At 36.2% G+C, this 144,179-nt stretch overlaps 1 non-coding gene and 1 pseudogene across 1 annotated transcript; one reads left to right on the forward strand and one right to left on the reverse strand.

Moving 5' to 3' along the window:
* Positions 1–357: 357 nt before the first annotated feature.
* On the reverse strand, positions 358–121,405 carry LOC132507511 (DNA topoisomerase 2-binding protein 1-like; annotated as a pseudogene).
* A 20,217-nt stretch (positions 121,406–141,622) lies between these two features.
* On the forward strand, positions 141,623–141,729 carry LOC132507671 (U6 spliceosomal RNA). The gene has a single exon (XR_009536250.1). It is a non-coding gene; the product is annotated as a U6 spliceosomal RNA (small nuclear RNA).
* The last annotated feature ends 2,450 nt before the right edge of the window (positions 141,730–144,179 follow it).

The raw sequence follows: 144,179 nt of genomic DNA on the forward strand, positions 1-144,179 counted from the left end.
ATTTTAAGGCAAAATCAATCACCTTGCTAAAGCTTCCACTAAGCTACGGACTCAGATATTTACAAGAAAATAAATAACAAAAAGCCCCGTACACACGTCAATATGGTTTAATGACAAGCTAGCTAAGGAGTTGTGTTCTGTTATTTCAGGTAACTTTCCATTCAGGAATAGTTAATATTTCAATGATTAAAATTTCAGGTGTTTAACTTCAAGCAGGCTCATCGTTACACTGAAGCTGAATTCTTCAGGTTCTTGTCTTTAAATTACTATACAAATCCATCACAGTCACATTCAAGCTATTAATTTAAAAACCATTTAACATTTGTTACCTAAGTAAATACAATTACTATACTCTACGTCATTCGATTTTATTTTTCTGTGTAGGAGCTGGCCTCTTTTGTGAGAATCCAGTCCCAGGTTCCTTATTATTCTGAAGAAATGAAACAGCTTCTGGTAGACAGTAATTTTCTATTAGAGGAGGGGATTCCTGCATAAGAAAATCAGTAATGTATTACGTTTTCAAGCAGTACACATTCTGGGCAGCAGCTTCTTCTATATTAACTCCCGAGTCATCTGGTATCAGTTTATAAAAGTCACAAAAGAGATGTGCAGCTTTTTTTTTCTTTTTTTTTTAAAGAAGATGTTGGGGGTAGGAGTTTATTTATTTATTTTTGCTGTGTTGGGTCTTCGTTTCTGTGCGAGGGCTTTCTCTAGTTGTGGCAAGCGGGGGCCACTCTTCATCGCTGTGCGTGGGCCTCTCACTATCGCGGCCTCTCCTGTTGTGGAGCACAGGCTCCAGACGCGCAGGCTCAGTAGTTGTGGCTCATGGGCCTAGTTGCTCCGCGGCATGTGGGATCCTCCCAGAGCAGGGCTCGACCCCATGTCCCCTGCATCAGCAGGCAGACTCTCAACCACTGCGCCACCAGGGAAGCCCCTGTGCAGCTTCTTTAAATAAAGATACAGAATGACCAGGTAGCACTTTTGCTCCTCCTGACTGAAGAAGGCATTTGAATCCTGCTTCTCGGGACCTATCAACATGTGAAGTAATCTTCCACCTGCTAAATGCTCCCTCAACAATGCGCGATTCTTGTCTTTGCTGGATTTTTTTCCCTCCATCTCATTGCTGCAAGTGCTACTTTTCGTTGCTGTACATTGATTCCAGTCAAAACATCAAGTATGGAACTGCTTCCCCGTTCTTAGCCTTCTGGCATGAAGCGCCCAGCAGTCCTGCAAGCTTCAAGGTAGGAGCGATAAAGCACCCTCTTCCCAGCTGCCCCTGAGGCTAAATACTTCTCGTTTTGATGTGGATGCCCTAAAACAGTGTGTGTACAGTTAGGATCAAAGCGCTGCTTCTCAATCACTAATCCACCTAGTTTTTCAATCAGATGACAATAATCCATATGTTCTTGAGGATTCAGAGATGACAGCTGAAATACGTACTGTTTTTTTTAAGTCTTCGTGAGTCTCCTTTACCGTTATCATCTTTTCTCTAGGGTGTGGAGCCACAGGTGGGTTGGCTAGGGGGAAGGCAATACCTGGAGCTTGAGGCGTAGGGATCAGGGGGCTGTCTTTTATTGGCGTTTCCAGTTCTTCAGAGATCGGGTGTTTGGGGGCTTCAGTCACACATGTGTTCCCAGGATCACAGCCTGTTCAGCAATTTCTGAATCATGTAAAGGCTCCTGGAAAGGAGAATCCTCCAATTCTTTAATGTCAACCTGAAGCTCAGAGTATTGTGTGGGACAACTAGGCCACCGCAAATTGCTGGCAAGTCTCGCTCTCTCTTCCCTGGCTGTGGCGTCATCCCAGATGACCTGTTCATTCTGGGAGGGCTCTGTGTTGACATCAGTTTGGCGAGACTGCCTCAGTGTCTTCAGGACTCTACTTTGTCGGCTGTGGGCAGAGTGAGTGAGGTCAGGGTTTGAAGAGGCACTATTACAACCATTTCTTGAGAGGGAAGTCCTCTGCCCTTGGGGTTTCACTACTGAAGTTGCAGACATTATCTCCAGCAGCTGCTTTGGAAAGTTCTCTCTCATCTCCAAGGTCTGTGTCAGAGCTCTTTTAGTCATTCCTTCCATTTCCACTTGAATTTACTGATTCTTTATTACTGGTGGTCATATTGTCTATATCATTTTCTTCTATGGGCAAATGGTCTGGCTCGTCATCCTTCGTTGTTGAATCTGCTGAGGTTATTACAAAGTCTGCCATCTTGCACTGCACTGATATCCAAGCTCATTTTGGGACTAAGAGTATGTGGATAAAGAGAAAAAGTTTTTAAAGCAATCTATTTTTCTTTCTTTTTTTTTTTAATTGAAGTGTAGTGGAGTTACAATGTTGTTGTGTTTCAGTTGTTCAGCAAAGTGATTTCAGGTGTACAGCAAAGTGTATATATATATATAATACATATGTATATAAATATATATATATATATATATATATTCTTACTCAGATTCCTTTCCCTTACAGGTTATTACAAAATATTGAGTATAGTTCCCTGTGCTATACAGTAGGTCCTTGTTGGTTATCTATTTTATATATAGTAGTGTGTGCATGTTAACCCCATACTCCTAATTTATCCCTCCCTCCGCTTCTCCTTTGGTAACCATAAGTTTGTTTTCTATGTCTGAGGGTCTATTTCTGTTTTGTAAATAAGTTAATTTGTATCATTTTTTTAGATTCCACATATAAGCTATGTCATATGATATTTTTCTTTGGCTTACTTCACTTAGTATAATAATCTCTAGGTCCATCCATGTTGCTGCAAATGGCATTATTTCATTCTTTTTTATGGCTGAGTAATATTCCATTGTATATATGTACCACATCTTCTTTATCCATTCATCTGTCGATGGACATTTAGGTTGCTTCCATGTTGTGACTATTGTAAATAGTGCTGCAATGAACACTGGGATGCATGTATCTTTTCAAACTATGGTTTTCTCCACATATATGCCCAGGAGTGAGACTGCTAGATCCTATAGTAACATGTAAAAGAATGAAATTAGCACATTCTCCAACACACAAAAATAATCTCAAAATGGATTAAAAACCTAAGTGTAAGGCTGGATACTATAAAACTCCTAGAGGAAAACATAGGCAGAACACTAACATAAATTGCAGCAATATCTTTTTGGACCCATCTCCTAAAGTAATGGAAATAAAAAACAAAAATAAACAAATGGGACCTAATTAAACTTAAAGCAAAGGAAACCATAAACAAAATGAAAAGACAACCTACAGAAAATATTTGCAAACAATGTGACTGACAGGGATTAATTTCCAAAATATACAAACAGCTAATACAGCTCAATATCAAAAAAACAAACAACCCAATCAAAAAATGGGCAGAATATCTACATAGATACTTCTCCAAAGAAGACGTACAGATGGCCAACAGGCACATGAAAAAATGCTCAACATTGCTACTTATTAGAGAAATGCAAATCAAATCTACAATGAGGTATCACCTCACAAAAAGCCTACAGACAAAAAATGCTGGAGAGATTGTGGAGAAAAGGGAATCCTCCTACAATGTTGGTGGGAATGTAAATTGGTACAGCCATTATGGAGAACAGTATGGAGTTTCCTTAAAAAACACTTTTAAAAAAAGAGGCTAGTTTTCAAGATGAATCATGGAAAACATAATAAAGTTACCTGGTGAATCTTCAAAATGTTGGAAACTGGAACTCTAACTAGAGTTAATGAGAGAATTTTTTGACCCAATATGAGACAAACTGAAGTGTAAGGATGTTAGTATATTGGAAATACAGCATATTGGAAATGTGATTATCAAGCAGAATAGAATTAGAAGTGATTACTGTATATGACAAAGCCAAGAATATTAACATATAGATATCAAGTCTACAAGTCTACAATGAATATAAGTAAAAAACAAATGAAATAATTTGATGCAGAAGTGAACAATTTAAATATGGTTATTTTAGTTTACAATGAAATATTTGGGTACTTGAAATAGTCTCACATATTTTGCTATTTTAAATATTTTTGAATCAAATAAGGGTTTACCATTTAATTAAAAGTATATGAGAAATGGTTTCTGCAAGAGAAACAAAACAAGAAGTAAAGCTATTAAGAGCCTACTGTGTGCCAGATACTCCTTTAGAAATTTTTACATTAATTTTTCTAGTTAATCGTCACACATAGCCTGACAGGTAAAAATACTGTCATTTCGCAGATAAAGCAATTGCAAATTTGAAAAGTTTGATTAACATAACTGAATGCACACAAGCACTGAGCAGAGGATTCAAACTCATCTCTTTCTTATTCTACCGTTTCAAATTCTTTCCAGAGGAATTCCACTGACATCCAGTTGTATAGAAATATATGTGCTTGCTTGTAGGAAGGATCTGAACCTGCATTAAGAAACAGTCTAAAACTATTTCAGTTGGAGCAGCCATGAGGCAGAGATATTAGATTTTTCATAGTTATTAATTACAGTGGGAGGAAGAGCTGCTATGTTAGAGGAGATTGAGTTCAATAAAAGCTGTTCATGGCAGAGAAAGCAGAAATGGTTCGGGAAGAAGCCTGCAGAGACACCATAAGTACTTTTTTCCTCACACATTTGACTCCTAAATAAGAGCTCTCACTGAAATGATAAAGTCTGAAGACCAGGTAAAGCTTAGTGTCTGAGGAACAGGGAGCAGATGCAAAATCCAGTTTTCACATGCTTTCACAATTAAACAATGAAAAAGGTACATTTTGGAAAGATATGTTTGCTCCCTTGTTTTAATTAAAGACAGCAAGTGCAGAAATACCTTGAATTCTGAGATCCTAAGAGAGCCAAAATAGCCTGAAGGCCTTTTCTACCACAAAAGTTAACGATGCTTATAAAAAAATAGGCCAGAACCTCAAACTTATTACAGCATGAGAGTTATGAGGTTAATAGAGAAAAAAGTGTTCAATGATAAGCAGTGAATATCAGAAAATTGATTATAAAACAAAGCTTTCCAAAGGTCCTACCTCAGGGAGTGGGAGGAAGGTATTGACTTAAATAGGGCTAATGTCACGAATTCATCTTCCACCCACTATGCAACTGGCACCTAGTTTAATGGGAGATGATTTTTCCATCCACTTACCTATCTCATGGATAAGCAAGAGATTATTTAGAGAACATGTTTTAGAATTAGAACATTTGTGAAATTTCATTTATGATAAATTTGGAATTCTCTAGTAATGTTAAAGATTTTCATCTGCTTGAACAAGAATTTCCATTCCTAGTTATATGTACTACAGGGAAACTCATGCACATATGCATGAGGAAAAATATACCTGATAGTGAACAACAGAAAACAACTAAAATGACCATCAGCAGGACAGTGGGTATTTATATGGTGGAATACCTTATAGCAGGTAAAATGAATGAGCTAAGCCATTTCTAACAAAATAGTTGAATCTGAAAAAAAGTTAGTGAAAAAATTAAGTGGTGATATATATTAGAAAATGTTAAATGTGCAAAATGATATTCTACATTATTTATAGATATGTTTTGTAAAAATTATATATTTATAATTTACATTATTTGTAATGTATAATTTACCTCACTTGTAGATATATATTATATATATATATATATAATATTATATATGAACACAGGTTTCCTTGAGGAGTGAATTTACCTCTGGATGAGGCATATATAGAATTAAGGAAGCTATAAAGGGATCACAACTTTGTAAATACTGTGTGTGTGTGTGTGTGTGTGTGTGTGTGTGTGTGTGGCATAAGTTGCACTCTTTGAGAAGTAAATTCTGATTCAGAATTTAGTGTTCAGGGTGTGTATTAAGGAGTGTCCTTGGGAGGCTTTTTTACCCCAGAATGAATCAATCATTGGTTATTGGCCACTCCAGAAGGACCTATCTTGCAGAGAGCAAATAAACTGAAGCTGAGGCAATTTGTAGGAAATTGACAGCTAAAGACTCTCAACTAACAGCTCCCCAGGCAGCAGTTGGGTCAATGAATTCTTTTGAAGGGGATCTGGGCACAATTAGATAAAGCAAGTCAAAAGACAAATGAGTAATTAAACTGCAAATAAATATGTGCAAAGAATATGGCTAACAAAGGATTGATATCCTTAGTACTTAAAGATTTCTTGCAGCTCATGAGAAAAAAGTAAATCAAACAATCTATTGGAAAAATGAACAGACTATTCACTTTCTCCATACGGACATATTCCATACATCTCCATACAGACATAAACAGACTATTCACTTTCTCCATACAGACATATTCACATGCACAAAAACAGGCAAATGACTACTCAGTGAATGAAAAGATGATATATCTCTTAAGGTCAAAGAAATACAAATTAAAACCAGAATTAAAAATCTCTGTTTAATAATAGCAAAGATACTTTTTGTTACCAAAGAGATGTGAAATACCTTATATGATCTATTGATAAAAATGACTTAAAATGTATGAGGAAGAATTTAACACTATATATCAGAACTTTTTTAAAAAGCTTATTGTTTTTGATCCAGAAATTTCCCTTCCAAAAATACAGCCCAAGTATACTGACGTATCTGCACAGAGACTATTTGATCAAATTTTAAAGTATAAACAAACACTGGAAATGAATAACCAAAATCTCTAATACTCTGAAACTTTAAATTATCCTAGAGCCACACAATAGAACAATATGCAATCCTTTAAAAATAATATATCTCTTTTGTTATGTAAAATGAAAACCTGAATATATAGTAAATAATGAGAAGAAAACACTATATAATGCCACTATTTATGTTTTCTCTCTTTATATAAATATTCATTCAACTAACACACACTCATACTCACAGACACACACACACACACTATGCCTGTTTATATGTAGAATCTCATTGCAAGCACACATTACAAGTAACACTATTTGTTATGGGAAGAAGGGTTAAGAAGCTTCAGGGAGAGAAGACTTACTTTTCAAATGTGTAATGTTCAATTATTTTCCCTATGAATTCATCGTGCATTCAGAATCTCTTGGGTTTTCCAATGATCAACAAATAAATGAAAACAAAACAAAAAGTATGTGAAAGAAATAGACCAGAATCCAAATAATTTTTTTCTTATAGTGGCAAGATTTTTATGTTGTTATTTTTTGCAATGGATATATTATATGAACATATAAGAATGTACTTATGAAAGATGAATCTATTTTTCAAATATAAGGAATTTTACAGTTTGGGGCATTAGAGAGGGAACATCAAGGCTTTGCCTAAGTTTTATGATTTTGTAAATTTTATTTCAAAACATTTTTTATATCACTGTAGGTATTTAGAATTTTTTAAATGCAAATTAATAAATGTTTATAAAATACAGATGCCCCCCAAAAAAGAGAAATGCAAACTTTTCTAAACGTCCACCAAAAGAAAATGACTAAAGAATTAATAGTTTGGTTGATATCATCTTTTGATGTGCATATGTGTTAGTTATACTCATTTTTACATTTTTGGTATATAATCCACCATGAACATTTCCATGTTCTTTATATTTTTTGCTCATAAAGTAATTAATATTTGAGTTTCTATTTTAATATAATTATATTTTTGTTTTCTATTTTATAAAAAAATTATTTTGCCTTTTGCACTAAGCTGCTCATATTTAAGAATATTAAGAATATTCTTAAGAATATATTTTATGTGCCCTTACATATTAAAAATATATTGCATGTGTTCCAAAAGAAGTTACCCCTGCCATTTATTTTTTAATATTTTTATTAAAGTATAGTTGACTTCAATATTATATTAGTTTCAGGTGTACAACATAGTGATTTGATATTTTTATACATTGAAAGATGATCTCCACAATGAGTTTATTTACCATCATTCACAGCACAAATTTATTACAAATTATTGACTGTATTATCTGTGCTTTGCCTTACATCCATGTGACTTATTCATTTTATAGCTGGATGTTTGTACTTCTTAATCCCCTTCATCTATTTCACCCATCCCCCTAACCCCACCCCTCTAGCACCACAAGTTTTTTCTCTGTAGCTGTGAGGCTGGATCCATTTTATTATGTTTGTTTGTTTTGTTTTTTAGATTCCACATATAAGTGAAATCATATAGTACTTGTCTTTCTCTGTCTGACTTATTTTACTTACCATAATACCCTGTTGGCCCATCCATGTTGTCACAATAGCAAGATTTCATTCTTTTTTATGGCTGAGTAATATTCCATAGTACAGGTATATCACACCTTCTTTATCCATTCATCTCTCAATGTGCACTTAGGTTACTTCCATATCTTGACTGTTGTAAATAATGCCGCAATAAACACTGGAGTGAATATATCTTTTTGAATTAGTGTTTTCATTTTCTTGGGAAAAATACTCAGGAGTGGAATTGCTGGATTGTATGGTAGTTCTATTTTTAATTTTCTGAGGAACCTCCATACTGTTTTCAGTAGTGACTGCACCAATTTACATTCCCGCCAACAGTGCATGAAGCTTCCCTTTTCTCTGCATTCTTACCAACACTTGTTATTTGTTATCTTTTGGATAATAGTCATTCAGACAAGTGTGAGGTGATATCTCATTGTGGTTCTGATTTGCATTTCTCTGATGGTTAGTGACATTGAGCATCCTTTAATGTGCCTGCTGACCATCTGCCTGTCTTCTCTGGAAAATATCTATTCAGATCATCTGCCCATTTTTAATTTTTCATGTTGAGTTTTATGAGTTCCTTGTTCATTAGATATTAACCACTTATCAAATATATTGTTTGCAAATATCTTCTCCCATTTAGTAGGTGGCCTTTTTCTTTTTCTTGATAGTTTTCATCACTGTGCAAAGTCTTTTTAGTTTGATGTATGTAGTCCCATTGGTTTATTTTTGCCTTTCTGGCCTCTGCATGAGAAAACAAAGTCAAAAAAATATTGCTAAGACAGATGTCAAAGAGGGTACTGCTTATGTTTTATTCTAGGAATTTTATGGTTTCAGGTCTCACATTTAAGTCTTTAATCCATTTTGAGTTTATTTTCATATATGGTGTAAGAAAGTGGCACAGTTTCATTCTTTTGATTGGAGTGGTCCAGTTTTCCCAGTACCATTTATTGAAGGAACTGTCTTTTCCCCACTGTCTTTTCTTGGCTCCTTCCTGTCGATTAATTGTGTATATCAGTGTGGGTTTATTTTTTGTTCTCTATTCTGTTCCATTGATCTGTGTGTCTGGTTTGTTTGTTTGTTTTGCCAGTACAATACTGCTTTGCTTACTATAGCTTTGTAAATACAGTCTGAAAACGCAGAGCATGCTGCCTCCAAGTTTGCTCTTATTTCTCAAGATTGTTTTGGCTATTCAGGGTCTTTGTGTTTCTATACACATTTTAGAATCATTTATTCTAGTTCTGTGAAAAATGCCATTGGTAGTTTGTTAGGGATTGCATTAACTATGTAGATTGCTTTGGGTAGCATGGATATTTTACATGTATTAATTTTTCTGATTCAAGAACATAGTATATCCACTTATTTGTGACATCTTTGATTTCTTTTATCAATGTCTTATAGGTTTTCAAGTACAAGTCTTTTACCTCCTTAATTAGATTTATTCCTAGGTATTTTTTGGATACAATTGTAAATGTGATTGTATTCTTAATTTCTCCATCTGACAGTTTGTTGTTAGTGTATGTAGACACAACAGATTTCTGCATTTTAATTTTGTATCCTGCAACTTTACTGAATTCATGTATTCTGTGGTTTGTTTGGTGGAGTCTTTAGAGCTTTCTATACAGTGTCATGCCGTCTACAAATAGTGACAATTCTACTCTTCAGTTTTTGATTTTATTTATTTTGGCCCTCTCTATTTTTTCTTGACAAGTCTGGCTAAAGGTTAATTTATTTTGTTTATCTTTTCAAAGAACCAGCTGATAGTTTTATTGATCTTTTTTTTTCTTTTCTTTTTTTTTTTTTTGCGGTACGCGGGCCTCTCACTGTCATGGCCTCTCCCGTTGTGGAGCACAGGCTCCGGACATGCAGGCTCAGCGGCCATGGCTCACGGGCCTAGCCGCTCCACGGCATGTGGGATCCTCCCGGACCGGGGCACAAACCCACGTCCCCTGCATCGGCAGGCAGGCTCTCAACCACTGGGCCACCAGGGAAGCCCTGATCTTTTCTATTGCTTTCATAATCTCTATTTTTTCTGCTCTGATCTGGTTTGTTTCTTTCCTTCACTAACTTTGGGTTGTGTTTGTTCTTTTGCTAGATTAGATTGTCTATTTGTGATTTTTCTTGTTTTTTGAGATAGGCTTGTATTGCTGTAAATTTCCCTCTGAGAACTGCTTTTGCTGTGTCTGATTTTGGATCATTTTGTTTCCATTTTCATTTGTCTCCAGTTACTTTTTGATTTCCTCTTTGATTTGTTCAGTAACCCATTGTTTGTTTAGTAGCACATTGTTTGCCATTCACATGCTTGTTTTTTGCAGTTTTATTTTTTCTTGTAGTTGATTTCTAGTCTCATAGTGTTGTTGCCAGAAAAGGGTGCTTAATATGATTTCAGACTTCTTAAATTTATTGAGACTGTTTTGTGGTCTAAGAAGTGAACTATCCTGGAAAATGTTTTGTGTGTGCTTGAAAATAATGCATATTCTGCTGCTTTTGGATGGGATGTTCTATATATATTAAGTTCATCTGGTTTAATATGTCATTTAAGCCATGGTTTTCTTATTGATTTTATGTCTGGATGATCTGTTCATTGATGTAAGTGGGGTTTTAAAGTCCCCTACTAATATTGTGTTACTGTCAATTTATCCCTTTATGTTTGTTAATATTTGCTTTATGTATTTAAGTCCTCTTATGTTGGATGCATATATATTTACAATTGTTATATCTTCTTGGATTGATCCCTTTATCATTATGTAGTGTCCTTCTTTGTCTCTTATTACAGTCTTTGTTTTAAAGTCCATTTTGTCTGATATAACTATTGCCACCATTGCTTTCTTTTCATTTTCATTTCCATGGAATACATTTTTCCATCCCCTCATTTTCAGCCTTTATGTTTAGATCTGAAGTGAGTCTCTTGTAGGCAGCATACATATGATCTGTTTTTTTTCTTTTTAATCCATTCAACCACTTTACGTCTTTTAATCGGAGCATTTAGTCCATTATATTTAAAGTGATTATTGATAGGTATATACTTCTTGCCATTTTCTTAATTGCTCTTTGGTTATTTTTGTATTGATTTTTGTGCCTTTCTTCTTATATTTTTCTCTCTTCCTTTGTGATTTGTTGACTATCTTTAGTGTTATGTTTGGATTCTTTCTCTGTTTTATGTGTGTATCTATTATAGGTTTATGGTTTGTGGTTACCATTTGTTTCTTATGTAAATATATACATATACCTATGATTATTTTAAGTTGATGATCTCTTAAATCTGAACACATGCTAACAACTCTGCATTTTTATTCCCCCTGACATTTAATCTTGTAACATTGTTTTTTACATCTTTTATTTTGTGTATCTTTTAAAGTGTCTTGATGTGGACCTCTTTGATCTAGTTCTTCTTGTTTGGGACTCTCTACGCTTCCTGGATGTGGATTTCTGCGTTATTTCCCTGGTTAGGCATGTTTACAGCTATTATTTTTTCAATTAATTTATCTGCCCTTTTCTCTCTTCTCCTCTGGGACTCCTATAATGCAAATGTTAATATGCTTGATGTTATTTCAGAGGTCTCTTAAACCATCCTCATTTTTTAAATTCTTTATTCTTCTTTTCTGTTCAGCTTGAGTGATTTCCATTACTCTTACAGTTTGCTGATCCATTCCTTTGTATCATCTAATCTAGTGTTCATTTCTTTTAGTGTATTTTTTAGTTCATTTACTGTATTCTTCAACTCTAATTATTTCTTTCTTATAGTTTCTAACTCTTCAAGTTCTCATTGTGGTTCTCCATTTTTTCCCAGTGACAATCTTTATAACCATTGCTCTTTATCAGGTAAAATACTTACCTTTGTATTACTAACTTTTTTGTTTCTTGGATTTTGTCTTGTTCATTTATTTGGAACAAATTCTTCTATCTTCTCATTTTGTTTGACTTTCTGTGTTTATTTCTATGAAACAGGCAAAACTTTTACCTCTCCTAGTCTTTAGGTATGGCCTTGTGTAGGAATATCCCTATGTAAACTGCTGTGTCCAGTGGCTTTGGCTGGAGGGCTGATGTTGGAATGGGTGTGGGCCAGGGCTTTTCTCAGAGCACGCCAGGGGCCACTGTCTTGTTGGGTGGTCTAGACATGGTCCCAGGTACATCCCAAGACTTTTCCCTGGGTGCACCTGGGGCTGACAACTGGTTGGAGTGCTAAAGCTGGAGCCAGGCATGGGCCGGGGGCATGCTAGTGTGGTCTTGCCAGGCCACCTAGAGCACCAGGTGCATTTCAATCAGCTGCCTCTGCACTGGAACTCAAAATAAGTACGTTTGTGTGCAAGCCCTTTAAAAGCAGAGTCTTGGTTTCCTACTACCCTCTGGCTCTCCGTTTCATAAAACCTAGTGGTTTTCAAAGCCAGTTATGGGGGCTTGTCTTCCCAGTGCTAGTTCCCATGGCTGAGGGGCACAATATGGGGCTTGAACCCTTCCCTTCTTCGGGATGACCTCTGAGTTTGTAATATACCCTCTCACTTATGGGTTGCCATGCTGGGCATATGGCTTCTGACTAAATTGCATCTCTGTCCCTCCAACCCTCCCCAATGTGCTTTTTCTTTATGTCCTTAATTGTAGGAGAGCTGTTCTGCTAGTTTTATGGTCATTCTCAGAGAAAGTTGTTCTACATGTAGTTGTAGCCTTGGTGCTCATGGGAGGAGGTGAGCTCAGGATCTTCCTACCCTGCCATCTTGATCCCACCTCTCCATCTCTGCCATTGAATGACAACCTCCTGGAAATAGTAACATAAGCTAACTATACATGATTGTAATTGCTTGAGAAATGGCCTAGAAAATTCAGCTTTCTGTACCTAGATTTTTCCATTCATATATATTGACATAAGTGTGATAAACATGAAGGAAGTATACCATTTCAAAGGGCATGCACTATTCCATTTAGGGCATAAAGTAATTATGGAACTAATCTATAAATTTTTTTTCTAATGTGAACAATATTGCAATTTTACAAATGCCTTTTTATCCATGTACAAATGGTATTTGTATGATAAATTTTTTTAAACATCTTTATTGGAGTATAATTGCTTTCCAATGGTGTGTTAGTTTCTGCTTTGTAACAAAGTGAATCAGCTATACATATACATATATCCCCATATCTCCTCCCTCTTGCGTCTCCCTCCTACCCTCTCTATCCCACCCCTGTAGGTGGTCGCAAAGCACGGAGCTGATCTCCCTGTGCTATGTGGCTGCTTCCCACTAGCTGTCTATTTAATATTTGGTAGTGTATATATGACCATGCCACATTCTCACTTCGTCCCAGCTTACCCTTCCAACTCCCTATGTCCTCAAGTCCATTCTCTATGTCTGCCTCTTTATTCCTGTTCTGGCCCTATGGCCCTAGGTTCATGACCTTTTTTTTTTTTTTTTTTTTTTTAGATAGCATATTTATGTGTCAGCATACAGTATTTGTTTTTCTCTTTCTGACTTACTTCACTCTGTATGACAGAGTCTAGGTCCATACAACTCACTACAGATAACTCAATTTCATTTCTTCTTATGGCTGAGTAATATTCCATTGTATATATGTGCCACATCTTCTTTATCCATTCATCTGTCAATGGACACTTGGGTTGCTTCCATGTCCTGGCTATTATAGAGATGCAGTGAACATTGTGGTACATGACTCTTTTTGAATTATGGTTTTCTCAGGGTATATGCCCAGTAGTGGGATTGCAGGGTCGTACGGTAGTTCTATTTTTAGTTTTTAAGGAACCTCCATACTGTTCTCCATAGTGGCTGTATCAATTTACCTTCCCACCAACAGTGCAAGAGGGTTCCTTTTTCTCCACACCCTCTACAAAATTTAGTGTTTGTAGATTTTTTGATGATGGCCATTCTGACCAGTGTGAGGTGATACCTCATTGGAGTTTGGATTTGCATTTCTCTAATGATTAGTGATGTTGAGCATCCTTTCATGTATTTGTTGTAATGTCAGAATATCTTCTTTGGAGAAATGTCTATTTAGGTCTTCTGCCCATTTTAGGATTGGGTTGTTTGTTTTTTTTGATAGTGAGCCTCATGAGCTGCTTGTATATTTTAGAGATTAATCCTTTGTCAGTTGCTTCATTTGCAAATATTTTCTCCCATTCCAGGGTTGTCTTTTTACCTTGTTTTTGGTTCCCTTTGCTGTGCAAAAGCTTCTAAGTTTAATTAGGTGCCATTTATTTATTTTTGTTTTATTTTTCATTACTCTAGGAGGTGGCTCAAAAAGGATCATGCTGTGATTTATGTCATAGAGTGTTCTGCCTATGTTTTTCTCTAAGAGTTTTATAGGATCTGGCCTTACATTTAGGTCTTTAATCCACTTTGAGTTTATTTTTGTGTATGGTGTTAGGGAGTGCTCTAATTTCATTCTTTTATATGTACCTGTCCAATTTTCCCAGCACCACTTATTGAAGAGGCTGTCTTTTCTCCATTGTATATTCCTGCCTCTTTTATCAAAAATAAGGTGGCCATATGTGCGTGGGTTTATCTCTGGGCTTTCTATCCTCTTCCATTGATCTATATTTCTGTTTCTGTGCCAGTACTATACTCTCTTGATTACTGTAGCTTTCTAGTATAGTCTGGAATCCAGGCGCCTGATTTCTTCAACTCCGTTTTTCTTTCTCAAGATTGCTTTGGCTATTCGGGGTCTTTTGTGTTTCCATACAAATTGTGAAATTTTTTGTTCTAGCTCTGTGAAAAATGCCATTGGTAGTTTGATAGGGATTGCACTGAATCTGTAGATTGCTTTGGGTAGTATAGTCATTTTCACAATGTTGATCGTTCCAATCCAAGAACATGGTATATCTCTCCATCTGTATGTATCATCTTTAATTTCTTTCATCAGTGTCTTATAGTTTTCTGCATACAGGTCTTTTGTCTCCTTAGGTAGTTTTATTCCTAGGTAGTTTATTCTTTTTGTTACCATGGTAAATGGGAGTGTTTCTTTAATTTCTCTTTCAGATTTTTCATCATTAGTGTGTAGGAATGCAAGAGATTTCTGTGCATTAATTTTGTATCCTGCTACTTTACCAAATTCATTGATTAGCTCTAGTGGTTTTCTGGTAGCATCTTCAGGATTCTCTTTGTATAGGATCATGTCATCTGCAAACAGTGACAGCTTTACTTCTTCTTTTCCGATTTGGATTCCTTTTATTTCTTTTTCTTCTCTGACTGCTGTGGCTAAAACTTCCAAGGGGGGCTTCCCTGGTGGTGCAGTAGGTGAGAGTCCGCCTGCCAATGCAGGGTACACAGGTTCGTGCCCCGGTCCGGGAGGATCCCACATGCCGTGGAGTGGCTGGGCCCATGAGCCATGACTGCTGAGCCTGTGCATCCGGAGCCTGCATGTCCAGAGCCTGTGCTCTGCAACGGGAGAGGCCACAACAGTGAGAGGCCCGTGTACCGCAAAAAAAAAAAAAAAAAAAACCCACAAAACTTCCAAGATTATGCTGAATAATAGTGGTGAGAGTGGACAACCTTGTCTTGTTCCTGATCTTAGTAGAAATGATTTCAGTTTTTTACCATTGAGAACAGTGTTGGTTGTGGGTTTGTCATATATAGCCTTTATTATGTTGAGATAAGTTCCCTCCATGCCTACTTTCTGGAGGGTGTTTTTTATCATAAATGCGTGTTGAATTTTGTCAAAAGCTTTTTCTGCATCTGTTGCAATGATCATATTGTTTTTCTCCTTCAATTTGTTAATATGGTTTATCACATTAACTTATTTGCATATATTGACGAATCTTTGCATTCCTGGGATAATCCCCACTTGATCATGGTGTATGAACCTTTTAATGTGCTGTTGGATTCTGTTTGCTAGTATTTTGTTGAGGATTTTTGCATGTATGTTCATCAGTGATACTGGCCTGTAGTTTTCTTTCTTTGTGACATCTTTGCCTGGTTTTGCTATTAGGATGATGGTGGCCTTGTAGAATGAGTTTGGGAGTGTTCCTTCCTCTGCTGTATTTTGGAAGAGTTTGAGAAGGGTAGCTGTTAGCTCTTCTCTAAATGTTTGATAGAATTCGCCTGTGAAGCCATCTGGTCCTGGGCTTTTGTTTGTTGGAAGATTTTTCATCACAGACTCAATTTCAGTGCTTGTGATTGGTCTGTTTATATTTTCTATTTCTTCCTGGTTCAGTCTCAGAAGGCTGTGCTTTTATAAGAATTTGCCCATTTCTTCCAGGTTGTCCATTTTATTGGCATATAGTTGCTTGTAGTAATCTCTTACGATCCTTTGTATTTCTGAAGTGTCAGTTGCTACTTCTCCTTTTTCATCTTTTTTTTTTTTTTTTTTTTTTTTGTGGTATGTGGGCCTCTCACTGTTGTGGTCTCTCCCGTTGCACTGCACAGGCTCCAGACGCAGAGGCTCAGCGGCCATGACTCATGGGCCTCGCCACGCCACGGCACGTGGGATCTTCCCGGACCGGGGCATGAACCCATGTCCCCTGCATCGGCAGGCATACTCTGAACCACCGCGCCACCAGGGAAGCCCCTCATTTCTAATTCTATTGCTTTGAGTCTTCTCCCTTTTTTTCTTGATGAGTTGGCTAATGTTTTATCAATTTTGTTTATGTTCTCAAAGAAGCAGCTTTTAGTTTTATAGATCTTTGCTATCATTTCTTTCATTTCTTTTTCATTTCTTTCTCATCTTATCTTTATGATTTCTTTCCTTCTGCTAACTTTGGGCTTTTTTCTTCTTTCTCTAATTGCTTTAGGTGTAAGTTTAGGTTGTTTATTTGAGATCTTTCTTGTTTCTTAAGGTAGGATTGTATTGCTACAAACTTCCCTTTTGGAACTGGTTTTGCTGCATCCCATAGGTTTTTGGGTCATTGTGTTTTCATTGTCATTTGTTTCTAGGTAGTTTTTGATTTCCTCAGTAATCTCCTGGTTATTTATAGTGTATTGTTTAACCTTCATGTGTTTGTATTTTTTTAGAGATTCTTTCCTGTAATTGATATCTAGTCTCATAGCACTGCGGTTAGAAAAGATACTTGATATGATTTCAATTTTCTTATATTTACCGAGGCTTGATTTGTGACCCAAGATATGATCTATCCTGGAGAATGTTCCATGAGCACTTGAGAAGAATGTGTATTCTGTTGTTTTTGGACGGAATGTCCTATAAACATTAATTAAGTCCATCTTCTTTAATGTTTCATTTAAAGCTTTTGTTTCCTCATTTATTTTCATTTTGGATGATCTGTCCACTGGTGAAAGTGGGGTGTTAAAGTCCCCTACTATGATTATGTTACTGTCAATTTTCCCTTTTATGGTGGTTAGCATTTGCCTTAGGTATTGAGGTCCCCTATGTTGGGTGCATAAATAATTACAGTAGTTATTCTTTATCTTGGATTGATCCCTTGTTCACTATGTAGTGTCCTTCTTTGTCTCTTGTAATAGTCTTTATTTTAAAATCTATTTTCTCTGATATGAGAATTGCTACTCCAGCTTTCTTTTGATTTCCATTTGCATGGAATATCTTTTTCCATCCCCTCACTTTCAGTCTGTATGTGTCCCTAGGTCTGAAGTGGGTCTCTTGTAGACAGCAGATATATGGGTCTTGTTCTTGTATCCATTCAGCCAGCCTATGTCTTTTGGTTGGAGCATTTAATCCATTTACATTTAAGGTAATTATCGATATGTTTGTTCCTATTACCATTTTTTTCATTGTTTTGGGTTTGTTATTGTAGGTCTTTTCCTTCTCTTGTGTTCCCTGCCCAGCGGAGTTCCTTTAGTATTTGTTGTGAAGCTGGTTTGGTGGTGCTGAATTCTCTTAGCTTTTGCTTGTCTGTAAAGGTTTTAATTTCTCCATTGAATCTGAATGAAATCCTTGCTGTGTAAAGTAATCTTGGTTGTAGTTTCTTCCCTTTCATCACTTTGAATATGTCCTGCCACTCCCTTCTGGCTTGCAGAGTTTCTGCTGAAAGATCAGCTGTTAACCTTATGGCGATTCCCTTCTATGTTATTTGTTTGTTTTCCCTTGCTGCTTTTAATACTTTTTCTTTGTATTTAATTTTTGTTAGTTTGATTAATATGTGTCTTGGCATGTTTCTCCTTGGATTTATCTTATATGGGACTCTCTGTGCTTCCTGCACTTGATTGAATATTTCCTTTCCCATATTAGGGAAGTTTTCCACTGTAATCTCTTGAAATATTTTCTCAGTCCCTTTCTTTTTCTCTTTTTCTTCTTGGACCCCTATAATTCTAATGTTGGTGCATTTAATGTTGTCCCAGAGGTCTCTGAGACTGTCCTCAATTCTTTTCATTCTTTTTTCTTTATTCTGCTCTGCAGTAGTTAATTCCACTACTTTATCTTCCAGGTCACTTATCCATCCTTCTGCCTCCATTTTTCTGCTATTGATTCCTTCTAGAGAATTTTTAATTTCATTTATTGTGTTGTTCATCATTGTTTTTTTGCTCTTTAGTTCTTCTAGGTCCTTGTTAAATGTTTCTTGTATTTTCTCCATTCGATTTCCAAGATTTTTGATCATCTTTACTATCATTCCTCTGAATTCTTTTTCAGGTAAACTGCCAGTTTCCTCTTCGTTTGTTTGATATGATGGATTTTTACCTTGCTCCTTCATCTGCTGTGTGTTTTTCTGTTTTCTCATGTTACTTAACTTACTGTTTTTGGGGTCTCCTTTTCACAGGCTGCAGGTTCGTACTTCCCATAGTATTTGATATCTGCCCCTAGTGGCTAAGATTGGTTCAGTGGGTTGTGTAGCCTTCCTGGTGGAGGGGACTCGTGCCTGTGTTCTGGTGGATGAGGCTGGATTTTGTCTTTCTGGTTGGCAGGACTGCATCCAGTGGTGTGTTTTGGGGTTGCCTATGACTTAATTATGATTTTAGGCAGGATCTCCAGTAATGGGTGGGGTTGTGTTCCTGTCTTGCTATTTGTTTGGCATAGGGTGTCCACCACTGCAGCTTGCTGGTCGTTGAGTGGAGCTGGGTCTTTGCGTTGAGTTAGAGATCTCTGGGAGAGCTTTTGCCATTTGATATTACATGGAGCTGGGAGGTCTCTGGTGGACCAATGTCCTGAACTCGGCTCCTGCACCTCAGTGGTACAGGCCTGACACTTGGTTAGAGCACCAAGACCTTGTCAGCCACATAGCTTGGTTTAACAATATATGTATACTTAATTTCTATTGATATAGCAAATTTTATTGCAAAAATTGTCATTAATTAACACTTTTAGTTATAGGTGTGAGGGCATCTTCTTTTAAATACATTCAACAAAATTTTATACAATTGTACATTTTGTTAGATTTGATAGTGGAAGAAAAATGAAATTTCGTGTTTTGAATTTATATTTATTTGGATAAATTAGGGCATCTCATTACATAGCTATTAGCCATTTGAATTTTTATTGGCTTCACTTTTTATATTCTATGTTTATATATCTAATTAATATTAATTAGAGACAGGAAAACTTTGAACATCATACTGTTGGATTTTGTTTCTCAGTTTCTAAGTAGGTTATTTGTTTAAATTTCTTTAATGGTATGTGATATTATAGATGTCTTATAGTACGTAGTTTCATTTGTTTATCGTTTTTGTGAAATTTCAATGAGTTCTCAAACTTAAAATCATTTCCATGATGTGTGTGTGTATATATATTTCCCCCTGTGGCTAGTTTATTCATTCATAAAATGTGAATAATAATAGTACTCTATTATTATAGAGTAATACTCTATAATTAGAGTATTAATTAGAGTAACTCTAAGTTACTAAGTAACTCTAAGTAACTCTAACTAAGTAACTCTATAATTAGAGTAACTCTACTCTATTACTCTATTATTATAGTACACTATAAATTCTAGAAAGTGTTGATAATATAATTTTATTTATTTTCCTGACTGGGATGCTAGTTGTTGATATCCAATTTATAATAATGCAGGTTTCCTCTGCATATTTTAATTTTCTCATCTATTAGATAGCAATTTGTACATCATCTTCTGTTTATTTCTGTGTTTTATTCTGTTTCATTGACTTATCTTTTTTTCCATATTACTTTGCTGTAGAACCTTAATAATTCATTTCCTTATCTGGCAAGGCAACTGTCTTCCATTGTAAATTGTTTTACTTTTAAAGTAGAGCAATAAGCTATTCTTACCTCTAAATTCAAGGCATAAAAATCTATATCAATATATGTAAAACCCCTCTCATATTGTGTTATTTTATTATTTTCTCCTTTAGTCATCATTTTCATTCTCATGAGTATTCACTGTATGTTCTTACAGTTCTTTTCCAACCATTTATTTAGAATTGTTTCCTTTCTTTAAAATATATTTAGTGTGGTTGTATATACAAGTTCTTAATTTTACATAAATGTTATCATATTACAAATCTCATCCAATTTCTGACATAGGGTAGGCAAAAAGAAATAAAGGAATAAGAAAGAGAAACTTTCTTTTGGTTCAAATAGCTGAATGAATCTTCAGTTAAACTCTTACAATTCATAAATGAATTGCGCATGCTCACTGGGAAATGATCATTACATAAAAATCAATTTTATTTTTATATACCAGCAACAAAACAAAAAAGATAAAATTAAATTTGAAGAACCATTTCCAGTTTTGTCAAAAATACCAACAACTCAGGAATAAATCTAGTGGATGGTGTGAAAACTATAAAGCACTATTGAAAGAAATTCAGAGTCCATATGAATGTAGGGATATACCATGAATACAATGTATGTGTATTTGTATATATATATCCTATATATATGTGTGTATATATATATTCTCTCATACACGTTGTCTCTATACATTGTATGTATATACATATACATACACAATGAATGAGATTAAATATTTTAAATATGTTAATTCTCCCTAAATTTATCTTTAGATTCAATGCAACCCAACCAAACCATTTGGGTTCAATGCAACCCAACCAAATAATCATAATATTATGATTATTAATTGATGAGCTGATTCTAAAACATGAAAACACAAAGGACAAAACTTAGCAATGGGTATGTTTTTCCCCATTCCTCTTCAAGGCTATAGGACACTATCTGGCCTCTGACCCTACGCTTGGTGCAAAGGCCTCCCTCACTGCCCTGGTCTAAGGGAATGAGAAGAGGAATGTGTAGGCAGATTCATCCCAGTCTCTTTATGCTCTGAACATCTAACACTTCCATCCTTCACTTGCACCTAGAGGGGTACCTGCCTTTTCTCACTGCTGTCTCTGAAAATATGTCGTGTTGTGGTCCCTTCTTTAATCAGATCTCATGGCCCAATATCCTTCAAAGAGTACTTGTAGTTCCACTTTTATTTATTCATCTGATTATAAATTCATTAATTTAAACATGACTGTTCTACCTTTCTAGAGATTTAGGATGGAGAGAGCCAATTGCAATATGTAGTTACAATTTTGATCCAAGTTTCCTAAGTCAGTTTTTCCTTAAAAACTTCGGCAATACTAGTTGGAAGCAGCCGCATGGCACAGGGAGATTGGCTTGGTGCTTTGTGACAGCCTGGAGGGGTGGGATAGGGAGGGTGGGAGGGAGGGAGACGCAAGAGGGAAGAGATATGGGAACATATGTATATGTATAACTGATTCACTTTGTTATAAAGCAGAAACTAACACACCCTTGTAAAGCAATTATACCCCAATAAAGATGTTAAAAAAAAAAAAACTTTGGCAATAAAAATTAGTTGTTGAGTACTCTATATATAATATCTTAACACAACAACATCCCAAAACAACAGGGTTGTTGAGTATTCAAATCAGTAAAATCTTATGCCCTCTTTTTTTGCCAAAGCAAATTTAAGGGTAAACAATAAGCTATTATAAATGTTTGCAATGATACATATCTATAATTTTCATGAGCTGTCTTCAGCTTCAGTCCTACATTTATAACACTGATGACTTTCTTGAGGAGTCCTTCTAGACTCACGAAGTAACTGGCAGAATCTCCAGTGGATTTGCCATAGAAACGGTATTCCCATGATGAGTTAGCATAGACATTCAATCTCTAACATGAGGACTCTGGGATCAGTTAAAAATGATTTTCCTGAGTCCTATAAATCAACAATCTACTTGGAAGGAAATAGCTTACAGTTTCTTTTATTAGTTTCCTGAGGACACCAAACTCTAGATTTTGCTTTATCAGTTTATCGACTACTTTCTTTTGCATACATCATTTTTATACACATATTGCTTATGAATCTAGTAGGGTTTTTTCCTTTAAAATACCCTGACTCAAATGGCAGTTCTATTTTTAGTTTTTTAAGGAACCTCTATACTGTTCTCCATAGTGACTGTACCAATTTACATTCCCACCAACAGTGTAGGAGGGTTCCCTTTTCTCCACACCTTCTCCAGCATTTATTGTTTGTGGATTTTTTGATGATAGCCATTCTGACCAGTATGAGGATACCTCATTGTAGTTTTGATTTGCATTTCTCTGATTATCAGTGATGTTGAGTATCTTTTCATGTGTTTGTTGGCCATCTGTATGTCTTCTTTGGAGAAATGTCTATTTAGGCCTTCTGCCCATTTTGGGGTTGGTTTTTTTGTTTTTTGATATTGAGCTGCATGAGCTGCTTGTATATTTTGGAGATTAATCCCTTGCCAGTTGCTTCATATGCAAATATTTTCTCCCATTCTGAGGGTTGTCTTTTCATCTCGTTTATGGTTTTCTTTGCTGTGCAAAAGCTTTTAAGTTTTATTAGGTCCCATTTATTTTTTAATATCCATTACTCTAGAGGGTGGGTCAAAAAGGATCTTGCTGCAATTTATGTCATAGAGTGTTCTGCCTATGTTTTCCTCTGAGAGTTTTAGAGTGTCTGGCCTTACATTTTGGTCTTTAATCCACTGTGAGTTTATTTTTGTATATGGTGTTAGGGAGTGTTATAATTTCATTCTTTTAGATGTAGCTGTCTAGTTTTCCCAGTACCACTTATTGAAAAAACTGTCTTCTCTCCATTGTATATTCTTGCCTCCTTTGTCATAGATCAGGAGACTATAAGGGCATGGGTTTATGATCCAGCAATCCCACTCCTGGGCATATAACCAGAGAAAAACAGAATTCAAAAAGATACATGCACCCCAATTTTCATTGCAGCACTATGTGCAATAGCCAGGACATGGAAGCAACCTAAATGTCCATCAACAGATCGATAAAGATGTGGTACATATATATAATAGAATATTGCTCAGCCATAAAAAGGAATGAAATTGTGCCAGTTGCAGAGATGTGGATGGACCTAGAGACTGTCATACAGAGTGAAGTAAGTCAGAAAGAGAAACAAATACTGTAGAATATCACTTATATATGGAATCTAGAAAAATGGCACAGATGAACTTATTTGCAAAGAAGAAATAGGGACACAGATGTAGAGAACAAACGTATGGATACCGAGGTGGGGGTGAGGTGGGTTGAACTGGGCGGTTGGGATTGACATATATACACTACTATAAAGAAAATAGGCAACGAATGAGAACCTACTGTATAGAACAGGGAACTCTACTCAGTGCTCTGTGGTGTCCTAAATGGGAAGGAAATCCAAAAAAGAAAGGATATATGTATACATATGACTGATTGACTTCGCTGTACAGTAGAATCTAACACCACATTGTAAAGCAACTATACTGCAATAAAAATTAATAAAATAAAAAAATAAAATACCCTGATTCATAAGTGACATTATGAAGTACATATTAGCAGTGGGATATTCAGAGAGAGAGACAGATAGAGACAGAGAGAGAGAGAGAGAGAGAGATTCTTGAAGCCTAGATATAGTTTACTTTAAAGAGTTGCCAATATGTCATCTCTATCAAAGGTAGCTCAGAATCACATGCCAACGGAAAAATGGCAAAGAAAAGAACACCAGAAATAAGAGTAGTGCTCTGAGTGGAAACTAAAAAATTTGACACGAAAAGGCAAAAGTAGACAGAAAATGAATGTTTTCAATTTATGAAGGCATGAAAGAAGTGATGAAAATATCTCATTGTTCTACATGACTAAGTATAATTCACTTTACTCCCATTACAATTTATGGTCACTTCTCTAAACAGTTGTTTCATTTAATATGTGATTGACAAGCATTTTCCTTTTTGCTAAATTAAAATAAGCATGCACTTTAGCTTCAGTTATACATTTGAGGAAAAGAGAGACTTTTTTAATTTCATTTTTTGTTTTACTTTTTTATAATCACAGAAGTGTTGGACTTAAAGTCAAAACTAAGTAATATTTCATTTGATGCAGTCTTATCTCAAAGATGCATGAAAGGATTCACAGTGATTTTCTGGATAATGACATTTTGCAGGTATGTTATGACCCCAAATTTTAAGTTCTGTCTTTTATTTTCAAATGTACTGTTTATTTAAGTACACCAACATGATTATCAATAGGTTTTATGTATTATTAACAGGATGAAAATGGAGAATATGTTGGTCTTATAATGCATACATTATTCATCCTATGTCATTTCATTTACTCTTGAGCAAAACAAGACGTGACCTTAATTTTTAAGGTAATAGCTGACTTGCTTCTTTAACAAGAAGTGTGCCTGCATATCGAAGTTAACTTTAATCCCTTAGATATATCTTTAAAAGTTACTTTTTTATTTTAGAAAATTTCCAAAAGTTTTTTGTATACTCTGAACACTTAATTAACAGATATTGCTAGAAGAATAAGTGCAATTTACACCAGAGAGGTAACACGGCAAATCCTAGAACCATAGATATTATCAAATCTAAATATATGTAACATTATATACTGCAAATCTGTTTGACAAGTTCAAGTACAATAGCTTTACAATTCAACTTGCATTATCCTAGTGATAATTTAGAATCTAACTCAACTCACGTAGAATCTTTACTAAGCACACACACATACCCATATATTAAAATATATCACTTAATATTGTAAGCTTTCATATTGTAAATATTATATAAAATTTTGATTTCTTAATAAAACTTCAAGAGACTTAATTTGTCTAGACACAAGTACAATTGATAGTATTGTGTCTAGACAATATTAAAAAGCTTGTATAAGAAAAAAACTAATAATAAAACATTCACTTTTTAGGTGTCAGTAAACCTGTATAGAATTGAACATTTCAGAAATATTGTGATGACTAATTATGACAAGCTCTGCTTTTACCTTTTATTCCCTCTTTCTAAGAGAAAATGTGTCCCTTCTTAGGTTGGCACTTATCTCTCCACCTATGTGTTTGTACTCATATATAATATTCTCCTGGCCTCTAAGGATTGTTGTTTCTTCATATTACTCCCTTCTTGTCTAAATTTTAACTTGTCTACACTCACTGGCTCTTTACAGAAGGCCCTAAATATATGCTATATTGCAAATCTTCCATATTATTGTTATCATTATTTTACTACATTTATTGTGGTTCCTCCAAAGCTATGTTCCTCTCTCTGCCCTTTGCTTTCCAAATTCCTGGAAAGAACTTTCTTCCTGTTGATAATTCCCATTTATATTTTTAGTCTCTGGTTTCAGAATCTACCCCTGAAATTTCATTGTACTGGATTGCAGCTACCAAATTTAATGAATTCTTCATTTTTAATATTGTTCCACCCCATGAGACATATCTAATCAGACATGAACTCCTATTCTGCTTTTATCAAACCATTTCATATCAGTCTTTGCTTGTGTCTTTGTATTGTGTCAACAGGGCTAGGGTGAACGACATTTCATTTCCCAGAATACCCTTCATTGTATATTTTATTAAAATGGGTCACAAAAGTGATATTTTAGAGATTAGAAGGTAAAAGTGAAGCACAATTTTTTTTTTTTTTTTTTTTTTTTTTTACTGTTTACAGTGTTGGTGGAAGGGCAGCAAGAAGTCTTATATCTCAGGCATGTTGTCACCTACCTGCTAGTTTGTCTCATTGGCTTGAGGCATCAATTGCTCCACTTTCTCTGAGCTCTGTCTTCAACTTCTCCAAGTCCTGGGCCAAGCGTTTTTTTAAGTTCATGGGTAAGAGCATGATTTTCTCCTGAGGATAGCTATGTCATAAAGTTGGAGGCAGTAAGACACTTAGGTTCCAGTCTGTCCTGTGGGTTCCAGCCCATATTCATGGGTTCCAGTTTATCTTTATTCTATCTTTATTCTTATCTTTATTCTTCATATCCATCTTCTATTTCTCACTGGCTGCCCTACGGATTTCAACCTCTAGGATCAGATGTGAATACAGAAATCTTTTTTTTGTTTGTTTTTAATTTTATTTTTGCTTTTTTGGCTGCTTTGGGTCTTTGTTGCTGCGTGCGGGCTTTCTCTAGTTGTGGTGAACGGGGACTACTCTTCATTGCACAGGCTTCTCACTGCAGTGGCTTCTCTTTGTTGTGGAGCACGGGCTCTAGGCACGTGGGCTTCAGTAGTTACAGCAAGTGGGCTCAATAGTTGTGGCTAGCAGGCTCTAGAGTTCATGGGCTTAATTGCTCCGTGGTATGTGGGATCTTCCTGGACCAGGGATTGAACATGTGTCCCCTGCATTGGCAGGCAGATTCTTAAGCACTGCACCATCAGGGAAGTCCAGTAGAGCAATCTTAACACAGACTCTTTAACCAACTCCCGCAGCTGTGCAAGGGCAGACTTTTCTAATAAATTATGTAAGTATATTTATCTCTATCTTATCTATCTATATCTCTGTATATCTATCTATCTATCTAATCTGTCTCTCTATCCATCCATCTCTCCTAGTGATTCTGCTGCAATTATAAAAACCAAAATGAGAGTCCTGTGATCTCTTAAGAATTCTTGTCTTTGATAGGGATTGCGTTGAATCTGTAGATTGCTTTGGGTAGTATAGTCATTTTCACAATGTTGATCATTCTAATCCAAGAACATGGTATATCTCTCCATCTGTTTGTATCATCTTTAATTTCATCAATGTCTTATAGTTTTCTGCATACAGGTCCTTTGTCTCCTTAGGTAATTTATTCCTAGGCATTTTATTCTTTTTGTTGCAATGGTAAATGGGAGTGTTTCCTTAATTTCTCTTTCAGATTTTTCATCATTAGTGTATAGGAATGCAAGAGATTTCTGTGCATTAATTTTGTATCCTACTACTTTACCAAATGCATTGATTAGCTCTAGTAGTTTTCTGGTGGAGTCTTTAGGATTCTGTATGTATAGTATCATGTCATCTGCAAACAGTGACAGCTTTACTTCTTCTTTTCTGATTTGGATTCCTTTTATTTCTTTTTCTTCTCTGATTGCTGTGGCTAAAACGTCCAAAACTATGCTGAATAATAGTGGTGAGAGTGGACAACCTTGTCTTGTTCCTGATCTTAGTGGAAATGGTTTCAGTTTTTCACCATTGAGAACAATGTTGGCTGTCGGTTTGTCATATCTAGCCTTTCTTATGTTGAGGTAAGTTCCCTCTATGCCTACTTTCTGGAGGGTGTTATCATAAATGGGTGTGGAATTTTGTTGAAAACTTGTTCTGCATCTATTAAGATGATCATATTGTTTTTCTCCTTCAATTTGTTAATATGCTGTATCACATTGATTGATTTGTGTATATTGAAGAAGCCTTGCATTGCTGGGATAAACCCCACTTGATCATGGTGTATGATCCTTTTAATGTGCTGTTGGATTCTGTTTGCTAGTATTTTGTTGAGGGTTTTTGCATCTATGTTCATCAGTGATATTGACCTGTAGTTTCTTTCTTTGTGATACCTTTGCCTGGTTTTGGTATCAGGATGATGGTGACCTCGTAGAATGTGTGTGGGAGTGTTCCTCCCTCTGCTGTATTTTGGAAGAGTTTGAGAAGGATAGGTGTTAGCTCTTCTCTAAATGTTTGATAGAATTCACCTGTGAAGCTATTGGGTCCTGGGCTTTTGTTTGTTGGAAGATTTTTCATCACAGTCTCAATTTCAGTGCTTGTGATTGGTCTGTTTAGATTTTCTATTTCTTCGTGATTCAGTCTCAGAAGGTTGTGCTTTTCTAAGAATTTGTCCATTTCTTCCAGGTTGTCCATTTTATTGGCATATAATTGCTTGTAGTAATCTCTCATGAACTTTTGTAATTCTGCAGTCTACAGATTCAGTGCAATCCCTATCAAACTACCAATGGCATTTTTCACAGAGCTAGAACAAAAAATTTCAGAATTTGTATGGAAACACAAAAGACCCCGAATAGCCAAAACAATCTTGAGAAAGAAAAACAGAGCTGGAGAAATCAGGCTCCCATACTTCAGACTATACTACAAAGCTGCAGTAATCAAGACAGTATGGTACTGGCACAAAAACAGAAATATAGATCAATGGAACAGGATAGAAAGCCCAGAGATAAACCAATGCACATATGGCCACCTTAGTTTTGATAAAGGAAGCAGGAATATACAATCGGGAAAACACAGCCTCTTCAATAAGTTGTGCTGGGAAAACTGGGCAGCTACATGGAAAAGAATGAAATTAGAACACTCCCTAATACCATACACAAAAATAAACTCTGAATGGATTAAAGACCCAAATGTAAGGCCAGACACTATAAAACTCTTAGAGGAAAGCATAAGCAGAACACTGTATGACATAAATCACAGCAAGATCCTTTTTGGCCCACCTCCTAGAGAAATGGAAATAAAAGCAAAAATAAACGAATGGGACCTAATGAAAGTTAAAATCTTTTGCATAGCAAAGGAAACTGTAAACATGATGAAAAGACAACACTCAGAACGGGAGAAAATATTTGCAAATGAATCAACTGGCAGAGGATTAATCTCCAGAATTTACAAGCAGCTCATGCAGCTCAATATCAAAAAAACAAAAACCCAATCCACAAATGGGTGGAAGACCTAAATAGACATTTCTCCAAAGAAGATATACAGATTGCCAACAAACACATGAAAGAATGCTCAACATCACTAGTCATTAGAGAAATGCAAGTCAAAGCTACAATGAGGTATCACCTCACAGCAGTCAGAATGGCCATCATCAAAAATCTACAAACAATAAATGCTGGAGAAGGTGTGGAGAAAAGGGAACCTCTTGCACTGTTGGTGGGAATGTAAATTGGTGCAGTCACTATGGAGAACAGTATGGAGGGTCCTTTAAAAACTAAAAATAGAACTACCATACGACCCAGCAATCTCACTACTGGGCATATACCCTGAGAAAACCATAATTCAAAAAGAAACATGTACCACAATGTTCATTGCAGCTCTGTTTACAATAGCCAGGACATGGAAGCAAACTAAGTGTCCATCGATAGACGAATGGATAAAGAAGATGTGACACATATATCCAGTGGAATGGTACTCAGCCATAAAAAGAAATGAAATTGAGTCCTTTGTAGTGAGTTGTATGGACCTAGACTCTGTCATACAGAGTGAAGTAAGTCAGAAAGAGAAAAACAAATACCATCTGCTAACACATATATATGAAATCTAAGAAAAAAAAAAAGGTTCTGATGAACCTAGTGTCAGGGCAGGAGTAAAGACGCAGACGTAGAGAATGGGCTTGAGGACACCAGAAGGGGGAAGGGTAAACTGGGACGAAGTGAGAGAGTGGCATGGATTTATATACTACCAAATGTAAAATAGATAGCTAGCGGGAAGCAGCAGCATAGCACAGGGAGATCAGCTCTGTGCTTTGTGACCACCTGGAGTAGTTTGATATGGAGGGTGGGAGGGAGATGCAAGAGGGAGGAGATATGGGGATATATGTATATGTACAGCTGATTAACTTTGTTATAAAGCAGAAACTAACACCATTGTAAAGCAATAATACTCCAATAAAGATGTTATAAATTAATTAATTAATTAAAAAAAATTCTTTTCTTTTCTGACTTTGATTATTATAATCTTCAAATTGGTCTTTCTGTCTCCAGTCTTCACCTCTTCCAAGCATTCCCTACTGCTCTAAAACTTAATTTCTTTTTATGAAAATCTCTAAATGTACTTCCCAAAGTAAAAATTCTGTAGTAATTTGAAGTCACTTTTATGGCACAGTACCGACACCTAGGTATGATCTCCAAAGCTTTATGATTTCTGGCATTTCTTTATCTCTCTACCCTTATTTTTCACTTTAAACTCATCTAGAAGTATCATATACATATTTTATATCCTGCCATTCCTAACTACATTAATTCTCTAGAACATTATTTTTACTCATGTTTCCCTCCCCCCTGTATTCTTTTTTTTTTTTTTTTTTCTTTGCTGTACGCGGGCCTCTCACTGTTTTGGCCTCTCCCATTGCGGAGCACAGGCTCCGGACGCGCAAGCTCCGCGGCATGTGGGATCTTCCCGGACCGGGGCACAAACCCGCGTCCCCTGCATTGGCAGGCGGACTCTCAACCACTGCACCACCAGGGAAGCCACCCCCCCGTATTCTTTATGACTATTTATTCATCTTCATGGCTTAGCTCATGGAATATCCTTACAAAAATTTTCCTGATCATCCTTTCAGGTAGATAACTTATTCTTCCCTCATTTATTTAGCTGTGGATGGAGACTGTCCATATAGCCCATCCCAATGATAAAAGGAAAATTTACTAGCTTCACTGATTCTTCACATTTCTAGTGTGGCCCCTTAACACATTAATAGGATCAGAGAGAGTGTGTTGGAAAGTTAATTTGGGATAACCTTGTATAGTACTCCTTAGTCAGCCAGTGCAGGTATGTAAAATATGTTGAACTCCATGCTGGGTGTCTTTATGTCTGATAAACCTGTGATAATAAGGGTGCTTTGCTTCCGTGTGGTCAGCATTTCCATTCCTACGGACAGTGTTTCTGACTCTTAATAATTTCAGTCAGTATAGAGTACCCTATCCATTTTTTAGCTTTTTAATTCTTATATGGCAGATATATGGCAAACACTCTTTACAACACCTTTCAGTATATGTTTTGTTCATTTACTTCCTTGACCCTTTCTCTAGACTTGTGGCTACCACATTTCACTCTGTACTAAATTCTACTCTTCTAAATTTGATTATGTGCAAACATGCAAAAACAACCAAGGTTAATTTATTCCTCTGTTCTACAGCTATTCAAAGCTTGGGATCTAATTATCTCAGATGATGTATGCCATGACTGATGTTCAAGATAAGTGGCATTCCTGTCCAAGGTGTCAACTCTGAGAGAAGTGGTGAAGGTGAAAGAGGGCCTTACTAACTGAAATGTTAGGATTAGCTACTTTCCTCTTATGATACCCTGTACCATTTCAATATAGAAAAGGAGCACCTAGTGAGACAGAGGGGTCACATGTTAAAGCACAGGGTTCTGAGCCAGCTTGTCTGAGCTTGATTGTTGGTTTCACTATTTACCTTTTATGTGACTCGAGCAAGTGTCTTTCTCACCTACAGTTTAAAATTCTGCTCCTAGAAAATGGGTATATTGCTACCTACCTCATAAGGTTGTAGTGAGTAATTTAATAAGTTTAATGCCAAGCTTAGAATGCTGAGTGGAGTGAAATTCCCTATAAGAAAAGATGAAAAGACCATGATCTCAAAATCCCTTTATCTGTTATTTGGAAAAAAATAGAGTGCTATAAATAGTTTCCTATCCTTTCTTTCTTCCTTCTTACCTCTCCCCGTTTTTCATTCTTTTTAATTAAACAGTGTTCTGCCTTTAACGTCCAAAAATATAAGAGAGTATGGCCCATCACTGGAGATTTTTGTATGGAACCCAGAGAATGGGGCAAATTGGTTATTTTCTCCAGTAGGTTCAGTTCAATAAATCCACAGTGAAGAGATACAAGAGAACTGCTTCTTCTGTGTCCCTTTATTTTATCTCATTTGTCTTGGTCCCTTATCTCTTAATATCGCCACATTCCCCCACAGGGTCCTTTTATCTCTAAGCCTCTGCCTCTTCTGCAGATGTTCCGTTCTTTATGGTATCTCCTTTAAAACATATGCAGATGTGGGAGGATTGAGAGCCTCACAGCCACTAAATGTGTGTAAAGCATGAGGGAAAGATGCCCTCCCTTAACTGAGAGAATACTCTATAGCAGAAACATGCATTTCTAACATTGAGATTTAGTACAATAGTGTAACACCAGTTATTATGCCAAAAAAGGATTCTGTTTCTTCTATTTGTCTTTCCAAAGTCCTTTAGTATTACTTTATCTTTATATAGCCCAGAGCACCATAGTAGGAGTATAAAACTTGCCTAAGGGGAAGAAGTACCCTCTCACTTTTTAGTTTTTTGTTTCTGTTTTTGTTTTCCTATGTTTTGGTTTGTTTTACCTTTATGGCGAAGGCAGACAGGAGCTTTGCTCATAGTGGACATGATAGTGAATGTTTAAGAGCAGGGACAACCCATGCTGTATGAGTATGAAGGCCACCTTCAACTCTGAGTGCTTAGTATAGAATGCTCAACCAGGTAAGTATCAAAAAATAGTCATTTGACAACTGAGTAGAGTTGACATTGATGGGACACTGGTAAGAGTGGCAGCAAAGTCAGAGCAATGTTCCTGAAAGCAGTAATCCAGGCTGCACTAATGGCTACTTTCTGGTTTCCTTAGAGCTACTGAAGAGTCTAAGTGTCCACAGTGATAACTGTGACTGTGGCCTGACCAAGATGACCTTAATACTCCCCCCAGCCTGACGAAGCTTCAGACAGATTTCTTCCTGATTCCAGGCCTTTGACCTCCCTTTTCTTAGAGCATTTACTTTTTTTTAGTAAATTTATTTATTTTTGGCTGCATCGAGTCTTCATTGCTGTGCTCAGGCTTCCTCTAGTTGTGGCGAGCAGGGGCTACTCTTCCTTGTGGTGTGTGAGCTTCTCATTGCGGTGACTTCTCTTGTTGCGGAGCACAGGCTCTAGGCGCGCGGGCTTCAGTAGTTGTGGCTCGTGGGCTCAGTAGTTGAGGCTGGAGGGCTCTAGAGCGCAGGATCAGTAGTTTTGGCACACGGGCTTAGTTGTTCCACGGCATGTGGGATCTTCCCCGACCAGAGGTCAAACCCGTGTCCCCTGCATTAGCAGGTGGATTCTTAACCACTGCACCACCAGGGAAGTCCTGAGCATTTACTTTAAACTTGTAATTGTAAACCCTTTTCTACCCCTTTGAAATGTGTGTAAATTTTCTTCCGGGCTTTTGTCAGTTTTACAACCCAGGACTGAGTTTCTCAAGAACCTGGGAGCCATCTCTTTGAAATGCAATCATCAAGGAAGATTGCACCCCTGGCTTCCTCTTTCTGTGGGAGGTAGGGGCCTGAAAAGGGACTTGCCTTGTTCCAAGTTGTAAAACTACCTCCTGTCATGAAGATAAGAGAATGTTTACTTTTCCTCTGGGTAAAGCTAGTTACCAAATACAGATGACCAAAAGGCCTGCCCACCTCTCTTTGTACCCCTGCCTAGCTCTTAAAAATTCTCCAGCTTTTTGTCTCTGGGGAATTGGGTATTCATAGTTGCTCTATGCTCTCTCCTCTGTCAGTGGCAATGATATCATAAAATTAACTTCTGTCTTCTCATCATGTCTGGTACAATTTTTCCTTAACAGACCCAACCAGGAGAGCACAACATGTACAACTGGTCACTTGAAGATTTGTCTTCAAGGAACAAAAGCAGGCCAGCAAAGCATCTGAAGCAACTTCAGACATGGGAACCATAGAGCAGAGAGTTAGCCGGACATTACTACAACTGGAAGCGAAAGACATCCAGGTAAATAAGACTTAGTAAAAATATGTGTGGGACAAAAAGAAGCAGCCCCCTGACAGTGCACATGCACATACGTTTAGGAAAGCGTGAGGTAATTGTAGCTGAAGCTGTTACCTAGGAGAGATTCTCCTCCTGACTGTGAGTGCTCCGGACTGCAGAATAATCTGGACCTCCTTATGGACAAATATACTGAACAGCCTGTTAGTCTCACCTTTGGCTCCTTAACCAAAGAGGAAATCTCTACCTTTCACCCTATTTTTTTTTTTTTTTTTTTTTTTTTTTTTGCGGTATGCGGGCCTCTCACTGCTGTGGCCTCTCCCGTTGTGGAGCACAGGCTCCGGACGCACAGGCTCAGCGGCCATGGCTCACGGGCCCAGCCGCTCCGTGGCATGTGGTATCTTCCCGGACCAGGGCACGAACCCGTGTCCCCTGCATCGGCAGGCAGACTGTCAACCACTGCGCCACCAGGGAAGCTCTCACCCTATTTATTAAACTTTCTTGTTGGAGCACAGCGAAGTCTAGAGGGACTGTCTTACCCTCCTGCCTTGTCCTCTCTGATACCTCAGGCCCTGGCAGTTGTCTCGTGTTCTCCTGATGCTGTGTTGCAGAAACTTGATTTTTCTTCTTCTGTCATTCACCTCACAACCCCACTCACTTCTCAGTCTTCACTTATTCCTTTTTTCCAATAAAAACAGTCTCTTCAGGATTTTTTTTTGTAACTGTACTTTCTATGACAACCATAGAATTAACTAATTTAGAAAGAATCAAGGAGAGAAGAGAGGAGAGAAAAGAAGGAGAGGAAGAGTAGGTGTGAGGCTAAAGTTATAAATTGACCAAAGCTTCAGATTATAACAGAAGGGGGTAAGGTAAGTAGGGAAGGGACATACACACTAATGCAGGTGAGCAAGGGCAAAGGCATAGACAAAGAGACATAGACAAGACATCGCTTGTTCCGGATGATGTCAGAGGCATAGTTCAATGCCAGCCATCATCAACTGGCCCCATGAGGTTTATAAGTATTTAAACGCATTTATTGAAACTACAACTTCTGTGTTCAGTGGAAATGTAAGGCCTTTGTTTAATTTTGGACTAATCAAGTCTTTGCCTCAAGTTTTCACAAGATGCCTAGAGGGATTGGAGATTCGATTTTCAGTACTCATGTTCAAAACTGGTAACTTCAATAGTTTATTTTATGCAATAGTCAGTCACAAATAGGAAAACTTCCTAGTCTTGCAGAGATTCAATTTCCTAATGCCTTCCTGGCTTCTCTCCAGGATGGCCTCTGGGTATGTGGAGGATGAGAAGAGTGCTTTTACACTTAAAGTGGAGGCTAATATTCTGAGTGTTTGTGGTTGGTGAAGCTGGTTTCCAAGGCTACCCTGAGGCGAAGGTCCTTGTCCAGCCTGTTGTCGCTTCCCTGATAGCATTTTGTGGTTGTGGCGTGCGGCTTTATAACTCATCTGGAACCTTTTGTGGAGCTCAGAGCTCAGAATTGCTTCCTGACAAACTAGTGCCCACCTCTGGTCTTGCTCAGTGAAGAATTCATAGTTTTCATTTGGATACACGGTATCACGTAATGAGGCATCCAAATGGGTATAAAAATACATTGCCTAATTTGGTGTTCTTTGTTCATGACTTTACTGGGTACCATGGGAACTGTGAGATTAATGAAAAAGTGTTTCTAGAGGTGTAATATAAACTTCAGAAGGAATAGTTGTTTCTAAGTGGGGAAACTAACTCGATTTACATGTGCACCTGAGGTTGCAAAAGAGAAAGTGTTACAAAGCCATAACTAGAGAATTTAGGCATAGGTACTTTTTTGTAGCCAGACTGCATAGATCCTCCATTTTTTAGCTGCCTGTTTCTAGGTAGGTGACTTAACCTCTACTCTTTATTTTTCTTAGCTCCAGGATGTGTATAATTCTAGTGCCAATTTCATAAAATTGTAATGAGGATTAAGATACGTACAGCACTACTGTTGATGGGAATATAAATTGGTATAGCCACTATGAAAAACAGTATGGAAGTTCCTCAAAAAATAGAAGTACCATATGATCCAGCAGTTTCTGGGTATGCATCAAAAGAATACAAGAACACTAATTTGAAAAGACATATGCACCCCTATGTTTATTGTAGCATTTTTTTACAACAGCTAAGATATGGAAGCAACATAAGTGTTCATCAATAGATGAGTGGATAAAGAAGATGTGATACACACACACACACACACACAATGGAATATTATTCAGCCATAAGAAAGAATGAAATCTTTCCATTTGCAATGACCTGGATGAACCTAGAGTATATAATGCTAAATGAAATAAGCCAGACAGAGAAAGACAAATATCATATGATTTCACTTGTATGTGAAATCTGAAAAACAAAATAAGTGAACAAACATAACAAAACAGAAACAGACTCATAGATTCAGAGAAGTGGTGATCACCAGAGAGGAGGAAGGTAGGAGGGTGAGTGAAATAGGTGAAGAGGTACACACTTCACAGGGATGTAATGTACAGGATAGTAAATATAGTCAATAATATTGCAGTGATTTTGTATGGTGACAGATAGTTACTAAACTTGTATTGTGGTGATCAATTCATAATGTATATAAATGTCAAATCACTGTGTTGTACTAGAACTTATATAATATTGTATGTCAACAATACTTCAATTAAAAAAATGAAAAAAATGATACTTATAGCACTTAGCGCCTGTCATATCGTAAGTGATCATTGTTAGCTACCAAAATCATTATCTTTGTCACTGTCATTGTTTTTAATCTTTATTATTATGCCTCAGCTATCAGTTGAAGGATAAAGGACTCGGGGATTTTCCTAGTTCGATTATCTATGCGTACAGAGAGGTCACATATGAGTAGGTCAGTGCAATTACTTCATGTGACCCAAATAATTAAACTAAGTTTTGAAGACAGGTAGACATTTGTTCAGAATTGTCAATTTAAACATCAGACCCCCTCCCTGCTATTCAGGTAAAATATCGGTAGTCTTTTAATATGTGTCCTCGTGAAGTGATAGAGAATTCAGGGCAATAATACTGGACTCAGAATGAGAAGTTATAAATCTGAGACTGATCCTGCATCCTGTTCATTGAGCAATTTCTGGAACTTTCCTGAATCTAAATTTATTTCTCAGTAAAATGATGGCCCTGCCTGCCATACAATCAAGTGAGATAATATATGATTATATACTTTAAAGTCCTATAAGGATTGTCAATATTCATTTAAAAATTATTCATAAAGTTCTTACTCAGTTAAACATTGAGTGTTACTTTTATGGTTTTTTTCTTCTTCACCATAATTCTAAATTGTTAATCTTGGCTATTTGCTTCTGATGAGAGTGGGCAATAAAACCTTGAAAGAGAAAGACCCTGTATTCTTAAAGGCTATGGAAACATGTTTATTCACGAAAGGAAGAAATTTATTGTAGGAATTTAATAGCGAACTTCACGAAGCACAGAAAACCACCTTTAAATCAGTTTTTTCATCCTCAGTCCTAAATCTAGAGTGCACAGAAATACAAACAGACAAAATACGCTCTTCAGAGTTTGCTCTGTCCTAAGGGGGCAAACAGATTTGCTCTGATTTGTTTGTACTTTCCTGGAAATCTACACACAATAAATGATTTCATAGTGTACCAAAGACTCCAAGAGCCTGTTACAATAGCAATGCAGGTAAACAAGTTTTGCTTGTTTCTCTTTTGATGTGTGATTTATTTGGAATCCTAGTTTTATTGAAGAACAGATTTTCTTTTATGCTGCATCTACAAGTCTTTAATATAAAATAAAGAATAACATATATTCATTGTGTACAGTACAGTCATGTTTCTATTACAGACAGCAGACTCTTAAGACTTTGTATCTTAAGATTGCACGCACACCATTATTATGTGGCATTTGAAATACATAGCTCAGTGGTTTTAAAGCTCCGTGATGCTCATGACTACATGCTTCCCATATACAATTTTGCCATCTGCAGTATCCTGATAGGAATCTATATATCCAAGTACTGCAGTAAGATTAGGAGCTACAATAACAGAAACAGATGCTATGCATTTTGTTTTTCAGTTATTAGAAAATTAATACATATTATGAAGATTTAAAATTTTCTGGATAGCAATTAAATATTTTTATAAGTAACATTATCTTTTATCAAATAATACGTGGAAGTAGTTTTAAAAATTAAATAGTTTTATATAGTTTATTTAAAAAAAGAAAAACAGTTTCCTTCTCCCTGTCACCCCCCTTCCAGTCCTTGATTCCCACTCCACGGAAGTAACCACCCACCGCTAATTTAGCTCCACTTTAGTGCTCATTTAGTTCTTCTGTTTGTCCATATTCTTATGTAATACGCTTGCACTATTTAGTAGACTTTTATTCAAATATAGTTACTTTCTACTAACCTTACATTGTATTCGTATATCAACGTCATCTCCTAACTTCACATTTTATGTTTTAGATATAATAACTATTTTCTGTTATTTAGACTTTCATTTTCAATATACCTAAATTTTCTTTCAAGGATATATCATATATCACTGGATATTTCTTACAATTATTTTTTATTAGTGATGGTTTTCCTTTTCTTGTTCTGAATTGGCTCTGATTATTTCTAATTCCCCTTTTTTTGTTTGTTTGGGTCTCTGTATTTCATGCCACAGCTTTTCTCAAGTATCTGGCAATCCTTGATTATCTAATATATTAAGAATGAAGCACTGAAAAGCTGATTGGAACCTCTTAGTATATGGAAAGCATTTCTCAGTAGCAAGTGGCACTACAATTTAAAAAATCTCTCATGAAATTTTTGGACGATGTCTGATTTTCAAAATCTACAGATTCTTTTGCATTTGGGATGGATGGTAAATTCTTCTGAGAGAATTCTCCAGTCTCTTGCTTAAGGGGGAGAATCTTGCCAACATCCTGAGAGCAATAGCAAGAAAGGGCCTTTAGTGTCATGGATTGGAATATAGTCCTTCAGTTAATCCCCTTGTTCCAGTATTGCTTCCAGTCACTAGTAGTACCTGTCGTCCCTGGATTCAGTTTCTTGGGCTCAGTATCTCGAGAATAAGCTGCCAGTTTTCTGCTGGAATGAGGATAGGTTATTTTTCTGCTGTGTGAATTGATGGGAAGGGATCTGTTAGGCTAGTTGCTTTCAATTCCATTGGCACTTTCAGAGCTATTTAGGGTGCACTGTTCTTGAACCCTTCTACGGTTGTGCAGGTAAAGCATCTTGTGTCGGAGGTTTTCTCCACTCTCAGCTCTGGTTTCAGATTTATTTTTCTAAGTCAGCTAACTAACTCCTTTCCATTTGCCTCTCAGCTTCAGTAATGCTGTTTTGTTATTCTCCTTTTACTTTTACTTTGAGTATATTCCCTTTGAAAACGTTTTCATCATCAATTTAAGGGAGTTTAGAAGGCAACACAAGTAAACAAGTGTTTAATATGTCATGTTTAAACAAAAGTTCACAATGTCCTTCTTTCATGGGATCTAAGCATGATCCTTGAGGAGTATTATGGAAGAAAGAAAATTTCAAAAAATTTACAAGTTACATGGCAGAACTTTTGATAGTTTTTTTTCCTATTTAAAGCATCAAATCACTATTCAATCTACCTTAATTGGGTCACCAAGTCCTAATGTTTCGGAGAAAATTTTAGCCATATCATCGAGAGGCAGTGAGTCATTACTTCTTACTGTTGTCACTTAAAAAGTATTCCGCCCTTTCTATTCACATCACCAGATTGTTCTATACAATCCAAAGCATGATATTGATTATCAAGTTATTTTCTGTGGACTCCGAGTGTCTTTTGTTTGACTACTTGGTAGTTTTATTTAAGGGATTTCCATTGCTTCTCATAAACTCTCACTTGTGCTTTGAATGTTTTCCCCTTTCCTAGGCTGTAAAACTAGTAATCTACTGAACCAGAAAATAAAGGCTCTGAATATTGATCTACTAATTTAAAAGGCCACTGGTGAATCCAACAGGTAGATTCAAATAAAAACTTGTAGAGAGGACTTTTCTACCCCTAGACTAGAGGAAAGGTCCTAAAGTTGAAGGAAAAGGTGGAAGGGAGGGAAACAAAGAGCAAAGATTGAGTTAGAGAGAAAAGCTTGAGGCCGGCAAGCAGAGAGCCTCCTTGGAGTCCTATTCGCTGCTGCCTGGTGAGAACTGCCGTGGAGCGCAGCCAGTGAGCACCGACCTGCAGTGACACGGTTCTGTGGGGCATGAAGCCCCACTTGAGTGGCTTAGGACACCATGAGATGCCTGAAACTGAGATTGGGACATGGACCAAAGCACTGTAAATGGATCATTCTAGTAAAGACTCTATTAAGAATCAAATTATTCTTTTCTCCTTCTTTCTGAGGGTAAAGGGGGAAAAATATCTTGGCTACTTTCTTCCAGTAACAGATTCCCAAAGTGTAGTTAATGGATTTGTACATCAGAATCATTTGGTGGGACTGTTAACATATGCCGCTCAGCCCCACCGCAGCACAATCTCTGGAGGTGGGGCCAAGGGTTCTGCACTTTGAAGAACTGCCCTAGGTTGGTATGATGCACACTAAAGTTTTAAAGCTTCTTCTATGATTATCTCTATTTTGAATGATTTCCAGGAGGGAGAGTATTACTTATATGAATTAATGAAGAAATTCAAATGTTTCTGTTTGTGGTTTGGTAGATTTTGACCTACATTTGCGTTAAGGACCTTTATTAACTGGCCACACTTTAATCCCTGACACATGACCTTTATTTTCTAATTATTCCTAACTATAAATCTACTATCTATTCATCCATCCACCTATCCATCCATCCATCCATCTCTCTTATTAATTTGTTCATTCATGAATTTAACAGGCATTTATTGACCAAAATTATATATTAAGCATTTGGGAGATGTTGACTACCAAAAGATATAGAAGAAAGGATCAGGGTTTAAGAAATATATACCTGGGTATGAATCCTACATATGTTATTCATAAACTACGTGAGTTTAGTCAAGTTAATTTATCTCTTTACGTTTATATCCTCAATGTCAGTAGGGAAATAATGATTTCTACTTTTCAGGGCACCTGAGAACTGTAAGTCATATAGCTAATATAAACTATGCAGTGCAATGTGTAGTATATAATGCTAAATCTTCTTGTATTATTGTATAATCTTCTTGTGTTATTGTATAATCATTTAAATTATTATTCCTGTACACCTTGTGTAATTAACTTCTACAGAATTATACTGTGGGTGAGGATTTAACCCTGACATGTCTTGTAGGCTTGGGTCTGACAGGGATTTGTTCCAGCTGTAAAGTATAGAGCTTGGGAGTAACTTCAAGAAGTAACTTCATGATTATATTTTTACATCAGTAACAAAGTGGACATTTAGGCACAAGTTTATGGACTCTAAACAGGGTAAAATAACAAGAGCAAAGCAATATATAAAGACAAGAGCACTGGAAAATGAGGGACTTTTTGGATGAAGAAATTCAAAAAAGTAAAGACTGAAGAAATTCTGAATCTAAATTTTTATGTGGTACCATCAGTGTAGGCAGAGAGGAAAGTAGCAATGAAAAGAACACTTTTTCTGATGTAACTTATAGCTCTATGAGGGAAAAATCCATGAAGATGAGTAACTAAGACAGCACATGGAAATGTAACTACAGAAGAACATACAAAGTATTATGAAATCACAGAGACGAAGAAAACAGTTAAATTTAGAAACTGCAGATAAAATACCTGGTATAACAAACACAAGCCCACTCCCAGTATTTGCAAGGCTCAGGCAAGAGCACAAATAGAGAGCTGCACACTGTTTGCCTAAATATTTAAAAGTTAAAAATCAAACTAACAAAATTTTATGCTAAATATGTTTTAAGTTCTAGCTACTAAAACCATGGGCTTTCATAACTGTTTGGAGAGCCCAGTACTAACTGACATTCTTTTAGCTCCAGTGAGTTTCCTATGGGAACTTGGTGGTACTGGATTAAAAGGCTACAAGCTCAATTCCAGAAACCCCTTTTCTTTTACTATCCCACTCTCCAACTAGCATAGCAAGGGCCTGTGGACATCCTGGCATGTGCTGTTCAACCTCTACCCATCACCATCCCCAAAAGCCACCCCTTGGCCACTCCCCATGCCTTGGCTTGTACATACTATTGGGTTAAGACATTTGGACAAGGAATTCTGGATTTCTGCATACCCTGGACATTCTCTAAGCATGGAAGAAATGGGTTCTGGTTACAGGATGGCCACATCCATGACTCTTTAAAACATGGGGCTTAGAGCAGGGGACCATCTCTCTTGGGTTTCAGTTCATTTTAAGCAAATGTTTTATGGAAAACTTGAATATTGATGAGATAAATGTGGGCCGGAAGAATACACAAGAGTTCATCTGAAGGAGAAGATAAAGGTTCTTCTAAGAAGTTGGAACAGTACGAGCAAATGCACAGAGATGGAAAAGAAAATGGTTTGTGTGAAAGGAGTTAACCCAGCAGAGGTCACAGTGGAAAGCTACTTGCTCCACAGCAGACTTGGCCCATAGCAAGTGCACTGCAGACTCTGTAGAGAATCGCAGTCAAGGATTCAGGCCCTCATGCATATCTACATCCCCAGCCTAGTGCTCCATTTGGAGGCCAATTATGTGAGGCCTCCTTATGGTAGGTCTTGACTGTTGAGACATCCCTGTTGAGACGTCTCTGCCAGGACCTCCTTATAAGAGGAGTGAGGGGAGCTTGAAAACACTTAACTTTGATTCAGTTCTCAGTACTCTTCTACTCCTAGCCCTTCCCCCTCAACCTCCTCCAGTCCCGGGGGTCCATAAAATGTTAGGAGCCTTCCCTCTGGGGCTTGGTGTCTCCCCAGCAGTGAGATGAACCTGCTGTGCTCTGCCCCATTCCTGCCCTTGCCTCAGTTTGCATGGTCACCTCTAACCTCTGGCCTCACCCAGGGCCGTGCCTTTGAGAAAAATGCTATTGTAGGGATTCCTCTGTCATATAGGACTAACAAATGCCGTTTTAAACTCCACTCTACCCTTGTCTTTCTTTCCATGGTAAGAAAGCAATTTTATATTACAGCATTATTAAGGGAATTCTCTTCTATGTGTTGAGAAATGTTATGTTTAAGAAGAGGCAGAACCTAAAGAAAGTTTAAGAATTACTGGGTGGAGCTTCCCTGGTGGCACAGTGGTTAAGAATCCACCTGGCAATACAGGGGACACAGGTTCGAGCCCTGGTCTGGGAAGATCCCACACGCCGCGGAGCAACTAAGCCCGTGCACCACAATAACTGAGCCTGCGCTCTAGAGCCCACGAGCCACAACTACTGAGCCCACGTGCTTAGAGCCCATGTCCCACGACAAGAGAAGCCACCGCAATGAGAAGCCCACGCACCGCAACGAAGAGCAGCCCCCGCTCGCGGCAACTAAAGAAAGCCTGCATGCAGCAACAAAGACCCAACACAGCCAAAAATAAAATAAAATAAATAAATTTAAAAAGAATAAAAAATTTTAAAAATAAAATAAAAGTGACTTTTCAGAGAAGGTCCCTCCTATCATACCATTAAAAAAAAAAAAAAAAAAAAAAGAATTACTGAATGTACCCTTCCAGCACTGGCTGCTTGTGACTCACACCTGCTTTATAAAAAAGGACTTTGGAGAAAACTCACGCAAATGTCTCCTGATAGATGTTTAAAAGGAAATTCAGTAACCAAAGGCAAGTTTCATTTAAGTGTTAATGTAAAAGTAAGCATTATTGGAACTGTACAAATTAAGTGATCACTATCTTTGTAAAAAGAAAAAAAATATGGAAGTTGTTCCAATATAAAAAAGGTTAAAATTTTCATTTTAAGATAATTTATATTGTTCATGGATAAGTCTGCTCTTGTCTCTTTTTCTGGGTATCAACTATAGTGAAAAGTAAAAGCCCTGATTAAAACACATAACTTCCCCTCTGTCAGAATAATTTTATGCTTATTAAAACTTTTTGATTACAAGTAAGTGCCAGAATTTTCTTATTCTCCTTTATGCCTTATTTCTCTGGCTTCCCATCTGCTCTGGTTCCTCCAGTTTGGCAGTATGATCGGCTTTTTCTGACTCACAACCCTGCTGTTCTGCCTCTGCCTTAGGATCAGCAGTATACACTGCAGCATAAATAAGTGTAGCCTGAGCTCCTATGAAGTCTAGGCAGGGAAAGGGGGAGACATCCATAGGCCTTTCTAGCAGCCTTCATCTGTGGATATCCTGATTCTAAGGGTTCCAACTAGGCTGACCTAGAGATTTAAACACAAGTTATACACACAAGATCCAGGTGCCTGGGGATATGGAACATGGATAGTAGCTGATTTTTCAAAGTCAACCTCAGAATAAAAATCAGAAAAAGAGATAAGTTGTAAAAGAAATGAACAAAGCATATGGAATGTGGAGGAAGAAGGTTTGTGGATAGGAACAGAGGCAGCTCAGGTTTTACTGGCTTTGTAATCCCAAACCAGTTCCTTATGTTACCTGTAGATGAGATAGGAGTGCAAACATATGACTAAGCTTGGCTTTCTTTAGAGCAGTGATCATAAACCCAAATGTCTGCAGAAGAGAGACACATGAATGAGTGAGGCAAATCCTGTGTAAGAGCGTCGTGATCACATTGAGGAAATGGTGAAAACTGGCAAAATGAAGAGTACTCCCATTTATCTAGTAAGGAGAGCTGTTACTCAGGGGCAGGCCATTATTCCCATTTGGAAATAAGGTCCAGTGTTGCCATCTATAGATTTTTGAGGAGCTGTGTATCTAAACTTTAGGTGAAATCCCCTGTTAAAAATGCTGGCAGAAATTAAGAAAGGAGAAGCAGTACTCTATGTATAGCAGCAAAACAGAGTCTGCACTTGGTTGCAGACTACCAGTTTGAGAGATCTATTTAGATAGTAAGAAAAGCTGAGTTAGCAAATCAGTCTGATCCTGACCATTTTGGACAATCTCTGTAGACACTGGCCTAATGAAGGCTCCATAATGTTGAAAGTTATTAAACCCTGTTGTCAGGGTAGAATGATTTTCCCCCACTCCAGTAGTTCCTATATGGATAAAATTTTCTTAAATGCACGCCTGGCCTCTATCTATACTGTTACTCACTTTGCCCCAAACGGTTGTGAAGTGAGACTTGATTAGTGAGTATGGGAGCAAGAACTTGATATGCATGACTCTTCTCTTCCTTTCTTCCTCCTGAGGATAAACTGTTCATAGGGCAAAGTTAGTTGCCATTGTTACTCTAGGTACTTCTCCATCACTGGGAAAATTGCAGCACACAGACCTGCATGGTTTGGCCCAAGGGGTTGAATAGCTTGACCAATTTGGGGATCCTGTTTGAGCAAGTTTACTTGTCCAGTATAGAATAACGTTCCATAATCTGAGCGTCCTTCAGGTTATATTTTTATTTCCAAATGCTACTCCTTCATTTTGTTTCTCAGATGAAGTCATATGGGGAAGAGAGTTGCTACTTATCAGCTGCCTTTTGAGAGACTTCAATGAATGTGTTCCAGTTTTGTTTTACCAGCAAATAGTGTTCTATTTGATTATCTATTAACATATCATAGAACACTATTTTGAAAGTATTGATTTTGTCCAATATTCTTTATTGCATACATAGACACCAGTATACTGATTTACATAAGGTTACCTGGAAATTATTGTCAAATCTATGGTAAAAAAGTAAGATAGACTTCTAGTTTCCTTTCTGACATGTAAAGAACTTGGAAGTCACCTCTCCCATTTTTACAAAAGGAAAAAATGCTGAACAATTTGTAAAATAACAACTCTTCTTAGATCTGTGAGAGAATTGAGGTCACAGAGTAAGCTGTCACCCTAAAAAATGCAGAGGAAGATGGATCCTGAGAATCAGAGCCGACCAGGAGCAGAAGCTACCTCTGATGACAGCACTAGCAGAAAAACTCTGTGATTGATGAACTGCTGGAGGCTCAGTATGGACAAGCTTGAGTTAGGTATTCCGGGGGCCCAGTCTTAGGAGGAGCCCTACAGTTTCATGAGTTTTACCTCCAGGAACCCAAGCATGTGAAGATTCTCTCAGGGTGAATATTGGAGAAAAATCCCCTCATGTTACCAGCACAGGGAGGGAAAAATATAACCATTTTAAAATGTACTCAGAGCATTCTGTTCTTACTAGAGGCTGCTTTCAAAGGAACCTCTTTTGCAAGATTCTAATTGACTTGAGGTTATCAGAGCAAAGGCCATTCAATAGAGTAAGGATCATCTTTTCAACAAATGGTGAAGGAACAACTGAATATTCAATTAAAAAATGAATCTAGATACTTTGCACAAAAATTAACTCACAATGGATCATAGACCTAAATGTAAACTGCAAAACTATAAAACAGCTAGAATATAACATAGGAGAAAATCTTGAGTTTGGTGAAGAGTTTGATACAACACCAAAAGCACTATAAAATAGAATACCGATAAAGTGAACTCCGTTAAAATTAAAAACTCCTTCTGTACAAAAGGCACTGTAAAGAGAATAAAAAGACAGCCATGGGCAGGAAGAAAATATTTGCAAAACGCATATCTGATAAAGGACTTGTATCTAAAATATGCAAAGAACACTTAAAACTCAACAATAACAAAGCAGACAACCCAATTTTAAAAATGGGAAGATCTAAATAGGCCCTGCACCAAAGAAAATATGCAGACGTAAATAAGCATAGGAAAAGGTGCTCGACTTCATATGGCATTAGGGACTTGGAAATTTCCTAATTTCCACTATTTGTTTTACTAACCTAGAATTGCTCTCTTACCATACCCATGAAGCAGTCCAAATTATGGAATTTGTTTTCCTATTTTGGAGGTAAGGAAGCATACAACCATAGCTCTTTTAATTAATTGGGCTATTCCCTCTCTTCATGACTTGGTTATGGTGGAATACTCGAAAAGGCAGCATTGCAGTGTGGTTGTTCTCCGGAGGCCAGAAATCTAAATTGTGGTTAAGCTCACCAATGTTATTTCATTCTGCACATCTAGCATACATGAATAAACAAAGTAGTATCAGCCCTGAGATTCAATCAACAGATATGCTGTTAACCATATATATGTCCTCTAAAGACCCAATGAAGTAAATAATGAAATGTTATCACAACATAAAAGTAAAATCTTTGCAAATAAGTATATGAAAACACTCAAAAATATTTACCAATACTTATCTTAAATTTTGAATTTACATTTTATGTTAACATTAAATTCAGAAAGATAAAATCTGTATTTCAAATTCTTAGAGTAATTCTGGCATTTCCACTGCTTTAATATCTGATCAACAGAGTGAACAGTGTGTTTTTACAGATATCTGCTGTTGAAGGAACCTGCTGTGCAAAGAGATGTAGGTTTTTTCAATTTCGGGAAATTACTAGATTTTATTGTCTCCCTTTTATTATTTCTTCATTTTTCATGAATCCAATCATGAATATGTAAGAATATTGGCAGTCTATTTATAGGTACAAGGAAATTGCAAAATAATATTCTATTCAGAGAATTTTCTATTAATAATATCACCTTTAAGTTAGTGTATAAATGAAACACCTCACACAATAAGAATTCTTAGCATCTTTTGTTTATATGTGGAAAACCTCCTTTTTCAGACTCCTGTGAACATATGTGTGTATGTACACATTCACAAGTCCACGTTTGTATGTGTGTTGTATTAAATGGGTCAGGGAGACCTGGAATACAGTGCACACTCAGTGTTAGTACTAACATATGGAATTACTACAACTTCATTGATATGACCAAATATTTACATGAAGGCAAATGTATAGTTTTGGTGTGTTTCAGTGTCAAGCAACAGCAAAGAACTAAAACTTTGACATGCAGATTCTTGAAGTTTAAACTGCTAAGATATTTCTGGAGAGAATTTGATAATGTCAATAATGTGCCTTAAAATTACTCACAATTTTAGTCTGATAATTCCACTTCTAGGAATTATCCGAGGGAAATAAGCAGAGATACTCAAAAAGATGTATCTGCTGAGAAATCCACTGTTGTATTATTTGTTGGAGTGATAGAAAACAAACGAAGATCCTAATAAAAGGGTATATGTAATTTGATGAGATACTATGAATGAATAAAAATATGGTTTGGAAGAAAATTAATTATGATGTGAGCAACGGTCCTTGTAATATTATGTGGGGCAAAACAAAGCACAAACTTTATACAGAGTACGATCATGATTTTGTCTTAAAACACATTTGTCTACTCAAATGGTAAAAGGAAATATTGTATATTAAAAAGTTAATAGTGACACTCTTCTATTGCAAAATTAAAGATACATCATATTTTAGTTTTATAACCAATTTACTGAATGAAATAGGATGTACAATTTAATTTTTAAATTAACATATACGTCATAGTACCTAGTTTAGTAAAAGCCACAAAATCAAGAGAAGTTTTAAAATCCTTGGATTCCAGAAGTAAGTAGTTAAAAACTATAGAACTCACTAAATAACATCTAACCATGATAGCTTCTGATGAGAAGACATGAAAAATCAAGAAGGACTGTTAAATTCATGTGTACCTTCAAAACCAGATGCTGGAGAATGTCCCATTTCATAACTTACCCATGTCCCCCATTGTTAACTAGGTGGTTATTGAAAGCCTATGTCTGATACTTACGGAGAAAAAAAGAATCAAGGAAATAGAATGAATGAAATGATATGAAAGGATGAATTTTTTTCATTAAAATATGCGTTTTTTATTGCATGTTTCTATTCTATTGCATGTTTCTCAAAGCCACATAATTAGTGTAGAGTTACCCAGAGTGTCTAATTAAATTCAGCAAATAATAGTGGAGCATACTCTTCACTCTGTGAAGAGGTGAATGCAAATGGCTCTTGCTTCTGAGAGGTTTTCACTGTAACGAGGGATTAATTTTTCTGTATTTTTCTTTGGCTATAAAAGCAAAATCATACTATTACCTACCATTGATAAATCAAATACATGTACAAAATATTTATATACATGTTTAGAAGTATACTTTGTGTGGTTAACTGAAGATAATTCTTAGAAGAACAAAATGGAATTGTTGAATTAGTAAAGTAGATATTTGGAATTGGCATAAAAACAATATTGTGGGAATTTGGGAGGAATAAATAGGAAATGGAAGGCATGGTTCTTGACTCTCTGCTGTTTACCATCTTCTTGAAGAGAGAAAATATGTATAGGAAGTGTCATGAACACAATGAAAAATAATGTACCTCAAGAACACAAAGGGCATGCAAGCATTTTGTGTAGGCATTAAAACAGGTTGGGCAAGATTGTCATTTGAGTTTTGTGGTAAGAAAATCAGGATGGAATTTTTTTTTCTAAATAACAATGAAACGAGATTAAAAACAATACCTAGCTCAGTGATATGTTATGCAGATGTGAACAGCATATTCTCAAATAATATTCTTGAATTAATGCACAAAAGAAGTTTTTAAAAAGAAAAATTTATGTAGAAACTAATGGTTTTTCTTTGCAATTTCCCTTACTTTGATATTCTAAAAAATGAAGGCTTCCCTGGTGGCGCAGTGGTTGAGAGTCTGTCTGCCGATGCAGGGGACACGGGTTGGTGCCCCGGTCCGGGAAGATCCCACATGCCGCAGAGCGGCTGGGCCCGTGAGCCATGGCCGCTGAGCCTGTGTGTCCGGAACCTGTGCTCCGCAAAGGGAGAGGCCACAACAGTGAGAGGCCCGTGTACCGCAAAAAAAATAATAAACACAATCTTTGGGCTTCCCTGGTGGCGCAGTGGTTGGGAATCCGCCTGCCAACACAGGGGACACGGGTTCGGGCCCTGGTCCGGGAGGATCCCGCATGCCGCGGAGCGACTGAGCCCGTGCGCCACAACTACTGAGCCCGTGGGACACAGCTGCTGAGGCCCGCGCGCCTGGAGCCTGTGCTCCGCGGCGGGGGGGGCCACCCCACTGAGAAGCCCGCGCACCACAGCTAGGGAAGGCCCGCGCGCAGCGGCGAAGACCCGACGCAGCCAAAAATAAATAAATAAATTCATTTAAAAAAAATAATAAAAAAATAAAAAATGAATGTACTTTATTAACTAAAAAGGTGTGCATGGTTGTGGATGAGTTACCTACGTATAAAATATCTCATACTAACTGGTAACTGGGAAAACAGGAGTCCTCATAAGATTTTGAACTTGAATCTACCTCAGCGATCCTATTAAAAATCCAATTATACTTGTCTCTCCTTTTCTATTTCTTTTGGATGTTTTTATCCTGAGCTTCAACTCAGGCAGTCAGATCTCCTCTCCATTTACCTTTCTCAAAAACCTTTTCTTTACCTGACCCTTATAAATCTTTGGAAATTTCAAAAACTAAAAGGTTTTCATAATTAACTGAGCACACTGGGGGTATATGTGCTTTTGCTTACTGGGAACATAATGCTCGTATTAATATATTTCCTGTATCTATAAAAAGGTGTAAAGATCTAAATGTTTTCTTTAAATATTTAATTGCTCTCAAATAATTCAGTTAGTTACTTACTTTAACTTGAAAACTGTATTCTTGAAAAACATAAGTGGTCACTTTTTTAGCCTCAGACAGTTAAATAATTCACAGTAAATAATTAGAGGGACCAATTAATTACTCATGTCTCCTCTTCTTTTTAATGTGGATGTATGTATACCCCCACTTTGTTCCAAAAATAACAGAGGCAAAGCAATGATGTTAGAAGACCCTTAACTCTGATAAAATGTAGTTGAGATGTTAAAATAAGGAGAAATTTATAGAATTATAGAGACTGCAGTTTGGAAATGACCTCAGAGGGCATCTAATTTAACTAGCTGCCTTGTGGATTGATGTCTTCTGAAAGGCTCAGGAGTTGTGGCTGTGTAGTTTCTGCTTGAATACCTCTAGAGAAAGGAAACTCATTCCTAATGCAATTAGACTTTTTCAATTTCTGGAGAGAATAGTTATAAAGCTCTTTATAGTCTTCAGATCTATTTTATAACCCAAAACCAGAAGTCCTGCATTTTTTATAAATGTAACTTTCCTCTTCATAGTTTTAAAATTGAAATCAAAATGGGTACCAGAGAGCCTCACTGCAAGGGAATAATATTCAGTCCCAAAGGTAGATGGTATTTGACATTTCTGCTTTAGTGATACTGACTTGTTTTCTTCTTCTTCTTCTTCTTCTTTTTTTTTTTTTTAAGCAAGCAAAACATGGAGCTAGGGCCTGACAATGTCTATGTTCAGGTATTCCAAGTGTTTCTTACACTGAAATTGCCTCGTTGGTTAAGATAACTAAGGGACATTGTAGGAAGTTAAGGAAAGTCATATTAGTTGAGGAATGTGTGGCTATTATTTGTGTGTGTGTGTGTGTTTGTATAAATGTATCTGTGTGGTTGTGTCTATGTTTATTGTGTGTCTGTAGAAGTGGCTGTGTATATGAGTAAGGAACGAGTACAAAACAGAGATTTATTATTGACTCTGACTTCTTTGAGTGTCATTTAAACTTAACCCCTAGTAACTTTTAGCAATAGAGGAAGACTTTTAACTGTTGCACCTGCATCTTTGAATCATCTTGTGTTTTCACTTGAATATATAAGGCATAGGAAAAGTAGAAATTCATAAATAGCTTTAGGTGAATTGTGCATAATGTTGAATTTGTATATTAGATCAACTTTGTAGAGATTTTCTGATTTCAAGTATGTGTGTCTTTGTTGGGATAAGCATGGTATTTTTTTGTTTGATGGTTTTGGAGGAAGAGAAATAATCATTTGAGCAGTTATGTAACTTGGCCATATGTAGTACTCCTGCACTGAATTAAAAATTCTGATTTTTGTATATGAGAAGTGAAAGGTTTAATTTGCAAAATGTGAAAAGAAAATTATTAGATTTTGCGAGCACATACTGTTACCTTCTGCAACCATATTTGGGGTATTTTTAAAAGTAAAGAATACCGTTTATAAATTTGGAATTCTATCTTTCCTGGGTACCCAGAAAATAAAGCCAAAGGATTCATTTAAAAATACACGGGTAACTTTGCTAATTAAATGTTCTATACGTAAATCAGTGGTACCAAAGACATGGAGCTTTTAGAAAATCTTATTGTTATAGGAGTACATATTCAGTTGCCTATTTGGCTCTATTTTATGTGCTAAAATTACCAGGCTTCTTGAATATAGTGTTCATTACATGAAAAATTAATTTTCTAACACAAAAAAACCATAGTGATTATTGAGTTTTACCTTTTCTGTCATATGAAGTATGCTTAGTATGCTTTTGTTTGCAAGACAATATTAGAAATATTAAAGAGACATTTAAAAAATCAAATCTTTAAGTACATAGAGGCTCTGAAGTGACTTTTTTCTTCATGTTCTCTTCTAAGGTTTTTAAGTTTCTGGTACAAAGGAGCCCCAACTGGCTTTTCTTGGCTCTGATATCTCTTTTGATCTACTGTGCTTATAGCATACTCTCTAATACATTTTGACTTTTATTTTTTAAAAAAGCATAAAACAAAAAACGACTTTCTAAGCTTGTGCTCCACATTTTCCTATAGTCAACTTGAAACTTAGCCACAATCATTTATATTAATTAAAATCCAAATCTTAAAAATATAAGATTTGGATTTTAATCTTAAAAATATAATTATCTGAAATAATATATCTGAAGAAATCATATTTAGAATATATAAAGTACTCATACAAATTAATAATTAAAAGGCAAATAACTAATTGTTCTAAGTGTGCAAAAGAATTCAACAGACACTTCACAAAAGAAGATGTTAGTGCCCAATAAATACATGAAAAGCTGCTTAACATCTTCAGTCAAGAAGGAAACACATATTAAAACCACAATAATATATCGTTGTGCAAAGAAGCTGTACCATTTCACCCTCCAACCAGCAATATATGAGATTTCCACCTATTATACATCCTTGCCAATATTTTGTATTGTCAGTCTTTCCCCCAATTCTAATTGTCTGAATTAGTATGTCATTGCTAAATAATATTATTACACATGGTTTCTTTTTGCATGTGGTAGTTTCTTATGAAGATACACTTATACCTGTCCCATGATTAAGCAATTCTACCCCTGGGTATTTTTTCAAGAGAATGAAACAAACATATGTCCACAAAAAGAATTGTACAAAATGTCATGACAGCCTTATTCATAATAACTGAAAGTGAAAGCAATATAAACATTAATGAGTAGCAGAATCAATAAACAAATTGTACTACAACTATTAAGTGGAATACTACACAGCAGTAAAATGGGAAACAAAACTACAAATGCACACAATAATGTGGATGAATCTCAAAATTATTATGAGTAAAAGAAGCCACTTTCCAAATGTTGCAGGCTGTTAATTTAAAGAGGACATTTCTGTTGTTTCTTGCAGTGTTCTAAATATGTTCTGTACAATATGTCCAATAGCTGCATGTCAATGGCCACTACCACTGACCTGCAGCTGTTAAGAATTTGATATGTGGTTAGGTTAGTGTGATTAATAAAATGAATTCTAGATTTTATTTAACTTTAATTAATTAAAATTGAAGACTAAGTAGCCACATGTAGCTAGTAATTGGTTACTACATTGCACAACACCATTCTTTATTTTATTTTAGGTGGTGGTTAAATGGGTGTGTACAATTGTCAAAACTAATCAATATTAAATCCTAATACTTTATTAAATTTACATTACATCTCACAAAAATGCAGAGGTTGCAAAGTTTGTGAACATTTCTATTTAAACAACCAACAAAAACTAAAGTTTAAAACACATAATGACACATTTTTCAGAGGATACTTAAGAAGGCAAGAGGGGGGCTTCCCTGGTGGCACTGTGGTTAAGAATCTGCCTGCCAGTACAGGGGACACGGGTTCAAGCCCTGGTCCGGGAAGATCCCACATGCCGCGGAGCAACTAAGCCCATGCGCCACAACTACTGAGCCTGCGCTCTAGAACCCACGAGTCACAACTACTGAAGCCTGCGTGCCTAGAGCCCGTGCTCTGCAACAAGAGAAGCCACCACAACTAGAGAAAGCCCACGCACAGCCACAAAGACCCAATGCAGCCAAAAATAAATTAATTTAAAAAAAAAGGCAAGAGGAATAAAACTTCATCTATCTTCAAAATTCAAATAATCCCCAACAAATTAAAATACTGAAGGAGAGCTTTCAGGCCCAACTCAGTCTCTGTCTGTCCTAGCCTTTCTTAAAATTTTTTAAATTTATAAGTTGAACCCACAGTATGCCATCTATTTCTTCCAATGAGTTACATATGTGATTAATCGCATAGCTTTAATTAAACAGCAGATAGCTTGGGTTGATCACCACAACCTCCAATCAGATTAGTTCTGTGAACTCCAACTCTCTTATTGCAATTAACTCCACTCTTTCCACAGGCTCCTAAGAGAATTCTAATATGACTAGTGTCAAGAGGTAAAAGCGTTTGTGAGTTTGCGTTGCTTGCAAACTAACAATTTAGCCTGTCACGGTTTCCTGGGTGCTGGCAGAAGACGTGAAGCTCACGGGTAAGAGACAAAGGACTTTATTACTTGTAGCAAAGCACGAAACATGAACTTTATTGTTGACCTGAAACAAGTAGACTGCTAGATATTTCCCCAGAAAAGATTGGTTTATTTGGGATCAGCAGAGAATTGCAATTATGTGTCAGCAGCCATGGCAAGCAACATGCAAGTACCCACAAGGGAAGGGAAGGAGAATGCTTTTATAGAGAGGAAAAAGAAGTTTGGAAGCTATATTAAACAGAGTCCGTGGCTTTTCATTGGTTGACTCCTTGCCAGGAAATAAGAGGAGCATTTCTTCTTTCTGTTGGGCTCTGCTATCACTGAAGGGCATGAGAGCTCCCCGTTTTGGACTCCCATCTCTATTTAATTGTGGTTTCTGTTTATTTATGTTTTATATTTCCTCCTTTTGATCAAGATCTTTCTCTAAATTATCACTGAACAAGAGTCAGGTTTTCTGGTTTTAGAGTCTTTTTGTCCTTTGTCCTTTTTGTCTTTTTGTCCTCAGAATTCTTCCCGAGTGTAGCGTCTTATGTTGGAGGGAAAGTGCAAGGATTGGGCACCTATTAAATTCTGAGTAAACATCTGAGTAAACAAAGTGGGGGTGGAAGGAGAAGTCTCAGGCACTTTTAATCTAAAGTCCATATGTTATCAAGATGCTAGACATTGGAGATCACCTGAAGTGTTATGCCATTATCAAAACTTTGACAACAAACTTCCAACAGACCTGTTCTGGATATCTGGGGAAAGCTGTCTCATCAGATGTTATCTGCTTCAGTTCTGGGACATCTTTACTTTCAGATCACCAGATAATGTGCAGTTACAGTCAGTGTTTGGCACCTTTAGGTGTGTCACGTGAATCGAAATGTCTATTCCTTGGAGTTTGTTGGCACAATGTTTGGTTAGCAGTACCTGATAGGAACCCTTCCAGCCACATTGAAGAGAGTCCTAGAGGTTTCTTTTCCAATAACTAAAATATTCAGATTGCAAAGTATGACACTTAAGGTCTTCATCTCCCAAAGGCTCACTGTGAAAAGATTGTTCTACCAAAATATGGTTACTTTTAGGAGAAGCAACATTGCAATTAAGTCTTTGCAGTATCTCTCCTTTCATCAGTTGTGAGTCAAAGGAAACAGGAATCAAGTGCATTGGGCACCCTGTGACTATCTCAAAGACTGAGAGTTTATAAGTTCCAAAAGAGGTTGGTCTGAGATTTAGAAAGACCTGTGTTTTTGGCCAGAGTATTGGAGGGCTCCTACAAATTTGCCAGCTGAGTCTTAATGCCGTTAGTGTGTTCAGCTGAACCAGAGGATTGAGGGTGGTAAGCACAGTGACAGTGTTGTAAGACCAGCCAAACAGCACAGACCTGTCAAAGCGCCTGGGCAGTAAAATGGATTTCTTGATTATTATGCAATTTGAGTGAAGTTCCCCAGGTAGAGATAATCTTTTCCAAAAGGACTTTAGCCACAAGAGGCAATAAGCTTATCTGCAAGGAAAGGCTTCAGTCCAGTGTGAAAACATACCGAATGTGACTAAAATATATTGATATCCATTGGATGGAGGAAATTGTCCAAATTCCAATTGTGAGACCTCAAATTGTCAATTAGGCCGTTTAAAATGTCCAGGAGCAGTAGAAACAGGCTTCCTCGGTTGTACTTAGGACAAGGGGGACAAGGGAGATAGGCACTTTTTTCAGCTTTGTTAATGTTTCCCCACCAACATTGATTTATAAAGACTATCATTTTATTGGTAAACCTGTGGTTTAATGCAGGCACAGTGGTAAGCAGGGAGAATTTTAGGTTCTACAGCAGTACTGGGTTGTTATTAGGTCCAAATCAGAACTTTCTCTTTTTATCAAACCAACAATTGTTGAATTTCCGATCTTGTTCTTTTTTTTTTTTTTTTTTTCCTGAGTCCAATTGTTGGCCTTTTCCAGCCAGTTTTTCTAAGTTGTAATTTGGGGAAATATCCCTTCAGACCATGACAGAGGTTTGTCTGCTGTTGGTCCCTTTAAGGGCAGCATTCCTTGCAGAAATATCAGTAAGGTGATTTCCTTTACCTTCCAGACACTCAAGTTTAGAATATGTGGGAAATTTAATGATAGCTAAAACAACAGATAAAAGTATCACATTCAATAATTCCTGAACATAAGGACATTTTTAATCTTATTTCCAATGGAAGTAAGGAAGCCATATTGCTTCCACAACATTCCAAAATCATGAGCTATTCCAAAAGCATATCTACTATCAGTATAAATATTGACAGTTTTGTCCTTGGCTAAAGTACAAGCCCTTGTAAAAGTGTATAATTCAGCATGTTGAGCTGAAGTAGCCATAGGCAAAGATACTGCCTCAAGAACATCAATAGGAATTGTAATAGTACACCCAGCACATTATTTGCCATTGTCACCTTTTAAGTAAGAACCGTCAGTGAACCATGAGAAGTCAACCTTACCCAATGGATTTTCCTGTTATAAGGAGTCAGGAGGTAATCCATTAGCATTAAGCAGTGGTCATGACGGACTTTCTCTGTGATGAAGGGGAAAACAGTATTTGGGTTAACGTTATTACAACATAAAAGAGTCATGTGAGGGGCAGTTAACAAAAAGACATTATGAAAGGTGAGGTGGCTAGCTGAGAAATGTTGAGGGAGATGAGAATTCAGGAGAGTTTTTACTGCATGAGGTACAAAAAAATGGTTTAAAAAATGGTTAAAGGGGATACCACAATGATTTTCTTGGTGACCTTACCCAAAAGGGCAGTGGCTATCATAGCTTTAAGGCGAGACTTCACTGGTGGTCCAGTGGTAAAAAATCCGCCTTCCAATGCAGCAGATACGGGTTTGATCCTGGGTCGGGGAACTAAGATTCCACGTGCCGCTGGGCAACTAAGCCCGTGCGCCACAACTACTGAGCTCATGCACCTCAACAAGAGAGCCCATGTGCCGCAAACTACAGAGCTCACGCGCCCTGAAGCCCGTGCACCACAACTAGAGAGAGAGAACCTGCACACCACAACTAGAAAGAAACCTGCACACAGCGAAAAGCCCGTGAGCTGCAACGAAAGATGCTGCATGCCTCAACTAAGGCCTGACGCAGCCAAAAAAAAATAAAAGAAAGAAAGAAAATAAATATAATAAATAAATATATTTTGTTAATGGCTTTAAGGCAAGGGGGCTATCCCCATGCCTTAGGGGCCAATTGCTGGCTAAAATAACCTATGCATTGATGGTGGTCTCCATATTTTTGGGTGAGTACCCCAAGATATTTCCTTCCTTTTCATAAAAAAGGAAATCTGATAATTGGAATGCCCAAAGACAGATGGGTTTATCAAACTCTTCTTTAAGGCCTTGAAGGCTATGTGGTCCATTTCTTTTCATAAAACTGGGTTGGAGTTGCTTTTGTTGAGTTTTACTATAGAGGTTTGCCCATTAGAGAAAAATTTGAATCCACTTTCAGCAATAATTAACTAACAAGAGAAAACCTCACAGTTGGCCCTGACTTTTGGGTTTTGAGAAAGTTAGGACATCATAAAGTCTATCTGGACCTAAGAGCAACCCTTATTCTGATATCAGATGCCCTAAAAATAAAACCTGGGTTTGGGCAAACTGCAGTTTTTCTTTGGTGATCTTCTGTCCCTTTAAGGCTAAAAGCTTTAGCAAGTGGATGCTGTCTTCCTGTGAGAAGGCTTGAGAAGGAGAGAAAAGAAGCAAATCATCTACATATTGCTACAAAGTAGAACCCTAAGGAACTTTATGTCATCCAGATCAGCCCTCAGGATTTGTGAGAAATAATAAGGACTCTCAGTATAACTCTGAGTCATTACTGTCCGTATGACTTTTTTTTCTTCCCAAGTGAAGGCAGAAAAGGTATTGGCTAGCTTCATCACCTGGAGTACTAAAGAATGCATGATATAAATCAATTACAGTAAAGAATTTACTTCTGCTGGGAATGGATCTTACTAATGTAGGAGGGTTAGGAACAACAGGGTTTCAAGGGATAACAATGTTTGTTTATTGCTTGGAGGTCCTGGACAAACCTCCATCCTTGGCCCTTAGGCATTGTCACTGGAAAAATGTGTTACAGGGCCTGGTACAAAGGATAATGAGGTCTTGAGCCCATAATCTTCTATTATGGGCTTTATGCCTTGAAGGTCTTCTTTGCTTACAGAGTATTGATTAATTCTGGGAAGAGCTTTGAGGGATCTATTTGAATTTTGGTGAGAAGTGTGCTGTACATTCTGCCAACATCAGTTAGAGATTTTGCCCGTAAGAAAAGTGGCAGCTGATTCAATGACAAATGATCAGTGTTTCCAGAATCTGCTCTAGTACCATCAGAGATGGAATAAAAGAGGTCAAGAGGTTATTTAATTCACCTGGTTGGTTACTTTGCTGACTATTATCAAATTGTAGAATTATATTTTTCTCTTCTGAGAGAAGGAAATTCCAGTGTGATATTTCTCTAAGAAGTCTAGGCCTAATAAATGGATAGAAGCAGTAGAACTAAGGAGAAAAGGGTGGGTATCTCTCAAAGTGCCTAAATAAAAGGAGATAGGTTTAGAGACAGGAACCTCTTGAGGTTCATTAGACATCCCCACTATTTGAATTGTTTTAGTACTTTGAGGCAAGAGCTGTTTTATAATAGGGGGGTTGAGCACCAAGAGATTGACTCATATCAATTAGGACTAGAAGAGATCCATCCCTAATCTGGAAAAGAAATGTTTTTCCAACCCAATTAACAGGGAGGATTGGAATGAACCCCTGTAGTTCCTTGGAGTCCCATCATTGAGAACTGGGGCGACATTAAAGGGCTGGTTTGAGGGATGAAGGTACATAAAGCACTTAAATTTGTAAAACCTTTTTTCCAATGTCCTGACTCTTTGCCATAATAGCAGAAACTAGGAGCGTTTTGGTTTCATTTAGGAGACTTCATTTGATGGAGTTGAAGATTAAGAATTTTGGAAGTCTTCCTGTGAGGTGACTCATCCAGAGTACTCTCAAGAGCTGGTTTACCAGATGGACTCAGTCTGGAGTGGACATAGTTTCCCATTCCATACCAGTCCTTTTTACTAGAAGGGAAAGGCCTTAGTTCAGTACATTAATAAACATGGAGTTAAAAGCTGCTTAAGTGAAATCAACATCTGAAGAATTTTGTTTAAAAACCATCTGAAGTTGATTGTAAAAATCATAAACAGGTCCATTAGATTTTGTGTACAAGCTAAATTTGCTCCAGTCAACAGTCTTTGGAAAAACACTAGGAATTGCTCCATGAGTTGCCTAGCAATTGCCTAAGGCTTATCATATAATAAATTAGCAGAGTTGGCCTCCCAGTTGTAATTCTAGAGACCTTTCAGGATTTTCCCAATTTTCGTGGTTTCCATCCAGTTCTTGGCCTGACAAGCATATGGACTAGTTTACGTAAGTCGGAGAAGCCAGGGTGATAAATGTGAATGACTATACAGTTGACCCTTGAACAATGTAGGAGTTAAGAGCGCCAACCCTCTACACAGTCGAACATCCGTGTATAATTTATAGTCAGCCCTTTTGTATACACAGTTCCTCCATATCCACAGTTCCACATCTGCAGACTCAACTGTGGATCCTGTAATACTGTACCATTTACTATTGAAAAAACTCTGCTTATAAGTGGACCCATGCAGTTCAAGCCCATGTTGTTCAAGGGTCAACTGTATTAAATCCCTCAGCAATTCTGTGAGGATCTAAGCTTACTTTGGGGAAATCTTTGACTATGGCTCACAGTTCAGCTTTAGTCCAGAGAGTATAAGAAATTAAGGGTTTAGCTTTAGGTAACTCAGAAAACTTAATTTTAAAGGGACTTGTTTTGACAAGTTCAGAGGAAAAGGAAGTGGGGAGAGTTTTATGGAAAAGGGAAAGTTTGGCAAGAGAATTAATATGGGGGAACTGAGGGTATAGTAGAGGCATGGCTGGTGTAGAAGGGAAAAGAATGATTCCACTTGAGGCAGGGTCTGGCCATGAGGAGCTGAGGGAGAAAGATAAGGTGGTGCCAGAGGTGGAGCCTGAGACAATGAAGCCAAGGAAGAAGAAACTGAGGCTTTGGGAAGCATTTTGCTTGCTTTAATTTTTTGTTTGCCTCAGTTAATTTTAAAATCTTATTTTGCAGAGAGGCAATTTTAGACTCCTGATAATGCTTGGAAGCCTCAAAATACCAATCAAAATAAGCATTCCACTGGGTTTTGAAATTTTTTGAGCTATTTTTAAGGAAATAAGTTTGGAGAGTTCAAAGTTGAGGTTTTAAGGAAATTAAGTTTGGAGAGTTCAAAGTTCACCATAATGGCCGTTGATATTTTGAACTGCCTTTGATCAGGTTGGTTCCTTTAGTTAGAAATTCACATGAAGAGGGACCAAGGTTTTTAAACATAAGCCAGACTCCCTGTATGAGGGGAAGGGACACCCTCAAAACACTTAGATAACTTGGATCCCATATGTAGAGGTTTTCCTCTATAGAAAAGAATAATTTTCAAACAGCTCATAGCACAAACTACTCAACTCAAATAGCTTGCAAGCCAATTCCAACCAGTCCTAAGGAGACTGTTTGGTCCCAGAGGAACCTAGCTGAAGACAGCCTTTTCCAAAGGAATAGGCTGAAGGCCAGCTGGGCACAGTTTCATTTAAAGCAGCTTTGGTTGAAACCGTCTGACCTCAAGATCAGACTGAAATGCCAAAGGAGTACTCTGATATTGAACAAGGCCTTAACCAGAAAGGTGAATTCTTTAAGTAGATCCCAAATTAAATCCGAAGATCTTCAAATGCAAAGAGGGAATGAGCTCAGATTTTATAATGGCCTGCAAGCAAACCTGCCCAACGTTTGCCCTGGAAGGAGACTTTATCTTCATCTTCCAAGGCTGTTGACAGTACAACTATGTTTCAAAAGATGTTCCAAAACAAAAGCTGGGTCTGTTTATGATCGTGATAAGGGGACAACATTGCAGATCTGGGACTGCTGCCCTTAGAAGGTCTGCTTGCAAGATTGACCCTTGGTTGACATCTGAACACATAAATGGTAAATAGTTCTGTACACTGACATAAATTTTTCCCTAAATTATAAGAGTAACTCACTGGAACTAGACAGTTTGTACAAACTGAATGCTTACCTTCCTTCTGAGAATCTGGAATCATGATACATGTGTGGTAGAAGTTACCTCCTGACTAGCTCTTGATAAAAACCCTAGGCAATGAGTCTCTAATGAGCTTCCCTTCTAGACAGTCACACTAGACACTTTTTGTCAACAGCTAGTTTCTGGGGTAATTGAGTCCCGTGTGACTCCACTGAGAGGGATTCTTGGAAGTGTGTGTGCCTGATTTCCTCTGGACTTTGCCCTTTGTGCCTTTTCCCTTTGCTGATTTTGCTTTAAATCTTTACACTATTATAAATTATAGCTGTGAATACAACTATTTCCTGAGTCCTCATAGTGAATCATTGATTATGGCGGGGGGGGGGGTCTTAGTGATTCCCAACACAACAAGAAATAGAGAAACATAAGAAACCCATGGAGAATTATGTCCCAAAAACCTGGAGCTAAATTTTCTTAAGAATCATGGTACTCATGCCCCTCCTGGCACGCCTTTGCGCCATATCACTGTGGCATGAAGAAGATAAGCGCAGATCCTACCAACTTCCACTCCTCTAACCTCTAATTCAGGAACCACAAGCATAATCAAACCATCATCAACCTATGCTTTTGGTAACGTTAATCTCAAGTGAGTCTTTCTGACACTTCCCTGCTCATCTCAGGTTCCCTGACACCTGACACTGTGCCATTGAGAGTCTACTTCATGCATTGTCACTTCCCAAGTTTCCGAAGATTAAGTTTTTCCTACCTGCCTCTTTTTATTAAAATGTATTTGCCTCATATCAGGTAAATAAAACTCCAACCTCCAAGAGTGAGTTTGTTATTTGATAAATAAATCTGGATTAATACATTTATACATGCTGAGACACATCAGTTTAACTAGGGTGAGTTCATCTGAACAAACATGGATTGCATGTCATTTAGGAGCCAGTCATTGTTATAGATGATATGAACAATGCTTATAGTCTCCAAGTTAAAAAGATGACATCATACATTAAGGAAGGAACAAGATGTAATAAATGGATGCTTGCCCAAAATTAGACCAACTAGATTCTAGATCGTAACTGTTTGAGTGAGATTGGGCAAATTACTTTGTCTCCAAGTTTTAATAGTCCCTTCTATAAAATGAGGAAATTGGGCTAGAATGTTCCAAAAGTCCATTTCAGGTACAAAATTCTACTCAATAACATATTTTTTTCCTCACTTATTATATAGTTTAATAATTATTATAGTAATAATAGATATTGATTATTTAGCATGAATTACATGTCAGAGACTGTCATGAACACAATATTAATAGTACTCAAGAAAGCAAATATTTAGTCAATGCTTACTATGAGTTGGGAACTATGCTTTTCACTTTATTGACACTTTCATTGATTTCTCATGTCAGGCCTGAAAAGTAACTTATTAATCTAATACAAGTATTAGAAAATTGAGACCCAGAGTTAGAGTGATTTGCCAAAGTCACACAGCTACTGAGTGTGTGTGATATGAACATAGTCTTTTTCATCTCAAATTCTCCCTGATGAATGGTGTAGGAATGTACTACAAGCAAGGAATTGACCTCCCCTCCATCCTTAGGCAGAAAGCACTTTGACTCTAAAACATGCCATCACCACCGCAGATTAATACAGAAAATGATGGTCCCAGTGGCTCCTCGGCTTGCAGCATTATCCCCCACTGATAGTCATTCACCTGTTCATCCATTTGTACATTTTGATTAGATACCAGTTTTTAAGGTGTTATGTTAGGTGAGTATATGGAGTGATTTTTATCTTCAATTCAATTTGTTTGGAGTACAAATAAGGTCAGATGGAATCTCACAAGCATAATGGTTGGTGACTTCTTGGTGACAGGGCTCAATCTACAGTCACAGATTTAAGTGGAGACAAATTTTTTTTTTAATTCTTTTTTTACTTAATTGTGCCACATATAAATTATAGATTTAATGATTTCTAGTTGATTTTTTTTTTTTTTTGCTTTTGTGGGCCACAGTGTTTCAAAGTCACATATCACTTTGCAGAAATATGATTTACTGACAGTCTTATCAACCAATTTACAAGTTAGTACTCAAGACTGGTTATGTCTAGATCAAGAGCAATACAGAATTTATGTGTTTTATTGTTCTTGTTCTTGTTGGCCAGAGTGATCCATATAAAGGCATACTACTTAAGGAAAATTATTTTCAACCAATCTATTCTGAGATCTACCAATGATTCTGAAATGTTCCTATACTCAGTCTGAAATGAGTTTTTTCCTAGACTCATAATAGTATTCTACTATAATTAAATATCCTTTATATAGTACTACAGTTTGGAATCATAATATATGTCTATATTTTTCCTACCTTTAAATTTTTCAATTTCTTGAAATCTCATATCTGATATTAAATCAGATCTTAGCTACTCATTTAAAATACACACACCCAGCTTGAATTAATGAATAGATGGTTGAACACTAAGTTATCACACATCTATTTTTATCATTACAATTTTTACTGATAAATTCCCTTACATATTTAGACACAGCACAGTAGAGTGGAGCCAGCCAGGTGACTTGAATTTGAATCTTCGCTATCTTATTTATCCACTACTCTGTATATTTGAGCATATTTGCATAGACTTTCTGTGCCTCAGTGTTTATATCAGCAGGAGACATCTCCACATTAGTGTGTGATTTGAGAGCTGCATCTCTGAAGACCTAGATTAATCATTGTTCATCCTGCCCTAAGCCAAGCTTTTCATAATTTATTAATAGTTTAACGTTAGATTCTAGTGAATTCCTCTTCCTTCCCTTAAATAAATCTTTCTCAGTTGCTTTAAAGAACATTTTCATTGTGTTAGGATATTTGTGTAAGAATACTTGTAACTTAAGAGATGGAAAAGAGAAGGGAACTATAATTAGATTGCTATCTGTGATTTGGAAAGTTTTCATTGTTTTAGTAAACAGCACATTTTCACTATTAAGATAGTATTTCTGAATCACATTTGCAAATAGTGGAATATGTACCAATAGCAATCATGTTATACTGAACAGAGAATGTGGTTTTCTCATTCATATTGGTAAAGTAACTGCATTAAATCAAAAAGCTATTGTGTCATAAAAAGATCTGCATTTTGTAGAATTTATTTTTTTCTTTACTATTTTAGAAGCTATCTTATTCAACTATTTCTGTCTCTTTTTTTTTAATAGAGCTTTATTGGAGTATAATTGCTTCAAAATACCGTGTTAGTTTCTGTTGCACAACAAAGTGAATCAGCCATATGCATACACATGTCCCCATATCCCCTCCCTCTTGAGCCTCCCTCCCATCCTCCCTATCCCACCCCTCTAGGTCAACGCAAAGCACCAAGCCGATCTCCCTGTACTATGCTGCTGCTTCCCACTAGCTATCTATTTTACATTTGGTAGTGTATATATGTCACCGCTACTCTCACTCCATCTGAGGGTTGTCTTTTTGTCTTGTTTATGGTTTCCTTTGCTGTACAAAAGCTTTTAAGTTTAATTAAGTCCCACTTGTTTATTTTTGTTTTTATTTCTGTTACTCTAGGAGGTGGGTCAAAAAAGATCTTGCTGTGGTTTATGTCAAAAAGTTTTTCCTTTGTTTTCCTCTAAAAGTTTTATAGTGTCTGATCTTACATTTAAGTCTTTAATCAGTTTGGAGTTTATTTTTGTGTGTGGTGTTAGGTAGTGTTCTAATTTCATTCTTTTACATGTAACTGTCCAGTTTTCCCAGTACTCCTTATGGAAGAGGCTGTCTTTTCTCCATTGTATGTTCTTACCTCCTTGTCATAATTAGGTGCCCATATGTGCGTGGGTTTATCTCTGGGCTTTCTATCCTGTTCCATTGATCTATATTTCTGTTTTTGTGCCAGTACCATGCTGCCTTGATTACTGTAGCTTTGTGGTATAGTGTGAAGTCGAGGAGCCTGATTCCTCCAACTCCGTTTTTCTTTCTCAAGATTGCTTTGGCTATTCGAGTTCTTTTGTGTTTCCATATGAATTGTAAGATTTCTTGTTCTAATTCTGTTAATAATGCCATTGGTATTTTGATAGGGATTGCATTGAATCTGTAGATTGCTTTGGGTAGTATAGTCATTTGCACAATATTGATTCTTTCAATCCAAGAACATGGTATATTTCTCCATCTGTTTATGTCATCTATGATTTCTTTCATCAGTGTTTTATAGTTTTCTGAGTACAAGTCTTTCTCCTCCTTAGGCAGGTTTATTCCTAGGTATTTTATTCTTTTTGTTGCAATGGTAAATGGGAGTGTTTCCTTAATTTCTCCTTCTGATTTTGTTGGTGGTGTATAGGAATGCCCGAGATTTCTGAGCATTAATTTTGTATCCTGCAATCTTACCAAGTTCATTGATTAGATCTAGAAGTTTTCTAGTGTCATCTTTAATATTTTCTATGTGTAGTATCATGTCATTGGCAAACAGTGACAGTTTTACTTCTTCTTTTCCAATTTGTATTCCTTTTATTTCTTTTTCTTCTCTGATTGCCATGGCTAGGACTTCCAAAACTATGTTGAATAAGTGTGGTGAGAGTGGACATCCTTGTCTTGTTCCTGATCTTAGTGGAAATGCTTTCAGGTTTTCACCATTGAGTATGATGCTTGCTGTGGGTTTGTCATATATGACCTGTATTATGTTGACGTAGGTTCCCTCTATGCCCATTTTCTGGAGAGTTTTTATCATAAGTGGGTGTTGAATTTTGTCAAAAGCTTTTTCTGCATCTATTGAGATGATCATATGGTTTTTATTCCTTAATATGTTAATGTGGTGTATCACATTGATTGATTTGCATATATTGAAGAATCCTTGCATCCCTGGGATAAACCCCACTTGATCATGGTGTATGATCCTTTTAATGTGCTGTTGGATTCTGTTTGCTAGTATTTTGTTGAAGATTTTTGCATCTATGTTCATCAGTGATATTGGCCTGTAGTTTCTTTCTTTGTGATATCTTTGTCTGGTTTTGGTATCAGGGTGATGATGGCTTCGTAGAATGAATTTGGGAGTGTTCCTTTCTCTGCAGTGTTTTGGAAGAGTTTGAGAAGGATGGGTGTTAGCTCTTCTCTAAATGTTTGATAGAATTCACCTGTGAAGCCATGTGGTCCTGGACTTTTGTTTGTTGGAAGATTTTTAATTACGGTTTCAATTTCATTACTTGTGATAGGCCTGTTTATATTTTCTATATCTTCCTGGTTCAGTCTTGGAAAACTGTACCTTTCTAAGGATTTGTCCATTTCTCCGTGATTGTCCATTTTATTGTTTGTAGTTGTTTGTAGTAGTTTGTAGTTGTTTGTAGTAGTCTCTTACAATCCTTTGTATTTCTGCAGTTTTAGTTGTGATTTCTCCGTTTTCATTTCTAATTTTATTGATTTGCATCCTCTCCCTTTTTGTCTTGATGAGTCTGGCTAAGAGTTTATCAATTTTGTTTATCTTCTCAAAGAACCAGCTTTTAGTTTTATTGATCTTTGCTGTTTCTATTTCATTTTTTTCTGCTCTGATCTTTATGATTTCTTTCCTTCTACTGGCTTTGGGTTTTCTTTGTTCTTCTTTCTCTAGTTGTTTTAAGTGTAGGGTTAGATTGTTTATTTGAGATTTTTCTTCTTTCTTGAGGTGAGATTGAATTGCTATAATATTCAATAGAGCTGCTTTTGCTGCATCCTGTAGGTTTTGGGTCATCGTATTTTCATTGTCATTTGTTTCTATGTATTTATTTTATTTCTTTTTTGATTTCTTCAGTGATCTCTTTGTTATTTAGCAGTGCACTGTTTAGCTTCCATGTATTTGTGTTTTTTACAGTTTTTTTTTCCTGTAATTGATTTCCAATGTCATAGTGTTGTGGCCAGAAAAGATGCTTGATACAATTTTAATTTTCTTAAATATTCTGAGGCTTGATTTGTTACCCAACTATTTCTTTCTCAATGATTTATTGTGCTCTTTCCTTGAGTTAGATCACTTACAGTTTAAGGATGACTTTTTTTTTTTTTTTTTTTTTTTGCAAATAAATAGTTTAGCTCCTAAAAGGCACAGGTGAGAAGCAGGGTAGTCCACCTTAAGATTGTATAATCTTATTATGTTTTAGCAGTTAGTTAGAATTTTGTCAATACATTAAAACTACAAATATTCTGAATATTTTATACAAAGATAAAAAAACATTTTAAAACTATTACTTTATCACTCAATATTATTGAGTCTAAATAGTTTTCCTGTCATTAATTTAAAATTAAATTATTTTGTAGTCTCTAAGGCCTTCAAAATTTGAATTTACTAAATTGCCAATCAAATATCATTACTTTTATCATTCAGGTATTTTGATTCACTAGTGCTACTAACCTAAGGATGAGCAATGAAATTTAGGATTTAGTTTATTAGGCCTAAGAAAATGAAAACTTTCAGAATGTAAAGGATCTTGATCTGAAACTAACTTACTCTGATTTAATCTCTAGGAATCCCAGGAAGAAGTTTGTAATAGTTTTGGAAGAGCCGCTTGTTCATGCTCAGGCCATTCAGACATAGTAATGTTGGGGTCAGGTTTTAACAGTGCCGTAATACAAAATCCATAACATAGTTAATAATGATTTAGACAGTAGTCTAAAATGATGGACTCCTTGTATTAATACTAGATATACTGTGACTTAGAGAAGAAAAAAATGTGTAGTTAAGTAATATGTTTTTTTTGCTACTAGCAAAAAAGTGATAACAACCAACACAATCCTGGACTGAATTTGTGAGAGTCTTTGACACTAGGAGGGCTATACCAAATAGCTGTTGTAGCCTTAGAAAAAGATTGTATCAGAAAATGGAAACACATTAGAGGATAGTAATGATAGTGAGTAGTTTACCAAAAACAGTTGTTTCTGCATCAAGAATGGATCCCAGCCATATGATATCTGATTTCTGGTAAAGGGCTCTGCTAAGCACAGTGATTAACTATGAACATGTAAAGTTTTCATTTTAGCTTAGCTATCACTTCTATATCAATGGGTTACATATTACTGCATCAATAAACAGTTTGCTAAACAGTATATAAAAATCATTTGAGCAGATTCATTAAGAATTTATCTACTTTCTTAGGAAAATAGTAAACCTAAATAAAATACTAGACAATTATACAAGGTTACATGAGCAAATAGAGTAAAACTCTTTCTAAGACTTATGAAAAGATGTCGCAACACAAAGAAAAATATATAAGTCAGCAGGCAAAAAGGAATATCTTTGAAACTGTGATATGACAAGGAATTAAAAATGAACTTCTCACTAACTCATTTCACTTAGTGTAATACAATTTTGGTCTATCCATGTTGTCTCAAGTGGCAATATTTCATTCATTTTATGGCTGAGTAATATTCTTTCCTGTGTATACAACATCTACTTTATTCATTCATCTATCAGTGGACACTTAAGTTGCTTCTATATTTTGATTATTGTAAATAATGCTGCAGTGAACACTGAGGTGCATGTACATTTTCAAATTAGTATTGTTATCGTCCTTGGAAAAATACACAAAAGTGGAATTTCTGGATCATATGGTACTTATATTTGGAAATTTTGGAGGAACCTAAGTACTTGTTTTCATAGTGGCTGCCCCAATTTACAATCTTACCAAGAGTGCACAATGATTCTTTTTTCCACATCCCCATCACTCCCTGTAATTTGTTGGCTTATTGATAATAGCTGTTTGACAGGTGTGAGGTGATATCTCATAATGGTTTTGATTTACGTTTCCTTGATATTTAATGATATTGAGCATTTTTTCAGATGTCTGTTGGCTATTTGTATGTGTTCTTTAGAAAAATGTCTATTCAGGTTCTCTCCATTTTTTAATTGGATAGTTTTTTTTTGAGTTTGGTGAATTCTTTATATATTTTGGATATTAACCTCTTATTGGAAATATATTGTCCCATTCAGTAAGTTGAATTTTTTGTTGTTTATGACTTCCTTCACTGTGCAAAAGCTTTTTAGTTTGTTGCAGTCCCATTTGTTTATTTTTGCTTTTGTTGTCCTTGTCAAAGGAGAAAGATCTAAAAAATATTAAGAACGATGTCAAACAGCATACTACTTATGTTTTCTTCTAGGAGTTTTATGGTTTCAGATCTCAATATGTCTTTGATCCATTTTGAGTTTGTTTTTGTTTATGGTGTAAGCAAGTGGTGTGGTTTCATTCTTGTGCATGTCGCTGTCCAGTTTTTCCAAAACTACTTATTGAAGAGGCTGTCTTTTCACTCTTTTATATTTTTGTTTCCTTTGTCATAGCTTAATTGATCATATAAGTGTGGGTTTATTTTGGGGCTCTCTATTCTGTTCCATTGAGCTGTGTGTCTTTTTGTGTCAGTACTATACTGTTTTGATTACTATAGCTTTGTAGTATAGCTTGAGATCAGGGAGCATGATACCTCCAGCTTTATTCTTCTTTCTCAAGATTGCTTTAGCTATTCAAAATCTTTTGTGGTTTCATACAATTTTTTTTTCTTTCAAAATATTCATTTATTTATTTGCTTGCATTAGGTCTTAATTGCAGCAGGTGGGCTCCTTAGTTGTGGTGTGCGAACTCTTAGTTGTGGCATGCATGTGAGATCTAGTTCCCTGACCAGGGATCAAACCTGGGCCCCCTGCATTGGGAGTGCAGAATCATATCTACTGCACCACCAGGGAAGACCCTCAGACAAATATTCAGATTATTTGTTCTAGTTCTGTGGAAAAATGCCATTGGTATTTTAATAGGCATTGCAATGAACCTGTAGATTGCTTTGAGTAGAATAAACATTTTAACAATATTAATTATTCCAATAGGTAAGCACAGTATATCTTTCCATTTTTTTGTATCACTTTCCATTTTTTCATCAGTGTCTTATAGTTTTCAGAGTGCATGTCTTTTACCTTCTTGGTTAAATTTATTTGTAGATATTTTATTCTTTTTGACACAATTGTAAGTAGGATTTTTTTCCTAATTTCTCTTTCTGATAGTTCATTGTAAGTGTATAGAAGTGAAACAGGTTTCTGTACATTAATTTTGTACCCTGTAACTTTACTGAATCAATTAGTTTTAATAGTTTTTGGTGGAGTCTTTGTGGTTATCCATATATAAGATCATGTCATGTGCAAATCGTGACAATTTTACTTCATTCTTTCTGATTTGGATGTCTTTTATTACTTTTTTTTCTTGCCTAATGACTGTGGCTAGAACTTCCAATACTATGTTGAGTAAAAGTGGCAAAAGTGAGCATCCTTATCTTGTTCCTGATCTTAGAGGAAAATCTATCAGCTTTTCACCATTGAGTATGATGTTAGCTGTGGGTTTATCATATATGACCTTTATTATGTTGAGATATATTCCCTCTATACCCATTTTGTTCAGAGTTTTTATCATAAATAGATGTTGAATTTTACCAAATGATTTTTCTGCGTCATATGAATATTATCCTCTGTTTTGTTAATGTGATGTGTTATGTTGATTGATTAACAAATGTTAAGCAATCCTTGCATGCGTGGTATGGATCCCACTGATTATGGTATATAATCCTTTTGATACATTGTTAATTTGGTTTGCTGTATTTTGTTAAGAGATTTTTTTTCATCTTTTTTCATCAGGATTTTTGGCTGGTAATTTTCTCTTTTTGTGGTCTGTCTGATTCTGGTATCGGGATAATGCTGGGCACATAAAATGAATTTGGAAGTTTTTTTCCTCTTCAGTTTTTTTGAAACAGTTTAAGAATGATAGCTATTAATTCTTCTTTAAATGTTTGGTAGAATTCATCTGTGAAGCCATCTGGACCTGGACTTTTGTTTTTTGGGATTTTCCTCATAAAACTAAAAATAGAACTACCATAAGATCCAGCAATTCCACTTCCGGATATTTATTCAAAGAAAACAAAAACTCTTCAAAAAGGTATACATACTTCTGTATTCATTGCAGCACTATTTATACTTCCAAGATATGAAAGCATCCTGTGTGTCCATTGATAAATAAATGGATAAAGAAGAGGTGTTATATAAGTACACACACACACACACACACACACACACACACACACACACACACACACACACACAGTGGGATACTATCCAGTCAGAAAAAGGAATACAATCTTGCCATTTGAGACAACGTGGATGGACCTTGAGGGTACTATGCTAAATAGAATAAGTCAAACAGAGAAAGACAAATACTGTATGGTTTTACTCCAGTGGGGAAGCTAAAAAACAAAACAAATGAACAAACAAAACAAAATAGAAAAGAGTTATAGATGGAGAGAACAAACTGGTGGTTGCCAGAGGAAAGGGTGGATGGATGGAGGAAATAGGTGAAGAGGATTAAGAGGTATAAACTTCCTCTTAACGCATAAAATACGTAAGTCATGAGAATGTAATGTACACATAGGGAGTGTAGTCAATGATATTGTACAACTTTGTATGGTGATGGATGGTAACCGTATTTATTGTGGTGATTATTTCATAATGTATAAAAGTGTCGAATCACTGTTGTACACCTAAAACTAATATTATATTGTATATCAAGTATAATGATTTAAAAAATAATAAACTTACTGAGTGATTATTTTAACTGCCACCAGGGGCTTTTAACTTCCCACTGTTCTTAGAGAAAAATATATTTAATTACCTTTGCATAATAACTCAATTACATATAATTAAATATTCTTCCTATGGCCATCTCAAAGTTAATGTAATGTAAATCAAAATATGTGTAGAACACAACAGCTGAAATAGGTTTTTTAAAGCATTTCCTTAAATGTTAGATCTTATGTTGGTTCTATTTCCTTCATCACTTCTCTGGAACTTTCAGTTCTCAATCAGATGCTGAAATTGAATGAAACTAGCTTAGTAATTTTAACACTTGAATATCAATTAAATATTCAGAGTCCCTGAAATATGCATTTTATATATTGTACTATGCATGAACGTGATTATCCAAATAGAGAAGTTTCTATATTAATAAATATCTTTGACTATTTATAGAGTATATTCTAGGTTGTCTTTTTTTTTTAAATCTTGCAAATTTTTGCTTCGAGTTAAACAAAGAATGTTAAGCATACTCCCAACATTCTGATAATTCATTCACCATATTTCAAAGTTAAATACATGTCATACACTGATAAAATAATGACCTTGTGTTTTAGCTTTCCCCAACATTTTCCCTCTGGTTTTAAACTTCTTTCTCATATGCTGTCTACTGTGATCTAGTTAAGAAAATAAACTTTTCCATTGTACTGCTAAGGTTATAAACAGTTTTATTCCTTGAATGAAACTGTTCTTGAAATTTTACTGTTTATCAGATATAGTGAGGGTGCCAAAATACGTCAAACATTTATTTTCCCTTAAGGTAATCACATACATGTTACCATATATATCCAACATTTCTGTTTTAAATTGCAAATCATTGTCACGAGGTCTATAACACAACCTCATGCATCCAATTATGGTGGCACAAAAAGGAGGAATAAACTTCACTTTGAGCAAAATCGCAAGTGGTTCAGGTAAAGCTGCACCAAGAAGATGCTTAACAGCATTCTTGGAGAATAGCAAATACAAAGATTAAAGTGCATAGAAAACAGAGAGAGAAAAGAGAATATTTTTAATGCCTGTGATGTATGAAACACTGTGCTAAGTGCTTTACATGGATTATATTCTGAAAATAGAAAAGCGGTTTGAATTTTATTTTATAATGATCATTCTTGTTGCTGTAATTTGGAGAACTAGTATGGAACCAGGAAAAGCAGTTAGAGGCTATCATATATATCAGGGGAGAGAGGATGACAGCTTGAATAAAGACAGCAATAATGGAGACAGGGGACCGATGTGTTATATATTTTGATGTAAAATTGAAGGGATTTGGTAATTTATTGTAGTAAGAGTTAGAAAAAGAGATAAATCAAGGCTGGCTCTTAGTATTTGTTTAAGCAATTGTGGGTATGATATACTAATTACTGAGATGAGGAACACAAAGGAAGTAATCAATTAGGTCAGGAGAGAAGGAAAAGATGGAAAAAGAAAATTATAGTTTTACTTTAAATGTGTTAAGTTTTAGGTGACTCTATGGGCATTTATGTAAAGAAAAGGAAACTGTAGCAGTAAAGCGCCTGGAGTAGTTTAGGAGAGGACTTAGGACTAGTTAGAGAGAACACTGAAAAGGCAAAAATCAAGAGAATGAAGTATCACAAAGAGGAGGGTGTTTTCAGGAGAAGAAAGATGATCAAGAATGTCATTTGCTGTTGAGGGAATGGCAACAACACTCATATTTAGAGCCCTGGCTATTCCTATGCAAATCTATCATTTCTTTGGAGAGTAGTTTTCTAGTTTTGTTCCAGGGAAAGTGATGTAGAATCAAGGTAACAGTTCCAAAAGCAGTACATCACTCACCGGCTTCAAGTTCTGCGCCTTTTCCCACACCCGATCTCCGTATCTTTTCACTACTTTATTGTGGGCTTTACAAAAGTTGGATTTTGGGTGATAAGGTAAAATTTGAATGCACCTGTATTAGTCTTAACTTACCGTCAGAAAGTAATTTGCTCAGGAGGGCACTCTGCCTTGTCATTGTAGAAAAGAATAGGTGAATGAATAAATGAATGAAGGAATGGATAAATGAATAAATTTTGAGTAACTAATGTGTGTCGGTTACTAAGGTTAGATCTTTCATATGTATAATCATTTTAATGTGTTAATATATTGCTATGAGTTAAATGTTCATATTCTCATTGTGTATAAAGAATGAAAAACTCAAGGTTAGAGGCTCACTGCCATGTGGGTAGTAGGTTGAAGAAGCAGAATTTAAGCTCAGATTCCCTAACTTGAAGGGTTTTTCCCATTGCACCATAACTATCTCAATAGTAGCAAACAAAGACACCAACTCATGAAAATTCTATTTCTTTGATAACTAAATTTAAAAATAAATATTTTGACAATATGAAAATAAATTAAATAGAAACAACTGTTAAATAAGACATGCATGCAAGACACAGCTTTACCTTTTTACCTTTAAAGGAAAAAAACGCCCCACAATCTTTGTAAACTGAGATAAGGAAAAACATATGCATAAAATGTTTTCAAAATTTCCACAAAAGGCTTTTTGGCACTATAGAGGTAACCATCAAATTTTGTTCAAAATTGTTTGCAATCATTGTATTACACTTTTATCAATAGCATTTCTATTAAATAATTAATTTAATAATTAATATTTAATAAAAATAATTTTGTGGAAAAATACACTGGAGGAAATGCCCCAGAGAGTAGGTACTTGTGAGCTGGTTCTTTAAGAATCCAAGAAGAAAATGGAGAGAAAAGATTGGGAGCTTCAGTGAGCATGTCAGCAACATATTGGGATGTTTCATAGTACAGTTCAGCTTCATCAGAGTTTATGGAAAAAATTTAATCAAAAAGTAAAGCTGTGAAAAATAAAGTTTTTGGTGTCACTACCTTCAGGATTCCCTAGAAGCTGTGGACTTGTTTAGAATCATACGACCATAGAGAGAGTAGATATTAGCAGTTAATGGTAGGATATCACAAACCCAGACAAAAGAATAAACTATGTCCAAAATTAAATTTTACTCTATTTCCATGTTATAATATGTTCTCTAAACTCTTACAAATTTAATTCCCTCCCATCACCCTAATGACCCATACACCATAATGAATAATTAGAATCATTATTCAGAGAGGCAAGAAAGAAAAAGAGATGCTTGTCTCCACCGTCCATCATGGGCATATATCTTCCTCTTGAAATTGTTTATGTATTGGGAAATGTGGCCAATATTTGTATAAAAGAACTCTGAGAAATTCAACTGCTCTGCTCATTTTGGAGTCAAGGATACAACCTAAGCCTATGCATGCTCCCCTAATGTCAAGAAACTACATTACATATTTAGACAGAAGAGCTTAACATTACTTTAGCTTTTCTATCTCTTGCACCCTGACTCCCCAGATTACTGTGTATGACCCAGAATGATAACTTAATACTAAACTGAATCCTTGACAATTTTAAACACACACACACACACACACACACACACACACACACACACACACACACACACAAACACATACACACTCCAATGGTGTGTTTTATTTTTTAATTTTGAATTGAATATTAGTTGTCATATCCCAGCAGTCTACTTTTTACTTTGTATCAAGCACTCTCATTTTCCTTCTCCTCCCCAACTCAGAAATAAAACAAATATCTTGCCTAATTTCATACATATTGTTTAGTGATTATGTTTTTTGAATTTAAAAATATCCCAAGATTTTAAATTTCCATCCTATTCTTTTTCAAATAAATTAGTGCTTTCCCTAAGAAAATGTGAAGAATAAAATTTGTTTCCATCTAAGTACATACTTCTCGTATATCTAGTTTCAATAGTTTTAAAGCTCTGCTTCTCTTAACAAAAATAAGAAATGAAAAAGAGAATAGTTGTGAGATGGAGATTAATTATGCTTTGGATATGCTAAAGGTTAAAGAGAAAGGAATATACAGTGGATATTCAGGTTGGTGATTAGAAATACAGGACTGGAAATATGGAAGTATTTGAAGGCTTTTGATATACATGAGTAAGTTAAAAAGATGTATGTAGCAGCTGGAATAGGGTTACTGAGAAAAAGTTAGCCATTAAGAATATATTGGATACTCTCATTTTTATAGAGAGGAAAGTATATGGACATCTAGAGAAGTAAATAGTAAGGAAGAATTCAAGATATTGAAAAGGAACCAAGAAGTTAAGGCAGGAGTAAGGGAGAAATAAGAAATATGGAGTAGCCCTCAGCTTTAAATACTAATATTGTGCAGGAAAACATTGGGTATTAATCTATTCCTTTGGCTAACAATTTTTGTGTGACTAACATGACATATTTACTGTTCTAGCTCTGGGAATATGAACATGCTTAATTTTTTGTCTCTTACCTTCATGAATTTAAAAATTATGGAGAAACCCAATAATGCACCATAACTGCAATTCAATTTGATAAGAGCCACAGTAGAAAGTGCTTTGGAAGTGCTTTGGAAGAAGCACTGCGGCAGAGACTGGCTTTTCTTCTTCTGGAGAAGATGGAGAAATCACTGCATAGAATAAGCCTGAACCCTTGAGTCAGTGCTTGAAGGAGCACTATTCAAGAGAGCAGAAGTACCAGGAATATCGATTTATACTTGTTTTTCAATATGTGATAAAAAAATTTTGCTACATCCCTGAGATTCAGGAAATCATTTGTGACTGTAGCATAGTATTGTATAGCTTAGATAGATTTTAATATTGAGAAAAGGTCATTGGATCTGGAAAGTATGAGATCGGAAACCATTGAGAGAACAGGTTCCATTAAGGTAGCAGAGTTCAGATTGCAAAGGACTAAATGGTATGTGTTTTATGAAAGTGAATTAAGGAAACAGAGATGATTAGAGTCAAAATATGTTATTTTTAAAATCTGGTTTTTAAAGAAAGGAGAGAGATAATTTGGAAACTTGGTATGGAGCAGGGAAAATCAAAAGGAACAGCAGCAGCATGGGTAAAACTTGGATGTAACATACATAGTAGTCTTTATAATTGAGGCAAACGTACCATAAAGCTAGGTGTTTTATGGCTCTTTGATGAGCACATTAAAATAGCTAAAATTGAGCTTCCCTGGTGGTCCAGTGGTTAAGACTTTGCCTTCCAATGCAGGGGGTGCAGGTTCGATCCCTGGTTGGAGAGATAAGATCCCACATGCCTTGCACCAAAAAACCAAAACATAAAACAGAAGCAATATTGTAACAAATTCAATAAACACTTTAAAAATGGTCCACATCAAAAAAAAAATCTTTAAAAAATTAACTAAAATTAATAAAAGGAAATATACTTGTTTGGAAAGCTGTGCACCAAGTGGCAAAACAATTAAGAAGATAAAAGAATGAACTGGAGTTCAAAAGGCAGTGATAAAGAAGATGAGGAATGACAATGGATTTTTTTAAAATGTTAGTACATGTTTTCAGAATAAAGGCCTAGACTAGAAGCTGTAGTGAAGATCAGAGTATGTTGGTCTTCTTTCTCAGTCCTGTGACCAGAAAAAATAAGAGAAAAAGTAAACTCTTTCCGAGTTGGTTCCAAGGATAAACAATGTTATCAGGATGTTGCAGGTTTTGATACATGTGAAAAGATGAAAAGAGTGTTTGTGTTTATATCAAATATCCTGGAATGATGGGTTTACAAAGAACTTTCAAACAGCATGGTGAAAGTTGTCAAACTTCAGGCTGAATTGGATGGGGATGATAATACAAAACGTACTATGTGATTTGTACAAATGACACCATGCTACCTTGCTATGACCTTACCCATACTCTTCCCTTCTCCCTGGTGCCAGTCCCTTTTGTCACCCTGTCCAAGGCACTCTGACATACCATTGATTGAAATTCACAGCAAAGATACAAATCATATATAGCAGATAACAAGGTTGGAATGTGGGCAAGAGAAATGAAGTCATTAAGAGGTGAGGTGGTCAGCTATAGAAATATGCTTAGACCTCTGGAGTTCTTTTCTGATTTTTCAGTTTTGTTAAATTAAATTTGGAACTTTGGAGCAGTTGTATGAACAGCAGGTACAGTTTGTACTGTTAAGACGGCTACATTTGTCTACTTTGTTTTTGCACACTTTATAATCTAAATTACTGTGGAGAGAAGGAAAACAGGAAAAAAAAAACTACTGTTAGTCTTATTTAAAATATTATACAGCATTATCTTTGGGAAGATGGGTTGACCTCTTTTCCTAGGTTTCTTCTTTTGAAAAAACATCACTTTACTGATTGTTACCTAGCAATATTGCTACTTAAATTTCTTATCGAATTTCTTGACCCAAAGTTCCAATATCAAAAGAGAATTTAACATATACTGACATATTTATTTTGAAAAGTAGAACATCTTATCAATCAAACATGGGCTTAAGTAATGTAAGCGCCATGATCTATAAGTCTGGTAAGGAAAAAAGAATTTAACTTTCCTCCCATGGAAGCATTTGCCTCTACATGGAGACATAGCTAAGAGCACCACATAGGAAAAGATGCATGCCCGGAATGAGGAGGAGAAAGCTAAACCCCCATGTCTGTTGAATTTACCACCCTCTTAGGCTATCCAAGAGAACTTTTCTGGAAAAAAAAAAAAATGAAATGCAGCTGTTAAAGGATTAAGCAGATTTTCTCACAATGTAATCTGAAAGAGGAGAATGAAACCTAGTACTTCTGCCCGAATGTGTAGGGCTCAACAGGCAAAATTAAACCTAATACTGGAGAACCAAAACTGAATTTACAAACCTGAAATCATTCTATAAAGCCAAAATCAATGATGTCAGAAAACCCCACACATGAATGTTTGTTATTCTTCTAAGTTAAAGATGGTTGGGTTTCCCTGGTGGTGCAGTGGTTGAGAATCTGCCTGCTAATGCAGGGGACACAGGTTCGAGCCCTGGTCTGGGAAGATCCCACATGCCGCGGAGCAACTAGGCCCGTGAGCCACAACTACTGAGCCTGCGCGTCTGGAGCCTGTGCTCCGCAGCAAGAGAGGCCGCGATAGTGAGAGGCCCGCGCATCGCGATGAAGAGTGGCCCCCTCTTGCCGCAACTAGAGAAAGCCCTTGCACAGAAACGAAGACCCAACACAGCCAAAAATAAATAATAAATAAAATTAAAAAAAAAAGACAGTTGATAGGGAGAAAAAGTGGGTAGTTTTAAATTCTTTAATTTATTTTTCTAGTGCTTCAAAGGGGGATAGAAGAGTCTACTAGAAAGGTGACACTGAGCAAGTAGTTATAAGAAATGTAGAGTGGTCAAAGTAACATTAATAGCCATGTTATTAGTAGGTACTCTTAATATGATATAATGAAAATGGCACATACCTCTGTGGTCTTTCTCCCAAAAACACATAACCCCAATCTAATCATAATAAATATACCAAACAAATCCCAACTGAGGGACATTCTGCCAAATATCTGACCAATATTTCTCAGAAATACCACAGTCATCAAAAACAAGGACAGCCTGCGAAATTGTCACAACTAGGTGTAGCCTAATGAGAATGATTACTAAATGCAATGTCTTATCCTGGATGCAATCCTCTAGTTCCTGCTAATATATCAATATTGGTTCATTCACTGCAACAAATAACCCTACCCGTACCCCTACCCTACCCCTAACCCATACAAGTGAAAAATGTTAATAATAGAAGAAAGTAGATGCAGGGCACATGGATTCTCTCTCACAATCTTCTCAATTTTTTATAAACTTAAAACTGTTCTTAAAATATAGTGCCTGTTAAAAAAAGTATGTACAATGTATAGATAGAGTTTAAAAAAATAAGAATAATAGTAACATCTGTGTACCCAGTGCCTAATACAACATGGGAAAAATGACTAGTAACTTTGAAATCTCCTGAGTATTCTTTTCCACTAGCTTTCCTCTACTGCATTCTCTTTATGATTTATAGTGTGTTACCTATAAAACATATAGTTTAGATTTTCCCCTGTTAAAATTTATATGAATGGCATTATTTTGCTTTTTTTGTTTAATGCTATGCTTTCAAGGTATTCATGTTGAGGCAACTAGCTGTAGCTTTCTTTTTTCCTTCCATAAAATTGTTAATTTTAAGTTTCTTCCTCCCTGGTTGGTACTTTTTGTCATTTTTCAGAATTACACTCCTCTTCAAAAAAAATCTTTGTGTTTTTCAGTATTAGCTTCTTTTTTGCTGTCCACGCACATTTCTTTGATCTACCTTGAATCAATGCTGTTTATGATGTGAGGTAGGAATAATTTTTATTGTTATTATATGTATAATAAAATCTCTCAGCGCTGTATATTTGGTAGTCAGTCTTTTACTACTGGTTGGCAATGCTGCCTGACAATATATAAAATCTCCATGTAGGCATAGGTTCATTTCTTAGCTTTTTATTTAGTTTCATTGGTCAATTGTTATATTCCTATTTCACTAACACATGTTAATTTGTCCTCTATTCTTATAAGTGATGGTCAGTCAGGTGCAGTTACAAGGGGAACACAGAAGAGGCACAGGAAAAAAAAAAAAGCTTATTATACTCAGAGGTCCTAGACAGAGTCACTGTAGTCCAAGAGTGGGTCTCATATAGGAGGGAGCACCAAGAAGCAGGCTCAACCGAGCAGATAGGAAGCAGAGAGAGCAAGCGCCCATGGGTAAATGCCTTTACCGGAGATCAGGGTGCAGTACACAGGAAAAGACATGAGGGAATTTCACTGATGTGTTTGCATATCATTGGGACAGTCAGGGGAGGGAAGGAAGGAGAACTTGTGGCAGGGACCAGCCTTATTACATTTGGTGCATCTGGTCGCTGGCAGGATGCTCACAGCATGTTTGTGAGGATGCTGAGACAGCAGGAAAAAAATGAAGTTTCAAAATTTACAATGCAAAATTTGTATAGCATTATAAAAGCTTTATGATATCTGGTGAGGCAATCTCACCCAAACGTTAATCTTCTTTAGGAGTATCTTATTTACACTTTGCCTTTCATACTTGAATATAGTTTTTCAAACTAGTCAAGTTTCTGAAAATCAATTATGTGACCATTTTGATTGAGATTGTATTAACGAGTTTATTTTGGCAAAAATTGATATATTTTTAATTTTGAGCCCTCCTATATATAAACACGGTATGTCTGTTTATTTATTTACACAATCTCTAAGGTCTTTAAATAAAAGGTGTGACTTTTGCATATAAATTATTGCACATTATTTGTTTGAATTATAGTGCCATTGCTATTAAAAGTGTTTCTATTTTAAAATTACTTTTTTCTGTATGGTGGTTATGCAAAAAATTAAACACAGAATTACAATATGATAATATCCAGCAATTCCACTTTTAGGTATATAACCAAAAGAATTAAAAGCAGGGACTCAAACAGATATTTGTAAACCACTATTCATAGCAGCATTATTCACAGTAGCCATATGTGAGAGCTATTCAAATATACATCAAATGTGGTATGTACATAAATTGAGTATTATTTAGCCTTAAAAAGGAATGAAATTCTGACATATGCTGCAACATGGATGGAGCTTAAAGACATTACGCTAAGTAGAATAAGCCAGAGGTACCTAGAGTAGTCAAATTGGTAGGCACAGAAAGTACAGTAGTGCTTGTCTGGAGCTAAGAGGAGGAGGGAATGGGGAGTTATTGTTTAATGGGTAATTAAGTTTTGGTTTGAGAAACTGGAGGTGCTCTGTAGTTGATGGTGGTGATAGTTGCACAATACTGTGAATCTACCTAATGCTACTGAAATTTATACTTAAAATGACTAAAATGGTAAAGTTTATATCTGTATTTTACCATAGTAAAAAGTATATTTTCAAAAACCTGAAATGAATGGAAGTGCAACATTTTCAGAGTTACTCCTTTTTGTTTTGCTTCTTTTCCTCTGGCATACCAATGTTGCAGATATGGGTACTCCGGCACAGCCCTCAGACTACCTGTCATAAACTTGAGGCATCTAGGTCAATTTCAGTCCATTTTTAACGCCAATTCTTGCATTCCTAGTTTCTAAAAGTTTTACATATTCCTTTTTCAAATGTTCTGGCTATTTTTTGTAGCCCCTTGCAATGTAATAATGTAGATTTTTCCTTTTTATTTATTAAAACACACTTGTATATTAAATGTAACAGTTTTATTATTTGTTTTTAAGGATCTTCTTTTGTAGCTTGTTGTTTCTTTTTGGTTTTGCTCGGGATACATTGTGTTTTGTGGTGTTTTTGAGCTCACGTCTCTAAGGGAACAGGTTGAGGTTTATGTTATATTGCCTTTATCCAGAGAAGATTTGCCTTTGCTTCCCCCAGGTGTCTGGGGGCAGCACTTACCTGGGACTAACATCAACTCTATTGTCTATTTTGTGTTTTAATATCAAGAATTAGTGTAAATTCTAGCTTCAAATCCATGTAAGGGCAAAGATGTACTTCTTAAGTCTTCCTACAATCTTTATTTTAATTAATGTTTGTATGTGTGTGTGTGTCTGTGTGAGTGTCTGTGTTTTGATTTCCTACCCAGAGTCAAGGCTGAGTAAAAAAAGCATCCCCATTTTTCCCCTAAACAAATAGGATCTACCTACTGTACATATTAAGTGTTATATTTTAAGACAGTATGTGCCAGAATCTCTGGTCCAGCCTTTCACTGTGCTTGCATCAATCTTTGTACCATGCCCCAGATGTACCCATTGAAAACCAAGTTCAGGGCCACTAGAAAGAGGTAGATGCCAGCTTCAGTGCTTGCTTGCCTCTCTAGATTTGTGCTTTCTTGTTATTTTCTTTCTGTAAGCATTTTTCTTACTTTCCCCTCAGCCCAACCTAATATTATAGTCTCTTTTTCTTCTCTATCTGCAACATTGCAGGCGTTCTCTTCTAGGATTTTTTTTTTGATAGTTTATTTACCATATTGATGGAAAGATTATTCATTCCCCTTGAAAGATTTGATTTCTTCCTTTAGTTTTGAGAGATGATTTTTTAAAATTTCTTTATTTACATATCATTGTACAGCACTGGACGAGCAACCACAAATGCTCTTTAGAAATAGAGAAGTTATAAATAAAATAATTATGCAATCAGTAGGAATAAATAATTTATAATTCCTCATTTAATTAGCCTAATATGTAAGAGGACTAATTTGAAAAATCTTTTAGAAACAGTTTATCTATATGGTTATATAATGGGTGAATTAAGGAAATAGTCTACTGTTTGACAAACTAGTTATATTTATATTCTGATTATCTCTTATTCACTCCATTGGTTAAGGAGGGATTCCCCTACCCCAAATAGTAGTAGATAGCCAAACTCATGACACCTGATATTGGACAGATGCGATTGAAGGTAGTCTATTATTCACATATACTCAGCCCAAGAGAAGAGGATACCACACACCACACAGGACCACATGGATGTTATACTCAAGAGCAGAGTGAAATAGCAGAAGCTCTGGGTTGCAGGGTTTGTAGTGACAAGAGGATGGGGATAATTCACTGCTGGCAAGGAACTGAAATCCCCTATGTTGAGGATTATGTAGAGTATAGCTGGTCTGGCTGCTAAGAGTACTAGCTGGACAGGGAGCCTTTCCCACTGAGTGGGGAGCATATCTGGAAAGAGCAAGAGAGCTCATATCTAGGTCTTTGGGAGGATGTGAGACTCAAAGATATCAGGTCAGCAGACAGAATTTCAGGCCTTATAATCCTGTTTGACGAGGGGTGTCAAAACCCTAGTACAGTTGCTGTCACTCCTCTATTCAGCAACCATGGTATACCTTGCTAATCAATTGCAGTCATATGTATCTGGACACTGAAGATGGCCTTAGAATCCTTCTCAAGACAGCACACTAACCAGACACTGTGGAAATATTTTAGTTACTGAGTCTCATGAAGCCTATTATCCTAGTCAAGATCACTCATATGACAAGCACATTATATTAATTTCAGCATATAGATGGCTTGAACATCTACGCAAGGAAAAATATCTAAGATAAGTAGACATCTCTCTACTTGACTTGGCACATGATTAACTTTTCATCCTCTGGATTTTTGTTTTATGGGTGTGTGGGGGTATGTTGGGTTTTTTTTTTTTTTGCAGTACACGGGCCTCTCACTGTTGTGGCCTCTCCCGTTGCGGAGCACAGGCTCCTGACGTGCAGGCCCAGCGGTCACGGCCCACGAGCCCAGCCACTCCGTGGCACGTGGGATCTTCCCGAACCGGGGCACGAACCCGTGCACCCCGCATCGGCAGGAGGACTCCCAACCACTGCGCCACCAGGGAAGCCCGTGGGTATGTTTTAGATAGATAGATAGATAGATAGGTAATGGAAAGTCTACATATCAGTTTTGCATTGAATTGCTTTCCAGTTGAATCATCTTTGGTATAACCATGTTGGTCATTTCTGTCTTAACTGAACTTCCCATCTGAATTTTATGAGGCTTAAACTAACAGTGTTAACATATTTAAAATGTGTATCTCTATAGAAAATCACTTTTAAATGAAGTCACTTGTGACTATGACCATTGTCGACACATGTTATTATAAAGAAATGCTCAGTGAATCTCAAAGCTAGAGTTTTGAAGTTATGATAAAGCCATTTTGGAATCTTTGGGGCCAATAGAATCCTGAAATGTCACTAAGTATCATTCCCCCAGTACAAAATAACTGCATGTGCTTTATTTTTGCATTTTTGAAAAATATTAATGATGTTGAAATCTTATTTATTTACAGTTTCAATAAAATTCTACCCTAGATACTTATTCTATTTGACAAAAATTTTACTATTTCTCAAAGTGCGCTTCATACATACGCATATGTGCATACAAAATATGCACATATGCATATGTGTGTATATTTGTGTGTGTGTGAGGCAGAAAGAGACAGAAGGACAGAGAGATTGAGAGACAGATGAAAAAGTTGTTTCTAAAATGCCAGGAAGACAGAAAAGCATTTTTAAAGCCTGTGAGGATTGAAAAATACTTTCAGTTTCATGGATCTAAATGAAGTTTAGACTCAGTATATATTTATTTATAAACAAACGAATGAATGATTAAAGGATGGATTGAGAACTTCTGGCATATAAATTCATTGCTGCTGCCACTGTATGTTATTTTAATGATTTTTTTATGGAAGTATGAATTGTTAGTAATTTACTAAGTATTTGATCCTCTGGCTCCCGACTCAGACACTGAGACCTTTGTGCAGTATGCGCACAGAAGTGCTGACTCAAAATCTAAGAGACTAAGTCAAATATAGAGCAAACAAAACATCCTGAAATAAAGTAAAAATCTCAGTGGAAATCAAAAGGGGCCACTATAGCACTAATGAGGCAGTGTTAGGCTCCCTCAATACATTTCTGGAAAAAAACAAAAATATTACTGAGAAACTGGGGAATGACAGTAAAGAAATTTTCAGGCATGATGATCTTGTCATCTACTTAAAAAATGTGCTGATAGTACTATGTATACTAAACACTTTAAATGAACGAGAGAAGTCTACTTTGGGGATGGATGTTCTTGTAACTGATAGGATGCCAGATGTTCCTGTAATAAAAAATCTGGATCAGCCTCACTTTCTTTAAGGTTCTTGGATATTTACTAGTGTGGCAATCTCAGTATACAGATATTTTAGGAGGATGTCAAATAACTTTGTTTAAAAATACATATATGCATATAAATTATCAATATTTTTTACTTAAATAAGGAATATTTATTTTTAATGTGTATCAAATCTTTCATTATTGGAAAACAAAGTCTTGGGAAGACATGTTTAAAATATTTATCTGTATAAGAATAGAACTGGCAGACATTTTTAATTTCCTACACAACGATTCCAAGTTTGTGAATTCATATATAAATTTAAGAAGTATTACTTGAACGCACATGCTTTAGAGCATTATAATGTAATGAGTGACCTCTCTTAGAAAAAATAGTAAGAAGAAAACTTTTCATACTGATGGTCGTAAATGTTCCCGTTTGTGCAGTATTTCTCAGTTCACAGGAGCCAATCAACAGCCAAGGGTGAATACTGTAAAGTGCATGGCTGCATTTTACAAATTCCAGAGGAAACATAAAAATTTCTTTATTCTTTTTAAAACACATGGAATAGGGAAAAACATCTTCTTGGAAAGCCTTGTTAGTACACTGTACTGAGGAATAAATATATATCACCTCTGTTTCAGCTAGGGATTTGTCATACCTAATTTGGATTTAACAGAATATGATGATCATTAATAACACTTGCCAAACAGTTATGGACCTCCCTGCTTCTTGGATTATGATGGGATAGTCTTTCTGTTAGTTATAGTATATAATTTAAATCTGAAAAAATATAAATCTTTACTTCAGCTGTATTATCCATAAATTGTCTATACAAATACAGTTAGCCAGTCAGTATGAAAGGCTAGTAAATGTGAACTCTGGTTGGCTGATCTTTTCTAGGCAGTATAGAAGCAACCATACCATATGTATTAGAATTGTCCTAATTTATATTTTCTTGGCATTCATCATGTTCGGCTATAACTTGCCTGGAGGCAGTGGTTTAAATTAGTGTTAATAAGAAGCAAATGCCAATGCATATAGACAAGTCAGTGTAAATATTTCTCCTCCATTTTGATTGTATTAGAGGTGGAAATAATGAGAACATAAATAGCTGCACAACAGTTCCAAACATTAATAAAGTGCTAGCCTTTCTCAGGAAGACTGTGAGACTTACATTTTTTAGGCAGTAAACAAGCAAACATGAGGCATCGTGCTGGGCAATAATTTTTAGTCTTAGAGGATTTTAACTATCTTGCACTAACATCAAAATTATTTGATCAAATTTTGGTGCATTTTTCAGCCTTTGGGAGAATCATGGATATATATAGAGATTTTATCTTAAGTTTGAATCCTATTTAAGCTCTATTTTTCATTTTATAACCCATTTTTAATATTTTGTTATATGTCAGACACCATTTTAAGCATTTTATAAGAATTATTTATTTTATCTTCATAATGATTTCATAAGGTAGGTGTAATTGTCCCTTTTTTTTGATTGAAAAACAGGATCATAGATATTAATACAAGATCATTTAGTAAATGACAAATGTCTAATGCAAAACCAAGTCTTTATAAATCCAGAATCCATATTCATGGCCACTGTGCTCTACTGTCTCTTTGTCACTGTGCCATTTTTATTAGTATACATCTTCTTATATCTAAGGGAACTGCCATTACTGAATAGTGAGCCCCTCCTATTAAGGAAAAGAGAGAGAGAGAGATGGAGAACTGATGGTTCAATATGGGAAAATAATGAAGGATGGTAAGATCTTTTCCATGAAAATTAGAATTAAAGAAAGAAAACAAAGAAAAGGCAAACCTAGATAATTGGACTTTCTTCCTAAATCTGTTCTGTGAGACAGAGCATAGACCTCTTTTGATGATGCTTGTCTGAATTTGGGTGGCAGAAGCAAGCATTTTATGATCGTAAAGCCGGTCGGGCTTTGAATATGTTCAGTAACAGAAAAATCTGAAAAATATTTTCTCTTAGTGTGTATATTATGTTCAACAAAAATGAATTTACAAGTATTTCATTGAAATTATGAGAGATTCTGAAACCCTTATGTTAAGAATAAATAAAAGTATTATATTGGGTGTGTTATTACTAAAATAAAAAGCTTAAAATTTCATTGGAAATTCTCATAGTGTGATATTCTTATTCTTTTATTTTTATTTGTGATATTCTTAAGACTAACACAACCCTAAATATTTCCATTGAAGGATTTTCATGAGTGCAGTAAACCCAACAGGAAAGGAATTAGAATTGCAAAATCTTAGAGCTAGAGAAGACATTGGAGGTCATAGTCTGATCCATAAATGCATTCTGTGATTTGATCAAACTCTGTAATCACTCCAGGGAAAATGACCTAGGGTTACTTTTTTGAATCAGTGACTTGCCCCTCATCCAGTTTTCCTGTCCTCCCATTTCAGAGCCGTAATTTCCACTTAAGTCTGATGCCTTACTCCTCCGTGGGCACTTTGCTATTTATGCCTACTCCCCCTGCCTTCTTGGTCTGCTTCCCCACACCCACCCCGCCCCAAGCCCTTTCTTCTGTACTCCTACAAGTTCCATCAAGTATGTCCATTCTATTTCCCATTTCCCTAGATCTTGTTCTGGAATAAAAGTAATTTTTAGAAAGATGTTGATTAACGTTGGTTTATTGTTTCCATAACCACCAATTACATTTCCATTTTTATAAATACTTTTAAGTTACAAATACTAAAAAGTGCCTTTCCCCGAGATCATGGGATTTGAGGCTGGAATTTGGGGTATTTCAGTTCGGAAAAAAAAATGTGCATTGGGAACAAGAAAGGTAAAAATATTGGTGATACGTATTCACTGAGAAACAATGAGGAGCTTCTTTCCAGAGAGATTAGGGAACCATAACTAAAAATATGCAGTAAAATATGGGGTTCATGGTCATAGGTGCCATCATAGGCACCTAATTCAATTCTTTAAATTTCTCACATCCACAATTACTTTTGCTCTGGGATGTCTTAAAGGCACAATTAGGCCTCTGACAAGAGAAAATAATTCTAAAAAATTTGTGGTTTAGAGAGCTTTAGAATTCCTAACATTAAACTTGATTATTCACAGACATTATTAATTATAACAATTTATACAATATAATCTTATGTCATCTACTTTTATGGTAATTAATTACTTATTTATTCACAATTATTAACTCTACTTCCATCATTTTTACCTTTCTTTTCTTCTCCATCCCTGCCTCGGGGCTTTTGCATTTCTATTTTCTCTATTGCTTCTCACTGGATTTTGCAGGGTTAAATAATCTTCTCAGAGAGGCCTCCCTCTACAATAATTCTATCTAAATATCTTTGGTGCAGGTCACGTGATCTCAAGGAGCAAGAGTGATGGAGCAGGGAGAGTGAGAAACGGAAGGAAGAGAAACCAATTGAAAGTAGGTTGATTATCACTGTTGGAAACATATTTAAACCTGCTCTGACCCTCCTGCTCCAAGGAAACATCTAGACTGTGCCTCAGAATTGTTTCATCAAAGAAAAGGGAGGAGACTGTGGCACTGATCCATCAATCCTGTCACCTGTCTTAGGGATGTTAACTTTTCTCTTTTGCTTGCATTTCTGGCTTTCCTACACATAGGTTCAATGGAGTTTGATAGCTTCTGAAGACGCTCTCAGGAGAGCAAATAGAGAGATAGGCAGGTGGATTAGATGGGATGCTAACAGCATGCAAAGGCCCTATCCACCAGAGCAGCAGTAGAGGGAACTGGGGCAGCCCACGAAGAGCACCTGCTATATGAATAGAGTCAAACCATTCAATCAGTCAGTTGTTTTTTAGTTATCATGTTTTATTTTCTTTACTGCCCTTACCACTTTCTTAAATTGTTTCTTTTCAATTAACAATCAACTTCTCCAACTCAAAGGCAAACTTGGTGAAAACCAGAGCATCATCTATCTTACTGATAACTCTATGCCCATCATGTAGAACAACGTTTAACACATAAGAGATACTCAATATGCACTAGCTGAAACAATGAACGAATGAACATCTATAAAGGGAAAAATGGAGTAAAAAATATCCAGGCAAAATTCTGACAAAACTTAACACTAATCATATTGCCTAAATCATAATCCAAGTACCTTAACCTGACAACTAAGCCCCTACAAGAACACATCAAAGTGTTTTTTTCAATCTACTGAAGGCCTTCTATACTTTAGCCATTTCAAACTAATCATTATTACTTAAGAATTTCCTGCTTCTGAGAATTTGCTGATGCTACCCCTTCTCTCTAGTATTACTTCACACTGGTTTCTACTCTTTAAAAACTTACCCGTTCTTAAGTGTCTGTTTCAAGTACACTTCTTGTGTTAAGGCCATCTTACTATCTAATATTACTCTATCTCTCCTTTGTGTTTCCATAACATATTTATCTCCATCACTGTACTTTTCTCATTCTGCTTTGTATACAAGTCTGTGCCCATATCAGATGGACTCTTGAAAGCAAGAACATGGTCATATCACTTAAAATTGTTTCTGAAAAAAGAGGGATAATAAGTAATTGTTAGTCATCTTTATATCTCACTTCTATATGTCTAGCATAATGAACGACCTAAGTAAATATTAATTGAATTAAATGATTCAAGTCTGGAGTTTTGAAAGAAATTCCTAGCCGTAAGTTACAAATGATCACCAAGTGGCTTAATCTTTTCAGAGCAAATTATCCATTAGTCTGTTTCTATTGAGCGTCTCATTTCCATTTTTCCCTTTTCTCTTTCTCTGGTGTTTTTCAAACCATATAAAACGCCACAGTCTTGGGATGGGGTTAAATGTTCTCTATTTGAATAATGTAATGGACAACTTAAAGAGTAGAATGCCATTTCTCCCCTTAGAATTGAGATCTTTTGAGTAGGTAAATGGGTAATGGCATTTCTAAATGACCATTGCTATTTTGTGGCCTTTTTCTTTTCCAGAATTGAGATAACTGTCTCACTCAGTTTTAGCTCATACAATCTGCAATTTGTAGCTAACTCATTAGTGAGGGATTTGGTTATAAGGAAATTAAATGTTGAACATTCAGTTTGGGGGCAATCTAATAGACTTGGTCTATTGTGGTTGCTTCTTAATAAAGATATTAGACTTGATAGAGTTTCCTCCAGCTATCTCTGTTAAGTATATTCAAACAGAAAGACACTTCATCAGTATTTTAAAGCTTTTGTATTTTTCTTTTGTTTGGAAAATGTTTGAGACATTCTAACAGTAATGAAAAATCGAAGCTATATAACAATTCTAGGAATAGTGCTGCCTTGTCTTTTTCAAGAGGTGTGATTTTGTCCCCCTTTTAAATAATCTTAAGTTTCTTAACTCCTTTCCCTTAATAAATTTTGAATTTTTAAACATTCAAATATGAACTGTTATCATATAAGATCTTCCAAATAGCTGAAGACAATGATGACTGCCTAGATCCCTCCATCTAGCTATTTTCTCCAGAAATAGGGAACAAGGAGGGAAAGTATAACACCACCAAAAAAGCTCAGTATAACTTCAAGACAAAAGATGCTCAAACACCAAATTACCTAAAAGTAAAAATAGGAAAATGCCAAGTTCTGGCATGTTATCTCTAATGCTCCCACCCAGTGCCAATCTTTGAGGCAAGCACAGGCAGATTGAGAAAAATGCAGGGAATGGAGAAGGAAGTAAGCAATAGGACCTATGTTTGATCTAAAACCACTGTCAGGAAGACAAATTCACCCTAAGTATAAAAATACTAAAAAAATATCAGGGAAGATGTGACAGAAAATAGGTAAGATAATTAAAAGTATATGCAATCTTAATAAAACTTTGTAGCTTCTGGAGGAGGAAAAAAGTGGAAAAGGGAGAATTAGAAGCACCTTTTGGTAACTGAGTGGTTAAGGGAAGAGAGAAACAATGTGAGAAAATGTATGGTCCTGAAAAGCAAAAGAGAACTAAAAATTCAAGAGGTACAATTTCTCCATCCACCAGAAGAACAAACAAAGAAACAAAATTCATTAAAGTACATTGATCTTGCTGTATTTAGAGGAGGGTCAAGAATTTTGAACCCTCCTTATAAGAAAAAAAATCAGGAAATGACTAATAGATTGATCAGAAAAAAAAAACTCAACATACATCAATTAAGGAAAATTCCTCCTTAACCATAAAGCAGAAGAAAACTGTAAGAAATATGCCAAAGAAAAATAAGTATACTAGAATAAATAAGTAAACTATATGAAAACCCACTTGAAATTAGAAATTAGTACACTAAGGAAAAAATGGACAAAATATAGGAAAAAATGAAAATAGTATTAATTAAATACAGGAAAGAAAAGGGTGAAAATGACACAATTATCTTAGAAATAAAGAATAAATTGCAAAATAAATAAAGAATCAACTTATAGATACAGAATGAATTATCTAAAATAGAATAGACTTAAGTGAAAATTTAATTTAAAAAAATTGAAGAAAGGCACAAAATAACCAAGGCAATAAAAATAAGATAAAGAAGTAAAAAATAGTCTGAAAGAAAATAATGAAAATGGAAGACAGGCAAAGAAAAGATAACATTTGTTTTATTGGAGACCCTGAAAAAAAGAAAATAGGACAAAAATGCATACTTAAAACTTTAATTCAATAAAACCTTCCAGAATTAATGAAATATTTAAATATACATATTTGAAAGGTCCATCAGGTACTTGGAAAACTAAAATCAAAACAAACTACTTAGACACATATCCTAGTAAAATTATTAGATTAAAAATATGCAACCTATAATAACTTCAGGCAAAAAAAAAGAAAAAGAAAAAAATGACTTAAAATGGCAAAAGATTAATGAAAAACAACATGGACAAGAAAGCAGCAATTGGGCAGTATTTTTTAACTCAAATAAGGTCTGAACATTATTTATAAACTTAGTGCTTTATAACCTTATTTATAAAGTATTTTATATATAACCAAACTGTCCTTCAAGTATCAAGGCTATATCAAGTATCAAGAATATATATATATACACACACACACACACAAAAGTAAAATGAAGGAGGGAAAAAGGTGGAATTTTTTTTCACCCTGTCATATTTTAACTTATGTAAATATCATTGACTTTTGCACTGGACACAGATAACTCTTAGTTTTGCCAACAAAATCCCTTGAAGCAATTATGAAGATGTCTCTGAATTGATATTCACGTTCTGACTCACTTGAAAAATAGCCACAGGGTTCAAAGAAGGATCAAAATATTACCACTATTGCTGGTAAACCAAGTGAGAAAATGTTGCCTGGGTCTGTCATCACTTTAAAGATTTCTAGAATTCAGGGCCTTCATTAGAGCCCCTTTGCAAAGCTAAAACCCTACTAAATATTTGCATAGAACATGAGGGGCTGACTTTGCCCTGCTTTCTTTCCTGGTGCTAGAAGTCAGAAACTGGACCTAATCTATGTGCCTGTAACAGAGGAGAATATTTCTGTGTCCCAGCGAAGTATCTAGAAAAATAGAGATCAGAAAGGACTAACTCAACGGGGTCATTTGTTTTCCAGATCTTACTGATCAGATGAGTCATTCTTCCTTCCTTATGAAGTTACTGAGTAAGGAGTAAGGGCAAGTATTCTCAAGAAGATTTAGTTTATATTTTATCTATTGGCAGGAACCTGGGAGGGGGTAAAGAATTGTTATCTGTAATTAAATTGGCCATATATCCCAGCTTGCACAATAATATATCAGTTTCCACAGGAATGAATAAAATGTTACATAATATTCTTGTGAATATTTTTTTCTTCAGGCAGATCATCAGCTTTTCACTTTATCTGTAGTTTATGAATTATTGTTAACAGTAATCAAAATGAGTCATTAACCAATATGATGGTAAAACTTCTTGTCTGGATTAACTATTTGATTAAAAATAGTTTCTTAGGGTTCTGGAGACTTGGTTTTCGACACCAATCCCCTCCTATTTTGTTGCTCTATAGAGCACTCTCTGACCCTAGGTAAGGAAGAAGACAAGCGTGCTCACTCTTACTATTCCTATTCAACATAGGACTGGGAGTTCTAGTTAGAGCAATCAGGAAAGAAAAATAAAGGCAACCAAATAGGAAGGAAAAATGTATAATTGTCTTTGTTTGCAGATGCTATGATCTTACACATAGAAAATCCTAAAGCACAAAATTGCTAGAACTAGTTAATATATTTAGTAAAGTTGCAGGATACAAAATCAATGTACAGAAAGCAGTTGCTTATACATCAACAACAAACATCAGAAAAAGAAATAAAGGAAATAATCCCATTCACAATAGCATCAAAAATAAGAAAGTACTTAAATAAATTTAATCAAGGAAGTAAAAAATCTATAAACTGAAAAGTACAAGATTTGATGAAAAAAATAGAAGAAGACACAAACAAATGGAAAGCTATCTCCTATTCATGAGTCAGAAGAAATAATATTGTTAAAATGTCCATAATACATAAAGCCATCTGTAGATTCAATGAAATCCCTATCAAAACTCCAATGACATTTTTCACAGAAATAGAAAAAACATTCCTAAAATCTGTATGGAGCCACAAAAAACCCCAAAAGCCAAAGCAATCCTGAGAAAAAGGAATAAAGCCAGAGGACTCACAATTCCTTATTTCAAACTATACTGCAAAACTATAGTAATCAAAATAATATTATGTTGGCATAAAAATAGACACTAGACCAATGGAACCCAGAAATAAACCCTCCTGTATATGTCAACTAATATTTGATAAGGGGGCCAAAAACACACAATGGACAGAGGATCATCTCTTCAATAACTGGAGTTGGGGAAATTGGATAATCACATGCAAGAAAATGAAACTGATCCTTTATCTTACACCACTCACAAAAATTAACTCAAAATGGATTAAAGACTTAATCATAAGACCTGAAACCATAAATCATAAGGCCTTAAATGCAAGACCTGAAACTGTAAAACTCCTAGAAGGGAACATAAGGAAAATCTCTTTGACATTGGTCTTAGCAGTAATTTCCTGGATTTGACACAAAAAGCACAAGCAACAAAAGCAAAAATAAATAAGTGGGATCACATCAAATAAAAAAAATCTCTGCACAGTGAAAGAAACAATCAACAAAATTAAAAGGCAACTTACAGAATGGGAGAACATATTTGCAAATCTTGTATCTGATAACAGTTAATCTCCAAATATATAAAGAACACATAAAAGTCAATAGCAGAGGAGACCTTCAGGATGGCAGAGGAGTAAGACATGCAGATCATCTTCCTCCCTGCAGATACATCAGAAATACATCTACATGTGGAACAGCTTCTACAGAACACCTACTGAATGCTGGCAGAAGACCTCAGACCTCCCAAAAGGCAAGAAACTCCCCCCGTACCTGGGTAGGGGAAAAGAAAAAAGGAAAAACAGAGACAAAAGAAAAAGGACAGGACCTGCACCTCGGGGAGGGAGCTGTGAAGGAGGAAAGGTTTCCACACACTAGGAAGCCCCTTTGCAGGCGGGGACTGCGGGTGGCGGAGGGGGGAAGCTTCGGAGCCGCGGAGGAGAGCGCAGCCAAGGGGTGCGGAGGGCAAAGCGGAGAGCTTCCCACACAGAAAGGATAGGTGCCGACCAGCACTCACCAGCCGGAGAGGCTTGTCTGATCACCCGCTGGGGCGGGCGGGGCTGGGAGCTGAGGCTCGGGCTTCGGAGGTCAGATCCCAGGGAGAGGACTGGGGTTGGCTCTGGGAACACAGCCTGAAGGGGGCTAGTGCGCCACAGCTAGCCGGGAGGGAGTCCAGGAAAAGTCTGGACCTGCCTAAGAGGCAAGAGACCATTGCTTCGGGGTGCGAGAGGAGAGGGGATTCAGAGCACCGCCTAAACATGCACCAGAGACAGGCGCGGACAGCAGAGAAGGGCATGAGACTCTAAGGCTGCTACTGCAGCCACCAATAAGCCTGTGTGCAAGCACAGGTCACTATCCACACCTCCCCTCCCAGGAGCCTGTGCAGCCCGCCACTGCCAGTGTCCTGTGATCCAGGGACAACTCCCCCGGGAGAACGAACACATGGCACACCTCAGGCTGGTGCAACAGCGTGCTGGCCTCTGCCGACGCAGGCTCGCCTCGCATTCTGTACCCCTCCCTCCCGCTGGGCCTGAGTGAGCCAGAGCCCCCGAATCAGCTGCTCCTTTAACCCCCTCCTGTCTGGGCAGGGAACAGACACCCTCAGGTTACCTACACACAGAGAAGGGGCCAAATCCAAAGCTGAACACCAGGAACTGTGCAAAGAAAGAAGAGAAAGGGAAATCTCTCCCAGCAGCCTCAGGAGCAGCGGCTTAAATCTCCACAATCAACTTGATGTACCCTGCATGTCTGGAATACCTGAATAGACAACGAATCATCCCAAAATTGACGTGGTGGACTTTAGGAGCAACTGTAGACTTGGGGTTTGCATTCTGCAAATAATTTGTGTCTGGTTTTAACTTTATCTTAATTTAGTATTTAGAGTTTATTATCATTGGTAAATTTGTTTATTGATTTTGTTGCTCTCTTTCTTTTTTATTAATGCATATATATATTTTTTTCCTTTTTCTCTTTTTGATACTGTGTATGTGTATGCTTCTTTGTGTGAGTTTGTCTGTATAGCTGTGCTTTTACCATTTGTTCTAGGGTTCTGTCTGCCCATGTTTTTCTTTTCTTTTTTTTTTCAGTATAGTTTTTAACACTTCTTATCATTGGTGGATTTGTTTTCTGGTTTGGTTGCTCTCTTCTTTCTTTTTTTTTTAATTTTAAATTATTTTTATGTTTAATATTTTTTTATTTTAATGACTTTTCATTTTATTTTACTTTTTTTTTTCTTTCTTCCTTTCTTTTTTTCCTCCCATTTCTTCTGAGCCATGTGGATGACAAGGTCTTGATGCTCTGGCTGGATGTCATGCCTGTGCCTCTGAGGTGGGAGAGCCAAGTTCAGGACATTTGTCCACCAGAGACTGCCCGGCTCCATGTAATATCAAATGGCAGAAGCTCTCCCAGAGATCTCCATCTCAATGCTGAGACCAGCTCCACTCATTGACCAGGAAGCTACAGTGCTGGACACCCTATGCCAAACAACTACCAAGACAGGAACACAACCCCACCCATTACCAGAGACACTGCCTGAAATCATAATGAGGTCACAAACACCCCCAAATGCACCACCAGACGTGGTCCTGCCCACCAGAAAGAAAAGATCCAGCCTCATCCACTAGAACACAGGCATCAGTCCCCTCCACCAGGAAGCCTACACAACCCACTGAACCAACCTTAGCCACTGGGGGCAGACACCAAAACAATGGGAACTACGAACCTGCAGCCTGCGAAGAGGAGACCCCAAACACAGTAAGTTAAGCAAAATGAGAAGACAGAGAAACACAACATATGAAGGAACAACGCAAAAACCCACCAGACCAAACAAATGAAAGGAAATAGGCAGTCTACGTGAAAAAGAATTCAGAGTAATGATAGTAAAGTTGATACAAAATCTTGGAAATAGAATGGAGAAAATACAAGAAACGTTTAACAAGGACATAGAAGAACTAAAGAGCAAACAAACAATGATAAACAACACAATAAATGAAATTTAAACTTCTCTAGAAGGAATCAATAGCAGAATAACTGAGACAGAAGAACGGATAAGTGACCTGGAAGATAAAATAGTGGTAATAACTACCACAGAGCAGAATAAAGAAAAAAGAATGGAAAAAACTGAGGACAGTCTCAGAGACCTGTGGAACAACATTAAACATACCAACATTGGAATTATAGGGGTCCCAGAAGAAGAAGAGAAAAAGAAAGGGGCTGAGAAAATATTTGAAGAGATTATAGTTGAAAACTTACCTAATATGAGAAAGGAAGTAGTCAATCAAGTCCGGGAAGGGCAGAGAGTCCCATACAGGGTAAATCCAAGGGGAAACATGCCAAGACACATATTAGACAAACTATCAAAAATTAAATACAAAGAAAAAATATTAAAAGCAGCAAGGGAAAAGCAACAAATAACGTACAAGGAAATCCCCATAAGGTTAACAGCTGATCTTTCAGCAGAAACTCTGCAAGCCAGAAGGGAGTGGCAGGACATATTTAAAGTGATGAAAGGGAAAAACCTACAACCAAGATTACTCTACACAGCAAGGATCTCATTCAGATTCAACGGAGATATTAAAACCTTTACAGACAAGCAAAAGCTAAGAGAATTCAGCACCACCAAACCAGCTTTACAGCAAATGCTAAAGGAACTTCTCTAGGCAGGAAACACAAGAGAAGGAAAAGACCTACAATAACCAACCCAAAACAATTAAGAAAATGGTAATAGGAACATACATATCAATAACTACATTAAATGTAAAAGGATTAAATGCTCCAACCAAAAGAGACTAGCTGAAGGGGGAAAAAAAAAAAAAAAACAGACATAGACTGGCTTAATGGAAACAAAAACAAGAACCATATATGTGCTGTCTACAAGAGACCCACTTCAGACGTAGGGACACATACAGACTGAAAGTGATGGGATGGAAAAAGATATTCCATGCAAATGGAAATCAAAAGAAAGCTGGAGTAGCAATTCTCATATCAGACAAAATAGACTTTGAAATAAAGACTATTACAAGAGACAAAGAAGAGCACTACATTATGATCGAGGGATAAATCCAAGATGAAGATATAACAATTGTAAATATTTATGCACCCAACATAGGAGCACCTCAATACCTAAGGCAAATGCTAACCACCATAAAGGGGAAATTGACAGCAACACAATCATAGTACAGGACCTTAACACCCCACTTTCACCAATGGACAGATCGTCCAAAATGAAAATAAATAAGGAAACACAAAGTTTAAATGATACATTAAACAAGATGGACTTCATTGGTATTTATAGGACATTCAATCCAAAAACAACAGAATATACATTCTTCTCAAGTGCTCATGGAACATTCTCCAGGATAGACCATATCTTGGGTCACAAATCAAGCCTTGGTAAATTTAAGAAAATTGAAATCCCATCAAGTATCTTTTCTAACCACAGTGCTGTGAGACTATATATCTATTAGAGGAAAAAACCTGTAAAAAATACAAACACATGGAGGCTAAACAATACACTACTTAATAACCAAGGGATCACAGAAGAAATCAAAAAGGAAATCAAAAAGTACCTAGAAACAAATGACAATGAAAACACGACGACCCAAAACATATGGGATGCAGCAAAAGCAGTTCTAAGAGGGAAGTTTAGAGCAATACAATCCTACCTCAAGAAACAAGAAACATCTCAAACAAACAACCTAACCTTACACCTAAAGCAATTAGAGAAAGAAGAAAAAAAGCCCACCAAAGTTAGCAGAAGGAAAGAAATCATAAAGATCAGATCAGAAATAAATGAAAATGAAATGAAGGAAACAATAGCAAAGATCAATAAACTAAAAGCTGGTTCTTTGAGAAGATAAACAAAATTGATAAACCATTAACCAGACTAATCAAGAGAAAAAAGGGAGAAGACTCAAATCAATAGAATTAGAAATGAAAAAGTATAAGTAACAACTGACACTTCAGAAATACAAAGATCATGAGAGATTACTACAAGCAACTCTATGCCAATAAAATGGACAACCTGGAAGAAATGGACAAATTCTTAGAAAGGCACAACCTTCCTAGACTGAACCAGGAAGAAATAGAAAATATAAACAGACCAATCACAAGCACTGAAATTGAGACTGTGATGAAAATTCTTCCAACAAACAAAAGCCCAGGACCAAATGGCTTCACAGGAGAATTCTATCAAACATTTAGAGAAGAGCTAACACCTATCCTTCTCAAACTCTTCCAAAATATAGCAGAGGGAGGAACATTCCCAATCTCATTCTACGAGGCCTCCATCACCCTGATACCAAAACCAGACAAAGATATCACAAAGAAAGAAAACTACAGGCCAATATCACTGATGAACATAGATGTAATAATCCTCAACAAAATACTACCAAACAGAATCCAACAGCATATTAAAAGGATCATACACCATGATCAAGTGGGTTTTTGCCCAGGAATGCAAGGATTCTTCATTATATGAAAATCAATCAATGTGATACACCATATTAACAAATTGAAGGAGAAAAACCATATGATCATCTCAATAGATGCAGAACAAGCTTTCAACAAAATTGGACACCCATTTATGATAAAAACCCTCCAGAAAGTAGGCATAAAGGGAACTTACCTTAACATAATAAAGGATGTATATGACAAACCCACAGCCAACATTGTTCTCAATGGTGAAAACCTGAAACCATTTCCTCTAAGATCAAGAACAAGACAAGGTTGTTCACTCTCACCACTATTATTCAACATAGTTTTGGAAGTTTTAGCCACAGCAATCAGAGAAGAGAAAGAAATAAAAGAATACAAATCAGAAAAGAAGAAGTAAAGCTGTCACTGTTTGCAGATGACATGATACTATACATAGAGAATACTGAAGATGCTACCAGAAAATTACTAGAGCTAATCAATGAATCTAGTAAAGTAGCACATACAGTATTAATGCACAGAAATCAAGGAAACACTTGTACCATTTACCACTGCAGCAAAAAGAATAAAATACCAAGGAATAAACCTACCTACAGAGACCACAACCTGTATGCAGAAAACTATAAGACACTGATGAAAGATATTAAAGATGATAGAAACAGATGGAGAGATATACTATCTTCTTGGATTGGAAGAATCAACATTGTGAAAATGACTATACTACCCAAAGCAATCTACACATTCAGTGCAATCCCTATCAAACTACCAATGGCATTTTTCACAGAAGTAGAACAAAAAATTTCGTAATTTGTATGGAAACACAAAAGACCCCAAATAATCAAAGCAATCTTGAGAAAGAAATATGGAACTGGAGGGATCAGGCTCCCATACTTATACTACAAAGCTACAGTAATCAAGACTGTATGGTACTGGCACAAAAATAGAAGTATAGATCAATGGAACAGGATAGAAAGCCCAGAGGTAAACCCACGCACATAAGGTCACCTTATTTTTTTAAAGGAGGCAAGAATATACAATAAAGAAAAGACAGCCTCTTCAATAAGTGATGCTGGGAACACTGGACAGGTATGTTTAAAAGAATGAATTTAGAGCACTCCCTAACACCATATACAAAAATAAACTCAAAATGGATGAAAGACCTAAATGTAAGGCCAGACACTATCAAACTCTTAGAGGAAAACATGGGTAGAATGCACTATGTTGTAAATCACAGAAAGATCCTCTTTGACCCACCTCCTAGAGAAATGGAAACAAAAATAAACAAATGAGACCTAATGAAATTTAAAAGCTTTTGCACAGCAAAGGAAACCAAAAACAAGATGAAAAGACAGCCCTCAGAACGGGAGAAAGTATTTGCAAATGAGGCAACTGACAAAGGATTAATCTCCAAAGTTTACAAGCAGCTCATGCAGCTCAATATCAAAAAAACAAACAACCCAATTCAAAAATGGGCAGAAGACCTAAATAGACATTTCTCCAAAGAAGAAATACAGATTGCCAGCAAACACATGAAAGGATGCTCAACATCACTAATCATTTAAGAATTGCAAGTCAAAACTACAATGAGGTATCACCTCACATAGGTCAAATGGCCTTCATGAAAAAATCTACAAACAATAAATGCTGGAGAGGGTGTGGAAAAAAGGGAACCATCTTGCACTGTTGGTGGGAATGTAAGTTGATACAGCCACTATAGAGAACAGTATGGAGGTCCTTAAAAAACTAAAAATAGAACTACCATATGACCTAGCAATCCCACTACTGGGCATATACCCTGAGAAAACCATAATTCAAAGAGAGTCATGTACCCCAATGTTCACTTCAGCTCTGTTTACAATAGCCAGGACATGGAAGCAACCTAAGTGTCAATCGACAGATCAATGGATAAAGATGTGGCACATATATACAATGGAATATTATTACTCAGCCATGAAAAGAAACGAAATTGAGCTATTTGTAATGAGGTGAATAGACCTAGAGTCTGTCATACAGAGTGAAGTAAGTCAGAAAGAGAAAAACAATATACCATATGCTAACACATATATATGGAATCTGAAAAAAAAAAGGTTCTGAATAACCTAGGGGCAGGACAGGAAGGAATGAAGATGCGGACATGAGAATGGACTTGAGGATATGGGGTGGGGGAAAGGTAAGCTGGCATGAAGTGAAAGAGTGACATGGAAATATATACACTACCAAATGTAAAATTGGTAGCTAGTGGGAAGCAGCCACATAGCACAGGGAGATCAGCTCGGTGCTTTGTTACCACCTAGAAGGACGGGATAGGGAGGGTGGGAGTGAGATGCAAGAGGGAGGAGGTATGGGGATATATGTATATATATGGCTGATTCACTTTGTTATAAAGCAGAAACTAACACACCATTGTAGAGCAATTATACTCCAATAAAGATGTTAAAAAAAGAAAAAAAGTCAATTGCAGAAACAAAAACAAAACCTCGATTAAATCCTGGGCATGGGACCTGAATAGACAGTTTCCCAAAGAAGACATTCAAATGGCCATCAGGTACAAGAAAAGGTGCTCAACATCACTAATCATAAGAGAAATGCAAATCGAAATCACAGTGGGATATCCCCTCACACCTGTTCGAATGGCTAGCATTAAAAAGACAAAAGTGTTGTGGAGAATATGGAGAAAAGGGAGCTCTTGTGCACTGTTGGTGGGAATGTACATTGGTACAGACATTTATGGAAAAACAGTATGAATATTCCTAAAAATTCTTTTTAAAATAGAACTACCGTGTGATCCAGCAATCCCACTTCTGGGTATATATCCAAAGGAATTGAAATCAATATCTCATAGAGATATCTACAACCCAGTGTACCTTGCAGAATCATCTGTGAAAGCCAGTTGGAAACGATGTTAGTATCTGTCAACAGACGAATAGATAAAAAAGCAGCAGGATATATGTACAATGGAATACTATTCAGCCATGGGAAAGAAGGAAATCCTGCTGTTTGTAACAACTTGAATAAAATTTGAAGGTATTATGGGAAGTGAAATATGTCAGAGAAAGACAAATACTGTATATCACTTATATGTAGGATCTAATACAACCAAACTCAGAGAAACTGACAGTAGTGTGGTGGTTACTAGGGGCTAGGGGTTGGGTGAAATGGGAAGATATCAGTCAAAGGGTACAAACTTTCATTTATAAGATTATCAAGTTCTGGGGATCTATTGTACAGCCTGGTGATTATAGCTAATAATAATGTATTACATACTTGAATGTTGCTGAGAGTAAATCTTTATAATCTTCTCACCACAAAAAAGAAATGGTAATTGTGTGCCTGGATGGAGGTGTTAACTAATGCTGTGGTAGTAATCATTTTGCAATGTATAAATGAATCAAATCAACACCTTGTATACCTTAAACATATACAATATTCTATGTCAATCATACCTCAATAAAGCTTGGGAAAAAGTTAAAACAACTCTGTAAGTTTCTGATTACAAATACAATCAGTCCCCCGTATCTACAACTTCTGCATCCATGGATTCAACCATCCTTGGATCAAAAATATTTTTAAAAAATTCCAGAATATTTCAAAAAGCAAAACTTGAATATACCATGCACTGGTAACTATCTATATAAGATTTATATTGTATTTACTACTATTTATGAAACATTTACATTGTATTATTGTAAGTAACCTAGAGATGATTTAAAGTATAGGGGAGAATGTGAATAAGTTATATGCAAATACTATGCATAATTTTATATAATGGCATCCTCAGATTTTGGTATCTGTCGTGGGGTGGGGTGGGTCCTAGGACCAGTCCCAGAGGATACCAGGGACAACTGTAAATTACGTTATATTGGAGGAAGTATCTAACAGTATCTAAATAGGTATATGATAATCATATCCATTGCAATAATTGAAAATCATTATTCAGTGTGCATTGGGTCATATGTCCTAGGGTTTGTTGAGAAATAAGACACACATGGTCTTTACAGTTAGTATGTGGATGTAATTATCTTGGACATGTTAGTGCACAACAGAGGCAAAGTGTTAGATGACTTTGTAAGAAGAGAGAATCAAATAAGCTGTGAGGAAATGTGACACTACATCAGGTGTATATTTGTGACCACATAGTGTTTAAATTGGCCATTTGGTAACATAATTATGGAATTTTGCTGAGTGCCCTTAAAAATATGTTAACCAAAATGAATAAAGGTTTATTCTCTATCAGAATCATGATTGAGTAGTTTGAAGGTGTCCACCTAATTTATTTATCTGCCACTGATTGAGAAAATAAAATGTGTCAAAAATGGTTCTATAAACATACAGAAATGTTCTTTACCTCAATACATTATAAATAGAGAAAAAATAATGATTGAGACCACAATATGGTATGAGAGCTATATACAATTTGTTACCATTAGGCTTAAGTATACTTAAGTCTACATAAGCATAATGATATATTAACATGTATATAACATCAATATATTAATTTTCTATTATAATTCCAGAGAACTTCCTACACCAAACTTAAGTATGGGAAAGAGTAGGCTCAATTGCATTTCTAGGCCAATTTATTTTCTCACATTTTCCAAGTTCAAATGATCCCTTCTTGTTGGCCCATCTCTTTTTTCTTGTCTCATATTGTTTGGTACCAGAATGAGCACTTCTGTTATCAAGGTCTGCATTTGCAAGCGAGTTTAACCTTATTGTAAAGCAAGCAAATTAACCGGAGGAGATCAGGAAAGAATGCAAAAAAAATTCCATACATATGCAGAGGAAAGAGAACAAAGGGAAACTTTTTTTAAATTAATTAATTAATTTGTTTATTTATTTATTTTTGGCTGCGTCGGGTCTTGGTTGCTGTGTGCGGGCTTTCTCTAGCTCCTGCAGGCAGGGGCTACTCTTTGTTGAGGTGCGCAGGCTTCTCATTGCGGTGGCTTCTCTTGTTGCGGAGCACAGGGTCTAGGCGCGCGGGCTTCAGTAGCTGTGGCTCATGGGCTTCAGTAGTTGTGGCTCGTGGGCTCAGTAGTTGTGGCATACGGGCTTAGTAGTTGTGGCTCGTGAGCTCTAGAGCACAGGCTCAGTAGTTGTGGTGCACGGGCTTATGTTGACATGTTGCACATGCTGCTCCATGGCATGTGGGATCTTCCTGGACCAGGGCTCGAACCCGTGTCCCTTGCATTGGCAGGCGGATTCTTAACCACTGCTCCACCAGGGAAGCCCCGAGGGAGACTTTTAAAACTAAAATATTTCTAACCTCTCATAATTTAGCGTTTATAGCCTGGAAGCTCAGTTTCATAAACAATTGCTGGTCCCACGATGAAATTTGCCGTCTTTCCCTTGCAGGTTTAAAGGGTATTTTTCATTCTGTTTCTTTCTCTTTCTAACACAAGCAAAAAGTTACACAACCTGAGAGTGAAGCAAAAATCAAAGCCTAGAAGTATGTATCCTTCCCTCCAAACCATGGTTAGTCACTAATTTCCTCGCAATAGTCAGCAGAGACATTAAATACAGCAGAGGAGATGGACTTCCAGAATGGCAACATGAGGACCTGAGTAAGTTGTCCTCCCAGAAAAATAATGAAATTACTGTCAAAACACTGAAATTAACTATTTCAGCATTCAGGAAATTAACCAACGAAACAGAATAAACTGAAAAATCCTTTATTCAAGAAAGATTACTGAACCTCTGTAAGGGAGCATTGCTTGTGGTGTTTCAACTTGGGTCTATTCCCATGGCCTTTCAGTTTTCCTCCTACCCCATCTCTCAGGTGCAGTAGCTCTGGAAAACTGGTAGTCTCACAGCCAATGGGGAGCGCTAACCTCTTTTGGATCTCAATTATAGGACCCACCCCCCATTAGCAGTGAATTTTTCCATTGAACTCCGTTTCCAAGATATGTGGCTGTTTGACATGACTCACAGCTCATTTCAGTAGGAAGGGAAAAAAAGCCCTATCCCCTGGGCATTACTAAAAAGTATAGCAATCACCCTGCAACATCACAGATGTTTAAGGCTGTGATTTCTGTTGTGGTAAACAAAAACCCAGCATTCCCCCAAAAACATTAAAAGAAGGTGGTAATGAATTAGATAATCACAGGGGACTTTACAAAGCTTCAACGTATTCCTGAAGATCTAGAAGGCTACACGTAGGCAAAAGGTTGTACACATTTCCAGGATAGAACTGGGATAGGAAAAGACCACTGTCATTTACCGCTGGCTGACCTTGAGTCCATACCCAAGCAAGAAGTGAAAGCTAAAGCTGGCTTATAAACTGCCTGAAGTTCAAAGGTGTGCCTTCACACAGAGATCTCTTTGGCAAAAGATGGAAATCAAGGCTTTTAAGGAAATTTCCTGACCAATTAATGAATGACCACTAAATTATAGTGACCCATGAACCCAGGGAGCCAGGCTTAAAAATTTTTTAAATGCAAATATTAAAAAAAAAAGGAGAACTCCATGCTGTGTACCACAGACAAGGCACAATCTACAGAATTCATACAGAAGAGTGGCTAAACAAACAGAAGTAACAAGAAAAATAACAACAACAAAAATAAATATTTATTTATTTTAATAAATTTATCTAAGAACAAACCTTGGAGGAAGGGATCTGACACTAGAATTGTTAAAATATATTACAAAAATGTCCAGTTTTCCAAAAAAAACAATTACATGATACCCAAAGAAACAGGAAAGTTTTCTACATACATGGCAAAAAAAAAAATAGCCAACAGAAAACGTCCCTAATCTAAAAGTGTGTGAGCTATATTTTTAAAATGGAAAAATTTTATGGTATATAAATTTTACCTCAATAAAACTATTAATAATATAACATATACATTTAGATGTTGAAATTAGGCTTACTTTACACTAACATCATTGCATAGAATTACAACTGTGCCTAAACTGAGGATAATGAATTATATATAATTTTCAATAGCCCATGTCAAAAAGAACATAGGGATTTGCAAAGGTTTATGTTTTAAACATTACAAAGCCATAAAACGAATGTATACCAACCTTTCGTCTGCTACCATTTAGGTGAGCATTTCAATGGACACTTTTTGCTTAGTGATTTTCTAAAAAAAGAGTAAATTAGACCCCTTAAACACTGAATATGCATTTCTATGCTTTAACACATAGACTAGCCATCCATTTTATACTTTTGGTAGACAATTGTTTTCATACATGAGTATGTAAAAGTAACACACAGTTTCGATCCAGTTTTGCATTTTAAACTACGGTGGAAGGTGGATTTTTTTTTCTAAAGGAACATATCAATCTTAAAATGTACCACACTGTAAATAGTGTGCGTAAAATTGTGTCTCAGCAGGATAACCAGACTGAAAGTTTGGGGACTGATATGTTCCTCTGGTAAAAATGCCACTCAATGAGTTAGCAAAATTTAAGAGTAGAACAATAAGAGATAATGTAACATGTTCTAAACATTGTGAAAAAATCATGTTCTCCTTTTCTCCTCCACCATGTAGTCCGTCATCTGTGTAGCTATACTAATCAGAGACATTTGTTCAAAAGGCAGTGATGGTGAAATGTAAACATATATGCCAAGCTGCAAAGATATAACCATGCAAATCCAGATCATATGCAAGATAGTTATCATTCATAGTTATCATTCACGGGCCATTTGAACAAAGAAATAAGTTTTCCGTTTAAAGAAAATAAAGCTGTAAAGTTACATCTGAATTATAAAATGAAAGTTAAAGCTTGATCTTTGCATTTGAAAATGTCTGAAATTATTTAAGGCACCTGGAAGTCAGGTTAAAAAATATACCGCAAGCCCCCAGGAATACGGAGAAAGGTTTGGAAAATGGAGGCAGTGGCTTGCAAGATATTTTAATGGATTTATAAACCTCATGTCTGTAAGAGACTTTTCTTTACTCAAGAAAATGTCATGGAGATGTATGTCACAGACAGTGCTTATGAACAATAGAGTAATTCATAGCTTTCTTTCTGCAATTCCTGTGGTCTCTTTGTCAAACTGCTTGTTTACATGTATGATTGTCTCCTGACATATGAAGTTAGGTGACAATACATATGAACTTGTGTTGCTCATACAGCTTTCACACAACAACTGGCTTAGAAGTATCCTTAATCTAAAGATCTTTATGTAGTTGTTCAGCTAAAGTTTGTAAGAAAAAAATGTAGTTTTAAATTAGCCGTGGATTGAAAGTAAGTACATAGCTGTAATTCACTTATTAAACTTCTCACTTGCCCCCTTGACATTAAAAAAGAATATGTTTATTTGAGTGGAAATGTGTTGATAATTTACCTTAAATTAGGTAAAATAGAAAATAAGAGAGAGACAAAGAGGCAGAGAAAACAGTCTAGTAGCTTTATGGCTTAGATATGCTTCCATAAGTGTATTATTTGAAGGACTTTTCCCCCTGGCATTTATAAGGAAGGAATTTAGTTCAGTAACTTCATCATTAAGACCTACAGAGTCTTAGACAAATTCAATTTTGATACTTCTTTCTAAAGCTTATTAAGTGTATAAAAATTTAACATTTATTAAATGTATTTAAATTTTTCATTCTTATTTTTACCATGAATAATATTGTGTTAATAACGGTGCACAGTTAGGTGGGTTAATAGAGGTGTAAAGTCATTGTAACAATACCTGATGCATAAATTGTTGGTATGATTATTATTATTAAGGTAGTTCACCCCTAAGTGATGTGTTAAAATAAGTGAGGTTTGCCTTCGTGCTCTCTCATCTTCCTTTTTATCAGTCTTTTCCTTTCTATTCCCTGTCCCTCAATACTTTTCTCTTGATTACTTTGTATTTATTTCAAGGATATTGATCTCCCTGGTAACTATTTCCTTTATCAAAAAAAAAATTAAGAAAACAATTCCATTTACAATAGCATAAAAAAGAATAAATTATTTAGAAATGAATTTACCCAAGAAGGTAAAAGATCCATACACTGAAAACTGCAAAACTTTAATGAAGGAAATTGAAGAAGACACAAATAAATGAAAAGATATCTCCTTGTTTGTGGATTGGAAAAATTAATATTGTTAAAATATTTCTAATACCCAAAGTGATTTACAGATTCAAAACAATTCCTATCAAAATTCTAATGGCATTTTTCACAGAAATAGAAAAATCCTAAAATTCATATGGAACCACAAAATACCTCAGATATCCAAAGCAATCCTGAGAAAGAAAAAGCTGGAAACATCACACTTCCTAATTTCAAATTATATCACAAAGCTATAGTAATCCAAACAGTATGATAATATTATAGACATATAGGCCAAAGGAACACACTAAACAGCTCAGAAATAAACCCATAAGTATACAGTCAACTAATTTTTGACAAGCATGTCAGAAATACAAAATGGGGAATGGATAGTTTTTTCAATAAATGATAATGGGAAAACTGTATACCCGGGTGCAAAAGAATAAAATTAGACCCATACCTTATATCATACAAAAACATTAACTCAGAATGAATAAAAGGCAAACTTAAGACTTGAAACCATAAAATTCCCAGAATAAAATGGGGAAAAAACTCCTTGACCTCAGTCAGCTATAAAACAACATGGATGAAACTTAAGGGTATTATTCTAAGTAAAATAGGGAGTCACAGAAGGACAAATACTGCGGATTCCACTTATGTGGCATTTAAAGTAGTCAAACCCATTGAAGCAAATAATAGAATGCTTCTTGGTAGGGACTGGGGATAAGGAGAAATGGGAGTTGTTAATCAATGTGGATTAAATTTCAGTTGAACAAGTGAGATCTGTTGTATAATGCTGTGCCTATAGATAACAATACTATATTATACCCTTAAAAATCTAAGAGGGTAATTCTACTCTTAAGTGTTCTCAAATAAATAAATATTTTAAAAACTTTAAAAAATAATTGGAAACAAAATTACTAATGGCAGTAAAGAATTACACATGAACATGATTGAAAAGTGATTTGAAGATGTGTATCTATCTATGCCTGGCACTCTTAATCTTAGGCAAGTCATTTAACTGCCTAACTCCCATATCTTCATCTTTAAATAGGATAGAAAAAGTGGATTATCTAAGGCCTATGTTATAAAATTGAGAGTCTATAACTATCATTTTATAAGTACAAAATAAGAACAATCCACATAGGGAATATGTTTCTTTTATGATAAATGTTGACATTTTTAATATTGTTATAAAATACTTTTCCTTTCTGGAAGGACAGTTGTAGATCAGGATAGCTACCAATTTAAGGCACTATTTTGAAGCCAAGTGAGACACATTTTCAAAGATAAAAATCCTGTACAATTCTGGTAGGAAAAAAATTGTGATTTTTCAGTTATTACAGGGAATACTGAGTGTTTAAGCAATATGGGTGTCCTCTATCTGATTCTAGGAAAATCCTAGAATAAACAAATATGAATAGACAGTAAGTGGCCATTATTATTAATACTATTAATAATTTCTCTTCTTTAGTTTATATGATTTCAGTAACTTATGCCACTGAAATATCTTACCTATTAAAATGATAATATGATAAGTCTTTTTTGTGTAATGCCTCAGCAACAAATAACCTCATATTTTCAGTGTCTAGTAAGAAGTTTATTTCTTACCCATATAATATGTCATATTTTATGGATTGGTTGTAGATATGATTTGCAAATCCAGCACCCTTGATACTGTACATGCTGATTCTGTAGCATAGGAAAAGTGCAAGGCAGATGATGGAAACATAGTAGCTTTTAATGCTTCTACTTAAATGTTGTGTATGTCACATGTGTTCATGACTATTGGCCAACATAAACCATGTGACTAAGCCCAATATCAGTTGGGTAAAGAGGTATACCACTTCCTAAAGAGGTACTACAAAAGACATGTCAATGGGTAGGTATGATGCTTTCAAATGAAGGGGGATTAATATTTGACCAATAATAACAATCTACCATGGCTACTTTTCCCCAACTTAATCAATATTCTTAAGTAGGCACAATTTCAATGGTATCGTATGTATTACTTCAGAGGTATAGATTTTTGTTTATTCACTTATAAGGTCTCAACTTATAATACCTACTGAATTTGAATTTGTGCTAATGTTGCTGATTTGATATGGATTCAAAAATTTAATTTAAAAGTGCAGTTTTGGATTTAAAATACTTATATTTCAAGGTATTCCTGACACACATTTGTTATAATTGACATATTAAAGAAATTAATTTATCTAAAACCTGAGGGTATCTTAAATTTTGTACCCTTCTTAGTCTTTAAATGGAAGAAGTAGTATTTCTTCTTGAGGGATTAGAACCAAAAGAGAATTTGACTCAACTTTCTTTCATTTGACTTTGAAGAAGGAAGTCTAAATAAGAGAAACTATGTCCTGGAAATGTAGGCTCTGAAGAAGAAATTAATACATCAAATTTTCACAGAAATTATTTTAATTATAATCAGAGAGTTAGCAAATTCAATTTATGTCTGATTTTCTTTTCCCCCCTAAGGCGAGCAGGCAGCACATACTTAGAGTTGTAAATATAAGTCTTAAAATGTAAATTTCTAAGCAGAGTATGGCAAAATAGATGAAAGGGTTCCATTAATGTCAGTGGGAGCCATGGAGTTAAATTCTTTTTCCATTTGCCTCAAAAATGAAGCCCTAAGCAAGTTTTGCAAATGGCAAGAGAAATAACAGTTTAGTCATGAAACTATTGCTCTTAGTGTAAATGTATTAATTCATTATACCAACTTCTCTGCCAAAGTCATTTTCTAAATGGTTTCTCAGCCAAAATGCCTGGCATGATGAAAATCTAGATTTTGGTTGTTTCCTTTACCCCCATATTTTGGTAATTCTTTAAAAACTACCCTGCATCAAATATTTTTCCAAAAAAAGTCTGTAAAATTTATGACAGTTTTATTATTTGATAATGTTTTTCATGATAAAAAATAAACCGACAGAATGTGAAGAAAATTCACAATTCTATTGTAAATTCTAAGAAAATTTTGATTAAATTGAGTCATTGTGATAGCTCTAGAACAGGGATCAGCAAACCCTGGCCTGCAGTCTGTTATTTAAATAATGCGTCATTTGTTTACATATTATCTATAGGCTCTACTTTCAGGCTACAATGGCAAAGCTGAAATAAAGAAAGGGAAGGGAAGGGAAAGGAAAGAAAGGAAGGGAAAGGAGGGGAAGGGAAGGGAGGGGAGGGGAGAGGAAAGGAGGAGAGGGGAGGGGAAGGGAGGAGAAAGGGAGGGAAGGGAAAGGAAGGGAGGAGAGGGGAAGGGAGAGAATGGAAGGGAGGAGAAGGGAGGGGAAGGAAGGGAAGTTAAAGGAGAGAAAGGAAGGGAGGGGAGGGGAAGGGAAGGGAAGGGGAAGGAGGGGAGGGGAAGGGAAGGGAGGGCAGGGGAGGGGAAGGGAATTGGAAGGGAAGTGGAGGGGAAGGCAAGGGAAAAGAGGGGAGGGGAGGGAAGGGAAGGGCAGGAAAAGAAAAGCAAGGCAAGGCAATGCAAGGCAAGTCTCCTTTTTTTGTAGGACACAGATGCTTGGCTACGTGGCTTAAGCTAAATGATAGAGCCATTCTGTACTCAGCAGATATTTTTTCTTTCTCCCCAGATTCCTACCATCCCATAAAATTGGAACTTCATCCTTTTTAATGGGAACAAGCTTTACCTCTTCCATTCAATTGGATGTGTCAGTAATAGGGACATAGTTTGTCAGCCACACCTCTGTTCATATTTCTCTTTGTTAAAATCACACATCTCTTGGTTTCTTTGGCCCTTTTGGGGACACAAGAGTCTGAGATGATAGTATCTTCCATATGGCTCGTTTGAGAAATGTCTGCTATGAAAAACCAAATCTTGCCACATGCAAGCACAAAGGTTAATTTTTGAGGAAAATAATATTCAACTTGATTTTAATCTCCAGTTCAAACCAAGTCCTTCAATTCAGCATTTCTAGAAATGTTCAAAATCACTGAGGTTTTGATTCCTATTGATTCTTACTGAACTTACTCAGTTGACTGAAAATTTGGAGAGAAGAGAGGAGTGAATAAACATCATTCTCTAACTTCTGCACCAACACTTGAACCCCAGCACTCCTGGAGCTGAGTCTCTCCTGTGTCCCACACCTGGCAAGGAAGAATTGTACTACCAAATGCCCAATGTTTGGTAAAACCAATGTGGTAAGTGGACAAAAATCTGTAAATACACAAAAGGGATATTTCTCTCCTGATAGCACACACTGTGCAGCCCCAAAGCAGGAACTATTTTTTGAAGCATTGAGAAGATAGCTGCTGCTCTTCCATCACTCAAATCTGCCCAAGGGACTATTTTGCTTGGTCAGAAAGAGAAAGACGTCTTATGAGCCTGTGGAGTAAGCCCTTCTTTGTTCTCTATGATTTGCTTTTCTGAACATAGAAGAGGCTCTCCTCTTACTCTCACTTCCTTGAATTATACAAACCTGGATCAAGACCCAGACAAGGCCTAGGTCTCTTCAGACTCTCTTGGGCTCAAGAGCACACTTGACTGACAAGTGAAAAGGTCAAGATTCTTTTTGTGGCTGCATTAGAAACCCCATCTCCTGGAGTCTGGGGGAGAATGGATACATGTATACGTATGGCTGAGTCCCTTTGATGTATACCTGAAACCATCACAACATTGTTAATCAGCTATACTCTCATATAAAATAAAAAGTTAAAAAAAAAAAAGAAAGAAACCCCATCTCCTGATTAATGAATTCCACAATTTACATGTAAAGGATGGGAAGACAGGGCCATTTCATGGATGAGTGACCTATGCAATTGCAGAGGACCCCATGATTAGAAGGGCCCAGTGTTAATGTTCTACTATTATTTTGAATTTCTAAATCTCTTTAAAAACAAACGATGCTGCATTTTCATGATGCATAGAGTCCCATAAATCATGTAGCTATCCTGAAGAGAGGTATTAGAAGTCACACTCTTTTTGTTACCAACTCTTCCCCAACAAGGGTCCTCCCGCTTGGTGTCATTTGAGCCAATAGAATGAGATCGAGTTCAGTTCAGAAGCAAAGGGAAGTTTTATTCTTTGATTAAAGAACGGAGAGAGCCTTAGGGTTAGGAATGTCGGGGGAGGGATAAATTGGGAGATTGGAATTGAGATATACACACTACTATACATAAAATAGATAACCAATTAGGACCTACTGTGTAACCCAGGGAACTCCGCTGATACATTACTCTGTAATGACCTATATGGGGAAAAGAATCTAAAAAAGAGTGGATATATGTACGTGTGTATAACTGATTCACTTTGCTGTATACGTGAAACTAACACAACATTGTAAAGCTACTCCAATAAAAGTTATTTAAAAAAAAAAAAGAAAGAGACATTTGAGTTTCACCTCTTGAGGCCAGACTGTCCCTGAAAGGCTGTGGGCAGGGCTGCTTTACAGGGTTCTTGCCCGCGGGGCGGGGCGGGGCGGGGCGGGGCGGGGCGGGGCCGAGTTCTCCTGGTGCCGGGCGCACCTGTGCTGCTCAAGGCTCCGGATCCTCGGCTCCCAGTGTGCAACGCAGCACGTCTCCACGCAGCCACGGAGCTGTGTCGGTGCAGCCATTTTACACTAAGAACTCTGGTCCGAAGCGCCGAGACAAAGCCTGTGTGGCACGCTAGGAGCAAGTGAATCTAGATGAAGCGAAACGGAAAAGAAAAAAGGTTAGACTTTATGTTATTACCGAGATTCTATTTTTATTCCCCAGGAATTATTAATGGGCTTTACCTCCTTGGTCTCTTGTCCTGCTCGTCATCCTTGAGAGGAGCTGAGGGGCACTGGTCCGTCTTCTGAAACTGCTTTTTGCTGATTTGGGGTGTTATAGCCGTGGGTAGAGTGGAACTTCCCCCAGCTGCCTTTACATGTGTTTGATTATCATCGGGTCTCAGCCCTGACTTGCTGAGCGACCACCATTTCTCTAACCTTCTGGAGACAAAGGACACCAGATAATTTAAGATTCATGGACCAGATATTAGCAGGAGAATAGTGGTCACATGTCAAATTTTTGCTAAAAATGCAGGTTTCTAGGTGTTTTGTCTGTAGGTGAAAGTGTGCCCTGATGTGGAGGCTCACTGCCCTGGCCAGAACCTCCCTGGTCACACTTTTGTTGTTTGTTTTAGAAGAGACGCTTCAGGGCAGAGTAGTCAAGGGGGTTTGTTGCCCCAGGTTGTCTTCCGGAGGTTGGGATGCTCTTCACTCAAGTGTGAAGCACCCACAGAGTGACCCGCTGCAGCTTTGGGGGCAGAGTGGGCAGTTAGGATCACCAAGTCGAGTCTGCTCCACTTAGCAGTGGGCTGGTCTTGCAGGCCACTGGTTTTCCAGGTTTTTAGGTTCACCCAGTCTCCTTGTTGGAGGGGATGCAAGGCCAAGTTAGTGCGTGCCAGCACCCTGTTACCATATTGCATGAGAGCTTTCATGGTTTCTCCTACCTGAAGGGCATACTGAGTTGTTCCATTTCAAGGGGGGTTAAGGTGTCCCTTCTCTCAGGCTTGGGGAATGAGTCTACCATACATGAGTTGAAAAGCACTTAGCTTTAACCCCTTGGGGCTAACTGCATGTGGAGCAGGGCAATCAGAAGTAACTGAATCCAATTTTCTTGAGTTTCTTGTCATAGCTTGGGTAAGGCCTATTTCACAGTCTGACGGGATCTCTCTACTTTCCCTGATGATTGAGGTTTCCAGGCTGAATGCAAAGTCCATTTTATGCCCAGGGCACTCGTTAGCCACTTAGTCACTTGAGACACAAATGATGGACCATGATCTCTTTCTAGGGATCCTGGGAGCCCAAACCTGGGGATTATTTCTTTTAGTAATGCTTTAGCCACTTCAGCTGCTGTTTCAGTTCTAGTGGGGAATGCTTCTATCCACCCAGAAAATGTGGCTGCTAGCACCAACAGATACCTGAAATTGCCCAATGCTCTCAGTGTGACAGTGAAATCAATCTGCCAGTCCTCTCAGGATACGTCCCTCTGGTCTGAATAGGCCTTATCGGGGGGCCTCTCATGTTGGGGTTGTTACTTTTCACGCCAGGAGCTAACATGACCTCAACTAACCAGTTATATAGGGCTTCCCTCCTGTAGTGAGTTCCTTGATGAGCCTCCCTGATGGCTTGACAAGCTGCAGGTGGGGGAAAGAAGTATTGCCCATGTTCATTAACTAGCCACCCATGGCCTCCTAGATCTCTCTTAAAGCCACATTTTGGAGATTTGTCTAATTCTTTCTTGGTGTAGATTGGGGAATAATTGGATGGGACTGGTCTTCAAGGCATGAGGAGTAGTTCTAGTGGTTCTAGTGGTTCTAGGGCCACCCTTTCGGCAGTTGTGTCCACTTTGTTGTTTCTCTTTATTATCTCTGCATCCCTCTTTCGGTGACCCCCTACAATGAATCACTGCCACATTTTTTAGAAGCTGTGCTGCTTCTAAGAGCTTCAGTATGCTTAAGCCATGTTTCATCAGTTTATTCTCCACAGTAAGCACAGCATTTAAGATCTTCCCTGGCCCAAGCTCTAAGGCTCAGGTGAGCGCTATCAGCTCCAGCTTTTGGGCAGAAGTCCCTGGGGGTAGGCGTCTTGCTTCTATGACTTGGGTCTGGGAGGTTCCTGCGTATCCCACCAGGCTTTTCCCTCTCTAATGAAACTGCTTCCATCTGTGAACCATTCCTCTGTGATGTTTGGGAGAGGCTCACTTCCTAGGTTGGGGCGACTGGAATGGATCATGTCTATGGTTTCTATACGATCAGGCACCAGGGACCCGTTTCTGTGGGTAGCAGGGTGGCAGGATTTAGCACATGGCAGGTTTTTATGGTAGCCACTGGGTTGTCTAAAAGCATAGCCTGAACTTGAATCAACCTTCTGGGGGATAGCCTTTCTGTTTCCTTAGACCTTGCTAAAGCCTGAACCTAGCATAGAGTCCATAAGGGATTGGCTGACCAAATGTTAACCTCTCAGCCTCCTTTAGCAGAGTTGCAGCAGCTGCAATGCCCGTAGGCAAGGAGGCCGTCCCTTAGCAGTTTGATCAAATTGTTTAGATAGATAAGCTACCACCCGAGTAAGCTAATACTCCAAGGGCAATTCCCCTTCTCTCATGAATGTAAAAGTCAAAGGGTTTAGCCAAATCTGGGAGGGCCAGGGCAGGGGCCCCTTGAAAGGCCCCTTCACATTCTGGATTCCATTCAAATGGATCATCATGCTTTCCTTTCAAGTTTTCATATAGAGGCCTAGCTATCCCTAGTTAGGGATCCAGATGTGGCAAAACCTGGAAACCCCTAAGCTGTCTTCTATTTTTAGGAGGGACGAGGCTACAAACGGCTTCTTTTCTTCCCTGGGGTAGGCTTCTCTGACCTTCTATGAGAATGAAACCTAGGTAGATCACCCTAGTTTGTGATATTTGAGCCTTTATCTTGGACACCTTATGTCCTTTATTGGCTGGTGATTCAGGGTAGTTACAGTGTTTTAAGTCAGAGGTCTCCTTAGTAGGGCTGGCAATCAGAATGTCACCTGCATACTGGAGGAGGATTCCCTTCTCCAGATGTAGATCTTTTAGGTCTTTAGCTAAAGTTTTCCCAAAGATGGCGGGGGAATTTTTGAACTTGTGGGGCAGGACTACCCAGCAGAATTGTTTTTGTTGTGTTTGGGTCCTGCCACTCAAAAGCAAAAACTTCTTCTGACTCTAGGGCTAATGGAATACAGAAGAAGGCATATTTTAAATCTAATACAGAATATCAGGTTCTAATGGATGGTAGAATGGCCAGCAAGGTGTAGGGATTAGGGACTAGTGGATATATATCCTCTGTGGCTTTATTGACTGCCCTGAGGTCCTGTACCATATGGTACTCCCCATTAGGTTTCTTTATGGGGAGAATGGGAGTATTGCAAGCTGACTGGCGTGGTCTAATAGGACCCTGGTCAGTAAGGCTCTGTATGGCAGGGGCAGTGCCCAACAAGGCCTCCCGACAGAGAGTACTGTTTTCTATTGGGCCATGTGTGGCCGGGATTTAGATGGACTGTCACTTACTCTATCCGTCCCCAGGCCCAGACCTTGGGATTTACTCCAGGGAGGTCGACTTGTTCTGTCCCAGGAGATTTGTCCTCAGTCATTAACATTGTCATCTTGTGCCTTTGTCCAGGGGACGCCAATCTCCAATTTGTCTCCCATTAGGTGGATAGTAGCCCCCAATATACATAAGATATCTCTTCCTAGCAGGGGCATAGGGCATTCAGGGACATACAGGAAGGAATGGGTGAGCTTGTGTTCACCCAGTTTACATTCTGTTGGCTCTGTGAATGCCTGCTCTTGGGCCTTCCCTGTTACTCCCATACTTTTACAGCTCTTGCGACCAAGTTTGCCTGATCTGGTGTTTAGAACTAAGTAAGTGGCACTAAGTGTTGACTAGGAATTTGATAGGCTGTGCCCCTATGTCCAATATCAGCTGAACTCCTCTGGGGTCCATTGGAGTGCCAGCTTAGGAACCCCCCGACCCCATAATTTTAATCTATTTGGGCCATCCGCCTTCCAGGGGAGTGGCCAGGAACTGCCATTTCCCTCTCCCTTTGGGAGCAGTAGGGAATTCTCTCTTCCAGTGTCCCTCTTGTTTACATATGGCACACTGACTGGGTCCTAATTTCCTTGGCTTGCTATCCCTCGATGGGGGCTAGGGGTCACTCTCCAGAGTTGAGAATCTCCATGGGCAGTTAGTCCAGATTCCTGTGCCAACCAGTTGACATTGGAGGGCAACAGCCAGTGGGTGGGCATGCCTCTGGGCCTTTTCATCCTCTAACTTTTCCTCCTCTATATCTCAGTTATTAAACACCTGGTAGGCAACCTCGACCAGGTAAGAGGTAGGAGGTATCTGGTTCTATTTCCAGTTTCTGAAGTCTGTGTCTAATGTCAGGAGCACTTTGGGAAATGAAATACAACCTTAGGGTTGCATTCCCTTCCAAGGACTCAGGGGCAATGGTAGTATAAATTCAGAGGCAGTCCCTAAGGCTCTCTAGGACTGTGAAGGGTTTTCTTTTGACTCCTGATTGATTTTCCTTATCTTATCCCAGTTGACAGGTTTCTTTCCTGCTGCCTGGATTCTCTTTAGGATCATATTTTTATAACGGGTCAGCCTCTGTCTTGCACTCCATTCTCCATTGTCTCAGTGGTCCCTGTTAAGTTTGTTTTCTGAGACCTCTTGATTCCCCAATCTGAACATAGCAGGACCTGAATCGTTTCTGTTCTCGTTGTTTGCTTCCTCTCCGGCTTTTGAAAAGACCATGGCCTTTTCTTTCTCTGGTAGGGGTACATTGAGGAGGCTCTGGATGTCAGCCCAGGTGGGGTCATGGGTCTCAAAGATTCTCCTAATCTGGATCTTTCCTCAACCCTTTACCATGACTTTTCCAGTTATACAGATCAGAAGTGGTAAAGGGGATGTATACCTGGACGAGCCCTCCTGCTCCATTGGGGACCTGCCTCAAAGGGAGTTCTTTTTCTGAATTTCACCCCATTTCTTTTGTCTCTGGCATAGCAGGCCCAATTGTAAAATGATGTTGTAATTTAGAGACCCATTGGCAGGCCAACTTTCCCCATTTCCCAGATGGTATTGAGGCCAGGCTGTATTCCATAGGAAGATTCAGTGTTTGGGGATCAAGGAGTGATACCCGAAAAACTTCCAGTTCTGGAGGATATACCCTAACGGGCTATCTTTCCATATGGTAGATATTTGGTTACCCATACCTTAGATGTTTTGGATTTGTTTTCATCTACCGAGGGGGTGGCTGGAATAATTTGTTGGCTTGCAAATGTCACAAGATTTAACCCAAATAAGATTTCCAGTTCAGGAAATTTGGAACCAGCACCAAATTCATAATGGATTCCTCAAAAGATCAAAATAGGAGGTGTTCAAAGGGCGTGGACTCTGGTGTAACTGGGGGTCCCCCTTGAATTCATAACAGCCCGTTCTTGAGACAGCCCCTCCTCAGTCAGAACATCCCACAGGTGGTGAGATGAGACCGCCTCCAGGCCAGAGCAGCTTGGCCATATTAGTTCCTGACCAACTTGATCCGTTAGGCAGTGGCACAGCTGTCTGAGGTTTGGGGGGGGGGTCTTCTTTTTCCTCCTCTTGCTTGTAAAGGAGGAGTTTTCAGACTTCCCACTGGGTGAGACCTAAAAGCACAAGGGATTCCCAATGGGTACTCACCAGGTCGCTGGGCAACTGGTATTCTGTGCTGATACTGGGAGGAGAGCCCATGGAATCTTGGTCAATAAGGAATCACCCAAGGTTCACCTCACAAGCAGAGTGGTGGGGAGGGGGGCGGGAGGCAGGCAATGAATGTTTCCTGGTCTTTCCAGCAGCTCACAGGGCTCCCCAGCCCACTTCAGAGAAACTAGCTCTGATTGGAAGAGGTCAGGTCAGCAGTCATGTACCTGCCTTGGGACTCTTTCACACTGGGGCATCCACAGTGCCTCTTCCTGAACTGGATTGAGCATCCTGTTCTGTTTTGTCAGGCGGTCCTTGTTATCTGAGCCTGTTCCCGGTCTTGCCTCTTGGCTCACAGGGCTGGTCATTTTCCTTTACCAAACCAAAAGTGACTGTGGAGAGTGCTACCGTTGACACCTGGAGATTGGCAAGGAGGGAGAAAAGGCCCTGGTGTGGCTGCTACTGACTTGTACAGGGGTCAAGCAGACAGCACTGCTGGCAAGACAGCGGGCAAGACTGCTGTGGCTCCCTCTTGTCCACAGGTCCCCACTGGCCCTTGGGCATCCGATACTGTGGGAAGGACAGCCAGAGGAAGGGGGCAGACACAAGTGAGTTTTAGTCTCTGATCCCCAGTGATGCCACAGTTTGATCCCCTCATGGGGGTACAGTCTAAATGACTCTGGGGGCTGCACTGTGTGTGTGCCACACCTGAGTGGTTGCTGGGCAGAGCTGCTCTGAATTTGGCCGAAAGCTGCTGCCATCAGAGTGTACTCAAAGACCAGAGCCAGTCATCCACATGCACACCTCCCAAAGCTTCTGCCATCCTCCTGCTGGAGCCCGGGTGAGCCCAGAGCCTAGTGGATAGGTGCGGGCAAAAAGGAAAAGGTCGTGGTTCGTACCATCTGGGGTGCCAAAATTTGTTACCCTTTTGAGTCAGGCCCCCACAAGGGTCCTCCTGACTATTGAGCCAATAGAAGAAGACCTAGTTCAGTTCAGAAGCAAAGGAAAGTTTTCTTTTTGATCAAAGAGCTCCTTGTGCTGTAGAGTACATGCTCTCCCTGAAAGCTGCTCTATAGGTGGAGCTGCTTCATAGGGTTCTTATTAGTGCAGAGGGGGTCCAAGTTCTTGCCAGCCAGGTGCAGGGGTATTGATCACAGCCCTTCAGAACGCAGTGCTGGGGACAGCATCTCTGCACCTGGCCGGGCTGGCCGTTTCACACTAGAAACTGGTCTGAAGTACTGTGCTCGGTGCAAGGCCTCTGCATGCGGCACCCTGTGAGCAAGAGAGACTAGACTGAACACAAAAGAAAAGAAAAAAGGGTTAGACTTCATTACCCAGATTCTGTTGTTATTCCCTGGGGATTGTTAATGGGCTTTGCAGGTAACATTTTGTCAAGTTCAACCAGAAATAAAGATTACTTTGATTTCTGTGTTGTCCCCATGTGTATTTCCCAGTTGCCCCATTACTCAGTTGAAAAAGATTGGTGTCCCTCCTGCCTCACCACCGCCAGGAATAGTTTACCCAGAAATCTCAAGTTACACAGTTTGTTCAAGCAGATCATCAAATGTCTGTCCTTGAATACCTTCCTATAGTCTCAAACTTGCATAATCATGTTTTTAGAAGTAAATCCCCAGCTCTGCTCTATACACACATTCAAGGTTCTATATTTCTTTTACTTTGTCACTGTGCCATTTTTGTAAGGAGTTATCCTTGACCCAGCGGTTGAGGCTGGCATACTGCTGTGTACACATTCCTGTCCGTAGGTTAGAAAAAGATCTGTCAAGGACGAAAGCCTTCATTTTTGAAGAGGGAACCTGCAAGTGCATGTGTGCCTTTTTCCTAAGGTATTATTTTCCCCCTTAGTCATGAGGCCGTAACTATGAGGAGATTAGCAGCTATGGTTCACGTACCAACTAAAAGTGAATTCTCTTAGAAGAGAAAGATGAAAAGGACGAAGGAGGAGAGGAGAAAGAGGAGAGGAGAAACCATATGAGGGTTGTAATTAGTGCTACAGTATCTGAAGTGTCGAAGTGTTTATTGTTGCTAGCACATAGTTCTAATAGGGTCCGAAATACATAAAGAATTTAATATGTAAAGCATGGTAGTTAATTGTTAGCATTGTTCTCTTACAAAGTTGGTTGCTAGCAAATAGAAAAATATTACAACCAATGTATGTATTCAATATCCTTTTTTCCTTATTTTTATATTTATACTCTTTCAATAATTTGGTATTAAAATATATTTTTATTTATAAAATTACAATGATATAGGTTTTGCTTATTATTGCTAATTCCATATTTCTGAAGTATAAATTGGTAATCCATAGTGGTGCTCTGTTTAAAAAATAAATAAACAAGTAAGGATTAAAGGTACATATGAGCCAAAAACATTGTGACCAATAATATGAGGAGTAAATGGAATTTTTCTCTCTAATGTGTTTACATTGCACAATGCACCTCTGAAAAAAAATTCCAACATAAAATCATATCTTTAGAGTATTAAGGTAATTTAAGAATCATCTAGATCAAGAAACGACACAGAAGCCTTAAAGAATTTGTGCAAGTTTTTCCAATTTAGTAAAGGCGTTTCTGGCCCTAGAACAGTAGTTACCAGCTCATTTTTTTTTCGTTTCTTTTTCTTTTTTAAAAATATTTATTTATTTGTATTTATTTATTTTTGGCTCCACTGGGTCTTTGTTGCTGCGCACGGGCTTTCTCTAGTTGCAGCAAGCAGGGGCTACTCTTCGTTTTGGTGCGAGGGCTTCTCATTGCAGTGGCTTCTCTTGTGGAGCACGGACTCTAGGCCCGCGGGCTTCAGTAGTTGTGGCACATGGGCTCAGTTGTTGTTGCTTGCGGGCTCTAGAGCGCAGGCTCAGTAGTTGTGGTGCAGGGGCTTAGTTGCTCCGCGGCATGTAGGATCTTCCCAGACCAGGGCTCGAACAAACGTTCCCTGCACTGGCAGGCGGATTCTTAACCACTGTGCCACCAGGGAAGCCGTTCATTTTTTTTCTTATTTCATAATAAAAGTAATGCTTCTGTTAAAGCAGTATTGCTCAAAGTACAGAAAGTAGAACACAGTTCCACTGAATATTGTTTTTTACAAAATAAATTGGAGACCATGTCAAATAAGTTCACGAAAAGCTATAGTAACAATTAGAGAATGGAGCTAGCTTGTAGGGCTTTACCCAGTCTTTCCTAAACTAAAATGCTTTGTGAGTCATGAGAGGGATAGAAGACAGAGCATTTCACATAGGTCCCTGGTTTTGAAACATCACTTTATGTTTACTTTCTGAGAACACATTTTGAGAAATGTTTCTCTCTTGGAAATGGTTTTATCAGTCAACAGAATTTCAAAAGTCCTATTGTATTAATACATTTCAAATCCACAAAAGCCTTATGATATGCCATACACCTTATGCGTAATATGCAGCACACTGACAGACTATTAACTGAAAATCCATGGATACGAGTTTAGGGTTCAAGGAGTACAAATCACTGTTTACTTTTTTGTTCTTATGGAATCTTTGTACTAAAGTAAAAAGTATAGTAATTCAGGACACTCACCTTTAAGTTTTTGAACAGCATTTGGTACATAGTATGTGCTAAAGAATACGTAGCATGAATCACTTGTGAAAGCTGCCCACTTTAGGTTTTTAGGATTTGTCATTAGGTGATTGAAAACACTAGAGGCACATCTTCCCTCTTTAGTCAATGACAGACAAACAAACAAGACAAGCCACACACACACACAGTAGAGGAGGTGATCGGAACTACAAAGACAATTCATAGCAGGTTATCCCTGTTTCCATTTGTACACATTTTTATCTAGTTTTTCTGATTTAGTGTTTTTTTTTAATTGGGTCCTCTTTTCCAATGCTCTTAATTTCCCATTGCTCTTTTTTTTGTAAATGTGCATTGCTTTTTTCACTCTATTACCCATAAATAGAATGCATTCTAGTTGACTCACAAATGATCCCAGAGCACAGAAATATCTTTAAAAGAATATTTCTGAAGTTCAGAGGTTTTTATTTTTTTAAGTCAAACAATGCATACTCTGTATCTGGGCTTGTTTCACATTTTACAAGAAGATTAATAAAGATGTGATTAGAGTCAGGTAGTAAGTATTTTTTGGAAAGTGGTTTGGTGTTAGTTTCACATCTCATATTAGCAGATTTGGTGTTAATAAAGTCCCTCTATTGGGATTTGTCTGATAGTTTTCTCATGTTTAGACTCAAGTTTTGTGTTTTGGGAAGAAAGTCACTGAGATAGAGTGCCATTCTCATCTAGTCGTATACAAAGTACATATTGTCGAGATGACTTATTATGGTTCCTGTTGACCTGAGAGAGTGTTTGTCAGGTTTAATCACTTTAAAGTTAGGGTTTTTTCCCCCTTTTCTATACTATATTCTTTGGAAAGAAATTACTATTTACAGCCCATGCTTAAAGGAGTGAGATTCATGATCCACCTCTTGAGGGCAAGGCGTCTAAATAAATTATATAAAATTGTTCTGCAAGGGAAAAGCATCTCTTTTTCACCACTTATTCATTCATTTATTTATGTCAGTGTTGACTCATAGATATTTATTTTATTCTTTAGGTTATACTCCAGTAACATTTGATTTATTTTGTTGCTCAAATTGTCCCAGTTTTAACCATTGGGAACTCTCTCAGTTGGTTCCTCTGTCTCCTTAATATACCCCCGTAATTGTGGGTTTTTTCATTGTTGTTTTTGGTTTTCTTGCACAACTCTTATTTTTCATCAATACAAGATACTCTGGGATCATCTTGTGCATTCTCTGCCCAGTCTTAGAATCCGCCATTTCTCCAAGGAGTCCTGATTCATTTTATTGACGAATGGTATTCGAAACTAAAATCGGAATGCTATGTATTTGTACATTATTTGATACAACTACTCTTTCCCCACTTAAAAGTGATATCCCATGTAAATTCTTGCAATAATGCTGGATAGCATTTATTGAGTAGTTGCTGAGTTCTGGGCAATGTTTTGATTACTTCGTTGCCTCAGTCTCTAAAATAATCCTTTGATATTAGTACTGTTGCTTTCCCTACTGTATCCAAGATTGCTCAAGCTCACACAGAATAATCAATTATGTGATAGGTATTCACACCCATGCAGTCTGACTTGTCTGATGTCATTCTAATCCAAAAATGCTGGTTATTTACTATACTTTTTTTTTTAATGACATTTAGTTCTTTGTCTTTCATCATATTACTTTGTATATATAGCTATAAGCTTATTATATTTAGAAATTAATTTCTAATTTTGTGGAAGCCTTCCCTAGAAACCCCAATAATATATAGAAGTTAGGTGCCATTCTTCTATTTGCAATACTGTGTCACTGTATTGTAATTGTACACATTTAAATATCTCTCTTCACTAGTTAATAAACTCCTTAAGTGCTGGAATTCTGGCTTGTATATCCCAAATCCTGTCATAATTTATGGTTTCAGTACATTTGGATAAATGTACATCTTTATGAGGCTGCAAGCAACTAATATAGTTGATTCATATTAATATTTTTAGTAGTAATTTGCAGTCTTTTGGCCAACTTGTAGTTGTTCAATAATTGTTGAGTGAATGAATATGGATTTATGAAATAAGTCCTATCACTCCTTGTGTGGCTAGCATTTGAATTATTTCTCAAATAGAAAATAAATACAGAAGGGCTAGGTCTAATTTCATCTAGGTCTTCATGCTAAGAATTTGTTTCTCTAAATAGTATGTGATCCTTCTAGCATTTGAAATTGTTTTAAGGTTCATGGAAGTTTGTTTTGTTCTGTTTTGGTGTGGAATTAATTCCTTATTGACCTAATAAACACAAAACTTGTTTTCCTGTATATTTTAAACAAAGTAAATGAGAATATACTTAAAAAAACATTGGGTAAATGGTAAATTTAGAAGAGTTAGGAATACTGGAACAGAAGAGAATTATTTCTGGTACTTAAATATTTATTCATGATTTCTTGTCTCTGGCAAAAACAAAGGGAGGGAGAGTTAAAAATCAAAGTGGATTTAATTCTTTATCATTATTCAACAAATTCAGTGAACAGAAAAATATAATGGATTTTCTAGGAACAACTTTTGTTGTTTGGGAAATGTTAAAGTAGGTTAAAAGAAAAATAGTTATTGACCTAAATATCTCCAGTGTTAGAAAAAATAAATACTTTGCTAAAATCCGTAAATAAAATGGTACTGATTTTATATTATATTTGAAGAATTCACTTTTGATGGAGTTGATCAATCCAAGATGATTTTAATCTATAGAAAAAAATTAGAGAATCATGTTTATTAGATGTTTAACTCTGCATGAGAGAGGATTTCTTATTCAAGTTCCTGCTAATTTTTGCACCCTAGAGTGCCTAGCCCATAAAAGTCACTGAATAGGGCTTCCCTGGTGGCGCAGTGGTTGAGAGTCCGCCTGCCGATGCGGGGGACGCGGGTTCGTGCCCCGGTCCGGGAAGATCCCACATGCCGCGGAGCGGCTGGGCCCGTGAGCCATGGCCACTGAGCCTGCGCGTCTGGAGCCTGTACTCCGCAATGGGAGAGGCCGCAGTAGTGAGAGGCCCGCGTACCGCAAAAAAAAAAAAAAAAAAAAAATTCTTAAGTTTTGTAACAGAAACAAAGCCAGTGATTTGGAAATTTTGTAGTATATTTTTGCCCTTAAATTAATAAATAAAAAATATACTCAGATTTCCTTTTATGTTTACATTATGGACACTATTTTTCTGAAATGCTAATTTCAAGTTCCAGCATCTAGTCCACTAATTAGACATGTATAATAAATATTTGTTGAATTAAAGTTTACCCTACATTAGCATCAGTTTGAGTTGGAAGGGTGATGTAGTAAAGTTCTACAATAAATGATATTAATATTCTCACTGAATTCTAATAAAGTTCTATGCATAAACTTTTTTACGATTTTAACCACCCTGAGAATCAAAATACTTAGCCCTCATGTATTGTTATTTTAAGTCTCATTCTAGAGACTGGTCAATTCAGTCAAAGCTATTGCTTCACAATACCAATAAATAAACTTCCTTGTGTTAAAAGAATCTAATGTACCATATAGATTTACACTCAGTGGAAACCAACAAATAAATTCAATATATAAAATTGTTTTCTGACAGTATGCTCAGAATGTTCTAATATTTCATTATTTCTTTCAATGAGTTGTAGAAATCTAGTTTACAAATCATTACATTGGCTATTAGCATATTATAAGCTTCAACTTACTCCATCATGCATGAAGAAAAAAATGAAGTCTTAAAACTAATGCATAAATAAATTCATACCAGTGACTCTAGAAGAAGTAATAGCATTTGTAATTTTGTAAATAGTCCAGTTTATGGCAATAAGCCCATGTTAAATCATTCAAAAAGGATTTGTTGAGCTTATATTTTCTTTGTGCCTAGCATAGCTATAACATATGATCTCTCCTTCTCCCTCTCCTTCTCCTTCTCCCTCCCTCCCTCCCTCTCTCTCTCTCTCTCTCTCTCTATATATATATATATACACACACACACACATATATACACATGTATATATAATCTATATTTAATATGCAATATATACAAATATATACATATATATACTTTGCTCTTTTTATATTTAATATTCCATATTCTTTCACAGCATGATCATAATAATGCTGGTATTTTTCAAGTAAAGAAAAATCCTCTTCTTTCAAGGGCATCAACAGAATCCCCAAACTCTCCCTGAAGCCTTGCTTATTATCACAAGGGAGACCAGGCAAAGACTATTAAGTGCCTCAGCCCTGCACAAAAATCAGTTCAGGGTTCATATTCTACTGAGAGTGAAGTCAGGAATTCCAGAGGGTCATGTTATATTTTATAGTAATGATTCCACTCTCTTTTGCTTTCTGTCTGTGTGTGTATACACACACACACACATATTGTCCTGGGGAAGAATAGACTAAAAGGATTTTACTAAAAGGAGACTAAATTAGAAAATGTATCAGATTTGCATGTAAGGGGAAGAAGCCAATAATGAAAAAGGGGACTGGGAAATATGGAAATAGCCCTTAGCAAACCATGGTAAACTATTCAATTTTGAATTGACAATTTTATCTTGGGGTAGGTTCTCAAAGTTGTGGTTTTAGATTCACACCTTTAAAAATCATTATGGATCAACAATACCTTTTGATTTTGTGGGTTATATTTTATTACCTTTACCATATAGAAATTAAGACTGAGAAACTAAAATATTTATTATTTAATTTAAAAATAACATTTAGAAACCCATTTCACATCAATAAAAATGCGCTTTCTATTAAAAATAGAATAATAAACAACAAAAATAATTTTATGAGAATAATGACATTGTTTCACATGTTGACATATCTCTTTCATGTATAGCTTAATTTAAGACATCTGGATACTCATACTGCTTTGGCATTCATCCTGCTGTGATATTTTGTTTTGGTTCAAGTATATGAAGAAAATATAAACTGACACATACGTGTATATATATATAGTTGGAAAATGGAGGAATATTTTAGTAACCTTGTCAGATAGTTGCAGACAGTCTAATTTGATGTTATATCAAACCTTGATAAATGGCAGTTTCTTAATGGTTAGTTGCTATTTGGAATGTGAAATCATAACAATGAACTCATATTCTGTTAAATTCCATTAATATGTCTCGGACTTAAAATAGATTTTGTGTGTGTGTGTGAAATCATTGGTCATTTGAAAAATATTGTTTTACTGGGCAATGTAGACTTCCCAAAAGTTGATATATTTCAGGAAAACAGAATTTAAAAATCACATGCTAATATCACTTAGCTCATCAGAAAAGTTTTCACATCTTAAGAAGCAATGGTACTCATGATGGTAGATAAAAATTTTCCAAAATTCAAATTTTTCCCTGAAATTAAATCATTCGCAACACATACTTTAGCTGTTTGTTTTCCTTGAAGTAACAAGTAGTGTTCCTTCATTTTTGAGAAAATATTTCCTAAGCACAAGATTCTAAATAACAATAGTTTTTCAGTCATTCTTTTAAATTAAATGGTATTTAACAACAACAGTAAAGTGATTAGTTCAGCTCACAACTCAAACAATTTCTTGGGTGGACAGCAGAAGTCCTTTATTGGTATATGTACTTCCCATTTCATCACTTAGAATATTAAAAAGACATGTTCTCAAAGTAAATATTTAATAAAAATAATTATCAAAGATATTCTTAGGTGAAAACAAGTATTTTTTTTCCATGTGTGTGTAGCAGGTAAAGTTATGACATTTTGTACATTTTGGCACCACTGCCTTGAGTTGTGTTAAGACATCAAGCTATCTACACACCACTGCTTTTATACCATCAGTACAAATATCTACAAATGAAAGCAAATACTATCTTAGTATTGTTAAGAAAAGAATTTTCTTGGACTTCCTGAAAGTGTCTCAGTGAAATCTGAGGACCAAAAATTGTACTTTGATAAATATTGTTCTAACAATATCAACTCAAAGCCGATAGTATTCTATGGAATTGAAAGCAAAGTCACTATTGACTGCAGTATTTCCCATACGTGCACCAAGAAAAAAATTTTGAATCAGAGAGAAATTTGTTTTCTGGGGGGATTTTTGCTTATTGAGCATATTTTGGAGGGTACATTCTTATTATGTGAGTTAAATACAAGGCCATTTGTATCATTTATTACAGGTTCTTTTATGTTTCTATTCACCCCTACTACCTTTAAAGGAACATCTAATTGATAGACATTCAGGGTTCTTATTATAGCTTATTCCTAACAGTGAAACAGTACCTATTTCTCATAACAATAAATAAACTTTACTTACATCTTACTATGCAAAGCCCCTCAACTTAGCAGATACAATGTGGGAGAGCATACCACCTTCTATTTTCAGAATCTAAATTTGTGTATTGAAAGGACTTTAAGAATCAGTTCAGGGCTTCCCTGGTGGCGCAGTGGTTGAGAGTCTGCCTGCTGATGCAGGGGACACGGGTTCCTGCCCCGGTCCGGGAAGATCCCACATGCTGTGGAGGTGCTAGGCCCGTGAGCCATGGCCGCTGAGCCTGCGCGTCCGGAGCCTGTGCTCTGCACCAGGAGAGGCCACAACAGTGAGAGGCCCAAAAAGAATCAGTTCAAATCATTCTTATGTAGAGCATGGAAAAGAATTAAATACTTATATAAGTTGATATAATATTTACAGTCAAGTTATAATGTATATACTGTGTTTTGCTGGAGCCAGCTCATAGTGGCTTACAAGAGTCAAGTGTGTATCTCTCTTCCCAATTCTACATTCACTGGTGTTACCAAACTTAAGCTGAGATTTGCTGAGTTTACCATAAATCAAACCTTTCATTAGGAGGTATTCCTCAAGATAAAACATCATTGAGTCCAGAGGAGGTACTTACATGATCATGTTTGACACCTCTACTATTGATGATGATGGTGATGATAATGATGATGATGACAGTAATTTTAATAATATGCACTTTTGCCAAAGCGTCTGACACGGGGTTGTGGTGAAGGAATGTGCAGTGTTTATTGAAAGGCCAAGCAAGAAGTACAGGTGGCTAATGCTCAAAAGACAGAACTCTTAGATGGCTTTCAGGAAAATGTGTGGGAGAGGGTTGTGAGGTGTGAGATGAGCTTATAGACATGCTTCTGATTGTTTGGTAGTGAGGTAGTTGGGAGTCAAAGTCATCAGCCTTCTGGTTCCAGCAGGTCTGGGTCTAGCTGCTTATGGTCAGCATACTGTTTTCTTCTTCCACCTGGTGGGGATTTCTGTATTTGCAAAATAGCTCAAGGATTTGGCTCAGAATACTATATAGCCCTTGAGGAGGAGGTAAAAATCCTTGATTTTGTTTAGTGGCTAAACTATTATTTTGTCTTGCTTGACTATTTTCCATTGTTTCTGCATTTTCTTCTTTGACTAAATTTGTTCTTTGGAACTTGAGGAAGGCCTTAGGAGGCTGAAGTTTTTGTGCAAACAAGAGACAAGCAGAGGACATGGGTGTGTCTGTCCTGAGAAGGCCCCTTAGGGTCCTGCTTGGTTACAGTCTCCCCTTTTCTTTGATACTCTCAATCTTGAGGGGTAACAAGTGCAGGACAAGGGAGTAAAGTTTTGGATATAGAGGTTAATCATAAACTCAGCAGAGGAACTTGTCCTGTATGAGACTTAAATCTTTAAAATAGATGTAAATATTTTTATTTAAGCATTTTAGCAAATTTTTCCAGTGCTTTGGATGGCATCATAGGTGTATTAGGTAATATTTACTAAAGGATGTGAAAATCAAAAACTTTGGAACTTTGGCAAAAATCCAGCTCACTTTTGGCATCAGAGTTTATCCTTTTTTCCAGTTCAAATAAATTGTTGATTATCTTTAGCAAAAATGACTTCTATATTTTCACGGAATTTTGTTAGTGAAAAAATATTAAAAACCCATGTGGGGTTGGTTTAAAAGTAATATACAATAATTCTTTAATAGGGTGAAAAAAATCTCAATAACTAGAACTACATGAGAAAATAGCACTAGCACAGTTTGTGGTGGTAAATCAATAAATAAATATTGATTAAGAGAAGTTTTGCCTGGGTCTAAAAAAAAAAGGAAAGAAAATGAGAAGTTAGGTCAGTAAACCAAGAGTGAGAGGAGGAATGCTTGGTTAGATGTCAAGATATCCACTGATGTTTATTCTAATTGTGCCATTAACTGTCTATGCTAGTTGTGCCCTTGACCATATGGAAAGTGCTTCTTTGGACCTCAGTTGTCTTAAATTTACAGTGAGAGAAATTGATTGGTTTGATTTTAGTTGCCTTATATTTCTAAAACCTACAGTATGATTATGGACATATATAAGATGACCAAGGAAATATATATATATATATATATATATATATACACACACACATACATATATATACACACACATATATGTATACAATAATTATGTAAAACATTATATGTGTATAAACATATATACATATGTAATATATAATCTAACAGCTAGTACATGAGAGATATATATCATGATAGTAATTTAATTATATATATATTTGTGTATATATATGTATAGTAGTATTAGATTATGGTTTCAACGGTTATCAAGACTTTTGGTCAAACTTGTTGAGCTGTGATGAGTTTACAAAACAGCCTAATCAGATCAGTCTCTTGTTTCTGTTCAGAACATGGCATCTGCAGAAAATCCATGGCTAATTTAATCGTAAAAGTTATGACATTGTGGCACTTTGGCCAAAAAATAAGAGAGATTCTAAAATCTCTAGAAATGTTCAGAGTAATTCCACAGGTTTTATTGAAGCATAACAAAGCAGGAATATCTATCACAATATAGGATTTGGGGAAATATACGTGTTTCTTTCTATTATATATAATGTTGAGAAGGCATCATCCATAGTACTGAATACAAGATGAAATGAGGCAAACTCTTGGCTTGGTGACTAACATTTATATTGGATGGTTATAATGAAGTGATTCAGAAAGTGTTTAAATTTTAAGAGTATCAGGCTTGTTGGCTATAAGAAGAAAATAGTGATTTAAAGATGTAAAAGCTCTTTTATTAAGACATAAAATAAAGCAACTCATGTAATTGAAAATAATGGGCTATAAACCAAATGCAGTGATTGGCATCAGTGCTATCAATAGCTATGTTGCAGTGTAAAATAAAAATAAAAATCACAACTTGGAAGTATAAGACCACATTTCCTCAGAAATCACAAATTGAGAACAAACTTTCTTTAAGGACGAACCTTAGACTGAGATATTGGCTGACCTAGATTTTAAGCTCAACTAACCTTTTTCTAAACAGGGAAGCTTCTATCTCCATCTCTTTGTAATGAAGTTCATCTCAAGTAAATAGTGCCAGTTTCTCTACTGTGATTTGCTTTTATTTTATTATTATATTTTCTATATTGTTTGCACTTTGTATAATAAGCATATATTACTTTTATTAAAAAATACATAATGATAAAACTCAAAACAAATACACCTAGATTTCTTGAAGTGGTTTATTTTGAACAACAGGAATTTGAAGAGTGATAATGTTCTTTCAACTTTCATGTATTTGGGGAATTTTAATAATTTAAATTAAATTTATTAAAATCATTAATCAAACTGTTACTAAAAGTAAAAAATTTACTTTACACATATGATAGCCTAAACACTTTACATAGGTTTTTACTTATCTCATTAAATACTCATAACAACTCTGCAACTGAAAATATTATTATCCCGCTTTTAGTAGTTAGAAAACTGAAGTTGAAAGAGATTAATATCTCTTCCAAAGTTGTGTTACAGATAAAATTAGATAATAGATATGCTTTATTTTGCCTATGAGATTTGCACTTTTCATTTTCTGTTGAGTAAAGAGACCAATTAATTCAGTCATAACTACATATTGAGTTGTCTTCTTTGTACATAGCCTTAGGGTTTTGAAAGCTATTTTGATTTGTAACCCATTTCCAGTAAGCAGAAATTCCTTTCTCTTTCTTTTGTGCTTAACAAGAATGTAGAATAAAAGGTGTTTGGGGGAGACTATTGAGAAAGGATTTAAATATTTGCATTGCCTGAAGTAGATGAAAAGATCTAGGAAACATCTAAGTGTGTTTTTGTTTTTAATGCCTAGAAAAATTAGCACTGGTGGTTTCTGTGTTGTAGTTAAACACTGTTTTATCTCAACCAGCATGTGTGACTGATTATGGTTGAGAAATAAGAAATGATTTCAGCTAAAGCACTATTTTACAACATGGCTCTTACACATATGAGATCACATTTTTCACAAAAGTTTTTATTTTTTCTCTCAGTTTTCTCTTTCCTCTTCTACTTTATGTGCGACTTAACTTCCTCTGAATATGTTTGGTCACTCTGACCTTTTGCTCCTAGTCAAGGGAAAGCCTGCAAGGGGAATCACCATATTCAGACGTTTTAAATAGAATCAAGTTTGCACCATTTTGGTTTCAGTGAGAGTTAAACCTGAATAGGTTTCCTGCCTGTGATTCATTGTCTGTTGAAAAAGAACATAATATGGAAATGGTGATTAATTTCTCTACAATATGCTCAGGTCAGTGTTTTCTTGATGGTCTAAAAGAACCAGAGAAAGATGTAACTGTGTTTGTATTTCCTTCACGTGTTCTGACATTTCATTTCCTACCTCTCGTCAACGGGGGTTCATGGTCTTCTCATTAAAAAAAGAAAAAAAAAAAGAAAAAAAAATTCTTCTATTTTACCTGCTCAAAATTACAATAATATTTTTAATCTACATTTGAAATGTCACATATCATCTTTAAAATTCTCCTTAAATCATCCTTTTAAATTCTATAACCTTTGAGCAGACCTTTTATAATTTTTTCTTTTCATTGGAAGTTAGTAAAAGGAAAGGAAGGGAAAAATATTAAAGATAGAGAAGCTAAAAAAGTAAAGGACAGGGAAATGAAACTAAAGAGAAGGAAAAGGAAGAAAAGAGGGAAGAAAATTTCAGATTTCTCAGCATATAATTTTCATTATCTTTCAGTTAAAATATATGATAAAGTTATACATATTATATATTATATTTAATTATTTCAATGGGCTATTTTATCCAATTTTTATTTCTAAAATACAGTTGCCTTACTATTATTTGACATAATTTTATACTGTTTTATTTTTAAAGGCCCTTGTTATTAGATTTTTAAATCATTAGTGATTAGTCTTTAAAAATGATTGGAATTATTTGTGCGTTATATTTGTTCCTCTTCAAATTTTACTTTATTTTATGTTGCTTTTTAAAAACAAACTTAACTTGCAAGTAAGTTTTTTCTGATAATTAAAATCTTTGAAGATTTAATTTATTTAAGTAAGTATAAATTGACTATGTTATCTAGATCAGTGTTTTCAAACTTTCCTGTGTCCATGAAACATCTGGGAATCACATTAAATGCAGATACTGGTTTACTTGTCTGAGATTCGGCCTAAGGTTCTGCATATCTAACAAACTTCAGTGTCGTGGTGATTCTACTATTCTGTGGACTGCACTTGGTATAGCAAAGACTGTAACAAGCTGTTTTTAAATTCTCATTTAGAAGTAATCTCTTAATTGTCTTTTTTCTCAATGTATTCTTCCTTTAGTCAATTGAATTTTAAGAGAGTATTTCTTAATTTTCAATTAATATTGATTTGATTTGTTTGATTATTTGATTTCTTATTTTTATTTTTATATTGTCATTAGATGTAAAAGTCTGCTCGTATGTAGCAAGTGTTATTTTGTTAAAGCTGGATTGCCAGATATTGCAAATAGAAATATAGATTACTCAGTAATACGACTTTCAGCGAAACAACACATTTTTTGGTATAAGTTGTGTCCCATATATGGATGTAGCTTAAAATTATTCAGTTTATCTAAAATTCTAATTTAACTGGTGTCCTGTAGTTTATCTAGCAAACACAGTTTGAGGTCTAATGTAGCTCTAATGTTATGGACAGTTATGGACAGCTGAAAATATGAATATCTTCGTTTGGAAGAACATAAAATCCAATTTAAACCTACAGATTCTGATTTTTAAATTATGTTTACATTCTCTATATCTTTCTTAGTTTCTTTTCCATTTTACCTAACAAATGTAGATAATGAAGAATCTAAACATTTTACAATTTTATATCTGTCAATTTGTAATTATAATCCTATTTGTTTCAGGAGTTTCACTTTTCTATTTTTTTGTCCAATTATTTTTTCGTTTTTGCCAAAATGTAGTATATTATTAATTTTTTAGTGGCTTTAATGTTGAGTTCTATACCATATAACAAGTTTTATGGTTCTCATTTTCCTTATGTTTGAGTATGGTATTTATTTGTCTAATGATCTATGATAAAACATTCTGAGATTTTCCAGGCTATGTTGCCCCAAATACAAAAGGTCATCATTTAAAATGTATATAGCCTTTTGGACTTTTAATGATGGAATTTGGACAGTTTTTATATCTAGAGTTATATTGGTTACGTTTGCAACCAATAGGTCACAGGTTTTGTCATCCTAATTTTTCTTAATATTAATGTTTTGCTGTAACTTCATTTAGGTAAGCATTGTATTTGATTTCCTTTTATCTTTTAAATCAGTTGGTAAGGTGAAAACAGTTTAAACTTACAATAATTTATACTAGTTTCTGTGTTTGCCTAGTCTCACATAATCGAACATAATAACAACTTTGGATTTTACTTTATTTAAGAGGGGCAAATAGTTGTACCCTTTTGGGCTTCAATGAGTCTCTCCTTTACCTACATTTCCCATTTCTATTAATTTAACACCAAATCTAGTACCTCTCTCCTTTATGGGGTTTTTTTTTTCTTTTTAAATTCTGCGTCACATATTCATTCAATAATTAGAAAAAAAAGTTATCTTTTGTTAATATTTAATATTATTTGTTACAGTATTAGAAAATATCACATCTCAAAGCTAAGCAGCAATATGCTTTCAACAATTCACCTGAATAACTGAAAACACTATCCAGAAATTGCTTAATGAAAATTTCTACCTTGTATATACTCAGATACTTGAAGCGTCTCGGATAAATGGCTTTTTAATTTTTCTTTACCAAAGTAAGTTTCCTTGGTTCAGAATTTTCCCTCTCCAAGATATTTTAAAAGTGCTGTTGTATTGCATTTTTATGTTTTTAACATTGAGAACTTGGAGCTACTCTGATGTGTAATTGTATTATGTCTGTTTTTATCTACTCATACCTATAAAATTATAGTTTAACATATTATGAAAGAACAAATGATGTATAGACATGGATCTTCCAATGATCATTTTAATTCGAGTTCAATGAGAGTTTAATTTCTAAAATCAGAACTTATTCTACCAAGTGAAAATGTATTCTATAATATATTTGCATATAAATCCCCTGATTTTTGTTCTAGCTTCCACAATATTTTCTTTTGTTCCCATATTAAAGTTCCATGTTTATTTTCTTATATCTAATATATGTTGTGATAGTACTTTTATATCTATATAATGTATTGATTGAATTTTCTCTATTGTCAATTCTGCATTTTACTACTTCCACCAGTTAGTCTATTAATATATTATTCTATTATTATATCTGGCTTAAAATATGTATCTGTGTGTTCAAATTTAGGCAAACCTTTTCCTTCAGTGTTCATTAAGAAAATAATTAACATTAGAATTTGTCCTATTTTAAGGAGCTGCTTTTAAGAGATTAATTTATCTCCAAAGACACACTTGTTAAAAAGCATTTTTCATTTGATCTATAAAAGGTTTACATTGGTCTTATTTTTAAAATTAATTTTCATTAATATATCTTTAGTTTTAACTAATTGTACTGCAATAGCTGAAAAATTATTTAGATTATTATATTTGCATGTTTATGGAAGAGAAAAAATTTGAGAAAAATGTTGGTGTTGGTTAACATGCTCCAGTGCTGGGTGTTTTTTATTTACTTCATGTTAAACAAAACACTAAAAAATAATTAGCAGAGAAACTCCACCAGGCAGTTCAGGAAATTAATCTTTCCAAGGCAGTGTGGAGTTATAGGGGAGAGATCAGGAACAAAGGGAAGATCTAGAATATAAGCCTGGCCATTTTTATTTCACTTTTATTCCAGAAGCATTTTTATTCCAGAGACTTCTACCAATTATGAAAGTGATGTCTAGGAGACTGAGATGTTAAGCAGAGTTTTTACCCATCTTATGAGACTGAGGGACCGAACTAGAAGTTTAGGGCAATTTAAGGAGGCAGGACTCTATTCAACATCCCAGTCTTCTGATTGGAATACCAAAGAGGGCTTCTCTAGAAGAAAGAATATGCTACAACTAGACCAGCACTAACTGTGGCCCAGCTTGCAATCATCTAAACTTCTAATTGGCTATAAGGATCCTGAATTGATGGAACTCCTCTGCTAGCTGAATGCCAGAAGCAAAAGCATACATTCTGTGGGGAAAATGTCATCATCCAGATACTCAGGTTAGCTTTACGTTTTTTTTATAGACAATGCTTGCAATCCAATATAAAATAGCTACTCATAATAGAAGGCAAGTAATGATGGAAGACAGAGAAGGGGAGAGAGAAAAAACAGACAATAGAAACAGGTCCTCAAGTGATTCAAATGATGGAATCATCAAACAAGCTATAAAATCAATGATTAATATGTGGAAGAACCTAAAAGACAGGATGGAAATTTTGCCATACAATTTGGAATTGTAAAAAAAGAAGTAATTTGAAAATCTACAAAAAAGTCAATATCTAAAATTAAGAACGTCCTTGATTAGTTTAACAGCAAATTTGACAGAGCTGAACTAATTGAAGAGCTGTAAGATAAGTCAGTATGATGTATCTATGTCTAGAGAGACAAAGGGAAGGGATACACATAAAAGAGCAAAAGGAAAATAGGAGATTCAGCAAAAAGGTCAAGCATAGGCATAATTGAAAGGCTAGAGAAGTGAGAGTTAATGGGACTAAAGACATATTAGAAGGGTGAATAGCTGATAATCTCCCAAAGTAATGAAACCCACCAGCCATCATTCAAGAAGCATGTGCATGCATACACACACACACAGCCAATCGAAGTAAGTATAAAGAATATTGCCTCTAGTTCGTCTTTTCAAGACATCACAGAAAAACAGCTTAAAATAAAAATTCAAGTCAGAATAGCTCAAACACTCATTAAGCCTATAATACCTTAGTGTAATGATCTGTCTCAGAACATTTTTAAAAAAGTATATTCTTCTAGCGGTCTCATCGTTAATAGAGATAAGGGAAAAAGAAATTTACTTTCCAAATATAAATTATTTGTAAATAGCATTTATTGTTTCTGTCTTTCATTCATAATAATTATTAATGATCAAAAAGCTTTCTTTTAAATTTTATTTTCTTAAAAATTTACTTTTAACATATTAAAAGAAAAAGGCTTTATTCACGTTCAGCCGAGAGGATACATACATCTATATAATTTTCTTTTTGAACTCAAATGATATCCTATAATACATATTCTTTGGTTTCAAAAACATATTTTTTAAGCCTCTTACTGGCTTCTAAGCAAGTTGGTACACTACAATCAAACTCATTAAAATTAGTCAAATGAGAAGTATACATCATTTCAAGGGTCCATATCGTAGCCATATATTATAGTCACAATTTAGAAACTGTTCTGTCCTTTCTTTTTTCATATTCTGAAAGGATCCTTTTGTTCCACCATTCACTTCTACTTTCAAGAGCTGAGTTTGTTATACTTAATTAAATCAGAAAATAAGGCAGGGTACACACATCCAACAGAGACAGGATGGTAGGAATTTGCAATTATCTGTTTAATGTTTTAATGTAAAACCAAATGTGAATATTAAAGTGAAGATCTATGTGAAAGATATATATCTTCTAGAGTGAATTTTTGAACATTTTTTTCCTTGATGATTTACTAACATTAATTTTAATACATATATTGCTCCCTCACATACATGCTCTTTATATCCTGGAAATATAAGGGCCCCTAAGTGATAAAAGAGAATGGAATCAGTGAACCCATAGTAAAAACGTCTAGCTTGATCAACTGTGGGGATTTTAAAAGTGGCATGGGTATATATAGGGTTATTTTCAAATATTTTAAGATACATGTAATTTGATAAGCCTTTAAATAATTGAAATTCCTAAGAGTACCTATCCTGAGCATCACATGAGCAAATATATAAGGGTCCAGTGATAAAAGGGTAAAGCTGGCCTGTGGTTGATAGTATGGCATGATGAAAAATATACACTAAAGTGTTGACCTAGCTACTCAGCTCCAGTATAGTTTTGCCATGAAGGGAAAAGGAAACACAGTCTCCTGACACTCTAGATTTTCTAAAGAAATAGGCATTCAGATTCTTATTTGAAGTCTTCTGATTTCTATATGTCTCCCAAATGACAGCTGATATTTTATGACTAGTGTTTTAGAGTGTATGTGGTTTATATTCTTATATCTCGGTGGATTCTCATAACAGTCTGATGAGTCAGGCAAGGAATCAGGGCCCAGGGCCTAATAAAAGACAGTAGTTCAGCAGTAATTCTTGATGCCTAAATTCTGATAACAGTTCTCCCATATGATGCATTAATTCAATATCATTGAGTAAAGAGTCCTGATTTTCTCTAGTTTGTCTAAAAAATTCAGCAAGGACTTTTTTGTTGTTGTTTATTTCCCTTTGCAACAAGTGTTTTTCCTTCATGCTCAATAGTTATTTCAATTAAACTGTCAGGATATGTTTCACACTCCCCCAAACCTGGCATCTTACAGCAGAGTGTACACAACCTTTTGTAAAGGAAGTTTGGAGAGCTTGCAATGAATATAGAAATGATTTTATCTAAAAATCTTCTGATCTCTACATAGATAGCACTAAATAAATCTGTATACAGGCTACTGTTATAAGAAAAATCAAAGGGTTAGTTCTAATTATACATAGATTTAAAACTCAGTTTCAATAAAGACTGAAAGTAAAGGACATTACATTTTGCTTTGTAAGCTCTTCCAAGAATGAATTGCATTGGCCTCTTGAAATGGCTCTTAGTCATCACTTTCAAAGACATTTAATGGTTGTACTAGATCTAAATCATAACTTACATGTGCATTGATACTTGCTAGCTGTATTGAGACCTGAGTCAGCACTGGCCATGGCTGAGCAAATCAGTTTATTCGGTGGCTTCCACCTAACTGGAGAAGGGTTGCAGCTTTCACTGTGACGATGATAAACCATTCTGTCTTGTACCCTGATAGAGGAGATTCCTTGAACTTACTATATTGTAGAGTTTTTGGTTATAGTTTTAGATGAACTCCTAAAAAATTTCATTTAAGCTGGAAATTTAAATATTGCTTTTAATAATTAAAAATAATTGTATAATTTTGAGTGTGAATGCAATTGAGAGATAATATAGCCCAACCCCTTATTTTAAAGATAGGACAACCAGGCACAGAGCAGGATGACTGCTCCAGGCCACGTAGCTGGTTCTGGTTAGCAGCTGGAGTGAGAATACGGGACTCCAGAATATAATGCAGGTTGAGCTTCTGTATTTTGTTGCTAAGTACCAAGATTTAGTATTTAGCCATACTAACATAAAAAGAAAGAACAGGAGAAGTGGGGTCAGACTTGGAGATAACACTGATATTCTTTGTTAGTTTAAATTTTCCTATGAATTGTTTCACTACAGCTATGATGTTTTCTTTTTTACTGAAAAGCATCTGAAACAATCAGCAATTCTACAAAACAGTGAAAAAGCACACAATATAGAAACAACTACAATAACCTTTCATAAGCAAGGGTTCCTTCCTAAAAGATACACATTTTAATTCATCTTTTTTGCATTCAAGCTACTCTTCTAGGTGATGTGGATGTAAATAGTTCCCATAATATGAAGCTTGAAGTTAATAGGAGATGACAGGAGTGCAAAATGATTCTTTCATTAAGTGTTGATTAGGTTCAGGATGAAGTGATATTACTTTTGATTAATATATCCAGCATAGGCTCATGGACATGAAATAATGAACAAAGATTAGGAACAGTAAAGTGGAACATATTTTGAAAGGAAGGTGGGGAGTTTAGTTTGAATCCTCTAAGTTTAAGAAGACACTAGTCTGGTTAGGTAAATTTTATTGATAGATATAAATATATGGATATGGGGGGGAGTATCTTCCAAAATGTGATATTAGAAACAATCAAGGGAATAGGCATCAAAAGGAGTGAGAATTTCAGGAATGCCTCTGTTTATGGAGAAGATGGAAAAGATAATCCAATGGAGGAGCAAGAGGAGATGTAGTCTGAATGTAAGAAGCAAACCAGTGAGTGCTGAATTACAAAAAGTAGCCAAAGAACAAGTCATGGATGAAGTTGGAAGCGATGGGGAACTGCCATTTCCTCAAGCTCTGAACCCAAAGCTCTGACCGTGGACCACAGAGACTCATCTGACTGTCACACCAAACTTGAGGACTTTACAGAAATTGAAAGTATACAAGAGCAAAGGTACAGCACTTAGTATACTTTAAATGACATCTTGCTTTAAAAATTTATGTATTTCTGTGCTCGCTTCGGCAGCACATATACTAAAATTGGAACGATACAGAGAAGATTAGCATGGCCCCTGTGCAAGGATGACACGCAAATTCGTGAAGCGTTCCATAAAAAAAAAAAAAAAATATGTATTTCTTATATTTGAAAATAAATAATGTGAAATATAAAACATTCGTCAAACAAGCTGTAAATATGTGCCATTTTAATATGTTACAACATCATTTCATGTTGAAAAAGCCTATTTCTAGATTTTGTTGACTGTGAATTATATGATGCCTGTCAAACTGAGTCCATCACTGGTCCAGATAAATGTACAAGTAAACGAGGTATGCTTCATGTGTGAATTAAATTTCAAGATACCCTAGCTAATCCATTGTTCCTCCCAAACTGTTTTACCACTCCTAAGCACCTCTTTCTCTGATATAAATCCCTATTAATGAGCAACTCTTCTTTTCATGCTAAAATTATGTTACATTAATTTTTTTCTAAAACAGGAATACATGTCTTCAAAAAATAAAACAGCATTAAAAATTTCACACATTTATTTCTGATAAAATGACACATTTTGTTTCAAATGACACATTCATTTCTTTTCCCCATTACTTGAATGAATAAAATTATTCTGTACTTTTCATTAGCATTACATGAGGCAATTTTCATAAATAATATTTATAAGCAATATTTTCTAACAAGTATAATTTTTTTTTAAATAAAACTCAATTCAGGAATAGGGAATTTTGTATTCCAACTGCCTGATTTTATTGAAGGGTTAATAAGCAATTTAAAAGAATATAAAGCAACTGCTTTGATGAACAATAGTAAGATTATTCTCTCATCTTTAACATTTAATAGTCAAAAATATTGACAAAATTACTTTATAGAATGTAAAATCCATGTCCCAAGTCAACAATAAATGAATGTAACCTGATTTTCAGAATACAAGATAGAAAACTATTGAAGATTATTTTACACACACACACACGCACACAAAGATGCACACACACATTCCTACCTCTCCCCTTACATCGTATGTGTTAGAGGAATTACAGCTTTCCTAAAAAGTAAGGGTTTGGACTTCCATTCCCAGTAATGTAATTAACTGGAAGTATAGTGAAACCTCTCTAATATAACTTTCTTAGAATTACTGTAATGTATATATTTAAACTTGAGATGATGCAAAATTAATGCAGTTTTTCAGAAGCTGATTTTTTTCTAAAACTCATGAATCCATAGGGATGAAGTGACTCCAAAAACAGCATTTGCCCTGAGTTTATCTACTAATCTCAGAATATCTAGAGACTGGGATTTATCAAGTAAAGATAAAGGGGTCAAATAACAAAGTCAAGGCTATGAGCAGATTGAAAGTTTGGGGCATAGAAGTGGAGCTAAGACTCCAAAGGCACAAAACCCTCAGTGAGAGGAACTAGACAGTGGGGATGCATGCATGTCCCAGGTTTGGCTCTGGGAGGAGCAGGAAAACACATTTCTGTGAAACTTTTAAACTACAAATTTGCATTTTGGATTTGGGGTTAAAATCCACTTTCCTTAATGATTTGAAAACCCAAACTAAAAATTATAAAGAAATTCTGATTGGTGGTACCATCAAGTCCGAGACAGAAACAAAGCCAAATACTCTGTAGAAGGAAATACTTTAATTCAAACCTCAATACTGTCTAGTATTGAGTATCTAGACTGTCTCAATACTGTCTATACTGACTGGTATAGCTTTATGTGAATCTTTAAAAAGTTTATTGTGAGTCCTTCAAATTTTTAAAAATTGTTTTGCCTTTCTGTAGGAATTTATATGAGATTTAAAATAAAAAACAAAAGCTGCTGGGATTTTGACTAGGATTACATTGAATATAACTATATTGAATCTTAAAATCCATTAACTTGTCTCCGTATTTAGGCCTTGTTGGTTGTTTTCCGTTAGTGTTTTCTAGTTTTCAGTATACAGATCACGTAGAAATTTTGTTCAATTTATACCCAAGTATTTTATTTTTGGTACTTTGTCAATGATATTTGTTTTACGATTTGGATTCAGTGCTTTATTGCTAGTCTGTAGAAATGCAATTGACTTTTTAATATCACTTTGTAGCCTGCAAACTTGCAAACTTCACATACGGCTTCTGTAAATTTATTCTAGATTTATGGATTTTCTTTGTAGACAACATCATATGTGAACTGAAATAGTTTTATTCCTTTCTAATCTGGATGAATTTTATTTCTTTTTATTGCCTTAAGTTTTAATATAATGCTGGATATGAGCATTCAGTTTTTTAAAGTGAATATTAATTTTTTCCAAATCCTTCTGCATCTATTAAGATGATCATATCATTTTCTTCTGTTAACATGTTGAATTACATTCATGTGAAACTATTTTTCAAGATTATTCTTTTCATATGTTACTAGAATAGATATATTAACATTTTGCTAAAGATTTTTGAGTCTATGTTCATGAGTATTATTGCTTTATAGTTTTTTTTTTTTCTATTCTTGTGGTTCCTGGGTGGATTTTGATATTAATGAAATGCTAACCTCATAAAATTTGTTGGAAAGTATTCC

The sequence above is a fragment of the Lagenorhynchus albirostris genome, chromosome 16, assembly GCF_949774975.1.
Source record: "Lagenorhynchus albirostris chromosome 16, mLagAlb1.1, whole genome shotgun sequence".
NCBI lineage: Eukaryota > Metazoa > Chordata > Mammalia > Artiodactyla > Delphinidae > Lagenorhynchus > Lagenorhynchus albirostris.